The sequence below is a fragment of the Salvelinus sp. IW2-2015 genome, linkage group LG11 (genome assembly GCF_002910315.2).
Source record: "Salvelinus sp. IW2-2015 linkage group LG11, ASM291031v2, whole genome shotgun sequence".
Classification (NCBI taxonomy): domain Eukaryota; kingdom Metazoa; phylum Chordata; class Actinopteri; order Salmoniformes; family Salmonidae; genus Salvelinus; species Salvelinus sp. IW2-2015.
The window spans coordinates 29,733,497-29,877,675 of NC_036851.1; the positions used below are offsets into that span (position 1 = coordinate 29,733,497).

At 42.2% G+C, this 144,179-nt stretch overlaps 4 protein-coding genes and 1 pseudogene across 13 annotated transcripts in view; 3 read left to right on the plus strand and 2 right to left on the minus strand.

Moving 5' to 3' along the window:
• Nucleotides 1-17,661: 17,661 nt before the first annotated feature.
• Nucleotides 17,662-32,437, minus strand: LOC111970137 (exportin-2). Its single transcript, XM_023996662.2, has 25 exons — nt 32,322-32,437; nt 31,103-31,193; nt 30,817-30,959; nt 30,599-30,700; nt 30,250-30,395; nt 30,064-30,154; nt 29,793-29,900; nt 29,569-29,661; nt 29,316-29,483; nt 29,094-29,223; nt 28,897-28,962; nt 28,593-28,795; nt 28,411-28,495; nt 28,240-28,301; nt 27,972-28,108; nt 27,798-27,901; nt 27,461-27,558; nt 27,203-27,353; nt 20,391-20,599; nt 20,155-20,252; nt 19,964-20,049; nt 19,690-19,771; nt 19,282-19,428; nt 18,969-19,200; nt 17,662-18,165 (listed from the first exon to the last, which is right to left on the minus strand). The coding sequence occupies exons 2-25, from the start codon at nt 31,185-31,187 to the stop codon at nt 18,076-18,078; spliced, it is 2,916 nt and encodes a 971-aa protein (XP_023852430.1). The 5' UTR covers nt 31,188-31,193; nt 32,322-32,437; the 3' UTR covers nt 17,662-18,075.
• Nucleotides 32,438-33,012: 575 nt separating this feature from the next.
• On the minus strand, nt 33,013-44,488 carry LOC111970139 (protein polybromo-1-like; annotated as a pseudogene).
• A 296-nt stretch (nt 44,489-44,784) lies between these two features.
• On the plus strand, nt 44,785-79,044 carry LOC111970138 (la-related protein 4). Of its 5 annotated transcripts, none has more exons than XM_023996663.2 (17): nt 44,786-45,314; nt 58,411-58,552; nt 58,941-59,099; nt 61,582-61,657; nt 64,903-65,039; nt 66,787-66,890; nt 67,199-67,309; nt 68,499-68,552; nt 70,412-70,624; nt 71,296-71,402; nt 71,869-71,910; nt 72,553-72,792; nt 73,184-73,235; nt 73,341-73,505; nt 73,711-73,838; nt 73,959-74,154; nt 74,343-79,044. In XM_023996663.2, the coding sequence occupies exons 1-17, from the start codon at nt 45,198-45,200 to the stop codon at nt 74,724-74,726; spliced, it is 2,427 nt and encodes an 808-aa protein (XP_023852431.1). In that variant the 5' UTR covers nt 44,786-45,197; the 3' UTR covers nt 74,727-79,044. The 5 variants fall into 5 exon arrangements, with proteins under 5 accessions (XP_023852435.1, XP_023852431.1, XP_023852432.1 ...); XM_023996666.2 differs by lacking the exon at nt 44,786-45,314 and adding an exon at nt 56,990-57,166; XM_023996665.2 differs by lacking the exon at nt 44,786-45,314 and adding an exon at nt 57,175-57,335.
• A 3,153-nt stretch (nt 79,045-82,197) lies between these two features.
• On the plus strand, nt 82,198-90,623 carry LOC111970141 (cyclic AMP-dependent transcription factor ATF-7). Of its 6 annotated transcripts, none has more exons than XM_023996668.2 (13): nt 82,198-82,255; nt 83,162-83,223; nt 83,359-83,455; nt 83,896-84,029; nt 84,129-84,287; nt 84,735-84,895; nt 84,978-85,071; nt 85,228-85,347; nt 85,598-85,768; nt 86,403-86,462; nt 86,641-86,829; nt 87,076-87,181; nt 87,412-90,623. In XM_023996668.2, exons 2-13 carry the CDS (start codon nt 83,176-83,178, stop codon nt 87,642-87,644), a joined length of 1,572 nt encoding a protein of 523 aa, XP_023852436.1. In that variant the 5' UTR covers nt 82,198-82,255; nt 83,162-83,175; the 3' UTR covers nt 87,645-90,623. The 6 variants fall into 6 exon arrangements, with proteins under 6 accessions (XP_023852436.1, XP_023852439.1, XP_023852438.1 ...); XM_023996671.2 differs by having other exon boundaries at nt 84,129-84,275; XM_023996670.2 differs by having other exon boundaries at nt 83,896-84,023.
• A 1,344-nt stretch (nt 90,624-91,967) lies between these two features.
• Nucleotides 91,968-144,179, plus strand: part of LOC111970142 (disco-interacting protein 2 homolog B-A) — a 78,793-nt gene continuing 26,581 nt past the window's right edge. The window contains 16 exon segments of the mRNA XM_070445630.1: nt 91,968-92,193; nt 127,519-127,590; nt 132,291-132,470; nt 136,204-136,329; nt 136,488-136,663; nt 136,666-136,852; nt 136,960-137,051; nt 137,053-137,110; nt 137,968-138,087; nt 138,300-138,497; nt 139,698-139,789; nt 140,274-140,384; nt 142,097-142,220; nt 143,661-143,770; nt 143,846-143,948; nt 144,084-144,148. Of these exon segments, the coding sequence (XP_070301731.1) occupies nt 92,109-92,193; nt 127,519-127,590; nt 132,291-132,470; nt 136,204-136,329; nt 136,488-136,663; nt 136,666-136,852; nt 136,960-137,051; nt 137,053-137,110; nt 137,968-138,087; nt 138,300-138,497; nt 139,698-139,789; nt 140,274-140,384; nt 142,097-142,220; nt 143,661-143,770; nt 143,846-143,948; nt 144,084-144,148 (1,899 nt within the window). The 5' untranslated portion in view covers nt 91,968-92,108.

Sequence of the window (144,179 nt, forward strand, 5' to 3'; positions counted from 1 at the left end):
ATTACGTCAACAGTTGTTTTTTAATCATATCTATGTCTCCCTTAATTTTGTTTTCGTACAGATGTTCACAGTCAGACTCTTGAAAAATGTCAGACATTTCAGTTGCCCAGGCTCCCCCTATGGAAAGATCCCATTGAACAACTTTACTAGCTATTCTGGCAGTTGGCATATCCAACAGTCTATTCTATAGTCTCACCATACATGCCTTCCATCTCACCTCACAGGGTTCCCAGCCCATATCCCCAGTTATTGCAAGTATAGGTGCAAACTGGTGGACACCTAAAAAGTAACGTGCTGCTCTGTTATGAACATGTTCATTTTTAAAATACCTCTTAGCACCCCACACAAAGAGACTGGATTGTGTGATCAAATTTCCCATCAACCCCTGTCTTTAACCAAATATAGGCTAAAAGATCCCTATTTACAAAATCAAAAGCTTTCTGGAAATCAATGAAATATGCAAAAGTAGGTTTCTCTTCGTGTGATCTATTTCTGATTATTGTACAGACCGAGAAGATATGATCTATACAGGCTCTGGATTTACGAAAAACATTTTGTTCTTCCACCAGAATGTTTTGATCCTCCAACAATCGAATTAGCCTATTGTTGAGGATGGATGAATATAATGTATAAACCGTACTTTATAAACTTATGCCTCTTGTGGCACTCTTGTGTAATTTTTCGAAGATTTGGGAATGGGATTCACTATAGACCTGTACCAAGTGGATGTCAGTATACTGTACTCAAAACAAATTCGGAGCAAATCATATAGGACATTAATTAATTTAGGGGATTTTAAAACCTCATTAGGCAGTTCATCAATGTCAAACGCTTTCCCATTTTTTGCAGCGTCAATCACCTTCTTAACTTCTGCCACAGACAGCTCATCATTTAAAAACGAGGGTTCTAACATTGTATTTTCCATTTTAGTTTTCAGGGAACATGTCTTTATAAAATTCTTCCTCAAAATATGCCACATCTTCGTTACCTGAGAACAAGCTAGCAAACCCCTTCTCCCACTCCTTAGGTACCTGTGTAATATCAGAGTTCAGCCCTCCCTGCTCTTCCCTGACTTCCATTGGAATTTTCTTATATCGTTTTGGTCACAACATATCACAACATATCACAACATTTTTCATACCACACATCTAAATCAAATATGGACTACTCAGGTGGCAAATAGCATGAAAACACAACAAAACAATCATCTGACTCCCTATGTTCAAAGCACAAACCAATAATTCCTTCTATGGCTTTATCGATAATTTCAATTTTATATGCTTTCATCATATCAGACTTTACACATATTCCCACTTCCCCAGAACCCCTGGGGGCTTTCACATTGGTTTTCTGTTGGGTCCACACCATACATACCCTTCAATATCAATAATTTATTGCAGACGCAAATGCCTTTCATTTATTGAGATAATGTCTGAGTTTAAAAAATGTTGTATTGTTATTCGTAATTTATTGTTCAAGGTAGTCCATCCGTTAACATTCCAATGCGCTATTGAAATTGAATCTTGTAGGGGATGGGAAGCCCCTCAGTATGTAGTAGGTCTGTCCACCCCATGTCCTTGTCCGCATTGTCCTTCTGGTTGATCTCGTTTCATGACCTGTGCGCTTCCCGTGACGAAATAGTCCTTTCCTGCTGGTATTTGCCTCAGCAGCATCTTGAAGTTCAGTTCTATAAGATGAGCGGTGTGGGACTTGGCTGATCGAAAGGAAGACTTTGTTATAATCAGGATGGCCTCGCAGCTTGTGTTTTTTCCATAACAGAGCCACTTTCTCCTCCACAGACCGACACTCCACCTTCACAACCCCGGGACCGCTACTTCTCTCCCTCATCCTCTCAACTGCAATCACCTCTGTTTCGCAGCCTAGGCCTACCGATATCAACTGGTTCACTTTGGAGATTAGGTTAATACATTTCCCCTCCCCCAACTACATGGCAGAAAGGTAGGCCTCACTTGAAGCCTGACCTAGAGTTAATGTGCTTGTGAGTGACATCGGCAGAAGGGTTGAGCCAAGATGTAGAGATGAAGGGAGGGTTAAGGTTAGGGTCAGGGTTAGAGTTAGCTCGGCACTGTAGCTGCACTGTTGGTAAATTTCTTCAACAAATGATCAGGTCTATATAATTATCAAACATACATTAGTAATGGAAAGGAAACACAGACTATTTGTTTAAGTATTAAAATACTCCTTTTAGTAATACAATTGTAGGCAGAAGTTGATACAGAGTACAGTATAACAGTATATGATAGTTCACCCCAAGTTCTGCAAAATGTCTAAGACATCCTGTAACTTATATAGCCCCTCCAATCCCCCTTACGTAACTTTCCCTGGCAACAACATTTTAATAAATCTAACCTCCCTCAGACAGCAGTAACCATCTTATCAGCAAGTAAAAACTCAGTGGGTTTGACCGAAACTTGACCTTTCATCACAAGCATGACAAGGTGAACGAGTGTAAGCATCTTCTGACAGGTGGCTGGTTTCATCAGGTCTGTGGCAGCCTTGTGTTCTCAGAAAACCAGATAACCACGGTGGGATCCAGACAGGAAGAGTCTGAATGTAGACGCCTTCTGATAGTGTCTGAAGGTCAACACTCAAAACAGGTTTTAACACACAGAGAGGTCTCCTGAAGAGGAGACCTTACAGTTTATTATAACATAATGTATTAACCCTTTAAGGGCTTGTAAGTAAGCATTTCACTGTAAGGTCTACACCTGTTGTATTTGGCACATGTGACAAATAACATTTGATTTGATTTGAGCCTGCAGCACTTGAACTTAGGTCTAGAACTGCAGGTCTACAGTGTAGGGAATGATTTGTACCAAATACAATGCTCTTAGTTTTAGAGATGTTCAGGGCCATTTTATTACTGGCCACCCATTCCAAAACTGACTGCAACTCTTTGTTAACGGTTTCAGTGACTTCATTAGCTGTGGTTGCTGATGCGGATATGGTTGAATCATCAGCATACATGGACACACATGCCTTCTTTAATGCCAGTGGCAGGTCATTGGTAAAAATTGAAAAGAGTAGAGGGCCTAGAGAACTGCCCTACGGTACACCACACTTTACATGTTTGACATAAGAGAAGCTTCAATTAAATAAAACCCTCTGAGTTCTTTCGATAGATTGCTCTGAATCCACAATATTGCAGAGGTTGAAAAGCCAACAGGTTATGGTCAATAATATCAAAGGCTGCTCTGAAATCTAACAATAAAACTCCCACAATCTTCTTTTATCAATTTCTTTCAACCAATCATCAGTGTCAGTGCAGTACATGTTGAGTGCCCTTCTCTATAAGCATAATGAAAGTCTGTTGTTATTTTGTTTGCAGAGAAATAGCATTTTATTTGGTCAAACACCATTTTTTCCAACAGTTTGCTAAGAGCTGACAGCAAGCTAATAGGTCCTCTTTACCTCTCTTGAGTAGCGGAATGTATTTGGGTTCCTTCCAGGCATGAGGACAAACACTTTCTTCTAGGCTCAGATTAAAGATATGACAGATAGGAGTGGCCATAGTCAGCTACCATCCTCGGTAGCTTTTCATCTAAGTTGTTAATGACAGGAGGTTTGTCATTTTTGAGCAATAACAATAATTTGTCCACCTCTCCCATACTAACTTAACAAAATTCGAACTTACAATGCATTTATTTTCTGCCCATAATATAATTCAAAGTACTCCAATGTTTTTTTCCATCATTATTTATATAATTGATCATGGCATCATAATACAGTTTCTTCTTATTTTTGTTGAGTTTAGTCACATCATTTCTCAGTTTGCAGTAAGTCAGCCAGTCATATGTGAAGCCAGACTTATTAGCCACTCCTTTTGCTCCATCTTTTTCAACTATACAGGTTTTCAATTCCTTGTCAATACATGGAGCTGTCAGTTTCTTAACAGGTGCATGTTTATCAATAATTGGAAGAAGCAATTTCATAAATTCATCAAGTACAGTGTCTGGATGCCACTTATTAATCACATTAGACCAATAAATATTTTGAACATCATCATCAAGAGTCACAGCTAAATTTGAGGGAGGGGGAGAGAGAGAGGGAGAAGGTGAAAGAGGAAGGGAGGAGGGAGAGGAGAAGGGGAGAAAGAGAGGGGGAGAGAGAGTCAACAGACAGAGGTGGGAGAGAGAAGAGAGAGAGAATGGAGAGGGGAGGAGGGAGGCGAGACGAGAGAAGTGGGAGTGTGAGGGTAGGAGGAGGGCGGAGAGGGGGAAGAAGGACAGGGAGAGAGAGGAAGGAGAGGGAGAGAGAAATGAGAGGAGGTGGAGGGAGGGAAAGGCAGGAGAGAGATAGAGGGGGAGGAGGGAGAGAGAGAGAGGGAGAGTTGTAGGCAAGAAAGCGGAGAGAGGGGAGATGGTGGAGGGGGTGAAAGAAGGGGGAGGGAGAGAGAACAGAATGGGGGGATAAAGAGGAGGTAGAAAGTGAGAGACAGACATGAGATTAACAAGAAAAATGTTAGCCCTGTGACACTCATCTTTTTCCATTGACTGCAATGTGTTGTAAAAAACTTAAACCCTGTGACACTCATCTTATCCCATTGACTACAATGTATTGACAAAAACGTCAACAATCGTTTTAATTGACTACAATCTAGCTACTATGACATTGTACCTTTTCGCAAAAAATGTGCCAGGATGACATTTTCCCGTGATATGCTGTTGGCAGCATCCATTTTGATTTTCCATTTTTAAATTCTGCATTTTTTATGATGGTGAATAATGCAAGAGCATAGAATTCAAGTAGAACATTAAAAAAGAACAGTTATTGTACAAGGTAAATGAAAATGAATATGTACATTTATATTTTTAAGATATTTTCTAAATAATGGAATATTAGAAAAATGAATTATGCTATTCTCATAGTTTTGCATTTCTATGCATAGTTTGATTTTAGAGGGGTTGTCTTTACCAGAGAATATTGCAAGATAATTAATTTAGGTTGTTGCTACTGTCTCCAAGTTGTTGTAAATGTTTGTCCTTTAAACCTTTGTACAGGAGACAAAGAGTTTTTCTTTCTGATGGCAGGAGAAAGGGAGACTGAGCTATAAACAGACCACTAATATGTAATGCCCTGTTAAAGCCAGGGCATCATTAATCATATAATGGACCCAGACAATGTTATGAATTAATTTAAACAACAATGGTTTAAAAACAACAGCATGTCAGAGATTTTTCAGCCAGGACAAACTCCAACACAGCAGATGTGAAGGGAGGAGTTGAATGCTGAAGGGGGGAAAACAGTGAGATAGCACACAAGAAGAAAGGACATGGAGAAGGAAGAGGGAAGTTTTATTTTACAGATGAATAACAATTTCAATGAATGAATCATGATCTCATTGGATGACTTCACAACAAGCATCATTTGGCTACATTTGTATTTATTTAACCCTTATTTTACCAGGTAAGTTGACTGAGAACACATTCTCATTTACAGCAACGACCTGGGGAATAGTTACAGGGGAGAGAAGATGAATGAGAAAATTGTAAACTGGGGATGATTAGGTGACCGTGATGATATGAGGGCCAGATTGGGAATTTAGCCAGGACACCGGGGTTAACACCCCTATGGTAAGTGCCATGGGATCTTTATTGACCACAGAGAGACAGGACACCCGTTTAACATCCCATCCGAAAGACGGCACCCTACACAGGCCAATGTCCCTTGGGGCATTGGGATATATATATATTTATTATTTTAGACCAGAGGAAAGGGATGCAACCTACTGGACCTCCAACACCACTTCCAGCAGCATCTGGTCTCCCATCCAGGGACCTACCAGGATCAACCCTGCTTAGCTTCAGAAGCAAGCCAGCAGTACACAGACAGGACAAACACTGAGCCACTCACATGCTCATACCCATGCAATCCACACCACATACTCATAGGCACATGTACCATGTGTTATGTGGGTTCAACCTAAACTTAATCTATCCCAGTACATCCCAGAGGTAGCATCTGATACAGACAACATGTCAAATCAAAATCAAATCAAACTTTATTTGCCACATGCGCAGAATACAACAAGTGTAGACTTCATCGTGAAATGCTTACTTACAAGCCCTTGACCAACAGTGCAGTTCAAGAAGAAGAAAATATTCACCAAGTAGGCTAAAATAAAAGGTAATAATAAAAAGTAACAATAAGAATCCAGCTTGCCATTCTACATGAAAAGATAGGACTATGTATTTCTGTGCTTTAGCTGGTAGCTAAGAAACTTGTTTCCCTCCCCATATCCACTCTGGAAAGCCTGTCACTGTAGCCTCAGTTTAATAGAGCTCACTTGACAATTTAATAAAGTGGACAGCAAATAAACACATAGAACTGGGTCGCGCACACATGCGTACTCCAACTCACAGCAATCGCAACACAGTTTCCATGGTGATAACCAGTCCAGTACAAAATGGCTTACACGGACATGGCAAACGGCCCTATATGAGTGGAGAGGAATCTTAAATACTAAAAGTGTCACATAAAGGCATGTAGGCCAACGAATCGCCAACAAACACTCACAGCTAGTCAGGCTCAACTAAACACACAGACAGCCGTAGTATGTAGACCCAGTAACTAAAATACAAACACACTACTGCTTTTGAATAACCAGAGCCAAACACGATCACACATGAGAGCATAGTCTGCAAAAGAAATACACTGTAAAATTAACTCTGTATGGCACAGTAAGGAATGCCATGCATGGGCGTGACACCCCATACTAAAGTGATGTTGCAGTGTGTATTGTCACCTTGGCTGGGTTAGTGGGGTGGATCTGTGGTGTCAATGGAATAGAAATGAGTAGTAGGCTATCCCTGTGGACCTGAGGCCATAGTCCAGCCACTCTATATCCATGACCAGTCTACTATCACAATCACCTTTATTCGCCATGTACATTTACACATACCCAGAACTTGTCTCAGATGATTTGATCCCTAACAATGGAACATTGGGCCATTTTGTCTGTAGGTGAACTAATTGAATAAGCAGTACAGAGCACTGTAGGACACCTGACTCCTGAACCCACACCTGGTAGAGAGACCATTACCCCCTGCCTCTCCGGAGCAGCATTACTTCCATAAGGACTTATATTAAATATAGTTTATCAACTATGATGCTCATTCTTTACTTATCAAGGAAATATGATGCCTATTTAGTTAATAGGATTACTGTGCTGAGTCAGGGGCTAATGCCTGTCTGGGATATTTTGAGTGTGTTCCTTTCTTCTGTTCTACAATAAACACAACAGTGTTTGTGTATACCTTTTAAGTATTTCTACTGAAAGGGTTGACCTCTTTAGCTTTTCTGTGTAGAATGACAACGTGCAAATGATGGTTGGTTTGAGGAGGGTTTTTGGATGTGTCCATTTCTCTGGTTCTTATGAACACCATTATGGGCAGGGCAGAGGAAAGATCAGGCCACCAATAGCGAGGCTCAGTTACACCTGTGGTTTGGCAGCTTGAGACATAGAGTTTTTTTAAACTAAACTTTTTAAAGATTAATGTGTCAAGGAAAGGTAGGGAAGGAATTGGCATTAACAAGAAAACAACAGGCCAGGTTTAGGTATAAGAGGGTTCCATTGTAGGAAACGCACCTCCGTGGGACAGTAGCATTTTAGAGGTAGGGGAAAGAGGGTAGGCCTACATTTTTCTCTTATCGCATTTTTGTCATTATATCTTGTCCATTGAACATTGCAAACTTCGTAATTTCATTAACCTTATTCTTCAAACATCTATGAGGATGAATTATTCATTTTTCCTGTCTCAGTAGTCTTCTAAGTCTAGGATATGGATATTGATGTATAACAATGCATAAACACGTTGTAACAAAGTTGGAGATGGGAAAATGGGAGAATATCCAGTGCATTCGGAAAGTATTCAGACCCCTTGACTTTTTCCACATTTTGTTACGTTACAGCCTTATTCCAAAATTGATTAAAAATTTAAAAGAAATCCTCATCAATCTACACACAATAACCCATAATGACAAAGCGAAATCAGGACAACAAGCCTAAGCACACAGCCAAGACAATGCAGGAGTGGCTTTGGAACAAGCCTCTGAATGTCCTTGAAATTAAGGATTTCCATATACAATACTACAGCAGAGCTCATTCACACGTGATAAAGTCAAATTGAACACAGATTCCAAACCACACATAACAGTGATCATGATTCCTGGGTCTCTTTCACTTAAGTGGCTCTTATAATAAGTGGCTCTTATTTGTTTTTGTTTCCAAGCTTATTTTTTCTTACCATGCCTTCAGAAAGTATTCACACCCCTTGACTTTTTCCACATTTTGTTGTGTTACAGCCTAAATTTAAAATTATTTAAATTGGGATGTTTTTGTTACTGGCCTACACACAATACCCCATAATTTCAAAGTAGAATTATGTTGTTCAATTATCTTTTCAACAAATCAATTAAAAAAATATATATTAAAAGTTGAAATGTCTTGAGTCAATAAGTATTCAACCCCTTTGTTATGACAAGCCTAAATAAGTTCAGGATTAAACATGTGCTTAATAAGTCACATAAGTTGCATGGACTCACTCTGTTTGCAATAATTAATGTTTAACATAATTTTTGATTGACTACCTCATCTCTGTAACCCACACATACAATTATCAGACATTTAATATCCCTTTGAGGATGGTGATGTTATTAATAACACTTTGGATGGTGTATCAATACACCAAGTCACTACAAAGATACAGGTGTCCTTCCTAACTCAGTTGCCAGATAGGAAGGAAACCGCTCAGGGATTTCACCATGAGGCCAATGGTAACTAAAACATTTACTGAGTTTAATGGCTGTGATAGGAGAAAACATTGTGGATGGATCAAAAACATTGTAGTTACCCTACAATACTAACCTAAATGACAGAGTGAAAAGAAGGAAACCTGTACATATTAAAATTGTTCAAGAAAACATGCATCCTGTTTGCAACAAGGCACTAAAGTAATACTGCAATTAACTTTTTGTCCTGAGTACAAAGTGTTATGTTTGGGGAAAATCCAATACAACACATTACTGAGTACCACTCTTCATATTTTCAAGCATAGCGGTGGCTGCATCATGTCATGGGTATACTTGTAATTGTTAAGGACTGGGGAGTTTATAACGATAAAAAATCAACAGAATAGAGCTAAGCATAGAAAAAGTCCTTGAGGAAAACCTGGTTCAGTCTGCTTTTCACAAGACACTGGGAGATTAATTCACATTTCAGCAGGACAATAACCTAAAACACAAGGCCAAATCTACACTGGAGTTGCTTACCAAGAAGACAGTGAATGTTTCTGAGTTGCTGACGGGTTACACTTGTTTTCACTTAAATCTCCTTGAAGATCTATGGCACGACCTGAAAATTGTTGTTTAGTAATGATCAACAACCAATTTGACAGAGCTTGAAGAATTTAAAAAAAGAATAATAGGCAAATGTTGCACAAGCCAGGTGTGGAAAGCTCTTAGAGACTTACCCAGAAAGACTCAGAGCTGTAATCAATTCCAAAGGTGGCTCTACAAAGTATTGACTCAGGGGTGTGCATACTTATGTATATGAGATATTTCTGTATTTCATTTTCAATACATTTGCAAACATTTCTGAAAACATGTTTTTACTTTGTCGTTATGAGGTATTGTGTGTAGATGGATGAAAACAAATATTTTTTATCAATTTTGAATTCAGGCTGTAACACAACAAAAAGTAGATTAAGTCAAGGGGTGTGACAACTTTCTGAAGGCACTCTATAAATGCACTATATTGTACTATGAGACATATCTATTTGAAATGAGGCCTCTTCTATGAGGCCAAAGCAAAACACACTGTCTCCAGACAGACTCTTTAATTACATTTTTACTCATGGTTGCAAATATGTAACAGCACAATTTAACATTCATTATTGTCTTTTATCATAAACTGCCATACAAACAGATGCAGCCAACTGCTAATGTTCCACAAGCTCAACAGAATTATTCCCCCTTTTCAGGGAATTCATCCTCACCTCCACTCTCTCACAGCCCTCGATGCTGTCCTTCGTCTCTGGGGTTGTTTGTTTTGTAAAGTTTCATACTTTGTTTGTACCAGTAGACTTTCTCAGCTCTTGTCTCTGTGGTGTTCTGTTCATTGGTGCATCTAGCACTACCAAGCTGTGACACACAGAACCTGTACATTTCTTTGTTCTTTCTGAAGCAATGTTCTCCCTTTAGTGACTGAAAACTAAATAAAATACAATAATTAAATAGCAGCCTCTGTCTGTTCTTGTGTGTGCATAAATCTATCAAAGCATTTCAAACTGTGCCAAGTTATACTACAAATGTGAGGAACATCTAAAAGCTGAAGGAAGTTTGCATTAGATAGCAAATCTCTCTCTCATAAAATTCTTTGTGATCTGATAGGGGTGTTAGTTGGCTGACTGTGTTTGAGCAGCAGAGTTTAGCCACTTTGTGTTTGGGAAAGTTTATTTTCTTGAATGTATTTGCCATTTCAGTCAATGAGGAGCACAATCTCTGCAGATTTTGGTTTGTTAAAAGTTTTTTCTTGATAGTCCTTGGTAGTAATAATCCATTCAGGTAATTTTGTACAAAATCAAGGTTTTAGGAATGGAATTTAGATTTGCATTGAAGGTTTTGATGTAGAGGGTAGTATCCGCTATACGTCCTTACAAAAAAATCCATGTTTATCTATATTTTGACACACAGAACCTGTACATTTTGTGTAAATAGCAAATGTTCTGAAGCAACGTTCTACCTTTAGTGACTGAAAACTAAATAAAATACAATAATTAAATAGCAGCATCTGTCTGTTCTTGTGTGTGCATAAATCTATCAAAGCATTTCAAACAGTGCCCAGTTATGCTACAAATGTGAGGAACATCTAAAAGCTGAAGGATGTTTGCATTAGATTGCAAATCTCTCGCTCATAAAACAATGAGGGAGTTCTACAGACTTCACTCTTTTTTTCATAATTTTATGAAGCAAAACCCCTGTCCTGGGAATATCTTAGTTTCAGTCATGCCTGTGAATCGAGTATTCTAACCTAACTATTCATACGTATTACTACTCTAAACATATTCACAGATGTTCTCTAGTGAACTGAATGACATGACAATGACAGAAAATGTACCTCCTTATCTCAACACAGTTTTGCCAATGGAGTTGGACATGGCTCAGGTCATTAGCTAATTGACATGAATGAACAAATAGCTTTTTCTAACAACACAACTCCTGGGACTGGGAGTGAAAAAAACAACGTATTAACTATTTGTTAACAGGATATTAACATGTTACCGGCCAGCTTGTTGGCAGAATGCATCAGAGCTCTAGGACCCTTCTTGCTCATGTTTTGTAAACACAACACTTACTTTTTCCACATTTTGTTGCGTTACCGCCTGCATTAAACATTTGTGTCACTGATCTACACACAATACCCCATAATGACAATGAAAATGTTTGTTTGCAGAATTTTTTACATTTTTATAAAAAAATGTTGAGCTAAAATGTCTTGAGTGAATAAGTATTCAACCCCTTTGTTACGGCAAGCCTAAGTAGGTTCAGTAGCAAAAATGTGCTTAACAAATCACATAAAAAGTTGCATGAACTCATTCCGTGTTCAATAATGGTGGTTAATATGATTTTGGAATGACTACTGCATCTCTGTACCCCACACATACACTTACTTATCTGTAAGGTCCCTCAATCGGGTAGGGCATTTCATGCACAGATTCAACCACACAGACCAGGGAGGTTTAACAATGCCTCACAAAGGGCACTGATTGCTACATTTTATTTAACCTTTATTTTGATGTGTAAAAATGTATTAAAAAACAGGTGCTGAATATCCCTTTGAACATGGTGAAGTTATTAATTAGGTTTAAAATGGTGTATGAATAAACCCAGTCACTACAAAGATACAGGCGTCCTTCCTAACTCAGTGGTGGCTGCATCATGTTATCGGTATGCTTGTCATCAGAGGGGATTAAGTAGTGTCTTAGGATAAAAAGAAACACAATACAGCTATAAGCACAGGCAAAATCCTAGAGGAAAACCTGGTTCAGTCTGCTTGCCAACAGACACTAGGAGACAAATTCACCATTCCTCTCCGGCAACTGAGTTAGGAAGGACGCCTGTATCTTTGTAGTGAGTGGGTGTATTGATACACCATCCAAGTGTAAAGGGAAAGGGATATTCAATCTCTCTGCTACCGATCTACCAATAGGTGCCAAGAATATATAACCTAATAAGCAACTAATTCTAAAACACTGAGAAATATAATCGATTAAAAATTACATGACCATCCCCTAGATTAGATTAGATTTTTAGTCATTTAAATGGCACACGCGGGGAGCCCAGCCAACAGCGAGCTGCAGTAATCCAGACAGGAGAGGATCTATCTGATGGTCTGCCAGGTAGGCGGAGATTGTCTTTTCAGACAACACTCTGCCTCCCCGGGGTGCGGGGCTTCTGAATCAAGTGCACCAACCTGGAACAGCACAACACAAATAACAAAGAAAAGTAGCGCAGGCCTGTTTGGTGATCAACTAGGAATGCCTTGATGATCGACCAGTCAATCACAATCATCCGGTTAGTGATCACTGCCCTATGGTGTGGAGCAGCCGAGGGAGTTTCTTTCTTCAAAAACATAGACTACATGACAAATTGTATGATCATTGGGGCAGGGGGGGACAATGCAAATAGTCTGGGTAGTCATTTGATTAGCTGTTCAAGTCTTATTGCTTGGGGGTAGAAGCTGTTAAGAAGCCTTTTGGACCTAGATTTGGTGCTCCGGGTACCGCTTGCCATGCGGTAACAGAGAGAACAGTCTATGACTAGGGTGACTGGAGTCTTTGAAAATTTTTAGGGCCTTCCTCTGACAAGGCCTGGTATAATAGAGGTCCTGGATGGCAGGAAGTTTGGCCCCAGTGATGTACTGGGCCGTACACACTACCCTCTGTAGTGCCTTGCGGTTGGAGGCTGAGCAGTTGCCATATCAGGCAGGGATGCAAACAGTCAGGATGCTCGATGGTGCAGCTGTAGAACTTTTTGAGGATCTGAGAATCCATGCCAAATCTTTTCAGTCTCCTGAGAGGGAATAGGCTTTGTCGTGCCCTCTTCACGACTGTCTTGGTGTGTTTGGACCATGATCATTTGTTGCTGATGTGGACACCAAGGAACTTGAAGCTCTCAACCAGCTCCGTCGATAAGAATGGGGTGTGCTCGGTCCTCCTTTTCCTGTAGTTCACAATCATCTCCTTTTTCTTGATCACACTGAGGGAGAGGTTGTTATCCTTGCACCACATGGTCAGGTCTCTGACCTCCTCCCTATAGGCTGACTCGTCATTGTCGGTGGTCAGGCCTACCACTGTTGTGTCATCAGCAAATTTAATGACAGTGTTGGAGTTGTGCAGTAATGAGTGAACAGGGAGTACAGGAGGGGACTGAGCACGCACCCCTGAGGGGCCCCCGTGTTGAGGATCAGAGTGGCGGATGTGTCATTACCTACCCTTACAACCTGGGGGGCAAAGTACTGACATGTTTTTTTGAATTGAGAGACAAGCTTAAAGTTTTCTTTACTGACCATCATTTTCACTTGTCTGGCCGCTTGCATGATGATGAGTTTCTCACATGACTGGCCTATCTGGGTGATATTTTTTCTGTCCTGAATGACCTGAATCTAGGATTACAGGGACACTCCTCAAATAGTCCCTGTAAATCCTGGATTCAGATCAGAAAAATATCCTCTCCTGTTGTCCTGGTTTCCAATGGTTTGCAGAAGAGGATGTCTTCCTTAATTGACCACCCATAAATGTAACGGACATATACCAAGAGCTGTGCCAGGCCCTGCCATGTCACTTATGCGTCGTGAAACAGTGTTGTTTAATGAAGGCACTGTCTGTCTAGTTTTTTTGGCCTTTCCCCCCCCAGTATTGTCCCAGCCATATCCGCAGCAGCAGGAAGAATTAAGTCCTCTACAATAATATGGAGCTTGCCTGTCCTAGCCATTCAGTAGCTCACCATATAAGACGCTTTTAGCCCCTTCTTATTAATGGTATCTGTTGCTTTTATACATGTCTTAATACTCGAAAGTAGTCTTAATTCCGTGGCTTATTTTTTTTAATTGGCATGTTTCGTTTCTAAATGTTTGCCCTTGAGTGAAGGTTTCCAGCGAGAGAGTAACTGTTAATGTGATTGGATGTTAATTGTTTGACTAGGCTACCTGTATTTGACATTGTGTTATTTTGCCTAACACTAGATGGTTTAATTTGATTTTTGGCAGTGAAACAAGGCTACTCAGGCAAGAAAAAAACATCACCCAAATGTATAGCCCTGCTAGAAAATCTAAATGACTGTTTGAAAATGTGAATCACATTTTTATTTGGCATACCTCAGTTTGGGAATAGCTGTATTAGTGGATGGCAGTGGATCAGCAGGCTCTGTTACCTCATCATTCACTCCTAATAACTGACAGTGAGGACATGGAGATCTCCCATCTCATTTCCTGTTTACATAAGACAGACACCAGAGACGCATTCAACCCTGCGATTCTTTCACCACTGCCCTGCATGTCCACCTTACAAACACACACAGACATACAATGATTCAGTCCACACGGGAATACCTCCCACATCACTGCTCTGGCATCTGCCTGGCTACCAGACACACACGAGTCACCATCCTCTGGGACCCTGCTGACATTACACACTTCCTCCTCCAGGAAACTCACGTTTCTGCCGCACTGCCTGCCTCAGTCAGTCAAAAGTTTTAGAACTACACATTCAAGGGTTTTTCTTTATGTTTACTATGTTCTACATTGTAGAACAATAGTGAAGACATCAAAATTATGAAATAATGTAGTATGCAAAAAAAACAAAAAAAAGTGTTACACAATTCAAAACATATTTTATATTTGTGATTCTTCAATGTAGCCACCCTTTACCTTGATGACAGCTTTGCACACTTGGCATTCTCTCAACCAGCTTCATGAGGTAGTCATCTGGAATGCATTTCAATTAACAGGTGTGCCTTGTTAAAAGTTAATTTGTGGAATTTCTTTCCTTAATGAGTTTGAGCCAAGCAGTTGTGTTGTAACAAGGTAGTGGTGGTATATAGAAGATAGCCCTATTTGGAAAAATAACGTCCATATTATGGCAGGAACAGCTCAAATAAGCAAAAAGAAACGACAGTCCGTCATTACTTCAAGACATGTTCAGTCAATCAGAAAAATGTCAAGAACTTTGAACGTTTCAAGTGCAGTTGCAAAAATCATCAAGCGCTATGATGAAACTGGCTCTCATGAGGACCTCCACTGGAAAGGAAGACACAGAGTTACCTCTGCTGCAGAGTATAAGTTCATTAGTTACCAGCCTCAGAAAGTGCAGCCCAAAAAAATGCTTCTCAGAGTTCAAGTAACAGACATCTCAAAAGCAACTGTTCAGAGGAGACTGCATGAATCAGGCCTTCATGGTTGAATTGCTGCAAAGAAACCACTACAAAAGGACACCAATAAGAAGAGACTTGCTTGGGCCAAGAAACATGAGCAATGGACATTAGACCAGCGGAAATCTGTCCTTTGGTCTGATGATTCCAAATTGGTTCCAACCACCATGTCTTTGTGAGACAATAGGTGAACAGATCCACATGTGTGGTTCCCACCCTGAAGCATGGAGGTGATGGTGTTATGGTGCTTTGCTGGTGATACTGTCAGTGACTTATTTAGAATTCAAAGCAGACTTAACCAGCATGGTTACCACAGCATTCTGCAGCGATACGCCATCCCATCTGATTTGCACTTACTGGGACTATTTGTTTTTCAACAGGACAATGACCCAAAACACACCACCAGTCCGTAAGGGCTATTTGACCAAGGAGCATCAGATGACCTGGCCCCCACAATCACCCGACTGCAACCCAATTGAGATGGTTTGGGATGAGTTGGTCAACAGAGTGAAGGAAAAGCAGCCAACAATTGCTTAGCATATGTGGGAACTACTTCAAGACTTTTGGAAAAGCATTCCAGGTGAAGCTGGTCGAGAGTATACAAAGCTGTCAAGGCAAATGGTGGTTACTTAAATCAATATATTTTAGATTCTAACACTTTTTTGGTTACTACACGATTCCATGTGTAATTTCATATTTGTCTTCACTATTATAATATAATGTAGAAAATTGTAAAAATAAATTAAAAACCCTTGCATGAGCAGGTGTCCAAACTTTTGACTGGTACTGTAATTCAATGCGTCAGGAGATGCTAGAGAGTGCATGAAGGACATCTGGAAGCTGAGAAACAGAAGGGCCAGAGAGTCCCTTCATTGGCCTAATATAAATTCTGGCATTGAGCAAATGGTGGGAAATTGTGACACATCTCAAATTTAATTATAGACAATCTAAGGAGCCCATGCCTATGAGAGTGGTACCCACCACAGCCTGATAAAAAGGTTGGAGGCGACTTGTTTCAATGCAATGGTAAGGACTATTTGTTGACTTGACTACTTGTCAAATTACCCTGAAATTGCACTCTTGTCCAGCACTACCGCAAAGACCCATTTTGCATTAGATTTTTCCCCCCTCGTTCAGACAACTTCTAGTCTGCTATATCCTAAAAGTAACAAAGGCTTAAAAAATGTGTGCAAATCGTGAAGACTTAATTGTAAAAAAAAAAAAGAAAAGTAGCAGTGGGACTGATCCATACCCAGGCTTTGTCTTACAGAGCAGCGCTCTTGGAATGTGGACGGTCACCTGCAGAAATCCTAATGGGATGCAAGTTGCGTTCCAGGTTGCCTATTCTCTTCCTGAATGACTGCCCATTAGCTGTGCAGGATAGGGCCCTGCGATTAAAGGCAAGACAAAAACTCTATGACAAAACTGCTAGTGTGTTGTCACCATTGGCAACTCAGGATGTGGTTTGAATTCGGGGTCCGGATTCATGGGATAGAAAGGCTACTGTATTGGAGGTGGTTGCGCCTCAGTCATATACAGTCAGGACAGAAGATTGGGCTGTGTATTGGCGCAATAGACAAAGCCTTTTGAGGACGCTCAGGACAGGCATACTGCTACTAGACACAGGAAAAAATAAAGGAGAACAAGTGGGGATGTTTCTGTGACACAAGGTACTGGGAGTATGACAGAGTCGGACAGTGCCTCAGAACCAGCGCAGGTCTAGTAGGTGAGCAGCCTCTAGTAAAGATGAAGTTAAGCATATTGCTTACTTAAATCATTAAACCGGTTCAACTGGGAATCATTCAGGCTTTTCAGTCATCCCTCTAAATCAGACAGTTCATAACTCAGTTTTGACTTAGTCACATCGACAGGAGTTGTCACTGAAAGTGCTAAACACCACCGGTTTTATACAAGTGCCTCTTTATTCACATCAAAAAAGACAATGCTATGACTAGCTACATGCAGAAAAATATTAAAGGGATACCTCAGGATTTTGTAAATGAGGCCCTTGCTCTACTTCCCCAGAGTAAGTCTACAGGTATCTAAGGTTAGTTAGCATTGGTTCGCAAAACTACCTCTGAATTCCTTCATACCGACCAAAGACCTAAAAATGGTATCCACTAGTTAAATCAAACTCCGGGGAAATAGAGCAAATCATTGCCAAATCTAAGTATCCCTTGAAGCATAATGTTTTGGGGCCAATACTTGTTCTAGAATACTGTCAATTCACAATGACCGGTCGTTGTTATAAATGACAAATAAGCAGAAAGTCATATCAAAGCATTATATTCACAAAGCTGAGCGTTGGTGACGCCAGCCTTGCTCAACTTGAAGCCAATTAGGGACTGAGCCCCCCAAAAATATTCTGGTGCGCTCTTTAAAGGTAACATATTAAATGTATTTTCTTTTAACACTTAAAAAAAACATAAAAATCCCAATTCATAGATGAAAATGTTGACCCATTGTCCAAGTATCCACCATGAGTAAAGTCGATCAGTCAGTCTTCTGTCCACTCAGTCCTGGCGAGTCTGTCGCAGTCCTGGTGTTGCCCATGGCCGACAGACAGTGCCCAGTCATTGTGCAGTGTCATGGTCTCCATTACGCGTCAGAGTGGAAGCTGTAGGGTCTTCACACCAGCTGTACAGATGCAGCCTGGAGATAACCCTGCAGGTACTGGAGGGCCTCAGCATTCAGGCTGGTGCTCAACATAGAGAGGACCTGCCATTGGGGAGAACAGGAGAGATTTACTCAATCGGCAATGACTAAAATGTAAGCATCTATATACACACTACACAAAATAAACAACTATTTGCAGTCTAAGCATGTACAATGTACCGCTGACAGCATGTGTTCGAATCCGACCCACTGCTCTTTCAGCACTCTCGTGTCTACCTTTCACCTCTAAACATACTAAATAGTTACAAAAATAGAACATTCAGTCATTGGCAATCTAGGAGCCAAAATGTTGTACACTCACTGCTTTTCCTGGGGCCGCACACCGTCTATGCTGCACTAGAGCACCTTAGGCACTCCACTGAGTGGCTGGCTCAGTCGGCTGGGGCTTTACTTTTATAAGTAAGCATTGTCCGAGACAAAGGACCATAGGACAGGAGCCCATCTCCTGTATCTATAGCGTGAGGCAGCTTGTTGTATAAGCACACACCTTTGACAGAACACTAATGTGTCGCAGGGTATCACCCCCAAAACATATCCTTCATTTTTTGTAGTATTTGGTATGACTTGACTGGGTATCGAACCCCACACCTTCCAATCCCAGAGCAGACACTAACCACAAGGCCACGGAGCTGGTGTTTAACTTATACCATTTTGTTTTGAACTCTGCTTAAAACTGAACGACTGACTCATATGAAGCGAGTAGAAGATTAGAACGCAAGGTGGATGTGCCATCTCTTGTAGCCTTGCTGTATAGATGTTCCTGCTATAAGGAGTGATTTAGCCAAGAGCCCCAATGCCTCTAAACATAGCCTAGTATTCATCTATTTTAATATATAAAAACTTACCCGTCCAGGACAGGCAGTGGAGAGCTTGTGGAGGGACTGAGCTAGCAGAATCTTGGGGTTGCTGACAGCGTCGCCGATGGGGTCGTGCTCCTTCTTCCCAGCAAAGGCCAGCTGGGAGAAAGCCGTCTGGTAACCGGCCGTGTCCTCAATGTCAATGAAGTGCTCATCGTCAGGGATGCTGTCATCCTCTGGCAGCTCAAACAGACCAATCAGGGCCTGGAGCAGGGGGGTCCTAAAGAGTAAACAATTTAGCAGACCATTAATTTACTAGAAACACTGAAAAGTGTGATAATACTTCAGGACCGTTTCGCACCAGAGTTTGGTGTACTCGGTGTCCATCATTGCCGGGCACTCAGTGAGGATCTTGGTGATGCCCACGGCACAGATCTTCTTCTCCACTGGTCCAGACACCTTCTGCACCTCTGGAATGACTATCTTCTCCAGCACCATGCCAAACATCCTACAAGAGAGAAGACCAAGCACTGAGAATACCTTTGCGCATGCCTATCAGAATAATTACGGACTATGATTAAACTTCCAGGCTTATCCTTTCACATATATGACATGGTTGGCCTTTAAAACCAAAAGGGACAACTGACTGGCTTGTGTTAGCGAGGAGATCATCTGCACACTCAGCTTTAAGGCTATACTAATGAACATATCAATGATGGAAAACACATCAAACATGTCAGTCTCATTTCATCTGACAAGAGACACTTACTTTGGCTGTATGCTGTCAAAAATCTCCTGCAGAGCAATGGCTCCATACTTGACACCATACAAATTGATAAAAACCATGAAACCTATGGAAAAGAGGACCTTTGAAAATGTGCAGCATTGAGAGATCAGAGCAACACTAAGTACATTTTAAAACTAGGCTAATACAATCAGACACTGTTGTTATGCCAGCATGACAAAGACCAAGAGGATGTGTGTGCAGTTTCAATTGTACTTCAAAATAAACAACGTCAACATTATTTTTAAGCTGTACTCACTCTTGATGAACTTGGTCGTTTTGGAGCTCTGCAGTCTCTGGAAGAGTAGAATGAAGATCTGTTTCCTGTACTGAACAATGGACTCCCTGAGAGAGAGCGAGCAAGACAACTCATAATACACCCGCCATGTCAATTACATACAAGGTCCTTAATTTAGTTATCAGATAGACAAGTGGAGGTGGTCGACTCACGTGGGCATGTGCTCTATGATGCTGTTCATCAGGTAGAAACCTTGGTGGTCATTGGCCTTGGAGGCTATGAGCTTCTGGAAGACTCCTAGCAGACCAGGCTGTACAGGGAGAGCAGTTTAACGGCAGATTATCACAACTAACCAATTGCACACCTCAGTTAAATTAAAACTGGTAGGTTACAGAATATTATGTACAGTAAGAGTCCTTTTACCAACATGCCCCCAGATGTTACTCACTATTTTGTCAGCAGCAGAGCTGGCTATGGTGGCAGCCCCCTTCTCCAGGTAGGCCTGAAGCAGGCGCACCAGAGGGGGGATGTTGCCAGTGCGTTCCCAAAGCACGGGCTGCAGCAGGTGGGGGAACAGGGCCATGTAGGAGTTGGGGATGGAGCTGGTGTGGATCTCCAGAAGCAGAGACATCACCTGGAACACGTAGGGCACAAACTCTGCAACAACAGAAGGGGGGAAGGTTGATGTAAGAAGGGCAATGTGTAGTTTGTCAAGCTTGCATACATGCAGTTCAGAGGATGGCTCCACAACCCCTTCAGAAGGGGTGATGTCAATGCTCGTTTTAACCTGGAAGCACCCCACTTCCTGTTGAACGAGGGAGAGCTTGGTTTGTTGTTTTGGAAAGTCCATTGAAAAAGTTGTTACTAGCTAGCTACCTTTTTAGTTTGGATCCCGCAAAACAGTTGGCATCAGTAGCTGGGACCACTATGTGTCCAGTGATCCTGCCGACCAAGGACAGGTCTGAGGAGCGGTTTGGTGTAGCAGCTAGCCTAGCTGCCTATCAAGCTAGAAGTTTTTTTTTGAGGGCTTGAACGCGGCCCACGACGTGGTAAGCCAGTGGCTGGGACCGCGAACTGTCCCGGAATGGTTGTTTGTTGCTGTTTTCAAGCTTCCCTGCGACCTGCCCTGCCTGGAACTGTGAGGAGTAACAGCATAACCTACATTGCTACCATGACAAAGACCAAAGCCGGTGGGACTATTGTTGGACAGTGGTGTCTATCACAGATAAAATCTCTTAAAACAAACAAAAATAATTCTACAAGTTACTACAACAAGAAAATAGCTTCAAGTGTTTTGTCCAAATACTGGTGGAGTCAACTAATAACAGAACGGTTAACCTGACCAGAGAGGTCCATGTACTGAAGAACAGTTAGCAGTTCGATGAATTTAAACAGGAGAACGGCAAAATAACAGCAAACAGTAACATATTGAAAGAGGACATTGGTTTTGTATGTGAACCCATGATAACAGAGAAATCAGATTCTCTCGAGGGACAATCAAGGCAGAACATGGCGGTGGAAGGAATTACAGAATTTCCACTAGACCTAAACGGAGTGTAATGAAAAAGTGAGGGAAATGATCTGAGAAACTGAAGCTGGACCACAGGAAGATTGAAGTGTAGCGTGCCCACAGTACTGGAAAACCCACCACCGGCACAGGTGACATGCCCGATACTGGTCAAGTTCCTGAGGTTCAAGGACAAGGTACCTGTTCTGGAAAGAGCCAAGAAATTTAAAAAGAACGTACAGTATAATCTTCCCCAACAAGGACTATCCTGAAACTGTGCCAGAAAAGGAAAAAAACTTATCCCAGCCATGAAAGCTGCCAGAAAATGTGGGGACATTGCATACATCGGCTAGGACAGGGTTATTGTCCACCCGCACTCCCAAAGGCCGAGAAGGGATGAGAGCACCAAGCCTATGGTTTCGTAGCTTCACCATAGCAACTGACTTATGGACTGCTGAATGTATATTTTCTATTGCACACCTACTCGTTTCAATTGCACACCTACTCATTCCAGGGTTCTATATTTGTTACAATTTTCCACATTGTAGAATAGTGAATAACTATAAACACATGTAAATCATGTAACAAAAAAAGAAGTGTTAAACTAATCAAAATATATTTTAGATTCTTCAAAAAGTAACCACCCTTTGCCTTGAGAGCTTTGCACTCTCTCAACCAGCATCACCTGGAATGCTTTTCCAGTCTTGAGAAGTTTCCACATATGCTGAGCACTTGTTGTCTGCTTTTCCTTCACTCTGCAGTCCAACTCATCCCAAACCATCTCAATTGGGTTGAGGTCAGGTGATTGTGGAGGCTAAGTCATCTGATGCACCACTCCATCACTCTCCTTCTTGGTCAAATAGCCCTAACACAGCCTGGAGGTCTGTTGGGTCATTGTTCTGTTGGAAAACAAATGTTAGTTCCACTAAGCACAAACCACATGGGATGGCATATCGCTGCAGAATGCTGTGGTAGCCATGCTGGTTAAGTGTGCTTTGAATTCTAAATAAGTCAGTTTTACCAGCAAAGCACCCCCACACCACCTCCTCGCTTCACGGTGGGAACCACACATGTGGAGATCCGTTCACCTACTCTGCTTCTCACAAAGACACATCTCAAATTTGGATGCCTGTGTTTCTTAGCCCAAGCAAGTCTCTTCTTATTGGTGTCCTTTAGTAGTGGTTTCTTTGCAGCAATTCGAACATGAAGGCCCGATTCACACAGTCTTCTCTGAACAGTTGATGTTGAGATGAGTCTGTTACTTGAACTCTGTGAAACATTTATTTGGGCTGCAATTTCTGAGGCTGGTAACGATTGAACTCATCCTCTGCAGCAGTGGTCCTCATGAGAAACAGTTTCATCATTGCTCTTGGTTTTTGCAACTGCACTTGAAACATTCAAAGTTCTTGACATTTATGGATTGACTGACCTTCATGTCTTAAAGTAATGATGGACTGTCGTTTCTCTTTGCTCATTTGAGCTGTTCTTGCCATAATATGGACTTGGTTTTATACCAAATAGGGCTATCTTGTCACAACACAACTGACTGGCTCAAACGCATTAAGGAAAGAAATTCCACAAATTAACTTTGAACAAGGCAAAGCTGTTAATTGAAATGCATTCCAGGTGACAACCTCATGAAGCTGGTTGAGAGAATCCCATGAGTGTGCAAAGCTGTCATCAAGGCAAAGGGTGGCTACTTTGAAGAATCTCAAATAAATTGATTTGTTTAACACTTCTGGTTACTACATGATTCCATGCGTGTTATTTCCTTGTTTTGATGTCTTCACTATTATACTACAATGTAGAAAATAATAAAAATAAAAACCCTGGAATGAGTAGGTGTGTGTCTAAACTTTTGACTGGTACTGTATGTAAAACAAGTAATTATGTTTTTCATTTTATAACCCGTTTTCGCTTTGTCATTATGGGGTAGGGCTCCCGAGTGGCGCAAGAGGTGTCACAAGTCTCTGGTTCGATTTCAGAATGTATCACATCCGGCCGTGATTGGGAGTCCCATAGGGCGGCGCACAGTTGGCCCAGCGTCATCCGGGTTTGGCTGGGGTAGGCCATTACGGTAAATAAGAATTTGTTCTTTATCCACTTACATTTAAAAATGTAGTGTGTAGATTGATTAAATACATTTCCCCCCCTAAATTTTAGATAAACTTTTTATGGCTGCAGGGGCAGTATTGAGTAGCTTGGATGAAAGGTGCCCATTTCAAACAGCCTGCTCCTCAGTCATAGTTCCTAATATTTGCATATTATTAGTATTGGATAGAAAAAACTCCAAAGTTTCTAAAACTGTTTGAATTATGTCTGTGAGATTAACAGAACTCATATTGGCAGGCAAAATCCTGAGTTGAAATCAAAACAGGAAATCAGAAATCTGAGCTTGTCTGTATTCACCAGAGTCCTTTAAGAAATCCAATTGAGTTATGACTGATGTTGCACTGCCTAGGGGTTCCACTAGATGTCAGCAATCAATAGAAATTCCAATGAGACTTCTATGATGTTGTAGGAGAGAGCAGAATCAGTCAGGTGTCCATCAAGCAGCCATGCGCTGCTCATGCCTTTTCCTCATGCAAGGCACTGACGTTCCATTGGTTCCATTGCTCACGCAGACAAGGAATACTCCGGTTGGAACTTTATTGAAGCTATATGTTAAAAACATCCTAATGATTGATTCAGTACTTAGTTTGAAATGTTTCTTTGACTGGTAATATCACATTTTGAAGTTTTGTCCAATATAACGCTGACCAGAATTAGCGTTTGGATATGTAAACCAGACACGCTAACAAAAGAAGGTATTTGGACATAAATAACAGATTTTTTCGAACAAAACAAACATTTATTGTGGACCTGTGATTCCTGGTGTGCTTTCTGATCCTAATCAACAAAGGTAATGGAATATTTATCATGTATTGTATTGTTTATAGTGACGCTATCTTTGCAGCTGTGGTATGCTACTTTGAGCGCCGTCTCAGATTATAGCGTGCAATTATTTTGGGGTAAAGTCTTTTTGAAATCTGACATAGCGGTTGCATTAAGGAGAGGTATATCTATAATTCAATGTGTATAACTTGTATTATCATCTATATTTATGATGAGTATTCATGTTGAAACGATGGGCTATGCAAAGTCACTTGTAGCCTCTTGTAGCCTCAATGTAAACTCAGATTTTTTGATATAAATATGAATTKAATCAAACAAAACATGCATGTATTGTGTAACATGAAGTCCTATGAGTGTCATCTGATGAAAATAATCGAAGGTTAGTGATTCATTTTATCTCTATTCTGGTTTTTGTGAAGCTATATTTAGCTGGGAAAAATGGCTGTGATTATTTTTGGTTTTGTGGTGACCTAACATAATCGTTTGTAGTGCTTTCGCTGAAAAGCCTATTTGAAATCGGACACTTTGCTGGGATTAACAAGATTACCTTTAAAATGATATAAGACACATGTATGTTTGAGGAATTTTAATTATGAGATTTCTGGTTTTTGAATTTGGCGCCCTGCACTTGGACTGGCTGTTGTCATATTGGTCCCGATATCGGGACTGCAGCCATAAGAGGTTTTAAGGCTGCAACGTAACAAAATGTGGGAAATGGGAAGGGGTCTAAATACTTTCCAATGCATTGTATATGCATGTACACACATACACTCAGAGCCATATCCCTGTAACGCTTAGAGAATATCTTATGTCAAGTGTTATTGCAGTGTTGTGGTTGCAGGTTCCCCTGGCACATCTAAAGTATTTTCCTTTTGTGGTGTTGCAATAGGCCACCAAGTGAAATGCTTGATAGCGTATGTGATGTAAACAGAGGTCCATTTCTTGGGGACCTGAATATTTAATCAAGCTGTCCACTCAAGAGGAAGCTTCTCACTAACCAGTGCCAGTAATCTGGTTCATGTTATTAAATTAATAAGGATTATCCGGACACTGCACTTGATGAATTTATGAAATTGCTTCTTCCAATTATTGATAAAGATGCACCTGTTCAGAAACTGACTGCTCCATGGATTGATGAGGAATTGAACAACTATGGTTGAAAGAGATATGGCAAAAGTGGCTAATAATTCTGGCTACACATCTGACTGCAAATTTAGAAATTATGTGACTAAAATCAACAAAAATAAAACTTTATTATAGCCAAGATCAATGACAAAGAATGAAAAAAATAAAATAAAATAACTTTAAATTATGGGCAGAAAGACAAATTCAACTCCATCTTTCATCGAATCAGATGGCTTATTCATCAAAACCTTTTGATGTTGCCAATTATTGAATTGTCAAAGTAGACAAATTTAGGCAGGAAATGCCAACAATGGAACAGTGAGCCATCATACTCACGCACAAAAAAATTGAATTAAAGAAAAGCATTGTAAGTTTGAATTTTGTCAATGTAGTGTGGGAGAGGTGGTACCGAGGACAGTAGTTGACTATAGCCACTCCTATCTGTCATATTTTTAATCTGAGCCTAGAGGAAAGTGTTCGTCCTCAGGCCTGATTTTTTGCTACCCAAGAGCGGCAAAGCGGCCTTACCTGGTTCTAACAGCAGACCTGCCAGCTCTTAGCAAACTGTAGGGGAAAAATATAGTTTGACCAAATACAATGCTATTTCTCTGCAAACAAAATAACAACCGACTTTGAGCATGCTTATAGAGAAAGGCACTCAACATGTACTGCACTGACACAAGTGACTGATAATTGGTTGGAAGAAATTGATAGCTGTACTGTTAGATTTCAGAGCAGCCTTTGATATTATTGACCATAACCGGTAGAGAAAAAGTATGCGTTATGGCTTTTCAACCTCTGCTCTGAATCCACAATATGGCAATCTATCGAAAGAACTGAGGGTTTTATTTAATTGAAGCTTCTCTTATGTCAAACATGTAAAGTGTGGTGTACAGTAGGGCAGTTCTCTAGGCCCTCTACTCTTTTCCATTTTTACCAATGACCTGCCACTGGCATTAAAGAAGGCATGTGTGTCCATGTATTCTGATGAGTCAACCACAGCTAATGAAGTCACTGAAACCCTTAAAGAGTTGCAGTGTGTTTTCGAATGGGTGGCCAGTAATAAACTGGTCCTGAACATCTAAAACTAAGAGTATTGTATTTGGTACAAATCATTCCTTAAGTTCTAGACCTCAGCTGAATCTGGTAATGCATGGTGTGGCTGTTGAACAAGTTGAGGAGACTAAATGACTTGGTGTTATCTTAGATTGTAAATGGTCATGGTCAAAACATTTAGATTCAATGGTTGTAAAGATGGGGAGATGGTCTGTCTGTAATAAAGAGACGCTCTGCTTTTTTGACACAACACTCCACAAAGCAAGTCTTGCAGGCTCTAGTTTTATCTTATCTTGATTATTGTCCAGTCATATGGTCAAGTGCTGCAAAGAAAGACTTAATTACCAAACATGGATTGAAAAAACAAATAAAGCAACACCTCAAGGCACAACGCCTCTCCCAAATGTGACCTACTTGTGTGTATGTACTGAGATGTGTAACTGATCGATGCACACACGTTAATGTTTTTAAATGTACATTTTTAAAAGTATTTTTTCGTTATGTGTCGAACCCCAATAAGACTAGCTATCGCCATTGTCGTCGGCTAATGGGGATCCCAATAAATAAAAATCATTCACCTTCCACTCACTTTCCTAGGCCTGTCCTACTAAGATAAGCAATCTTATGCTTAACATGGACTGCTGTAACCTGCTTCTTTCTAGGGTAAAGCCACATACCTTGTACGTCATTCTGTAGGATCTCAGTAAAGACTGGGAAGAGGGCCTCCTCAAAGCTGCCCACCGTGGTAGGGTTGGCCTTGCAGGTGATCCGGATAGACAGGCACAGGGATTCAAACAGGTAGTGGTTAAAGTGAGGCTTGCTGGGGTTCTGAAAGAAACACATGATACCGGTATATACAGCTGCCACTTGGACACAATGTAAGTCAGCTCATGTGTGTATGTATCTACCGCAGCACAGACAAGGGTGTGACCTACCTTGCTAACGAGGAGGAGCTTGTGAGTGAGCTGGCCAATCAGTGTAGGGATGTAAGGAACAATGGTCTCCTGCAGGAGGGAAAAGCTGCGCATGATGGCTGGAAAAGAATGAAGGAGATGTCAGTGTAGAAAACAAGGATTGTATACTCTGAAAAAACAAAAAAAGCATTGCCCACAAAAGCTTAAGTAACATGAGGTTGTCCGCAAACTCATGTCACCACAAAAGGATAGTTATCCTAGGATAGATAATAATTACCCTAGCCGCAAAAGGATAGTTAGACATATCACTAAAGCTATTTAAGTTATTAGCAGAGCAGTTAACCCTCAAACTCCATACCTTTCATGATATATTCGTTCTCTGATGAGCCAGGCAGAGCCAGGGCTTTGAACAGGTTGTTGAGCAGCTGTTCCGTGAAGGGGGCCATCTCTGTAGGAGTGATACTGAAACACATTGTGTAATGTTGGATAAGATAATCAACTATAGACTTAATGTAGCTGAGTAACTACTCACAGTGTGGAGTTGTTGGGGCCCCTCATGGTAAAGAGTCTCTCCAGGGCGTGGGCAGCGTAGGTGTGTTCCACTGTGCTCTCCGCCTGCAGGTGGGCCACAAGCAGAGGGACAGCCTGCAGCAGCTGCTCTTTGGGCAACTGGAAGACAAGAGGGGACAAAGGAGGACTGGATATTCACATGGCCCTCAAAGTGTTGATTTCAACCTTTAAGTAGGCTGAACTCATGACAGTGAATTTTCAGAGGAAAAAAAACATAAACAAAATCAAACCTGACTCCTGAAGATCATGACGTATTTGATGGCATCAGCCTTCAACACTGGAAACTCATTGACTAGAATAGAACAGAGTAAGCATGTTTGATAAAAGTGCAGATAAAGCAATCCACAGCTGTGATAATGAATTCATTAATCATTTGTTTATCCGTTCAACTTTATATGTACCGTTTTGGGAATTGAGGTCTGTGAGAATGTGGTTCACAAAGAATTCTGTGAGGTTCACCAACTCGTTAGCCTGCGTGATACCATGCTTAAAAAGATACACATTTTACATTACTCAATGTCTACTGCCATCATGTTTATAACCCAGCAATGCTACACAAACACAAAAATAATTATAACCATACTTTCGCTGTCTGGGCTTTAGAGGCCAGAGATGTGACCAGGTAGATGGCAGCGTCTTTGTGCTTCCAGTTCACCACTGGGTTCTTGGCATACTCCCCCAGCATGGAGTTCACATAGCCAGAGAAGATGGCTGTAACCGGGCCCTCAAAGAACTTACACAGGCCTCTCACTAAGTCACAAGCAGCCCTGCGCCGAGTGTCTATGTCTGCAGGGAGGAGACAGAACAGAGGGGTCAACAACCATATGCTTAAACAATACTCCAGCTCAATTTGTCTCATTGATGAGTTTACATTTTTGGGTTATTACCTGATCCTTCAAGATCTCTTCGGATGTATTCTTCAGAGTTATCCTCAAAAGCCTCCTCATCAGCACCTGGAACCAAAGAAATCTATGCATCAGTACCAGAGCCCATTATGCAGATATCTGCCATTAAAGTACAATGACATGTATTAAATACCCATGTATCCATTCATGCCCAAGACACTATTTCAGTCTCAACTCACTTCTGAACTCCATGTTAGGCACAATGACCTTCTCACAGATGCTGGTGAGTGTGTTCTGGTCCTCAAAAAGATGCTTGTAGTGGGGCCTTTCACACACAGATGCCAGGAACTGAATAGCATTGCTCACAAGCTATATCACAAAACAAAAAGGAGCAAATGTATTAGCAGGCGGTCCACATTATCTATTGATAAGGTACATGAATGTATCATCAGCAGCCTCACCAGATCATACTTGACCTCCTGGCCAGCGGAGACCAGCAGGTTCCAGATAGCAGTGACAAAGCGAGGCAGGTAAGGCTGGAACTCTTCATCGTACTTCTGGGCGTAAAGAGCAGTGTTGTCACAGATCTGAGATTTGAGCAGCTCCAGAAGACCTGCCTCCTCTTCATCCTGTTGGGTGAAAAAGACAAGGTTATCAAAGGTTGAATCAACTGATGCAGTAACTTGAACATTTTACAAGTGAAAGTCCACTCACATCTGTTTGTAGTAGCTTGTTATCCAAGGTCAACAAGTTATGGAAATTAGACATCCAGGTCTCCATGTTGTCCTCAAAAAACTCAGGAAGGTCCTGTGAAGGCAGTGAAAGTTGAAAAAATGAGATTAATTTCACTCCAGTGAAAAGAAGCACATGAAAATTCAGCAACATGCAGCAATGTCCTTGTGGTCATAAAGCAGATAAGATGCAGGTGGGGGACGCACCTGGAAGTTGAGACTGTAGAAGAGCTTTGAAATCAGAGTAAGGGACGAGAAGAGGATCTTCAAAGCGTTGATGTCCGTCGCATGGGTCTGACACAGCTCAATGGTGGCCTGAGAAACAATATACATGAATAGCAGACAATGACTTCCCATGTTTGAATAATTTAGGTCCTACAAACTAAAAGCAAGCGATGGGCAGTACCAATTTCAAGAACTTGTTTTTACTTGAAAAATATTTCAATTGTTAGGGTTGATTAACTCTGTAAACAATAACCTTGAAGAGTTCAGTCAGTGGACTCGCAAACGTGTCTAACACCAGTTTAATCTCCAGCCACAGCTCATTCGACTTAAACTCGTGTCGATACCTGGGAAAACAGAAGATCAGTGTTAACATCTTTAAAAACTAACCACAAAGACACCTATCATTAGAGGACCACATGTCATGCCCATGGTGATTAACCTCTTGAAAAGTGAGTGTGCGGTCCGGAGCACTCCGTTAATGATGTGGAAGTCTCCGCTCTGGAAGCGGGTCACCATCTCTGTCAAGAGGTCCGGCCACTTCATAGGGAAGTCCTCTCTGCCGATGATGCTGATGGCATCACTCAACTGTGGAAGAACAGTAAACACTAGAGTAAAACTAATACATCTATGGAAATGGCCCTTATTATTGTGTAAAAGGATTATCCTAAAGTATCGTGAACTCATGTAGATGGATTCCGAGAAAACCCGATTAAAGTAATTCAAACCAGCACACTGACTATGTACAATAGATAGGCAGGTAACAGGTCTTGCCTCTTGTGCAGACATACCTGTTTCTGAATCTGTTCAGGGCTGCTCAACATCAAATGTACAATGTTGGCCTTGATAGTGGTTCGGTCGGGATCTGAGATTTTGTTTGGTTCATCTTCAATCTGAAAGCGATATTAGGATACAAAGTAAGACTTGTCATGCCAACGTTGGGCTAACAATATTTGCACAACTCATAACACTTCGATTTGTTCAAATATTCAGGCAACCACTAACTTACTATGCGCCAGTTTCTCTTGATGTAGTTTTTGAAGGTGACAGCTGCACACACCCGGATCACGTTGTCTTGAGATTTCTCCAATAATGTAAGCAGCAATATCGGGTAGTTCTGGTTCCCTTCAACTGACTCAAGAAACTTTTCAGCTGGAAGAAATTAGGGAAATAAGAACATTCCAGTCAAGCAATGGGAAAATGAAAATAATGCCCAAAGTATGCATGTTCATAACATGACTGATCAGTGCATGGGTGTTTTAAATGAACATGCATTCTCCTCTGAGCTCCCATACCTGGACGTCTGACGGATGGATCCGGGTCCAGAGTTTTGCGCATAAATTCTGTGAGTGTCTGAAGGTTTCCATCATTCAGCTCCATGGTGCCCTAGAAAGAAAGTCAATCATTACATTAGACATAATAGTGATGGTCTCAACTAGCTGACTATTAGCTGATTAGATACAACTTTTTATTTAGTCACATTCACAGGTTCGCAGATGTAGTTGCAGTGTACAGGGAAATACTTAACTGCCGAGCTCCAACAGTGCAGGTGTGAATGATTGTCTTAACTACAAGTTGATGAGGAAAGGTTCAATTTTTAAAACGATAGAGGTACTTATTGTCATTCAGTGGCGTCTCCAGCTACCCACTTTCTAATCATGCGCAGTAACTTCACAACGACCCACTAATATTTCACCGCATGACGACGACACTTGAAGGCATAGATATTGATTGGCTGAATATAACTTTGACTAAGTTAAGCGGGCTGGCCTTGCATCATCTTTGTGATCCAATGGAATTCGTTATTTTCCAGAGGTCAGAAAATGTATCCAATCACAGTAAATTTGGGGCGGGACTTGGAGGCTGCAGTTAGTCACTAGCTAGCAATGTTAGCACTGTACTCTGGCATGGTGCTCATTCAAAATACCCACGTTTCACTAGTTTAGAAATGTAGGATAAAAAATATCCAACACTAGTTTCGAGGATATAAACGTAGCTACTGAATCACTGAGCATGTTAGTTAGTTTGGTAGCTAGCTAAGTTACTTAGTTAACTATAAGCATGCTAAACTAGCCATGGCTGTCTGGTAGGCCAGCAGTACTAGCAAAAATAGCCTGAATGACAGCCATGCCATGGCTAACTTAGAACGTCTTATTGCGCGTTAGTATCTGGTGTGCGTGTTACATTTGGGCGAATTAGTTAACGTTAGTTAGTTCTGAAATAATTTCCTGTAAAAAAACTAAGCCTATTCTGTAGTGTCCTCGCAACGCAGTGGCACTAACCCCTAATGCATGGTATAATACTATCTGTGAATGAATATTCTGCAAGTAACTAGCTAGCCATTTACCTAGCTTGCTAATGCTAATTACTTAACTTCTTACCTAGCTAAATTATCCACGATGGGGCAAATTAGAAATGGCTACGGCAGTTTTATATATCTCTACAAACTAGCCAACAATGTACATTCATATGTATCATTTGATAGAGCGACAAGATTACAAAGAGCTCTCATACCTTCTCTTGCTTTTTGTTGTCTCAGCCGGCGTCTGTGCTGTTATTCGCTGCTGCCGGACGAAATGGCTTTCAAAATTCTCAAGCCACTGGGTGGTCTGTGCACTGGGCGTGCGCAAACAAGTTTGGAAAACCACGCTGGAAAGAAGGGAATGGCATGGGCGAGTGTTCGGACGAGATTGTATATAAAATATTGACTAATGAATTGATCACAATTATTGATTGATCAAGTATGTTCACCTAGTCATTGGGATTGTTTGATCGTGCCTACTGCCTGATCTACAAATCACTTTCCATCATAAATAACTAGCCTACTCATCATTTGTAGATCAGTGATAATTTACCCAAGGTACATTACGGTTTTGATCCTCATAGTCAGGTCATGGAAGACCAAGGCTGCATTTAGACAGGCAGATGAATTCGGATCTTCTCTCACTAATTGGTATTTTGGCCAGTCACATCAGATCTTTTCCGCGTTGATCTGATTGGTTCAAAGACCAATTAGAGAAAAAATATCAGAATTGGTTAAACCAGCCTAATAGAACAACTTAAAGAAAAAACAATGTATGTTGGTTCCCCTTCTCTTGTCTGGTGCCGAGTCGCCAGACTCAGTGGGTTCCCACTGCCCACTCGAATGTTCCATATTGCAGCACACAGATACTAAATTAGCATTCAAGAACAAGTCCCTTCTCTGTATTTTTTATGAAAACGTTTATCCATCACAGAGAAACATTAATACAATAATGCACTTGTTAGAACAATTAAAATGCAAACACAAAACAGCTTGAACAGAGTAAGCAAGCTAATTGAACCATTCTACAAACGAATGCCTACATTAACATAACATTTATACATTTTCTAATGAGCCTAAAACCCCTTTCCTGTCTGACAGTGTAGGGAGCAGTGGCTCAGATATCCTACAGGTTGTACGTCTGGCGGATGTTCAGTGTGTCAAGCAGCATCAGGTCTTGCAGACGGCACAGTGCGTCTGCCAATGGGACGGCAGCCGGCTCTCCTGCTCCTTGGTCAGTCGCACATCTTTCTTTCGAGCTGCTGAAACATGCCCACATACACAGTACATACACAAGGTTATTAGGAAATAGTACATTTATTTAACTAGGCAAGTCAGTTAAGAACAAATACTTATTTACAATGACGGCCTACCAAAAAGGCAAAAGGCCTCCAGCGGGGACGGGGGCCTGGGATTTAAAAAATAAATACAATATAGGACAAAACACAAATCACAACAAGAGAGACACCACTACATAAAGAGAGACCTATGACAACAACATAAGGCAGCATCACATGACAACACAGCATGGTAGCAACACAACATGACAACATGGTAGAAACATTATTGGGCAAAGTCAACACCACAAAGGTCAAGAAGGTACAGACAACAATACATCATACAAAGCAGCCACAACTGTCGGTAAGAGTGTCCATGATTCAGTTTGAGTGTTCGTTGCAGCTCGTTCCAGTCGCTAGATGCAGCGAACTGAAAAGAGGAGCGACCCAGGGATGTGTGCACTTTGGGGACCTTTAACAGAATGTGACTGGCACAATGGGTGTTGTATGTGGAAAATGAGGGCTGCAGTAGATATCTCAGAGAGGGGGGAGTGAGGCCTAAGAGGGTTTTTATAAATAAGCATCAACCAGTGGGCCTTGCGACGGGTATACAGAGATGACCAGTTTACAGAGGAGTATAGAGTGCAGTGATGTGTCCTATAAGGAGCATTGGTGGAAAATCTGATTGCCGAATGGTAAAGAACATATAGCCGCTCGAGAGCACCCTTACTTGACGAGCTATAAATTACGTCTCCATAATCTAGCATGGGTAGGAGTATGTGCTTTCTCTACCCTTAACCTTGTTCTGAACACCTCCAAAACAAAGGTCATGTTGTTAGGTAAGAAGAATGCCCCTCCTCCCACAGGTTACTACCTCTGAGTGTTTAGAGCTTGAGGTAGTCACCGCATATAAGTACTTGGGAGTATGGCTAGACGGTGCACTGTCCTTTTCTCAGCACATATCAAAGCTGCAGACTAAAGTTAAATCTAGACTTGGTTTCCTCTATCGTAATCGCTCCTTTTTCACCCCAGCTGCCAAACTAACACTGATTCAGATGACCATGGTCCCACTTGCTGATGGTGGAGGACTCTGCATTAAAGTCCCTCAATGTACTTCAGGTATGCCTCTGAGTGGAGCAGGCGCCTAGGCTTGGGTGGAGGGTCTACAAATAAGGGTGTTGAGGGCTGCTGGAAGGCAGGCTGGCCCTGTCTTGGGTAGGGTGGTGGGGCCTGCTGTCCGGGATCAATCATTTAAAAAAAAAACGTCAAGGGCCTCTTTACTCATTCTCAAATACAGATGTGAGTAATCGAATAACAAGCATTTACAGTCTGTGCTTTTCTAATATAAAATTGTATAGAAGTGTAGATTACCTGGATTCCATAGGCTCCAGGAGCACCTGTGTTGACACCTGCAGTGAAGGTATTAACATAAACAGTCAGAGTGCACCAGGACACAGCTGTCCAATAGGGTCTGGCTGCAACAGAAACCTTAAGCCACAGACGCTGTGAGACATACGAGCTAAGACAGGATGTTGAATGGGGCCAGAGAGGATTGTGGGTAACCGCAACCAACAGCATAGATACTAGTTAGCTAGTGTGTACTACCTAGCTATCCTAGCTAGTGTGTACTAGCTAGCTGCAAAAGCAAGTGGTTAACATAACACTGTGGATCAGAGCTAGTGCGCCGAATGGTACACTACATGACCATAAGTAATTGGACACCTCATTCCAAAATCATGGGCATTAATATGGAGTTGGTTTCCCCTTTGCTGCTATAACAGCCCCCACTCTTCTGGGAAGGCTATCCACTAAATGTTGGAACATTGCTGCGGGGACTTGCTTCCATTCAGCCACAAGAGCATTAGTGAGGTTGGGCACTGATGTTGGACGATTAGGTCTGGCTCGCAGTCGGCGTTCCAAGTCATCCCAAAGGTGTTGAATGGGGTTGAGGTCAGGGCTCTGTGCAGGCCAGTCAAGTTCTTCCACACAGATCTCGACAAACCATTTCTGTATGGACCTCACTTTGTACACGATGGCACAGTCATGCTGATACAGGAAAAAGCCTTCCCCAAACTGTTCCCATAAAGTTGGAAACACAGAATCGTCTAGAATGTCATTGTATGCTGTCGTGTTAAGATTTCCCTTCCCTGCAACTAAGGGGCCTAGCCAGAACCATGAAAAAACATTATTCCTCCTCCTCCAAACATTACAGTTGACACAATGCATTCAGGCAGTGAGCATTCTCCTGGCATCCATCTGCCAGATGGTGAGGCGTGATTCATCTTCCAGAGAATGCGTTTCCACTGCTCCAGAGTCCAATGGCGGCGAGTTTTACACCAGTCCTGCCAACGCTTGGCATTGCGCATGGTGATCTTAGGCTGCAGTCCCGTTCTGTGAGCTTGTGTGGCCTACCACTTCGGGGCTGAGCAGTTGTTGCTCCTAGACGTTTCCACTTCACAATAACAGCACTTACAGTTGCCGGGGCAGCTTTAGCAGGGCAGAAATTTGACGAACTGACTTGTTGGAATGGTGGCATCCTATGATGGTGCAACGTTGAAAGTTACTGAGCTCTTCAGTAAGGCCATTCTACTGACAATGTTTTTCTATGGAGATAGCATGGCTGTGTGCTCAATTTTATACACCTGTCAGCAACTGGTGTGGCTGAAATAGCCGAATCCACTAATTTGAAGGGGTGTCCACATACTTTTGCATATATAGTGTAATTGCTGCACTACATTCTGCTGACATTATGGAAATGTAGTGTCTATCTTATAAATCATGATTAAAAGACATTAGTACATTGCTGCTAAATTACTGCCAAATAGTCTAGTATGCACGCTTCACACTGCCCTGAGTCTCATTTCTGATTGGCCCATCACCTGTGAGCCCTCCTCGTTGTAGTGGCGTGCATTGCGGAACATGAGCTTCATGTCTTCCAACAGAGCGCCCTCCGTCATGTACTTCTCAGAGCGGATGTTGTGATCGATGGTCTTCAGGTCCATGGGCTCTAGGATGATCTTGTAGTAGTCCGGGTAGTCCTTCTATGGAAAGCTTGACCATGAAGAGCTCACAGAGCTTCCGGCCAGTGCTCATCTCCCGGGCCTCTGTCACTGTGGCGTACAGGGCCTTCATCTGGTTCTTCTTTGTGTTCTTCTTATGGCTAGAGGTCACAGGGGTGTGGGTTAGTTAAAAGAAGGAAACATTATCTTCAAGGATCAATAAAAAACAATGCCATAATATGTTGGCCATTCATAATTTCATCATGCACAAAACAAGCAACTTATAAACCAAAAGTACAGGAACATTTTTGCAGAAGTATCCTGGTGATTGTGTGGATTGTGTGCCGGCTGATTCTGTAGTGTGCGGAGTAGGTGAAATGAGAATTGCATACCTCTTTCTCTTAGTGCTGCCAATGTCAGCCATTGTAGAAGAGAGCATGCTGTCCCCGTCCATGCTGTCGTTCACCCTCCTCAATAGCTCCTTTCTCTTCAGCTAGGAAAAGACACATACACATCAATATCAACTAGCTTCTCTTCCTCCCACACGTTCATGAATACAAACTGGCACCTCTTACTCTCCCCATCTCATTATCTCTCTCTTCAACATTTCTCCACTTGCACAAAAGTAGTGCCCTCCCAAACCTACAAGCCATCATGGTTCGGCAGCTCCAATATTTCATCTTCAGTCTATTTATAAGTAGAACACACAACTATCCACAAAACAATTGATTGCAACTGAGTACAGAACATAGTGAAGACTGCCCAAGACACTACTGGTACAGAGGACAGTGAGGCAGACCTAATCAACGTTTAACATCACAGAGACCAGATTACTTAAGCAGCAGTATCATCTCATTGTAAATTAAATACTTCAGTAATGTTACACACAATAATTAGCATAGGATACTTTAGTCATACAGATATGGATAGACAACTACAGCAGAGCTTGGGTTTGAACTTGAGTTTCAGCATTGGCAGCTCATGCACCCACTGACCTGCTGAATGTGGTTTAGTTTCAGCATGCGCTTATAGATGGAGGAGTGAGGCACATTGTAGCGCTTGGCATTCTCAAACATCAGAGTGATGTCTGCGTCTAGCTGCTCAACACTCTCATACTCGTTGTTCTTCATTTTGTTCCTGTGTGTGGGAAATTAAGGGTTCTCGTATTTGGGAAGGGATGGGATAGAAATACACTGTACAGCTCACGCCATGTTACACCACAACAAAACATACAGCAGCTGATTTAGGAAAATGATTAATAAAACTTGACATAGACTATTAAATGGACCATCTTGGAGCCCAGATGACATAAATCACACTTGCATGAATTTGTTTCAAATAACCCTTTTTTGTGGAACAACTTTTCAAATCTGCCATTTATTGAGCAGAGATACTGTCCTTCCACTGTTTGGCCTACCTAATCTGCCTGCAACAGTGGAAGCTACTACCAGCTGATCTGCTGGTAGTAGTCTGGGTAGTCCTTCCTGGAGGGCAGCTGGAGGAAAGGCTCGGAGATAAGCTGTCCCTGGCTGTTCCTTCCGCCCCACATAGCCTCGTACAGCTGGAAGATGGGGGTACTCATGTCCATGCTGTGGTGGATGCTCTCTGCCTCCGACTCCCCCTCGTCATAGTGGACAGACCCTGGGCAATGAGAGACAATCGAATCAGACAGATGAAGTCTGAAGTCTTCTGACAAACCCTCATATATTAGTATACTTAGCACTGCAATGTCCCTTCTGTTCTTATATGTTCCTTATTTTTTACCAGGTTGATAATGCAGAGCCAAAACAGCTAACAGACCAATGAGACGTACCAGCCAGAATGCCATCGTCCTCAATCCCATACTGAAGAGCCATGGTAATAGCTGAGAGCTGGTCTCCCTGGGTTGACCTTCTGTTCCTGACACACACACACGTTTAATTCATGGAAAATCCTTGTAAATATTGCATGTTGTTTGCTCATAAATTCTACTTTCTGTTCTATGGTATTGCTTACTTGATGTGAATGCTGGATTTGATGGGCTCAGCATGCTCAATTTCTGTCTTTCTCTGTGAAAAAATATTTCTGATGGTGTTGGCATCCTTAAATAAATAAGAAAGAAAGTGAAGAAACAAACAAAACTGACATCAGAATTCTGACATAATTCTGAGTTGTAGTACAGCATACCTTAAAAACCTGTGACCCAGGCTCATTGTATGTTTTGGCATTCTTGGCCAGGAGATCTATGTCTTTTGCCATGGCGCTGACACTTCTGTAGAGGCTCATCTAAGAAAAAAATGGACCAGTGATTTATTGTATGCACACCACTTACAGTACACTCAGTCAGATGGTTGGGTAGCATACCTGTATCTTCTGGGCAATGATTTTCAGATCTATTGGGTCCTTTACTATGGCATAATAGTCTGGGTATTGCTGAGGGGGAAAACATWAAAAAAAAAATAATAAACAATCAAAACTGTTTCCACACATAATTTCTATTTGGCACAATATCGAAAAACAATGTAACTGGGAATCAAAATGGCATGCCCATACTCTAATATTTCATAATAATGCCTTGTGATCTTGAGGGCAGACTTTTGAATCCCCTCCCCCCCAAATGGTCCAAATGTGGAATTCGTATCCTTACCGATATCACGGACAGTAATGGTTCGAGAACATTCCAAGATTTGAAAGATACATACACGTTACCAGACAACTCCTTTTTTCTATATTTACAACATGGAGTCTCTTGGGAAACCCAACTACCGAGCCATCCAATGATGGGATTTATAAATAAATTATCTGGGCTCCAAAAAGGACTGATCGCTATAATATATAAACAACTTTTGTAAAGCTTGTATTCTGAGCTAGCCATTAAAAAAGTATGGTCCACAGATCTAATTGAATCTGAACAACCGTTTAACTGGAACAGAATATGGTGTCTCTGGTTGTTGTGGGGGAGGGCGAGGGGGATGTGGGATGGGGACTGAAAAGCAAACTCTGTTGCTGGGTGGGATGGGAAGGGGTGGGAGGATGTGGGCAGGTGGATGGGGAATGGGTTTGGGTTATTTTTGTATGGATTTCTTTGTTTTTTTAACTGTAACCCTCCTCTGAAAGAAAAGAGAAAACTAAATCAAAAGTTGGTCACCAAAAAAAATCCGCTATATTATTAAAACAAGAAACTGTTTTAAGTGAGAAGTAGGCATTGGTCTGAAGCTGAAAAATTAAGTAAATTCACATGAGCTCCGTAATGCCTACTCCACCCATGCTCAACCAAGGTTTTCCAACACATAGCTTTGACCTACTACAGTAGCTTGCTGGTCTATTGTAGTGTTATACGGTATACCGGTACCACGGTGATATCGCAGTACCAAAACGTCATGTTACCCAAATTTGAGAATACTGTAGTACCATTTCATATGCTACTACCAAATGTTTTGGCCCACCTGATATCCAAGAACTAGCTGGCGCCTCTTATGAAAATGTTTATGAAGTCAGTAAAAAAATGTAAGCAACAGCAACTAATCTCTTGTAGGTGCTGGTCCAATAATGTCCACTTCACTTTCATGCACACATCACGGGTGGCAGCTGTAATCCGCCAATCCCATCCCCTTCCAGCCATCACTCACCTGCTTCTCTCCTTCCTCATCTATTCCTCCATAAGGGATGAGCAGGGATGCCGAACCTGAGCAGTCTTCGGTTACATTTTGTACATTTGATACATTGGAGCAGAGCAAAGTTGATACATTGTTTGATTTCCTCCTTGGTATAAGAGCACAGAGCAGTCTGAGTAGGCTTTGCAAGTTCGCTGTCACGCATCAATGCCAGAGAGGAGAAACAGCTTCGCAACAGGTATGCTTGCAGCTTTACAGCAAAGAAAACCTCTTGTCTCTAGCTCAACGGTTAAACAAATAGGACTTATATCAGCAAAGCTGCCTTTTTTTCTTCCTGCGCGATTTCACACACATTTGACATAATTTCACAAACCATGTTGAGGGCCGTTTTAAACTAATTTGATAACAAACAACGTCGTTCAGTCACGTTACCTAACTTGCCAACAACCTGGTAACTTGACAGTAGGTATTGGCTAATTTGATTGGCACAGGAAGAAAGGAAAAGGGTCTGCTACTCATGAGATGTGCTTTAAAAGGTTGGATTCATATAGGCCTAATGTAAGCCTAAACTATTAAAAATCAATCTCTTTCTGGTGCTCCTTACATTCCATTTGGTGCCTAACATTTTAAAAGTTTGGAGCAGTGTGTAACAGTATAGCTTCCGTCCCGCTCCTCGCCCCTACCTGGGCTCGAACCAGGGACCCTCTGCACACATCAACAACTGACACCCACGAAGCATCGTTACCCATCACGCCACAAAAGCCACGGCCCTTGCAGAGCAAGGGGAACAACTACTTCAAGGTCTCAGAGCGAGTGACGCCACCGATTGAAACGCTATTAGCGCGTACCACCGCTAACCATTTCACATCGGTTACATGTGTTTATGAGACAAAGGGAGACCGAGAGCGTGTGTGAGGGAAGAAGGGAGGCGGAGTGTGTGTCTGTGTGTTAACTGAAGAGTAAAGAATGTTTCACGCAGTTTCCCCCTGACTGCCACAATGACATGCAGATCATTATGCATGTATATTCCTTCCCCCCATTGCTCCAGCCAAATCACAGGTAGGCCTTTGCAAATATGAGCAAAGTAGACAATCTATTCAGTATTCTATTATACAGTGAACGGTGTGAAGTTAAATTGAATGTGTTTTATAGAGTAGAAGTATGAATATCAGTGACAGGTTTTTTGTGAAGTACATGAGCATAACATTTAGAAAGCGGGAACAAGCGTCGGTGGGACGGGGCGAACAGGATGCTAGGCCACTGAATTTTTCTACATTTTCTCTCGCAATGCTACTCAGTATTGTGATACTTGGCCTGGTATCGTATCGTTAGTAAAATGTTGGTATCGTGACTAGTCTATTATACTTCAAACAATGTGTATGCAGGTTGCTTAGGATTCAAATCTTCTCAAACAGCCCAATTCAGAGGAATAATAGATATTGGCTTAGATAGGATGGTAGGGAGATTTAACATTGTGCTTCAACCAATGCCATACCATAGGGTTGGAGAGAATGGTTCTCTTACCACTTTAGATGGTAGTTTCTGGAACAGATCACTGACTAAATGCCCTGAGGGCTCTGAGAATTTCACCACCGCATCCAACAGCTGCTCAAGGACCTCCTTCAGGCAACTGGGTGCATTCTGTCATTCAAAGACAAACACAGTACAATTCAACAGTGAACAGATACCTTCCATTTATTAGCCATGTTGTGCTATGTTTTGAGGCGGTTTACATGTAATGCATGTGTGACAGGGCAGTCAACATGTAATAAATACTTTTTATGCTACATCGGAAGTGCTGGTGTTACCTCATCGGACGCTCCAGGATTATCATGTGCATCGTCCCCGTCCTCATCATCATAATCCCCCCGCTGGACAAACTCATTCTCGGTGCGCAGGTAGAGGTCCCACAGCTTATAGGCTGCTCTGCACTCTGGAGTCTGGCTACAGACATTCAACACACTCCCTTTAATTTGGTTAATTCCAGGTTTTAAGCCTTAGACAGGGCCTTTATTAGGAAAACTCCTTCATACAAAACATTGCCTTGTAAACATTACTTCTCTCCCCTAAAGAGTCCAGTAAGTGAATGTGTTTGTTATTACAGGCAGGGATATATTACCTTGTAGTATGCCTTTGCATTGTTGAATAAGAGCTGAAAGTCGGACGTTATCTGGTCCACATCATCGTACTCCTCCATCTTCAGCTTCTGCTGGATCTTCATCATGTCAATGGGATGTGTCACAATGTGGCAGTAATCCGGTTGATTCCTTCAAGGAAAACACAATAGATAAGTGAATTTAATGAGGCTTATGTTCTTAGTAATGGATGTTAACCATCCTCTGTACCGTCCTCTGTACTATGTTAACCATCCTCTGTACCGTCTCTTGGGTGCTCTCATGAACAGCTCACACAACATCCTTCGCTGGTCATCGTTATAATCTCTGATAGTGTTGTACAGTTCATGGCATAGTGCAATCTGGAGGCAAAACATAGTAGATGAACACAAAACAATACAGGCAACAACAATGTTTATGAACACTTATTCAAAAACTACACATCGATTTGACTTGTGCCTGCGGATTTAGAGTCAAAATTCAATAATTCAATTTGGGTGAAGACATTATCCAAAGGCATTACCACAAAAGTTGAGTACTATATTTGTATTGGAAAGCAATGTTTTCTACACAAAAAAGGCTTTTAACTGAATTTACTGGATCAACAGTGTGAATGTTAGAGGTTCTTCTCCTTTTCCAACCTACTGAAGATGCTGAGGATGACGGCTGTCCATCCTCAAAGTCCCTCCCACTGACACTACTAGAGGGGGACGTAGCCCTTCTCCTTTTTGAGCCCATGATGAGTCCAATACCTGGAAAGAAGAAAAAGGAAAAAATAACAACAGCATATTAAGTCAATTTAGGTACAATGTTACAAATATTGTGAGATATTGTATTAACATTCTCATCAAAAGGGCTCTAATCATGCTTCGATGCCATTACCTAAATAGCATGAAGGCCCTGTTCAGTGATCAATTGTAATTACTCCTCACTGTCTGAGATGAGGAGTGCAGTTGGGTGCTGATTTGACAGCTGTCTGGGATAGAGCCGCTGTAGCCTAATTTGGGCATTTTATTCAAAATTGCCTGTGTCCCCATTAACACTACTGGCAGATGATAACATTCTTGTTTCTCTTTTGTTGCGAGATGACAGAGACGTTGTTGAAGCAGTTTCTTTACAGACAACAATGGTACGTACATCTTGCTGGTTGAATATTAGCTACCTGGCTAACCTCAGCATCATTTACGGCAAGCTAACGTTAGCTAGCTAACGCTACCCATCATCTCCCTGACACACAAAGAGAAAGATGTAAATAAGTACTAAATATTTAACCACACGGTTGGGTGAATACTCATCGTTTAAACCTGCAAGATCTTACCTTGAGTCTCTTACTAATTATACTCTGTAGAAGAGAATGCAAACCATTCGAGAAAGCTGATCATTTAGAAAAATAAAATGTGTGTGAACGTAGCACCAGTAAGGACGCATTCGATCACTTCCGTTATAAACTTAAAAATAAAATATTAGATTGATTCAAATGTGATTTATTCGAATTCTTTTAGACCACAATCTAAAAGCTTTTATTTTGACTATTTTAATTATTTTAGACCACAATGATTAAAATGACATGGACAGGGGAACCTGATACTAGATCAGCACTCCTACTCAGAGACGCACATCCCCTGGGCTCAAGACATGGACAGAGAAACTCAAGAGAGGGGTTTGTTCTTTAATTTTGACAGTGTATCCCCAAAAGTAACGTTCTAATTATTGCTAACTGTTGCCAGTTGTGTATACAACATCCATAATTGCATAAATTACTATTTTTCTTTAAAGAAAATAAAATGTTGTCTATCATCAGTGTAGGCTAATGGCAATGGAAACTAGAAAGCGAAAGCATACTTTTTTTTCTTTCTTGCATGGTCTAAAATGTATTGATCACTTGCTGGAAAATGCATGAGAGAAAACTAAGTTGGCACCAAACTTTCAATAAATGAATGAGCAAAACATTCCATTCTGCTATAGGTTATGCTCTGCTTCTATATATGCTCTGCTTTTTGTATATAGATGATTCCCAACACCTTTGTATCCTACCTCTGGTCTTCAGGTGTCTGACGAACATCACAGAGAATATGATACCTGTTCAACATCTAGACATCAGCGTAGTATTGTTGTGATAAAACCATATGCACACCACAGATTGATTTTGTTTATGTCCCTCATGCTGTTTGGACCTGAGGTTTGTACCAAGCCTTTGCCTAGCCTCGATAGACCGCTAACGGGCGCTGTTCTTCCTGACGTTGTTGTTCCTAAAAATCGTCCCTGTTTAATATATGAATCATTCTTTCCCAATGATGTGTATAATTATATATGTGTTTGTATACAAAATTGTTATTTCCCTTCCTTAAAGAAATCACCGAAAGCAGTGTTTCCACTTGTCACTGTCACTTATGCCAGATCAGTGATTATTTCAAGGAAAATACTAAATTAAATATTGTAGAACACAGCCACATATGATAATTTAAGTTTGTAAACAGACTATCTGGAAGAATTTTATTGTTTTTTCCCTAGCCAAATTGACTGCTGTTTTGAAACATCCATATATTTAAAAAAAAAACATTCCATACATTTGTTTTTCTGCTCGCGCTGTCGCTATGCGGAAAGAGTGCCGCTCTCGTTGCTATGCGGCGCCGGGACTGTAGCACTGTTACCAGGGAGGGAGGCAGTAACAGGGGTGTATTCATTCGTCCGATTTCGTTGAAAAACGATTGGTTCCTCAAGTAAACGGTAACAAACCTAAAGGAAGCAAGCGGAACTTAACGTGGTGGGACCTACCTGGAATTGTTGAAATAGAAACTCTTGTTTTCGATGCAAAACATTTTGTAACATAATCCGACTAATGAATACACTCCTGGTCGCGTTGTATGACGGGAGTGTGGCGCCTAGCATAAGCTTCGTCGTGCGGCTATGTCAACGATTTGGTTTGTAATCGAAAATTAAGATACTACACGATTGGCTATTCTATTTCCTTTTTATTGTGACAATTGCTCCATTGATTGCACTTAGTTATACATCAAACCAAGTTAAATAGCGTGAGCTTGGTTTTACGTGGTAAGGTTTAGTCGGAGTGGGGGACGGGGGAGAGTGGCTAGTCGGGGGCGGCCGATGAGTTCGGAGCATTGCCCGTCGTCGCCGCAGCAGAAGGAGAGGGTCAAGACAGCATTGGACAAACGTGAACAAGGGGAGATAACATCGAAAACCGACAAGGATCAAGGCGGCATGGTGAGTTTGGGCCCTGGGCTAAATTAGCACTCCCTCCTCCTCGAATCTCCCAAGGGCAGGCCCCCATGAAACTAATGTAATCGTAATGTTGCAACCTAGTTAGCTAAAGTTACTGCAATCCACCCGTTGACTATATAGACTGGTTCTTCCGCGTGCTACTTCGGTGTTAGTCTGGCCTGTAAGTACGCATTAAGACTAAGTTAACGAACATCTGTCGACAAACTAACGTTAGCAAGCCAGGTCGACTAATAGTTAACCAACGTAAAATAGCTAGCTAACGATGTTAGTTCGCGTACGTTAGCCAACTAAGTTAACGTTAGCTATATAGTTTTGTAACGAGTATCTGTATGAATTAATTCTTCATGTGATTTTCCGGCAGACTAGACGCTTTTTGGCGTATTGCTGCCTTTCTCAGTTCGGAATGTGCATGCCACATTGTGACAAACACAAAAATAAAGGGGAAACTTAAATTGCACCATCTTGCCCTGCGCCTATACATTATCCCATTCCAATACTTGGCCCTAAAGGATCCTACACCAGTCCCACTAAACGCTCACACTCATATTTCTCTGCTGCTGCAACTAACACATATTCTGTGATTTTCGATCCGTCCGTGCAGTGCATCACCATGGCTGTAAACGCAAGAAATACAATAGGGATGCACAAAATATCGGTAAGAATGTCGGAATCTGCCGATAGTAGGTAAAAATATCGGCATCGGCCCAATGTCTAGTTTAACGCCGATGTGCAAAACCAATGTTAAAGCTTACGTGCATACCTTTAAATGTAGATAGATTACGTAATGACGCCACAAAAAATACAGCGCTACACGTGCAACACCACATTCTTAACCTATCCCACAATGTCTGCTGTGTGGATCTATTTTGAAGTTTCAAAGGAAGATAACAAAAAGACCATATGCAACGTTTGTGCTGCTATTATTTCCCGAGGAGGGAAATAATGGCCCCATGACTTAAATGTAAATGTGAGAAAGTGAAATCTTTAAATACCACAAACCTGATTACTCATTTATAAGTGCATCACCCCCAGAAGTTCATTTACATTTTAAGTCAGGTTCAGCGACTACTTAGAACAAAAGCAGAAAAAAACTAAGCGCATACTTCCAACAACTAAAGAAGTTCAAGTCGAACAGTCAATTGAACGAGTAAAAAAATTATCTGCGATTCAACTCCAAGCCGAAATCTATTAACGCCAAGATAATGGAATTCATTGCCCTTGCCAATCAAACGTTCTCTGTCGTGGAGGATGTTGGCTTACGCTGACTGGTTGAGCATCTCGAGCCCCGGTACACACTTCCAAGTAGGTGCTATTTTTCAGATGTTGCCCTACCGGAATTACAGTATTGTTGAAACGCACATCCATGAGCTACTTGCTATGGGCTTCACGACTGACATTTGGACCAGTGATGTCAGCCCCATGAGCATGCAGAGTATGACAGCACAGTGGGTCTAAGCAGATTTTGTACTGAGGAAAGCTCTATTGCATGCTCCAGAATGTGCTGGTTCTCATACCGCTGCTGCCATTTCAATGGCATTTGAGAAAATGTTTGAAACATGAACACAATCCTAGCTCCGTTCAAACAACTGACTCGAGAAATAAGCTCATCAACTGGGTCTGCAGCAGACGCGATACCCTTTGTCATGGCATTGAAAATCCTGCTCAACAAAACTGCAGACACAGACCGTGGGATTAATACTTGCAAAAGTACCCTACTAGAGGCTGTGAACAAGCGATTCGGAGGCATTCTCTCAGAGCCTCTTTACTGTGTCGCCACCATGCTCGATGCTAGGTACAAGGGCCGCTACTTCGATGCAGACAAGAAATAGGGTTTACGTGAAATGTTAGACACAGCTGGACAAGATGGAAACGGTCACAGTGACAGTGCGCATCGAGGAAGAGGACCCACGTCAGAAGAGGCCACAGACAGCTGAAACTTCACTGCTTGACATCTATGATGGAATCCTGGTTGAGAATGAAACGACTGAACAACAGCACAGCAAGTAAGTGAAAGAAATAGGTTTTGATTATGTTTTACTGGTAATGGGGACATACGTAAATGCCAACAAAATAACTTTTTGGTCAGTGTGTGTGTTTCAACTATTTAACTGTACTAGAATGCTTAAAAGGCTGCTAAAATTTTAAATATCTGTTGTCTGTATCAGTTTTTTTGGCAAGGAAAATATGGGATATCGGTATCGGCCCAAAATTTCCTGTCGGTGCATCACTAAAATCCAATCTTACTACACGGAACAAAAATATATAAAAGCAACATGTAAAGTGTTGGTTTCATGAGCTGAAATAAAATATCCCAGAAATGTTCCATATGCACTAAAAGCGTATTCATCTAAAATGTTGTGCACAATTTTACTTACATGCCAAGATCAACCATCCACCTGACAGGTATGGCATATCAAGAAGCTGATTAAACAGCATGATCGTTACACAGGTGCACATTGTGCTGGGGACAATAAAAGGCCACTCTTAAAATGTGCAGTTTTGTCACACAACACAATGCCATAGATGTTTTGAGGAAGTGTGCAATTGGCATGCTGACTTCAGGAGTGGCCACCAGAGCTGTTGCCAGATAATTGAATGTTAATTTCTTTACCGCCTCCAATGTTGTTTTAGAGAATTTTGCATTACGTCCAAACAGCCTCACATTCGCAGACCATGTGAAACAACAACAGCCCAGGACCTCCACGATCAGCCTCTTTACCTGCGGGATCGTCTGAGACAAGCCACCCAGACAGCTGATGAAAATGTGGTTAATCACAACTGTAGAATTTCTGCACAAACTGTCAGAAACCGTCTCAGGAAGCTCATCTCAGCTCGTTGTCCTCACCAGGGACTTGACCTGACTGCATTTCGGCGCTGTAACCGACTTCAGTCGACAAATGCTCACCTTCGATGGCCACTGGCATGCTGGAGAAGTGTTGTCTGCACAGATGAATCCCGGTTTCAACTGTACTGGGCAGTATGGCGTTGTGTGGGCGAGTGATTTGCTGATGTCAACATTGTGAACAGACAACCCCACCATGGGGCAATGGCATGGGCAGGCAGAAGCTATGGACAACAAACACAATTGAATTTTATCGATGGCAATTTCAATGCACAGAGATACTGTGACGAGATCCTGAAGCCTATTGTCGTGCCATTAATCCGTTGCCATCACCTCATGTTTTAGCACGCTAATGTCGCAAGGATCTGTACACAATTCCTGGAAGCTGAAAATATTCCAGTTCTTCCATGGCCTGCATACTCAACAGACATCTCACCCATTGAGCATGTTTGGGATGCTCTGGATCGACGTGTACAGCAGTGTGTTCCAGTTCCTGCCAATATCCAACAACTTTGCACAGCCATTGAAGAGTGGAACAACACTCCACAACCAATAGCCTGATCAACTCTATGCGAAGGAGATGTTGCACTGCATGAGGCAAATGGTGGTCACACCAGACACTAGGCTTATCACGATACCAACATTTTACAAATTATACGATACCAGGCCAAGTATCACAATACCGATTAGTATTGCAATACCATGGTGAAAAATTGTGGCCTATCATCCTGTTTGCCCCGTCAGCCTGGATGCTTGTTCGCGTTTTGTAAACATTCTCCAAAAACCTGTCACTGAAATTCAGACTTTTACTCAATACAACACATTAACTCTCCACTGTTCCGCGTATAATAGAATACTGCATAGAATGACTGACTGCTTTTCTCCTATTTGCCAAGGCCTAGCCTACCTGTTATTTGGCTGGAGGAATGGAAGTAATGTACATCAGTAGAGGCTCATAATAATCAAACTAGGGATGTTAACGGTTAACCGTTAATCTGTTAGCCACCGAAAATACATTTGACCGGTCATGCTTATTTGTCCAAAGGTTAATTTGCATAATTTTGTGGAATGAAAATGGCGCGTGTCTGTTTTTATTTAGTTGTCATGCATTTTATTTATCAAACGCACACAGCATACAGAGCCAAGTTTGAGGTGCGGAGTAGTCTACCACCTGTCAGACAGAGCAAGAGTAGCTCCTCAAAAAGCCTGTAGGCTACTGGAGTGAAACCTGCTTTTGTAAACCCAGTCATTGCGCAAAAAATAATTCTAAATGCAATCTCATGTTAACTTTGGTGGCCAGAATTAATAAGGAGCTATTTTTATTTTTCATAGTACACTAGTAAAGCGTGGCTCTCATTTGCCCCTCTCTAAGTTTTGAACAGTGTTACATGGAACTGCTCGCATTAGGTGCTCAGTTTAGAACAGTTTTTTTTTGCAAATTGCATTTGGGCAAATGTTTGAAAATCACATTTAATTAGCTGCTTCATTACACGAGTTACATGTTCAATTATAGCCTTTTGAGAGGAAGAGGCGAAGCGAGAGGTTTGTCTCTCGCCAAAATCTGTCCAAAATAAGTCCAATGCGTTTCTATGGGCTTATCTTTGTCCAAAGCATCTTGTCATTATATACAGATCTCTGAACGTATTTTCTGTTGGTCACGTCATTTTACTGTTAGTATTATAATTCTTTTGACGTTTTGTTGATGAGCGTCAGTTAGTCGGCAGTAAAACTGACTAACAATTTGCCTCCCTACATCAAACACATAACTGTTGGATAACGTTCCACATATTCCGCTCCAGCCATTACCACGAGCCCGTCCTCCCCAATTAAGGTGCCACCAACCTCCTGTGATATACATGAATGTTGATTTGCATGCCATTGTGTCAGTAACACGGAACTCAAACCGGCTGCGCGCATGCGCCATCGTGCATAAATTAATTTTGTCCCCCTACACCAAACGCGATCACGACACGCAGGTTAAAATATCAAAACAAACTCTGAACCAATGACATTAATTTGGGGACAGGTTGAAAAGCATTAAACATGTATGGCAATTTAGCTAGTTAGCTTGCACTTGCTAGCTAATTTGTCCTATTTAGCTAGCTTGCTGTTGCTAGCTAATTTGTCCTGGGATATAAACATTGAGTTGTTATTTTACCTGATATGCACAAGGTCTTCTACTCCGACAATTATCCACACATAAAACGGTCAACCGAATCGTTTCTAGTCATCTCTCCTCCTTCCAGGCTTTTTCATCTTTGAACTTATATGGTGATTGGCATCTACACTTTCATAGTGTTACCACGACAACCGGCAAAACAGTTAGTCTTTTGCAATGCTCGCGCACACGACCTGTCCGGTCTGGTCTTCATGTAAGGGGTAAATGCTGCATGAAACCGTTACACACACACACTGCTCCTAACTTTTTAAAAGGTTAAGCACCCAAAAATTATGAAGAGATTTTTTATATAGTTTAGGCTTACATTAGGCCTAAATGAATCTTCCCTTTTTGAATCTCATGAGTAGCAGACACTTTCCTGTGCCAATCAAATTTGCCTAAACCTACTGTCAAAATAACCAGGTTGTTAGCTAGAACCCCAGGATGAATTTAAAACGGCCTGCAACATGGTTTGTGAAATTATATAAAATTAGTGCGAATCTCGATAGAAAGGCATCTCTTGTAATATAGGATAAACAAAAAACGTTTAGGCTAGAAACAATGTTATCTTTGCTGTAAAGCTGCAAGCATGCCTGTCGCGAAGCGGTGCTCCATTTTCCCTCTGACACTAAGGCTGCATGACAGTGAACTTGCAAAGGGTACTCAGATTGGTCTGTGCTATTGGTTTCAGGGGATGAAATGATACAATGTATCAACATTGCTCGCTTTGTGCGCTGCTCCAATGTAACAAATGTACAAATCTAGCAGAAGACTCATCAAGGTATATATATTAGAGGTCGACCGATTAATCGGAATGGCCGATTCATTAGGGCCGATTTCAAGTTTTCATAACAATCGGAAATCAATAATTGGACGACGATTTTGCCGAATTATTATTATTATTATTATTATTATTATTATTATTATTCTTTAAAAAAATGTACACCTTTATTTAACTAGGCAAGTCAGTTAAGAACACATTCTTATTTTCAATGACGGCTTAGGAATGATGGGTTAACTGCCTTGTTCAGGGGCAGAACGACAGATTTTTACCTTGTCAGCTCAGGCATTCAATCTTGCAACCTTACGGTTAACTAGTCCAACGCTCTAACCACCTGCCTCACGAGGAGCCCGCCTGTTACGCGAATGCAGTAAGAAGCCAAGGTAAGTTGCTAGCTAGCATGAAACTTATCTTATAAAAAACAAACAATCAATCATAATCACTAGTTATAACTACACATGGTTGATGATATTACTAGTTTATCTAGCGTGTCCTGCGTTGTATATAATTGATGCAGTGCGCATTCGCAAAAAGGACTGTCGTTGCTCCAACGTGTACCTAACCATAAACATCAATGCATTTCTTAAAATCAATACACAGAAGTATATATATTTTTTCTAAAATAAATCCAGGTTAGCAGGCAATATTAACCAGGTGAAATTGTGTCACTTCTCTTGCGTTCATTGCACGCAGTGTCAGGGTATATGCAACAGTTTGGGCCGCCTAATTTGCCAGAATTTTACGTAATTATGACATAACATTGAAGGTTGTGCAATGTAACAGGAATATTTAGACTTATGGATGCCACCCGTTAGATAAAATACGTAACGTTTCCGTATTTCACTGAAAGAATAAACATCTTGTTTTCAAGATGATAGTTTCCGGATTCGACCATATTAATGACCTAAGGCTCGTATTTCTGTGTGTTATTATGTTATAACTAAGTCTATGATTTGATAGAGCAGTCTGACTGAGCGGTGGTAGGCAGCAGCAGGCTCGTAAGCATTCATTCAAACAGCACTTTCCTGCGTTTTGCCAGCAGCTCTGCTGTTTATGAATTCAAGCCTATCAACTTCCAAGATTAGGCTAGTGTAACCGATGTGAAATGGTTAGCGGGGTGCGCGCTAATAGCGTTTCAAACGTCACTCGCTCTGAGACTTGGAGTAGTTGTTCCCCTTGCTCTGCATTGGTAACGCTGCTTCGAGGGTGGCTGTTGTCGTTGTGTTCCTGGTTCGAGCCCAGGTAGGAGCGAGGAGAGGGACGGAAGCTATACTGTTACACTGGCAATACTAAAGTGCCTATAAGAACATCCAATAGTCAAAGGTATATGAAGTACAAAACGTATAGAGTGAAATAGTCCTATAATTCCTATAATAACTACAACCTAAAACTTCTTACCTGGGATTATTGAAGACTCATGTTAAAAGGAACCACCAGCTTTCATATGTTCTCATGTTCTGAGCAAGGAACTTAAACGTTAGCTTTCTTACATGGCACATATTGCACTTTTACTTTCTTCTCCAACACTTTGTTATTGCATTATTTAAACCAAATTGAACATGTTTCATTATTTGAGGCTAAATTGATTTTATTGATGTATTATATTAAGTTAAAATAAGTGTTCATTCAGTATTGTTGTAATTGTCATTATTACAAATAAATAAATAAAAATCGGCCGATTTAATCTGTATCGGCTTTTTTTTGGTCCTCCAATCGGCATCGGCGTTGAAAAATCATAATCGGTTGACCTCTAGTCGAGACCCAGGCTCTTGAGCTTAATTACGAGTTTGAAGGGTACTATGTTGTTAAATGCTGAGCTGTAGTCAATTACCAGCATTCTTACATAGGTATTCCTCTTGTCCAGATGGGTTGGATTGCGATTGCGTCGTCTGTGGACCTATTGGGGCGGTAAGCAAATTGGTGTGGGTCTAGGGTATCAGGTAGGGTGGAGGTGATATGGTCCTTGACTAGTCTCTCAAAGCACTTCATGATGACAGAAGTGAGTGCTACAGGGCGGTAGTCGTTTAGCGCCGTTACTTTAGTTCTTGGGAACAAGAACAATGGTGGCCCTCTTGAAGCATGTGTGCACAGCAGACTGGGATAGGGATTGATTGAATATGTCCGTAAACACCAGCCAGCCAGCTGGTCTGCACATGCTCTGAGGACGTGGCTAGGGATGCCCCCTGGGCCGGCAGCCTTGTGAGGTTTAACACATTTAAATGTTTTACTCACGTTGGCCACAGTGAAGGAGAGCCCACAGGTTTTGGTTGCGGGCCGTATCAGTGGCACTGTATTGTCCTCAAAGCGAGCAAAGAAGCTGTTTAATTTGTCTGAGCAAGATCTCGGTGTCTGCGACGGGGCTGGTTTTCTTTTTGTCGTCTGATTTCCTGTAGACCCTGCCACATACGTCTTGTTTGAGCCGTTGAATTGCGACTCTACTTTATCTCTATACTGATGCTTAGCTTGTTTGATTGCCTTGCGGAGGGAATAGCTACACTGTTTGTATTCGGTCATGTTTCCGGTCGCCTTGCCATGATTAAAAGCAATGGTTCGCGCTTTCAGTTTTATCCCGAATGCTGCCATCAATCCACGGTTTCTGGTTGGGAAGGTTTTAATACTTGCTAATAAACTCGCTCACCGAGTCAGCGTATACATGAATGTTGTTGTTCAACGCTATCCGGAACATCCCAGTCCACGTGATCGAAGCAATCTTGAAGCGTGGATTCCGATTGGTCGGACCAGCGTTGAACAGACCTGAGCACGGGCGTTTCCTGTTTTAGTTTCTGTCTATAGGCTGGGAGCAACAAAATAGAGTAGTGGTTATATTTTCCCGAAAGGAGGGCGAGGGAGGGCTTTGTATGCGTCGCGGAAGTTAGAGTAACAATGATCCAGAATGCTGACAGCTTGAGTCACGCATTTGATATGCTGATAAAATTTAGGGAGCCTTGTTTTCAGATTTAGCTTTGTTAAAATCCCCAGCTACAATAAATGCAGTCTCAGGATATGTGGTTTCCAGTTTACATAGAGTCCAGTGAAGTTCCTTGAGGGCCGTCAAGGTATCTGCATGGGGGGGATATACACGGCTGTGACTATAATTGAAGAGGATTCTCTTGGGAGATAATTTGGTCGGCATTTGATTGTAAGGACTTCTAGGTCAGGTGAACAAAAGGACTTGAGTTCCTGTATGTTATCATTACACCACAGATCGTTAATCATAAAGCATACACCCACGCCCTTCTTCTTACCAGAGAGATGTTTGTTTCTGTTGGCGCGATGCGTGTAGGAACCGGGTGGCTCTTCCGACTCTAACGTATCCCGAGTGAGCCATGTTTACGTGAAACAGAGAATGTTACAATCTCTAATGTCTCTCTGGAAGGCAACCCTTGCTCGAATTTCGTCTACCTTGCTGTCAAAAGACTGGACATTGGCGAAAAGTATACTCGTGAGCGATGTGCACGTCTACGGAGCCTGACCAGGCGGCCACTCCGTCTGCCCCTTCTGCGGCACCGTTGTTTTGGGTCAGCTACTAGGATCCGATCCATTGTCCTGGGTGGTAGGCCAAACAGAGGATCCTCTTCGGGAAAGTTGTATTCCTGGTCGTAATGTTGGTAAGTTGATGTTGCTCATAATAGTTCTTCCCTGCTGTATGTAATAAGACTTAAGATTTCCTGGGGTAACAATGTAAGAAATAATACATAAAAAAATTAAATACTGCATAGTTTCCTAAGAATGCGAAGCGACCATCTGTTGGCGCCACCCAAACTGTCCCCACAGAGTTTCAGACCGGACTGTTGCTGTCCTCTGTCACTGTCTAGCTTTATCCGCTATTAAGACTCTCAACAATCAAAATCCCTCCTAGCAAATACTTGACCTGGCTGATATTATTTATCAGCCATAGTCATTCCATGTACCTAGCTACATTTCATCCAATAAAATGCTGGTGTAACCAAAGCAAAGGTCTTTGGTTAAAACCAAGAAGCTAATTTAATTAGATTCTTGCTAAAATGGCTAGCAAACATTAGTATCTCAAACTGATGCTGCGTTTCGTAACTAAGTGGGAATTTACCACATACTACTGGGGAAAATTGACTTGAACGTCCCTCCAATTGGGGTGTATTCATTCTGCCAGATTCTGTTGCAAAACGTTTCTTAAAAGGAACGAAAACTAAGGAGCCTGGCTCGGAAGAAAACGGTCCTGATCCAGGGATGTGTGTTCTACAAATTGTCCCATTATCCCAACTGTTGCACCGACATTATTTAACGACTGCTAGTTAAGTGACCAGCTGTTTTCCTCCTCATTCTAGCCAGCAGTAGCTACAGCAGCCATTATGGGATTTAACGCATCGTCTCGACACTTACATCACAAGAAAGGGAAAATAACTTTATTTTGTTGGGTGTTAATTTTTTTGTAATTGGAAAAAAAGTTATTTAATACAGTTGAAATGCTTACACATTAGATGTGTTGAAACGAAGCAACTTCTGAAAATTTACACCCAGATATTATGTCTGACCTCACAAATAATATAGAGATGGGTGTAATCTATTTAATCCGAGTGTATCCTGCTATTGACACAGTTGTTGAATTATGCAACAGACCGTGATAACAGTAAAATGAGGCAGTCTAGACAGAGCAGGTGAGTGCAGCTAGGTGAGCACATTTTTGGTGGTTGTAGCCCTGTCCCACCCCTTTATGTAAATGTTATCATGTATGCAAATGAATCAATTGTATTTAGACACATTTTATTTTAACACATTAAATAACATGATACCATTAGAAAATGTATATATGAGTGGATTTTAAGAAAAATTAAGTTCAATCGGATGTTGGAATAACTGAATTCCTACCCAAATCCCTGAACTAGTAAAATAATTCAGTCAATATCTGATGGATTTTAAGTTTGCAGTATCTTCATCCATTTCCCAACTGTTGCATTTATTACAATTGTTTTCAAACCGGAACAATTTTGATGACTATTGCATGTGTGTAATGGAGGTGATTCGGTGAACTGCACTCATGTGATGAGTAACCTTGCCTGTGATCTAAAGACTTGTTTTGTCTCCCTGAGCTAATAATCCTGCAGGAGATCCAGGTTCAAAAACCCAGTTGGTCACAGTGGTACAGTGACTGCAAAGATATCAAATGGGGGTGTAGTGTGACAGGTGGTTCAGTGAACCACATTCCTGTGATGAGTAACCTTGCCTGAGACCTTCAGACTTGTTGGCTCTCCGAGCTAATGCTTAGGCTTCAGTTCAGCGGGCTAAGAACTGTGGCTCGCAGATGGTGGTCCCCACTCAGATCAGGGGTGTGTACATTAGTCAGATACGGCAACAAAAACTCGTACAATTGTTATTGGACAAATTCAGTTAGGTCCCCCGTTTGGTTCCTGGAGTAAACTGTTTCCATTGCAAAACGTTTTGCAACAGAATCCGACTAATAAATACACCCCAGATTCCGTTCAACCCTTCCCCTTGTGTTTTGATAACCAATACTATTTATGTCCGAGGTAAAGCTGTCAAATAGGTTCTGATGTTATTTCCGCATGATCTGCAATGATTTCTATTTTATGTTCTTCGGTTTACAAGTGTGCAGCGTATGCATGATGCTGGAGCGGCCTGTATGCCTGTCGCCATGTGCTCTCTTTTGTCGTACTATCCGCAGAGGGAAGGCTTTTCGTACCGGAAGAGTTGAACGAGGGTTTTGATTGACGCGACGCTTCGACCAATTGCGAGAATGTCTTTGACGTAGTGTCGGTGGGGGAAAATGTGTGAATGAGAGGCGATGCACAGAAGTGTGTCTGAACATGTGACGACGTGGGAGAGGCGGAGACTAATGGAGTACGATAACCAATGAGCAATCGGTTGAGGCCTCAGAGCTCCTTCCCTGTAGCATGCTGTCCTCTTGTGAATTGTACGGTGTTATCGAGTTCCATCCATTTTACATTTCTCTTCTTAAAAGTGACCAAAATCGTGAATTAGCTGGCTACATCCATTGAATCGGGTAGCTAGCGAGTCAGTACAACATTGGGAGGAAGACAATGTTGTTATTTGTTGAGGTATGCTTGGTCTGTACTATTAGCTATACATTTTAGTCTAAAGTTCGGTTTATGGACAACATTTTATGGCGCTTTAGGAAGCCACCGGGACTGTTGCATGCGTGTCAATAGCGCTGTAATAATGACGTTAATCAATAGTTGCAATCGGGGAATATGCTTTCGTTCATTGGTGAGCATGCAAAGCAAAAACCTTTTTTTTTTTTTTTTAATTAATTGAGCTGTAGTTGGCTACATGTCCTGTTTTTACAATCTAGAGCTAAAGGGCAAGAACGTGTGTGTAGTTCTGGCTGGTGGGACATGTGATATAACGCCTCCTTAAATTCACATATCAGTCACCGATATGTTAATGAATTACAATGTTTATTTCTTAGCCTAGTTACAACACGTGTGTACCATGTAAATGAACAAACATAGTTGTCAGTTTAACTTTTCCTATTGTATCTAACTAGGTGTGGAGTTTAGCCAGACATGTTTAGATGCCCAGGTCTCCAGTCAGTGTAGTGACCACTGAGTAGTTGATGCTACCTAATCTGATTAGTCGTTAGAAAGGCTTGACTATTTTAAACATCAAGTAGTTGCATATGGCGGGTTGAAGCTACAGTATGTACAATTTATCACAGTGTACTCCCGCAAGTCCATTCATCAGCTGGAAAACAAATGCATCCCAGCCATTTAACTCCACAAAAACTATGTATCGTGGTAATGTAATATTTAGCCTGTTATGTTTTAAACAAATGTGTATAATTGCCACATCTTTGCCACGCACTATATTTTATTACACAATGGCGGCATTTCAATTAGAGGTGAATGTTGTAACGTGCAAATATTTGATATGGGCTTTCTTGTGCTTTGCATTGGTGTCTGTGACTTTCGATTCAAGGTGAAAGGTGTAATTTGAATCTCAGCAAATATGCACTGGTCTAGAATTAAATTTCAGCATGCCTCCTCGCATTCATGGCTGATTCATTGAGGTGTTTCCATTTCAAACATGGCTGTTAATGATAATGAAAATCTGATGGAGGGCATTGAACATTAGCCTGTTAAGCAGCATTCATAACATATCGCTCTCCAAATAGACTTGTTCAGTCTAGAGTTGATTGATGTTAATGGTATATGATAATGTATTTGACAGCATTGGATGTTTGAAAATGCAGCAACATTGGAATCTGAATCCATGATCTCTAAATAAGCATTTGACAGAAACCTACAGTAGCCTAAAGGTGTTTCTGTATTTTGTCACACAGGTCACCACAAAGGGAGCAGGGCTAAACCCCAACGCCAAAGTCTGGCAGGAGATCCCTGTGCCCCAGAGCCAAGTCCCAGAGGACGGCACGGAGGGCACCCACTGGCTAGAGACTACCCCCACTTCTGCTGATGTCTCTGAGGGTAAATGCCAATCCCAATGCACCGCTGGAGTTTTTATATCCCTACATGCGCACACAGGCCTAACTAGATCTTCATCACAGACCTAGATAAGATCTTCGCTTTGTGTTTTAAATGGCATTGATGCACATTTTCTTAGAAATTCTACATGTGTTAAGCATGTGGTTTTAGGGCACTTGATTAGCTGAGTTGAGTGCACAGTGGACCTTTTTAGGAGGACTGTTATTCCAGGCCTGAGATCATCCTAACCCTGATCTGTGGAGGGACCGAAAATAAATAAATCACTGTTATTAGTCTGTGGACTACATAGCCTCCCTGGTTCAACCTTGACAGTGTCTCTTTTCCCTGTCAGACTCTTATCTACCACATGATTCTACCATCTTCCTCCCAGGTTATTCAGAGGCTCCCCCTACTGAGGATAAGGGGTACGGCACGGAGTACTCAGACCCCTCGGACAGTAGTGCCAGTTTACCCACAGAGGGTGTACTGAACGGCATGGATCCCCCTGAGCTGGGGTACCCCCTCTATGACTCTGTGACTGAGTCAGCAGGTCAGTAGCAGTCCTCAGGTCAGCTCTCTCTGGGTCAGAAGCTTTTGACATGGCATGCTCTGATCTGCTGTTGAAGGGAATTGGCTACATGTAATGTTTTTAATTTTGGGGGGATCAAACTGGGGCTTAGGTGGTGGGCGTGGCCTTCCTGTTGGCCGCAGTGGCACATTTTTGCGGTTTTAAAGCTAATTTCCTGCAATTCTACACATTTTGCCATGGTTTATGTTATCTGAGTGACTCAAACATAATAACAGAATCAATGGGTGCCCCATGCCATGACAAAAATACTCCTGAATACATAATTTCTTAAATGTTAGATTCCCCCTGACTTCCTCCCTGACAACCTCACCGAACACTTTTGGGACGAATTGGAATGCCGACTGCGAGCCAGTCCTAATCGTCCAACATCATTGCCCGACTTCACTAATGCTCTTGTGGCAGAATGGAAGTCAGTCCCCGCAGAAATGTTCCAACATCTAGTGGATAAGCTTCCCAGAAGAGTGGAGGCTGTTATAGCATCAAAGGGGGGGACCAACTCCGTATTAATGCCCATGATTTTGAAATGAGATGTTCGACGAGCAGGTGTCCACATACTGTTGGTCATGTAGTGTGTGGGAGTGAGATTTTATTTTGTATGTAGGCGGTCTGAAAAAACACTTAGACTTTTAGACCACCCAAGACTTTTCTATGCAGAAAAAACTCAATGGATATTGTACCATTTATTACCGTACACACACACACTACCGTTCAAATGTTTGGGGTCACTTAGAAATTTCCTTGTTTTAGAAAGAGAAGCAATTATTTATTTTTTTGTCCATTACAATAACATAGTGTAGACATTGTTAATGTTGTAAATGACTATTGTAGCTTGATAACGGCAGATTTTTTTTATGGTTTATTTACATAGTCGTACAGAGGCCCATTATCAGCAACCATCACTCCTGTTCCAATGGCAGGTTGTGTTAGCTCATCCAAGTGTATCATTTTAAAAGGCTAATTGATCATTAGAAAATAATTTTGCAGTTATGTTAGCACATCTGAAAACTTGTGCTGATTTTAAAGAAACAATAAAACTGGCCTTCTTTAGACTAGTTGAGTGTCTGGAGCATCAGCATTTGTGAGTTCAATTACAGGCTCAGAATGGCCAGAAACAAATAACTTTCTTCTGAAACTCGTCAGTCTATTCTTGTTCTGAGAAATGAAGGCTATTCCATGCGAGCAATTGCCAGGAAACTGAAGATCTCATACAACGTTGTGTACTACTCCCTTCACAGAACAGCGCAAACTGGCTCTAACCAGAATAGAAAGAGGAGTGGGAGGCCCCGGTGCACAACTGAGCAAGAGGACAAGTACATTAGAATGTCTAGTTTAAGAAACAGACTCCTCACAAGTCCTCAACTGGCAGCTTCATTAAATAGTACCCGCAAAACACCAGTCTCAACGTCAACAGTGAAGAGGTGACTCCGGGATGCTGGCCTTCTAGGCAGAGTTCTTCTGTCCTGTGTCTGTGTTCTTTTGCCCATCTTAATATTTAATATTTATTGGCCAGTCTGCGATATGTCTTTTTCTTTGCAACTCTGCCGAGAAGGCCAGTTTTAATTGCTTCTTTAATCAGAACAACAGTTTTCAGCTGTGCTAACATAATTGCAAAAGGGTTTTCTAATGATCAATTAGCCTTTTGCAATGATGAACTTGGATTCGCAAACACAATGTGCCATTGGAACAGGAGTGATGGTTGCTGATAATGGGCCTATGTAGATATTGGATTAAAAATTTGCCGTTTTCAGCTACTATAGTCATTTACAACAATAACAATGTCTACACTGTATTTCTGAGTAATTTGCTGTTATTTTAATGGACCAAAAAATTGCTTTTCTTTCAAAAACAAGGACATTTTTAAGTGACCCCAAACCTTTGAATGTGTGTATGTGTGTCCTGCTACCAGTCACTTTTCAGCACTGTTTACATGTAAATTTGCTTTCACACCTACGCTGACATTCTTGCACCGAAACTCACACCACTTAGCTGCTGCCAAACTGTTTACCTTTATTATTATTTATCCTGCTACCAGTCACTTTTTCTTAATTCCTGCCTACATGTACATATCTACTTCAAATACTCCAGTATCCCTGCACATTGTGAATTTTCTACTGGCAATGACCCTGTATCTAGCTTCCTCTCTTTAATTGTATTATTAGTTATATTATTTTAATGTTGAATAGTGCAGTGTTGGTAAGTGAAGCATTTCACTGTACCTGTGCATGTGACAAATAAAACTAAGTTAAACTACATTTTCTCAGTTTTGCCTTTCATGAAGTATCGTCATTTAGTGTTCCCTGAATTCATTTAATAATGATTACCAATGGTAACGATCAGAGATGCATGGCTTTGGTAACAGTTGTTATGCACAAGGAATAAAACTTGTAGCTTTGCGGCCTATAGCCAAACATTAATTTTGATATGAAATTGTGTGTTTGTGCAGTGGAGGAACAGCAGCCCCTCTCTGAAGAGAGCCTGAGAGAGTCTCTGAAGAAACAGCTGGAGTTCTGCTTCTCAAGGTAAGTAGTGAACTGCTATTGAAGAGCCTGTTTTTAGATGGTTGTTATAACTTCATGTTTTATTTATAAAAAAAACATTTTTAACAAATTCTTATTTACAATGACTGCCTACGAACAGTGGGTTAACTGCCTTTGTTCAGGGGCAGAATGACAGAATTTTACATTGTCAGCTCGGGGATTCGATCTAGCCACCTTTCGGTTACTGGCCCAATGTTCGAACCACTAGGCTACCTGCAGTCGGAATTGCAATGTCTCTCACTGACCTAAGTAATTCTACATGTTGTGTGATAGTTTATGTAATGAATCAAGCAGACCTTAGATTTGAACAAAAGCTGTACTCCCAGGGATGATCAGTATCGCGCTTGGAAGGAACCAGGAGCACTGTGACTGGAGGATTCTCCTCTTCATCTCTCTATAAATCGCTTCACCCTTTAACTTTCCTACTCCCTCTACACCGCTTCCAACTCTCCTTCTTTCCTCTCCATCAGTACAGTGTGACTGACCTAATGATTGAGATCTGAGGAGAACAAGGAAAAGAAACATGGGAACATGAATGTATACCACCCTTTTGGTCTCATGTTCCCAAATTGTAAATTATATTTTTTAACATTGGATAAAAGTAGAATCGGACCTTAAAAATTGTATGTCAAAAACTATAGTTGGAGAAGACAACATGGGTAAGTAATTCTGCTTAAGAAGTTGCTAAATGTATAATCTCATTTAGGAGAAAAGGGCTTTTTGCTTTGTTATTATGGGGTATTGTGTGTAGATTGAGGGTGGGGGAAATAATTTAATTTTAAAATAAGGCTGTAACTTAACAAAGTGGAAAAAGTTAAGGGGTCTGAATACTTTCCCGAATGCACTGTATGACGAAGATTAGCATCATGCATGGCTTAGCACATCAGCAATCAACATTAACAGCAGAAATCAACTGGCCAAGCTCAGCTAGCAAGCTGGCTGTAATGTTACCTGTATGCAACTGGGAGGCTAGCTAGCTAACAATAGCTTGCAATGAATACAACCTTTTGATACAGTTGAGCCAATATCGTATGCACATGTAGCTAGCTTGACATTTTAACTGTAGATACTTGTGTATGGATTATGATGATTAACAGCAGACTAAAATATTTTCAAAATAATCCTTCCCACTCTACTTCAACCAGACTGCTTTTGCCACAGAAGACAGCACTGTGTCGATACCAGCAGTTGTATTCAGGACAACACTGTTATTGAAAGCTGTAGCTACACTTTGCATGTTGTCCATGATGTTAATATAGGTAAATCTAATGATCTATGGCTCGTTCAAATATCAGTGGTAGCAGGGCCTGCCATTTGACAGAAGCCTTGAGTGACAGAACAGACTCATGAATGTCCCAGTCCCCTCATTATCTCAACCAATCATGGCTATGCAAGATTCTGGATTTTCTCCATGACTAAACAGCTTTCTGATTCACGTTTTTATATTCACAATTTACGAGGGGTTTTAATTAGAGGCCGATTAATCGGGGCCCGATTTCAAGTTTTCATAACTATCGGAAATCGGTATTTTTGGGCGCCGATTTGCCTATTATTTTATTCTTTATTTTTTTTACACCTTTATTTCATCTTTATTTAACTAGGCAAGTCAGTTAAGAACACATTCTTATTTTCAATGACGGCCTAGGAACGTTCTGCCTCGACAGATTTTTAACCTTGCCAGCTCGGGGGATCCAATCTTGCAACCTTACAGTTAACTAGTCCAATGCTCTAACACCTGATTACATTGCACTCCACGAGGAGCCTGCCTGTTAGCGAATGCAGTAAGCTAAGGTAAGTTGCTAGCTAGCATTAAACTTATCTTATAAAAAACAAACAATCAATGACTGTCATTGCTCCAATGTGTACTTAACCATAAACATCAATGCCTTTCTTAAAATCAATACACAAGTATATATTTTTAAACCTGCATATTTAGCTAAAATAAATCCAGGTTACAGGCAATATTAACCAGGTGAAATTGTGTCATTTCTCTTGCGTTCATTGCACGCAGAGTCAGGGTATATGCAACAGTTTGGGCCGCCTGGCTCTTTGCGAACTAATTTGCCAGAATTTTACGTAATTATGACAACATTGAAGGTTGTGCAATGTAACAAGAATATTTAGACTCATGGATGCCACCCGTTAGATAAAATACGGAACGGAATAAACGTTTTGTTTTCGAGGTGATCGTTTCCGGATTAGTCAAAGGTATATGGTTTAGAGAGAAATAGGTCACGCGTTATAATTCCTGTAATAACTTGAAAGGGGTTCCTTCGTTATTTTACCGTTCATGTCTTCCATAGAGAATGTCTTGATCTACTTCAAATAAGGTCTGTGTTTCGTGCAGGCTTAAACCGCCTCGACGTTTTGATACCCGTGTAAATCTCACTAGGATAAGGTAACGTTTGTCAACATATTTTCATAAATCCACTCTACAAAAAAGTTTCTTCGCTTATATTTAGCCAATATTGAGCAGAGTTACCTTGTCCTATGGATATCTACACAGTTATAAAATTGGCACGGTGATGTAAGCCTACACGAAACACAGACCTTATTTTAAGTGAATCTAAAAATATCCTATGGAATAAATGAAGGAACCACTTTTCAGATTTTGCTAGAAGGTGTCATGGGAATTATGACTCGCACTTTGGTTGTCAATTCTTACCATGCCCATTATTAAAATAGGATTTTCTGCATATAGAAATTAAAGTTTTTGTTTTCAACATTCATCACAGGTAACTTAAACTCTATTTTTATTCAAACAGTTGAGAGTATTTGTCTCCTAAGCAGACTCTTCAGTATCATTGTCACTTCAGAGCTGTGTGTGTGTATTTATGTATTATATTAAGTTAAAATAAAAGTGTTCATTGTTCATTCAGTATTGTTGCAATTGTCATTATTACAAAAATGTGTGTGTATGATATATATATATATATATATATATATTTATTTATTTATAAATCGGCCGATTTAATTGGTATTGGCGTTGAAAAATCATAATCGGTCGACCTCTAGTTTTTATTCAGGCACATGAAAGTTCACATGTTCAAAAAATATATGCATTTAGATGGGGATAAAAGGTTTCACTTTCAAATGCCTCTCCTGTGGAGTAGTAAAATGTGTCTTACGCCCAGCTTCAAGAATCGGGGCACAAATGTATCTTAGCTCCCCATAGCATGTAACAAACTTGGCTTGTTGGTTTCTCATGCCCTGTTCTCTGTCTTCAGAGAGAATCTGTCCAAGGATCTGTACCTGATGTCCCAGATGGATAGTGATCACTTTGTCCCCATCTGGACCATCGCCAGCATGGAGGGCATCAAGGTCCTCACTACCGACATGGACCTCATCCTGGAGGTACTACGAGGTATGAACAAAAACCCACCTCACCTTTGACACTGTAGGAGTGGGGAGAACTGTGGAAATAGCCTCCCTGGACAGGCTTGTACTGTAGCCTGCTACATGACTGGTCAGAAACAAGCTCAGGTTGCAGGATTTCTACCCAAGCTAAAATCGCTTAGCACAAGTTGTAGCCTCATACCAGATGTTGTGTTGACACATGGCTTGGAACGAGATTAGTGGTGGCTAGAACTGCGTCGTAAGATTAATTAGTAATAGTATCGAGAAGGATTGTGGTAGTTAAACTTAAAACAATATACTTATTAGTCCCTTCAAAATGACAAAGGACTTATTCCACATTTTTGTTACAGCCTGAATTCCAAATGGATTAAATAGATTTCTCACCCATCTACCCAATACCCTATAATGACATTTTTTCCCCACATCTATTAAAAATGAAATGTGTAATTTACATAGGTATTCACACCCCTCAGTCAACACATGTTAGAATCACCTTTTGGCAGTGATTACAGCTGTGAGTCTTTCTGTGTAAGTCTCTAAGAGCTTTGCACAACTGGATTGTACAATATTTGCACATTCTTCGAAAAATTCTTTGAGCTCTGTCAAGTTGGTTGTCGATCATTGCTAGACAGCCATTTTCAAATCTTCCCATAGATTTAAGTCAAAACTAACTAGGCCACAGGAACATTCATTGTTGTCTTGGTAAGCAACTACAGTGTATATTTGGCCTTATGTTTTAGGTTATTGGCCTGCTGAAAGGTGTATTTGTTTCCCAGTGTCTGTTAGAAAGCAGACTTAACCAGGTTTTTCGCTAGGATATTACCTGTGCCTAGCTCTATTCTGTTTTTGTCCCCCCCCCCCCCCCCAAAAAACAACTCCCTAGTCCTTGCCGGTAAAAAGCATACCCATGACACGGTAACGCCACCAACATGCTTGAAAATATGGTACTCAGTGACGTGTTGGGTTTACCCCAAACATAACGCTTTGTATTCAGGACAAAGTTCATTTCTATGGATTTTTTTTTGCACCTTTACTTTAGTTCCTTGTTGCAAATAGGATACATGTTTTGTAATATTTCTATTCTGTACAGGCTTCCTCCTCTTCACTGTCATTTAGGTTAGTATTGTGGAGTAACTAGAATGTTGTTGATCCATCCTATTCATCATTGCCTTCTTGGTGAAATCCTTGAACGGTTTCCCTCCTCTCCGGTAACTGGGTTAGGAAGGACGCCTGTATCTTTAGTGGCTGGGTGTATTGATACGCCATCCAAAGCATAATTTATAACTTCACCATGCTCAAAGGGATATTCAATGTCTGCTTTTTTCTTCCCCCCCCCATCAATGGGTGCCCTTTTGTGAGGCATTTAAAAACCTCCCTGGTCTTTTGGTTGAATTTGTGCTTGAAATTCACTACTCGACTGAGGGATCTTGCAGATCATTGTATGTGGGGTACAGAGGTGTGTGTGTGTGTAGGCCAGTGACACAATCTAAATTTCATCAATTTTAAATTCAGGCTGTAACACAACAAAACGTGGGAAAAGTCGAGGGGTGTGGATACTTTCTGAATGCACTGTAGTAATGGGAGCAGCATTAAGTAGGTGAGAGAAACATGATCCATGTTAAAGTTGAGTGAGGTTTTTCAAGCACTTTGGGGTAGGTATGCCATGAACCTGGCTTTGGGAGCAAACTCACTCAAATGAGAGCAAATAATAAATTTCATGTAATGTTGATATCTTTTTGTGTGTGTGGTTTCAGCCTCGCCCGTGGTGCAAGTTGACGAGATGGGGGAAAAGGTTCGGCCCAATCACAAGCGCTGCATCATCATTCTGAGGGAGGTGCCAGAGACCACACCTGTAGAGGTAACAACATTTAGAATGAGCTTTTTTGTGTTTGAACGGTTTTTCCGGTTTACCTTCTATGTAGCCCACTGCCCTAGCACTACACAGCTGATTCAAATAACCAAGTAATCATCAAGCTTTGATTATTTGAATAATCTGTGTAGTACTTGGGCAAAAAACTAAAAATGCACCCCTTGGGGTCACTAGGACCGAGTTTGGGAAATGTTGGTGTAGCCATTTGCTCATTACATGTGAAGAATATGATTTATTTTGTTGTAGAACCTTTCTTATAGAGTTCTAACACCCTCATCTTCTCTCTCTTTCCTCAGGAAGTGGAGGCCCTCTTTAAGAATGAAAACTGTCCCAAGGTGATGAGTGTTGAATTTGCGGCCAACAACAACTGGTACATCACATTCAAGTCGGACACCGATGCACAGCAGGTAGCGTTGCACATTCCACACTCTGTAGTCAGTCAGTGAAAATGTCCTTATTCAAAGTTCACTGCGCATGTTTTTTGCTATTTGTGTCTTCTGATATTGTATAAATGTAATTTCCTATTTGTTAGGCCAATCAAACCAACACAGTTCTGTTGATTGATCTATACTGAACAAAAATATAAATGCTACGTGTAAAGTGTTGGTCTCAGACATTTTCCTTACGCACTTAAAGCTTATTCGTCTCAAATTTGTTTACATCCCTGTTAGTATGCATTTCTCCTTTGCCAAGATAATCTATCCACCTGACGGGTGTGGCTCATCAAGAAACTGATTAAACAGCATGGTCATTACACAGGTGTACCTTGTGCTGGGGACAGTAAAAGGCCACTCTAAAATGTGCAGTTTTGGCACCCAACACAATGCCACATGTCTCATGTTTTGAGGGAGTGTGGAATTGACATGCTGGCTGCAGGAATGTCCCCTAGTGCTCTTGCCAGAGAATTGAATGTTCATTTCTCTACCATAAGCTGCCTCCTACGTCGTTTTAGAGAATTTGCCAGTACGTCCAACTGGCCTTGTAACTGCAGACCACGTGTAGCCACACCAGCCCAGGACTTCCACATCCGGTTTCTTCACCTGTAGAATCATCTGAAACAGGTCACCCGGACAGCTGATGAAACTAATATTTCTGTCTGTAATAAAACTGATTTTGATTGGCTGGGCCTGGCTCCCCAGTGGGTGAGTTCCACGCATGGCTGCGCCCCTGCCCAGTCATGGGAAATCTGTAGTTTAGGGCCTAATGAATTTATTTCAATTGACTGATTTTCCTTATGAACTGTAACTCAGTAAAATCTTTGAAATTGTTCCATGTTTATTTTCGTTCAGTATAGTTTACCAGCATAGTCAAAAGCTGCGTTTACACAGGTAGCCCATTCTGATATTTTTTCACCAACTAGATCAGCTCTGGAAAAAGATCTGATTTGATTGGTTCAAAGACAAATGAACTGGCAGGCTCCTGGTTCGTTGTTACTTGGAGGCTCAGTTCTGTTTGTGGGGTTGATGCTGCTGCTGCTATGTCTGCAAGTTGTATATAAAATAAAAGCTATTTAGACATGTAATCATATCTCCTACTACATGTGAAAGGGGATTGTCCAGCTCTCTCACAGTACTTTGTTTTTTCTCTCTTCCTCAGGCCCACAGATATCTAAGGGAAGAAGTGAAAACGTTTCAGGGAAAACCCATCATGGTGAGTACATGTACTGTTCCTTTCTCATGTGAGACATGCTGCTTTTCTATTAAGTGATTTCAGTGCCAACAGAAAATGTATTTGAATTCAATATTTCTGAAGTTGTTGAATATTTTTGCATTTGTAATGCACAAATTGAGTTCATAAGTTTAACTTGTATTTCGTGATTTGAAACTGAATTTAATGAATATTGCATTCAGTTTTAAAATTCAATGTAAATGTCATTGAATATTTTTAATTCAATATTTATATATTTCGTTTCAATATGGTTAATATTGCATTCATTGTCTGTGTATAAAGTTTACAAACTATAATTTCAAGTTGACCAAAGTTTCATATTCAGTTTTGCTATTTGGCGTGAATCATAATTTTCTTCCAATGAATTTATTCTAGCGTTTGGGTTATATGCCATTATGACCCCATTCCTGACAGCTACGACTCTCTGGAACATGGTCGCTCTGTTCCCCTCTATGGACACATTAGAAGGGAGTGTGACAAAAACAGCAATTTGGCCCCCATTACAATTTAGTTGAGTAGCCCTGTCATAGACCTTAAGGATAGCGTTTCCACTCCCTAATAAATCTTGCTCTTGTGACTGACTGGGTGTGAACCAGGTCTCCTGCACAGTACAAGACTCTGTTAGCCAACTTAACTAAAGCCCATAGGGATGAGTACAGGAAGCTAACAAGTCTCCAGCAAGGTTACTCATCAAAAGAGAGAGGACATTGGTTACATTTCACCCACCTTTGACCTCATACTCAGACATCACGGCACCAATATAGCTGACGGGGTTCACTCTATTCAGTTTCAAATCATGAAATAAAAGTTCTGTTTATGAATTCTATGATTCAATGTGTGCATTACAAATAAAATAAAAAATAATTCTGTTGAGACTGAAATTGCTCCATACGTTTAGATTTCGTTTGGTCAAGGGGGAGGCAATGCTTAACATTAGTCAACTGTATAACTCTGAGATCAGATGATAGGAGTGGGGGGGAAGCAGCGCTGTGTGGACTACCTCAGTCAGACTGTTTTGGAGTCAGCTGTTATGCGGTCAGGTCAGTGACTTGTAAAGGGGGTGGCTGTCTTGTTGGGAGCACGTGGCTGAGCTGTGGCTGCACTACAGCAAGGTCACCTTGCGTTTGTGCCTACATAAGCGTCTGATAAGGAAAGAGTAAGTCCAGCCAGCAGTCTCTCTGTCTCGTTCTGTTCTAAACTGGTCTGAACTCAATCGCCAGTCATCTCCCCCATTCAAGATGTTATGACATTGTCCACATTTCATTCAACCACTCTTCTTTAGCAGTAGTTGATGATTGCCAGTATTGTCGTTAAATGTATCTGGCATAACGCATTCAGGCTCAATTTCAAATGGTTATCATTAAGATTGCTAACAATGTGAATTTGATTGGTGTGCTAAATCGAGTAGCTTAATGCCTCAAACTCCAGAACTATGATTTGACTTGCATGATGTTTAAGGCTGGAAAAAGCGGTACCCCCGGTGATGATCAGTATCGCGCTTGGAAGGACCCAGGAGCACTGTGGCTGTGGAGGGCTCTCTTCATCTCTAAATCGCTACCCTCTCCTCCTCTAACTTTCCCTCGCTTTTTCATCCTCCCTCTTCATCGTCCTCTCCCTCCGTCAGCACAGTGTGACTGACCTAATGACCGTGAGATTATGAGATCTGAGGGGAACAAGGAGCATGGCCTCTTCTCTCTGTGAATGGCAGTGTGGGGAGACGATGTGTAGGCTATGTAATATCAATTTGTTTATTCTACTGTGCATTGTGTTAACATGTCGCGTTCATAATCTCCATTTCCAGTCCTTTACACATCTTCCTGTCGCTCTCTTGCTCTGTCCAGGCTCGTATCAAGGCCATCAACACATTCTTTGCGAAGAATGGCTACCGTAGTGTACCGAACTCCAGTGTCTACAGCCAGCAGGGCCAGTCCCAGTACAACTCAACACACCTCTACATGCAGCAGGTGTTCAGCCCCCAGCAGCAGTACCCTCTCTACCCCCTGGTGCCCCCCACCTGGAACCCATCGCCTGCCCCTTACTTCCAGACCCCGCTGGTGAGGCCCGCATGATTGTTTCCTGTTGTAACTCGTATTGAATTAGATTTGGTTAGAAGTACTGTTGTTCATTCCTAGGAGGACCAACCCCATTCCAGAGTGTGTGTTGGTTGTCATGGGTACAGAAGTGTTGGGTGTACCTGTAGGTACTCAAGTTTCAGATGTAATTGTATGACCATTCTAAACAAAACATTTTTGGACATGATTCAAATTATTTTTTCTGCAAATTGCTCCTATAAATACAAACCTCTGAACCTAATGATGACATAACCATGCACATAGAGGGGGTTCAGGCTGGGAGACAAACCACTCTGGGTTCATATATGCCCTCAAATCCTCCTTTCGCTCTCCTTCCCCTTATTTTACCCTTCTCCCCAATGTGTTATATTTCCACAGTCGACACCAGTGAGCGATAAGATTATGAGATCTGATGATCTGGGTAGGTGATTTAGGAATGGTGGACGTCATCCTCAACATGTCCTGTTCAGACCCATATGAATTTACCTTGCGTCAGCTGTAACACACATCCTTCACATTGCGCTCTGGGGTCAGAGGGGGCATGACATTTAGTAATGTATCACTGTCAGGATCAGCTAATCTTGTAAGAGCTGTGTCATAGAAAACTGAGGTGATTTGACTGGCGGCCATTTTGTTTTCTGCTTTTCCTCCAGGCCCCGTTCCCCAACAGTGGCTTTGTGAACGGCTTCAGCACCCCTGGGAACTACAAGACTGGCACCAGTCCCTTGGGCCTCGGACGACCGCCCTTCAACAGAAACCGGTACGTGTTTTCTCTCAGGGCAAGAACCACCATCCGGCTCCATCAGAAGGCTTTATTAGATGGCTTTGACCCAATGATGACATATTGATGCGCATAGAGGTGCTTCAAGCTAAGTGATGAAGACTTTGGGGTTTTCCTTTCTTTCTCCTCTATTTCTATCTATCCCCCCCAAAGTCACTAGTCTCTACACTTGACCCGATGAGCGTTAAGATTATGAGATCTGAGGGTTCAAATGTCTTATTTGGCCGTCCAAAGTGGTCCAGTGAATTCATCCACAGCCTTGCAACATTAGATTCTGTTTAAAAAAGCCAGTTTGACTAGCACCAGGATGGTTGTTGTAATTGGTCACACTGTAATTTAGTGCACATATGGTATTTATGTTCATCAACAAAGCAAGACCATTTTTTGTTTTTTTGGGCTATGATGTAAATAACTGGTTGTCTCTTACTCCCCCTCTGTCCCACAGTGTCCCCCTCTATTCTAGAAAGAATGTAATCAATGCCTTCAGGTATAAATGATCAGATATCAATCATGTCATCAATTAATGCTACCTTCATTTCATCCAGTCTCATTCTAAAACATACACGTTAGCAAGCTACGACGTTAATGCCGATTTTTAAACCATCTATGTAATGCTACAGTGGGGTGTCCTTGGGAACTGTGGTGAATGGCAACCCTCAACTGATATTTTAGATGGCTAGCGTAACTGACAAATGACGCTATGATCAAATCAAATTTTATTGGTCACATGCAGATGAAATTGCTGGTGTAGTGAAATGGTTGTGTTCCTAGCTCCAACAGTGTAGTAGTATCTAACAATACACTAAAAGTCAAATAATAAAAAAAGATATATTCAATTTACATTTGTTGTTTGAATATGGGATCCAGCAAGTTCATTACCATCAGCTTGTGCTGAGCAAACCAAAACCATTCCCTTAGTATTCTATACAGGAGTATATTTACAATCCCCTCCATTTACCATCTTAATGTTTAATGTCCTGTCCTCCTCATCCTCTGCATGAATCATACTGGAACCCCTCCTAGTTGTTTTGTGATCATATCTTTAGACTGAACGATAGATGGCATTTATGCTTGAGCGATTGAGTTCGTTAAGTTGATATGACTGACTGACTGATCTTCCTTTCCTCAGGAACCACGCGAAGAGCCAGCCCCGGCCATGTGACGAGACCCCTTCTCCCTCTGTTACCCCCGTATCCCCCCTGGTGGATGGCCTGTCGGGCCCCTCCGGCGCTGTTCCTCCCCGGACGGCAGGGGCTCCCCTGGGCAGTACCCCCGAGCATGGCCCTGTGCCCCCCACCCTCAGGGACACCCTGCCACTGGCTGCGGAGGGGATGCCCAATGGAGACCTGGGCATTGCTGGCAGGGGCAGGTCAGTCTGCACAGAGCCCCTTCATACATCCACACACCCCACAACCTGCTCATACATGAAATGTGATCATGTCCCTGTTGGGCTTTATCAAATGGCTTTGACCCAGTGATGACAAATCAATGCGCATAGAGGTGCTTCAAGCTAAGTGATAAAGACTTTTGGGTTTTCCTTTCTTTCACTCCGCTCTCTCTCGCTCTCTCTCTCCCTCCATCTACCCCCCCCCCCCCCCAACCTCACTAGTCTCTACACTTGACCCGATGAGCGGTAAGATTATGAGATCTGAGGGTTTAAACTGGTCTGTCTTGGCCATCCAAAGCCTTCCCAACAGAAACAATTACATGTTTGCTTATGATCATCTCTATGCTGTGTGTAACATGTTTATCTGTTGTAGGAGAGGCAGCTACAGAGGGATGCGGAGGAAGAGAGAGGACGAGAGGATCACGGTCAGTTTTCTGCCATTGTAATTTCCTCTCCCATGTTTAGTGTGGTTTATACCCCCTATCTCACCCACATGGTCAAATGTGTGTCTTCTGTGTTTTGGTGTTCAGAGGCCCATCCCTCTGAGCGAGATAAAGGTTCCACAGCCCAAGTTTGACCTAGCGACCTCCAACTTCCCTCCATTGCCGGGGTGTGTGGTCAGCACGCAGGGAGAGCCCGTGCTAGAGACTCGCATGTCTGATGTGGTTCGAGGCCTCAAGATGACCAGCGACAAGGTGAGGAAAAACCCCATTAGTAGTTTCCCTCCTGACCACTTGATGTGACAGGAAGAAGTGGTCTATAATAACTAGGTCTTGTTTTGTCTGATCCGTCACTTAATCCCAACTCTTACATTCCTCTTACACTGTAGTTAGTCTCTCAGCCAAATGTCATGTCTTTCACCCCTCTTAAGTCAACTATGTCCAGTTCTCTTATTTTCAGCCTGATGTGAATAAGGAGTCTGTGGCCCCTCCTGCTAGTGCCCAAAAAGAGACTGTGAGTGCGCCCAGTCAGCTCGTGCCGGCCCACAAACCCCCCACCCCTCTTGTCGTGGAGCCCCCTGTTCCAAGGTATGGTTTACCTCTGGCTTACGGCTGCAAAGAGGTGCTGTAGGGATTTTGATGATCCAACATGATTTCACTGTTGGAAATGAACCTTATTGGTAACCTTTTCCTCTCCTGTCTGTGCAGTGCTGCTCATCCGGTGAAGAAAGTGGAGAAGCCTGAGCCTCATGTCCAAAAGGAGATGGCTCCACCCCCCACACCACCCTCTTCTCTGCCAACCCCCTCACAGCCCGCCGCTGCTACCAAACCCACCCCTACGCCCACCCACAGTCAGTCTATCTCCACGGCAACACCAGTCCCCGCCACTACCACACCTGCACCGGTAAGACTTCACTCACTACCTGGTGGATTTCACTGGATACATAATGCATTGGATAGAATGTTGTCAGTTAACATATCTGGTTAAAAAGAGATCAATGAAGAGATGTCAGGCCCTAGTCATCCTATGTCTATTTTCTCTCCTCCCCTATTCTCTTTTTTGTCTATCCATCTATTCATCCATCCAACCAGGAGTCAAGGAAACTGAGCTATGCTGAGATGTGCAAGCGGCCAGCCACCCAGCCCCCAGCGCCAAGCACCTCCCCAAACCCTCCCACCTCCTCGGCCAGCCAACCTCTGCGGGAACTGCGGGTCAACAAGGCCGACGAGCCTGCCGCCTCCTCCAGCAGCGATGGGGATAGGCCTGAGAAACCCGAGCGGCCTGGAGAAGGCCAGCCCCACCTTGATCCCCTTGGCTCATACTGTGGGGTCATTGGCCCTGCCCGATCCGGAGGGATGGGCCCAAAGTACCGGGATCAGCAGAGAGGTGCATCCATGAGCCGCCGCATCTCCCCCCAGGGCTGGGCCAGACGGAGCGGGAAGGAACAGAACATTCCCCCCCGGTCACCAAAGTAGTTTAAACAACAACCAACAGACTAACAGGAAAACAAACACAAATCTATATACGTGTGTATATATGTAAAGAGATAAATATATATATATATATATATTATTGGATGAAAGAACACAGTCGCGTTCTTAATCTTAAAGACCCCCCTGAAGCTCGGTCAGACATCCGCTGACCTTTGTTTGGGAAAGACTGCAAGCGGTAATCGTTTTAAGAGGGGGCCGACACGAGTGTTACAAATCACAAACTGAAGGACTTGTCTGAAAGAATAGCGAGAGATGCTTACATGCTGCCTCACCTTGGTTAGCTTGAAGGCTGGGCCCTCCACTGCTAAATCTATGTTAATTTGATTTCTGTGTCAAAGTGGGGGACGGGGGACAAATGTACAGTAATGCCTTGTATCACCAGAATACTGGTAGTTGCAAAGGAAAAAAGGAAAAGAAAAGAGCTGTTAGCAAATCTAGTTAATATGCGACACAGCAAAAGATGTGGACATCCACCAATATGACATCGTTATGAGTTGATACATATGATGCATTTTGTTGTTGAAGGGGTTGGCAAGTGATTCTTTTGGCGAAGGGCTAAGGATAGTTCATAAAATGTGTTTTTATGAAGGTTGGAAGCGAGAGGGCCACATGGTTTTAGAGAAGTGCCTGTTTTGAACTGTTCTGAGAGATGGAGGGAGTTGGGAAGCCTGTCAAGCTGCACTTTCTTTTAGGTGAAGAAACAGTCTTGGATGCCTGTCAGCTATGAGTCAGGAAATATTTTGTGTTCAGAATCAATGGGGAAATATAAATTTATTAGAATCAATGAATTTATTTTCACGGTTGATGGAAACTTTTGGTATACCCTTGCTTGAGTAGGACATTAAAACCTTACAATAATGGTGCTTGGATACCGTGCAAATGTGGGGAAAAGTTTGGATAGTCGGGCTGTCGGTCACTGAATTGTTATATTTTCCACTCCATTTCCTATTACTTTGAAACATACGGTTAAATGTTTGAATGAGTGTTGATCCCAACTGTTTGCCAATCCTGTTTAGTTAAAATATGCTTTGGTTGGTGATTGCGCCAACCATTAGTGCATAATCTCTCCATCCAGGGTCAAGTTCAGTAGGTGCAAAACTGAGTGACACGGCAAGGTACTCTCAGAAGTTTTCCTATAAGAACTGCTTGCTTTTGTTTTTCATTGCAAAATGTTTTTTTTTAATGGTTTGCTACAGTGTTATGAACATGACCCACCAATCCATTGTTTAGGGGTTGGGATTTGAGTGGATCAGGAAGTGTTGTCATGGGTAACAGCTCATGAGAAAGGGTGGAGTCTTCCCTTGGTGAAGGTGTTTGGTAGTTGAGGCAGTCAGCACTCGCATCGTAGACACCTGACACGTACACCGTTACCATGAATTTGACCATTTTATACGTAGCCTTTTTAAAGGGGCAATTCATTATTGCTACATTCATTATTGGACCTATTATTAATTTATGTACGAATTGATTCTTCAAGTATCAAAGCTTTGTTCCACTGTCATACTCCATCAGAACCCAAAATATATAAGCCTGTTTTACTCCAATGTTTGTGAACAACGTAAATGCAAACTAAGTCTATATAGCCTCAAAACATGGTTATAACTGTAATTTTTATGCTAGATGGTTAGTCCTTGCATCCATAGCTCAGTCTATGAATTTGAGCTGTTACATTTCTCCATCCCCATCCCTCAGCTTTTTACTGTAACAGGGTAGGGCGAACGCTTTGTTTCAACTGCTGATTGACATTTTAAGAAGAGCAGTTTTAATTATTTGTGTCTTGCATAAAAGTTTAACCTGTTGTATTAATATGTACAATTAATTGTACCTATGTGGTCAAATGCAGGATACCGGCGTTAACATATACCTTCCTATTTATGTCTTGATGGAACAGGTAGTCTTTATCATCAAATAGAAACCCTTCCACCCCAGCTATCTGGTATTTCAACATGCCATCATATCTGTGCAACATGTTCCAGAGTAGTCTGCCATGCATTTTGGTAGCTCTTGTATCATGTAGAATATGGTATTTTATAGAGTAGTAATGGGATCCCAAGCATGAAACTAGCCTCTGGTACTATGTATTCGAGCTTGCTCATTTTAAAATGGCATGAATTCTGAAGGCAAGTAAACGTTCTCATTCTCTTATTTGTTGGCATCAGGAATTAATCTATAAAGGAGCTTACTGGTTTTGGGCAGCGATCACTGGAATTTTACGTTTTTAATGCAAATCAAAAAAGATATATATATTTGTCGGTAAAGTTCTTCCCCAGCAAGAGTCCGGTTAGTGTTCTGACTTCTCAATTTGAGTTGATAACATGCGGAGTACCGAACCTGTCCCAGTATGAGATTAGGGGTGGCCAGTGGAGACTTCCAGGTGTGGTGTTGGTTGGTGTTTTAGTGCTTATCGTGTACAGAGAGAGGGCTGTTTTCTTGTCAGTGATATGCTGTCGAAGTCTGATCATGTCCGTTTTGGGGTTATCCTTTTTCAATGTTGCCGTTGATTCATTGAGCAGAGATTCTGAAGGGTGATAATGATGAGTCATGTTATTTTGGGATGGGATTGAGGGCAGAGCAACTGTCGGATATTAGGGTTTTGGTGTCAGGCTAAATCATAAGATTTTGATTTAGGCACTTTTTTTTCTTGTACATTTCACTTTTGGATTTTCTTTTTACTGTCTTAGATTTTTTTTGATTGAAGATTTTAATGCATATCTCACGATTTGTTTTAAATTCCGTACATGTCCATTGTTTGCAAAATGGAAGTTTGCGTAATGTTAGGAGAGTTGACTTGACATGGGGAGCATCAACCTTCATATCTGTTCCTTTTATATGCGCTTACAAACTCATAATTCAGCCTTTGTGTATTAATGGATTGAACACTATCCAGACCATAAATGTATAGAGATCATTATGTGGAAATAACTGTTTTTTGCATGGACATTGCCATTTTAAAGTAGTCAACTGGGTGGGGATTCCTATGGATTGGGAGCAGCCAATGATCAGAGCATTGACCGCCAACTAGTGGCCACAATAAATTAATTACTCAAGATTTGTTTCTAGACTTCAACACTGTAGCTGGTAAGTTGCCAATTTTAGCTTTACACTTTTTTCCTTTATCAGAAGAAGAAAATTGACTACTTTAAATGGAGATGGCCTCATTGGCACAGATACAACATTGATCGATCTCTATGATCCAGACCAAAGTCAAGCAGGCAAAAAGACAACCTTGGGAACTTGCGCCAACACAACTGTTTCTGGGTGGGATGTGGAGAACTCGTAACCCTCCTACTGTTGGATGGAAAAGCTGTCAGTTAATTGATCATGTTCCCTGTCTCTCTTGATTGGCCAGTTATGCTTTATTAATGTAGTCCTATTTGAGGGAAGGCCACTTGTGTAGGTGGTCTGAATGTTCTTGTACAGATTTTGCGCCTAGAAGGCTAATCTTTAGTCGGGTTTTTCTTTTTTTTCTCTCTATTAGTAAGCATATTTAGATTTGAGTAAATGTTTTGAAAGAGTTCTGCAGTTTGACTTTAGTTTTTTTATGTACTCTGATGTACCTTTTTCTTTCAGTGCATTTAGTGTTTTTTTGTGTGTTTTTTTCTCACAAAATGTGTGTGTGTGTATTTCCAAAACTATCTGATTTGTGACTTGGTTGAAGTGAGAATTCAGTGCACTGCCTGGGTGCTAGCAGTGCAGTAACATGTTATCTATCTAACCACTGGGCCTATGTTCTTATTTTATATTTTTACATCCATTAATGGCTAAGCTAAGAGCAGCTAGTGGTGTTGTGGAATGAAATGCACTAACTTTTGTTTGAAAATAATCTCTTAATCCTGTAAGGTGTAAAATCATTTTTAGATGTCTACGTTGAAGAAAAGGTGTTTAGCAGGTTTGCTGAAATTATTACAGGAATAGGGTTTTATTTTTCTTTAACTGTTTTGATTAGTTTTTGTAGCACTTCCCTGCTGGGACAAAGGCGTTGGAGGGAGTGCAGCTGGGACATGGTAACGTACGAGTGGGGGGGGGGTGAGACACTGAATTACTGATTTAATAGATGTCTGAACAAAAACTTAAAAGAATAATAAAGTACAAATATTTCTTGTTTTTGCCTTAGATGCTGATTCTGGGTCCTGTGCTTGCAATGATTTTGCCGTCTGTATTTCTAAATGTTTTGTGTGCGGTGCTCTGTGGTCTTGTCCCGGACATCTGTGTTAAAAGTGTGTGTGTGTCCACCAGTTATACTTTGACAGTCTCCTTTCTTCATGTCCAAATAAACGTTTCAGGCCAAACCAAAATTCTAGTGCCTTCTCAGTGTTGAGTTTTTCCTTCTCTGCAAAGTAAAAGTAACATAAATTCACTTTAATTTTGAGCAGGGCAGGTTTAGTGGGAAGGTAAAATGCGTGGCGCTCGTAATCCCATTGAACTTGTTCACGTGAAATACAGAATTATGGGCCGTGGTGGTGTTTTGTGTGTTGTATCAGTCATGATTTTCCAAAAGCTTAAAACAACCAGAAAGCATACAAGGTCCTCTAACCTCTAAGAAATAAGTATTCTTTGGTCTGTCATATGGAGGCTGTTCGTAGACCTTGTGTGTACACATGTTTTGAGTCTCACATGACAATGCTGATAATTGAATACGCTGCTCCAATAACATGACAGCTCCTATAGAAAGGTGAGAAGCAAGCCCAAGGGTGGTGGAAGCAGGACCATATACACACTTGTTTGGTGAATGTTGTATCATTTCAAACGTGAATATGTATGCGAATAAACACTGCATTGTATTTATTGAATCAAACTATGTAGTGGGGCAATATAATTGTTTTGTCATTGCATGAGTGCAGTCCATAAATATCCATCTTGATTGATATGCGTCCCAAATTTCCAACTACACTGTGCCATCATGTTAACCTCTCAAAATCAAGTATCGCTAACAGTTTTGTACTGGCATCAGCGTGGCTTTCAAAATATTACATTGTGAGTTATGTTTATCTTCTATATACCATGTATAGTATTTGTATCTTGTACATCGCTGGGGCCGAGCTTCCTGCCATCCAGGACCCCTATACCAGGCGGTGTCAGAGGAAGGCCCTAAAAATGTTAAATGACTCCAGCTACCCAAGTCATACTGTTCTCTCAGCTACCACACCGCAAGTGGCACTTATGCACCAAGCCTTGAACCAACAGGACCCTGAACAGCTTCTACCCCCAAGCCATAAGACTGCTCAATAGTTAACTGATAGCTATCTGGACTATTTATCTGCATTGCCCTTTTTGCACTAACTCTTTTACATTTACATTTACATTTAAGTCATTTAGCAGACGCTCTTATCCAGAGCGACTTACAAATTGGTGCATTCACCTTATGACATCCAGTGGAACAACCACTTTACAATAGTGAAAGACTCACATATGACTCACTTTTGACTCACATATGCCTCTGCTACTGTTTATCCTGTTGCCTAGTCACTTTAAACCTACCTATATGTACATATCTACCTCAGTTACCTAGTACCCCTGCACATTGACTCAGTACTGGTACCCCGTGTACAGTCGTGGCCAAAAGTTTTGAGAATGACACAAATATTCATTTTCACAGTCTGCTGCCTCAGTTTGTACGATGGCAATTTGCATATACTCCAGAATGTTATGAAGAGTGATCAGATTAATTGCAAAGTCCCTCTTTGCCATGCAAATGAACTGAATCCCAAAAAACATTTCCACTGCATTTCAGCACTGCCACAAAAGGACCAGCTGACATGTCATTGATTCTCTCGTTAACACAGGTGTGAGTGTTGACGAGGACAAGGCTGGAGATCACTGTCATGCTGATTGAGTTCGAATAACAAACTGGAAGCTTCAAAAGGAGGGTGGTGCTTGGAATCATTGTTCTTACTCTGTCAACCATGGTTTCCTGCAAGGAAACACGTGCCATCATCATTGCTTTGCACAAAAAGGTCTTCACAGGCAAGGATATTGCTGCCAGTAAGATTGCACCTGAATCAACCATTTATCGGATCATCAAGAACTTCAAGGAGAGCGGTTCAAATGTTGTGAAGAAGGCTTCAGGGTGCCCAAGAAAGTCCAGCAAGCGCCAGGACCGTCTCCTGAAGTTGATTCAGCTGCAGGATCGGGGCACCACCAGTACAGAGCTTGCTCAGGAATGGCAGTAGGCAGGTGTGAGTGCATCTGCACGCACAGTGAGGCGAAGACTTTTGGAGGATGGCCTGGTGTCAGGAAGGGCAGCAAAGAAGCCACTTCTCTCCAGGAAAAACATCAGGGACAGACTGATATTCTGCAAAAGGTACAGGGATTGGACTACTGAGGACTGGGGTAAAGTCATTTTCTCTGAATCCCCTTTCCAATTGTTTGGGACATCCAGGAAAAAAAGCTTGTCCGGAGAAGACAAGGTGAGCGCTACCATCAGTCCTGTGTCATGCCAACAGTAAAGCATCTTGAGACCATTCATGTGTGGGGTTGCTTCTCAGCCAAGGGAGTGGGCTCACTCACAATTTTGCCTAAGAACACAGCCATGAATAAAGAATGGTACCAACACATTCTCCGAGAGCAACTTCTCCCAACCATCCAGGAACAGTTTGGTGACGAACAATGCCTTTTCCAGCTGATGGAGCACCTTGCCATAAGGCAAAAGTGATAACTTAGAGGCTCGGGGAACAAAACATCGATATTTGGGTCCATGGCCAGGAAACTCCCCAGACCTTAATCCCATTGAGAACTTGTGGTCAATCCCAAGAGGCAAGACAAACAAAAACCCACAAATTCTGACAAACTCCAAGCATTGATTATGCAAGAATGGGCTGCCATCAGTCAGAATGTGGCCCAGAAGTTAATTGACAGCATGCCAGGGTGGATTGCAGAGGTCTTGAAAAACAAGGGTCAACACTGCAAATATTGACTCTTTGCATCAACTTCATGTAATTGTCAATAAAAGCCTTTGACACATATGAAATGCTTGTAATTATACTTCAGTATTCCGTAGTAAGATCTGACAAAAATATATGACACTGAAGCAGCAAACTTTGTTGAAAATAATGTGTCATTCTCAACTTTTGGCCATGACTGTATATGGCCATGTTATTGTTACCCATTGTGTATTTATTCCTTGTTATTTTTCTATTTGTCTTTTTCTCTGAATCTTTGGGAAAGGCTCGTAAGTAAGCATTTTACTGTTGGTCTGCACCCATTGTTTACGAAGCATGTGACATTTGATTTATCTGAAAATATTCTGGCATCATATATACCATGATGTGTACCTTACACTTACATCAAACATACAATATGTTATATTTAGATGAAAGTGTCATGAAAAAAACAATTGCAGGTCTCTCAGTTTTTTTTAGGGGGGGATTAGAGGACACATTCAAGCCTCATGTTTGTAATATTAGATTTTTTCAGCCATCCTGTTACGTAAGAAATAGAATATTTTCACTTCTCGCGCTATTTCACCGCAGCGGATATCCAGCAGCGGAGCGGTAGCTAGCCAGGGACGTTGGGTGAGTTTGTAAACATTAGACTTGCTCGTGTTCAGATATCAAGATGTTACCGAAAATACTTTGTCGTGGAACAATTGACCGTCTGTCACATTTACCTTCCCCATTCTGAAATACTTATTTGACGCGCCTCAAATTGTGTCAGTGCCCTAGCCAGCTAGCTAGCCTGGGTGTTGTGTACAGTAAGTAACGTTATTCTCTATGGCAAGGCGTTAGCAAGTTAGCTGAAAAAAATCAAATAACTAGCTTAGCAATAACAGCGACCGCAAGAAGCCCTTTAAATTAGCTCGGCCGTGAATGGCAATGGTGGCTGATGGTCTGCTGTACCAAACCATCTGGTGATAATGCTAATGGCCTGTCAGATATTGAATAGCGAGGTCCGTTCTTCATCCTGTCTGACATCATCTTGCTAACTAGCTAGCTAACGTTAACTTAAAGTGATGTTGTAATCATTGGCCCATGGCTAGTTAGCTAACAAGGAAGGGGCAAGATGGCTAGCTAGCGAGTTCGTTACCTTACTAGCAGCTTCTGTTACCTAGTTTCTGTGCTGAGACTGCGCTGTTGACAGTTAGCCGAAAGGAGGCAATTTACCTAGGACAGCTAACCAGTAGGCGTATTTTACTATTAGATAGGTAGTTAACGTTATGTATTTAACTTTTTGCTCCAAGAAGATTAACGTGTCACCATTATTAGCTACCTTTGTTTGATACTAGAACAATAAATGGCTTTGTGTTATGTAATGTAAACAAAGTACTTTAATTGGAAGTAATGAACATTATTTATGTGAATATATCTGTTAACCCTAATTTATTGTCCAATACAGACCGTTTTTTTCATTACCTAGGTGTAAGAAGCAGACAGAGTAACACATTTCCCATTCTCTTCCTTTCCCATACCTCTTTATTGCAGGCTCTTTGTGTGAGATGGGGGACGATCGACCTTTTGTGTGCACCGCCCCAGGCTGTGGCCAGGTAAGGTCTCTTTCCCTCGTTTTCTCTTCATCCCTCATTCTCTTTTCCCCCCACTCTTTCACCTCTTTACATATCTTGGATTTCAGGAGCCATCTGATGTCTATCACCTGTGTCTTGTGTTATCTTTGTACACAGAGATTTACTAATGAAGACCATCTATCAGTCCACAAACACAAGCATGAGATGACCCTGAAATTTGGTCCTGCCAGAACTGACTCCGTCATCATTGCAGGTGCTTGCCTTTAGCATTCCCAGCATTTCTCAAGTATACTGTATAAAGCAATTATATGATAGAACATATTTTTGACTAGCTATTAAACAAACACCACCCTGTGTGGACTAGCACCAAGACCCCTAGAGGGCGTAGTTCTTCCTGATGTCGTACTACATCTTGGTGTCGACGCAGTCAGCCCAGCCGGCTATACACTCGTGTCCCCCATATAACATCCTCCATTCAGGCTGCAAAGGCATCGGTTTCCTCTGTAACTCGCTTTAATGGTTCTACTACCATGCTAGACTGGCTAATGCTACTTCCTGATGTTGCAGACAGGAGTAAACAAGACTGCTGCCACCTGATTGGCTGAACGCGGTGTGCAACATCAGTAAGTTGCCAATTTCTACCCTCTCTCTCTCTCTCTCTCTCTCTCTCTCTCTCTCTCTCTCTCTCACCAGACCAGACCCCCACACCCACCCGCTTCCTGAAGAACTGTGAGGAGGTGGGTCTGTTCAACGAGCTGGCCAGCTCCTTCGAGCAGGAGTTCCGGAAGGCCCATGAGGATGACCAAAGGAACAAAAACCCGGTGAGGGTGAGGATTGTGGAGGGGCTATGATGGGTTCGGTTTTTAAACACTGGTAGTTTGACCGACTGATAAATGTTGTGTGTCTGGTTGTTGGTCCCCACACAGCTCACGGCCTCCCAGCTTCCAGCCCCACCCCTACAGACCCCCTCTGGGGTGAAAGAGGAGGATGAGGGGCCTCTGGAGGTTGACTCCTCCCCCCCAGGCAGTCCTGACTCCACCTCCAGCATGTCGGACAGCAGCAAAGAGCCAATGGTGAGAGGAAAGGTACAACCTGGGGGCCAGGTGAACGGGGTGTATGGTTGAACAGATTAATCGTTGTATGTGCTTTCCTCTTGTCAAATTTGCATGGTAATTTGGGTGAGAGAGCGAAGGGAACAGTGGTGGCCAAAGAGAGCCTGCAAATTAATCACTTAGCTGTGAGGCAAGTAAAGATGTCAGCAAAAAGTTGAAACTTAGTGGGCCTCTTAGTGGGTTCACCTCAGCGGCCTATAGTGTCCAACTCCCACCTGAGTTTCTCTCAGGCTGTGTTAACAATTCTGATCTTTTTTTCCACTAAGTGGTCTTTTGACCAATCAGTTCAGCTCTGAAAAAGATCTGATTTGAAAGATCTGATGTGATTGGTCAAAAGACCAATTAGTGGAAGAAAGATCAGAATTGGGCTGTCTGTGCAAACGCAGCTTCTGTCTGACTGGATGTGATTTGTGTTGACAGGAGACTCCTCCTCCACGGCCGGTGGTGAGCGCTGCCCCCACGCCAACTATCGTACGCCCAGGGTCCCTTCCCATTCACCTTGTTTACGACCCCCTGCACCCGACTCTGCCCTCGCCAACCTCTGTCATCACACAAACCCCGCCCTCCAACAGACAACTGGGGTGAGTCTAATCTGCCAAGATCTCTCTTTGTTTGTGTTCGCTCTGTCTATTTAATTTATACTAATCTATCTCCCGTTCTCAGCTCCCCGACAGGTTCCTTCCCGCTGGTAATGCATCTCCCCAACGGACAGACGGTCCCTCTCCTCCCCAGCCCAAATATGACCTCAGTCATATCTGTGAGTGAATCACATTTATTTATAATGCCCTTTTTACATCAGCATCGTGAGTGAAAGTAGTAATGTCTAATGAACATGAACATCTTGATAATGCCAGGTCATTGGTAGGTGTTATTTTGTCTTCTCTTATTTTGTCCCTTCCTGTGTAATTTGTAGCTGGCGAGGCCATTTAATATGGTGCCCAACATCCCTGGGATTCCAGGCCCTCCGATTGGTGGGACCAGCAGTGGCTCCTCCTCCCCATCTGGGTATAGTCTACACTCAGAGGCCAAGATGGTGAGAGACGCATGCAACGGCAGGGACACACACACACACACACACACACAGTTAAGAAACAAATATCAGTGGGCCTACCCATACCCGTGGAAGTTAAAGGGAGGCAATGTTAACGGTAACTGTTTATTACCAAAGTTACTGGAACTTGTGGTCATTTTGGTAAATTACCAGTAGATTTACAACCCTAGGAAGGCAGGTTGTTGATGTCTGTATGACATTTGTTTGTCCCCATCCCTCCCACTCTCTGTAGAGGCTGAAGGCAGCGCTGACCCAACAACAGCAGCAGCATGGCCCGGGGGCTCAAAACGGGGCTGGAGAGGGTCCAGGGGGGGCAGGTTCCAGCCCCACTGTCCCCCAGAGACATGAGCAGAGCCAGCAGCCCTCGCAGCACTCTGACACCCCCTCTCCCGCACAGCCACAGGTAACACACACAATAACTAAGGGTAAGGTGGAATCTGCTAAATGCTTCTGTTCTCCCTGGTTGTTACACTCTGTTAGGGCTGCAGCCCAGTCACTAGAGGGGAGTTTATACTAGAACTGATGTGAGGAGTCACCTCTGAAAAGCCTAAAGTGGGCTAGTGGCAATGACAGACTGAACCCCCAGAAATGATCAAAATACTAGAAAGGACACTGAACAAACCAAAAGCTGTTACAAAACATGTTTTGTAGATTAAATATGCTGGCAACTAAAGATATTGATAAGAGATATGGACAACAATAAAGGTTCCAAAAACACCCAAATACTTCCTTTTTAGAACTGCAATGCTCTCAGTATAGTGATGCAGGTCTTTAGATGTTGTACCCTTGAAATTGTCATTCCAAACTTTATCCGTAACGTTATATTCCATTTGTTTGGGCTCAAGCGATACTTCTGTGTAGCCCACACATGGAAAGGTATCACTCGAGTCCAACAAAATGGAATATAAAATTGCGGATCTAGTTCTTAGATCTCATGTCGCTTGCATGTAATTTGCCAAACTTTTGTGCACAAACATTAAGTTAAAATATGCACAGGCACACTCTCATGCCTATATGATTTACATATACTCACACAGCAAACCAGCAGTGGCTCCTCCTCTCCATTTGGGTATAGTCTACATTCAGAGGACATGATGGTGAGAGGCGTATACATGGAAACACTTTAAAATACACATGCAAATGCACTTTTACACACACACACACACACACACACACACACACACACTCTTGTGCACTCTGGCATTCTTTCTCATTCTCTCATACATACACACCCAGTCCAGAGTGTATAACACCTTCCCCTCCCGTCTTCCCCAGGTGTCCCCAGCCCAGCCCACGGGTGGTAGGAGGCGGCGGGGTGCAGAGGTTGACCCAGACGAGAGGAGGCAGCGCTTCCTGGAGAGGAACAGGGCGGCGGCTTCTCGCTGCCGACAGAAACGCAAGGTGTGGGTCGGCTCTCTGGAGAGGAAGGCAGAGGACCTGGCTACCATGAATGTTTCTTTGACCGTGAGTCTATCGCCCTACAACCGTAACTGGACCTAGACTGTCTATTACAGTCAGTTACAATAGACCGTAACTGGGCTATTACAACAGCAGAGAAAGGCAAACTTAAAACAATGAACCCGTCTGGGATTGTATTATACTGGTAGGATCCCTAATATCATTCTCCTGCCCATGTGGTTTTATTGTATGCTTGTCAGTGGTTGAGAACAACTTTGTGTGTACATTGTCTTTGTGTTCTGTTTCTATCAGAATGAAGTGGGTCTGCTGAGGAACGAGGTGACCCAACTGAAACAGCTGCTGCTGGCCCACAAAGACTGCCCTGTCACTGCCATGCAGAAGAAGTCTGCCTACATAGGTAATAAAGACAAACCATGCATGAATCAACTATCAATCACACAAGTCTTTCATTCACTCCATCTGGTTGATTGTTAATTTAGGCTCTCATATCTGTCCCCTTTCCATCAACCTGTACATCTATCTACCTACTGATCCATCAATCCAGGATCAACCTCCAACTCATCCATCTAATCTATTGCTTGCCTCTCACCTCTCTTTAAGGGTGAATGTTTCTCTCTCTGTCTGTAGCTGCAGGAGTAGAGGAGAACTCCAGGGACCCCCCCTCTGAGCCTATGGGCTCCCCAGCCCCGGTTATCCAGCATGGGCCTTCGCCCCTTGCCCCCAGCCCTGGGGCCAACACCGTCAACGGGCTGAGCGTCCGCGCGGCTGAGGCAGTAGCCATGTCGGTCCTGGCCGGCATGGGGGCGGCCCAGCAGGGAGGGGTCCTCATGGCCACACAGCCGCAGCCCGCCCCCAGATGATGAGCAGGCGCAGGGAGCCAGTAAGAACTCTACATTGGGCTTTACGAGGCTGGACTGGCACAATGATGTGTGCAAGAGATTGAAAGAGAGAAAGGGACCTGATTTGAAATTTGAAATTCCACCTGTTGATAGTACTTCTCACTCCCCTCCCCATCTATCTCCATCCTATGCTCTATGACCTTGGACACACTGATAGCCTCACAGCCAATGATAATCACTGAACAGTAGTCCTGCCTCTTGGGCCCATTTTCTGATTGATCCTAGCTTGGATGCACTGTCACTGTACAGTTGAAGTCGGAAGTTTACATACACTTAGGTAGGAGTCATTAACTTGTTTCTCAACCACTCCCAAAATGTCTTGTTAACAAACTATAGTTTTGGGAAGTCAGTTAGGACATCTACTTTGTGCATGACCCAAGTAATTTCCCCCCCCAAAATTTACAGACAGATTATTTCACTTATAATTCACTGTATCACATTTCCAGTGGGTCAGAAGTTCACATACACTAAGTTGACTGTGCCTTTAAACAGCTTGGAACATTTCAGAAAATTATGTCATGGCTTTAGAAGCTTCTGACAGGCTAATTGACATAATTTGAGTCAATTGGAGGTGTACCCGTGGATGTATTTCAAGGCCTACCTTCAAACTCAGTGCCTCTTTGCTTGACATCTTGGGAAAATCAAAAGAAATTAGCCAAGACCTCAGAAAATAATTTGTGGACCTCCACAAGTCTGGTTCATCCTTTGGAGTAATTTCCAAACGGCTGAAGGTACCACGTTCATCTGTACAAACAATAGTATGCAAGTATAAACACCATGGGACCACCTTAGCCGTCATACCGCTCAGGAAGGAGACGCGTTCTGTCTCCTAGAAATTAACGTACTTTGGTGTGAAAAGGGCAAATCAATCTCAGAACCACAGCAAAGGACCTCGTGAAGATGCTGGAGGAAACCGGTACAAAAGTATCTATATCCACAGTAAAACGACATAACCTGAAAGGCCGCTCAGCAAGTAAGAGGCCACTGCTCCAAAACCACCATAAAAAAGCCAGACTACGGTTTGCAACTGGACATGGGGACAAAGATCGTACTTTTTGGAGAAATGTCCTCTGGTCTGATGAAACAAAAATAGAACTGTTTGGCCATAATGACCATCGTTATGTTTGGAGGTGGAGGTGCAAGCTGAAGAACACCATCCCAACTGTGAAGCATGGGGGTGGCAGCATCATGTTTTGGGGGTGTTTTGCTGCAGGAGGGACTGGTGCACTTCACAAAATAGAAGTTGTAGCAAAATGGCTTAAGGACAACAGTCAAGGTATTGGAGTGGCCATCACAAAGCCCTGACCTCAAATCCTATAGAAAATTTGTGGGCAGAACTGAGAAAGTGTATGCGAGCAAGGAGGCCTACAAACCTGACTCAGTTACACCAGATCTGTCAGGAGGAATGGGCCAAAATTCACCCAACTTACTGTGGGAAGCTTGTGGAAGGCTACCCAAAACATTTGACCCAAGTTAAACAATTTAAAGGCAATGCTACCAAATACTAATTGAGTGTATGTAAACTTCTGACCCACTGGGAACGTGATGAAAGAAATAAAAGCTGAAGGAAATAATTATCTCTGCTATTATTCTGACATTTCACATTCTTAAAATAAAGTGGGGATCTTAACTGACCTAAAACAGGGAATTTTTGCTAGAATTAAATGTCAGGAATTGTGAAAAACTGAGTTTAAATGTATTTGGCTAAGGTGTATGTAAACTTCCGACTTCAACTGTATATAGAAGTGTATGTACTCACACACCTGTGACATACACACACTCGATCAAAGAATGTAGTTTTTGTTGTCTATTTCCAATTCTTCTTTCCCCTGTCTACAGTGTAAATCGTTCCTTACATATGTATCTTCTTTATGCAGCTGTTAATCCTTGGGAATTTTTTTTTTTTTTTTTTTGAATACGCGTGAAATATTGTGTGCATATTTTTTTCCTCTTGTCATGGAGTGAGCCAAAGTAAGGATACAGTCGGTGTCTGGCCTTTTTTTTTTGACCTCGTAGGAATTCTGCTTTCTGGCAATGTGTATGAAACCCCTTATTGACTGCATGGATATTAGAGGACACTGATGAAGACCACTGTCTGTGTGCTGGTGTCTGTTAATATTATCGCTGGTTTTAACATACTGCTTTTCAAATGACTGATGCAAACAATGATAATGTCCTAATGTAACACTTGAAATGGTTAGGTTTTAGATTATACTTTATGTAATAATCAGCAAACTCTTCATTAGATAAATAATTTACCCAGGCTAAAGTTAGTTGAAGGAAAAAGTAGTACAATATATTTTTATATTCAATATTAATGTTCCTGCGTTTACCCGAAGCGTGTTTAGTGAAGTCAGTGGTAGAATGGGTTGTTCTAATTCAATGAAAATGGTTGAAATTCTAGGTGATCAAAGGAAATATAAATCTACAACGTTCTTGAATGCAAATCTGGATTAGGGAACATCTATATTGAGTTAAAGATCATCTCTAAGGCTTGGATGCTTTACCCCATTTGAAAAACTGTCTATTGGAATATCACTTTTCTAAGACTCTTAATTTGAATATGGCATGAAATGTCAGTGAGGAATGTCCTTTTATGTATTTACCACTGTCATTTAGCTTTGAGGAATGCCATATTGTTTATTTCCTCATCTTTTTGTAATTTTTTTTTTTTTACATATCAATATTTTAAATGTTCTATTAAAGTCATTTTATTGCTGTAGCTTCTCCACCCTGTCATGTTACCAGTCCCCTCATGTTCTGTCAAGAGGAGGGAAATGTCTGTCTTCAACAGTGTAACCTCTACAAACTATTGTGGAAATTGATTGTCTCTAAGAATGTGTCGAGGGAGTTTTCCCCAAAAATTATTCCACCTTAAGGCGGGTGAAATGAACTTGTGTATAGTCTCAACTAATAAACTATCTCCAGCAAAATAAATAATGTAATGGTTTCAGGTTAATAATATTCATGCTGAGTATCTGTCTGCGTGCCTATCCCCTTGGTGCATAGCTCCATGACAGAGTAGGAGCAGAAGGTGTCTCTGATGCGGTACTGGCTCAGGGTGCTCAGCCACAGGTGCCAAAAACTGGTTGCCTGAGTACTTAAGTACTCACACGGAAAACGAAGTGTGTGTGTACCAGTGGAGGCTGCCGAGGGGAGAACGACTCATAATTTCTGGAACAGAGTGAATGGAATGGCATCAAACACATGGAAATCATGTGATTGTTGATACCTTTCCATTTATACCGCTCTAGCCATTACCACGTGCCCGTCCTGGCACTTACTACCATACCCTGTTCAAAGGCACTTAAACCTTTTGTCTTGCCCATTCACCCTCAATGGCACACATTGTCTTAAGGCTTAAAAATCCTTATTTAGCCTGACTCCTCTTCATCTACACTGATTGAAGTGGATTTAACAAGTGACATAAATAAGGGATCATAGCTTTCTACTGGTTAGTCTATGTCATGGAAAGAGCAGGTGTTCTTAATGTTTTGTATATGTTTGAAAATCAGAGAAAGAGACCCTGTGTGTGACTGTAAAGACATTGAGGGGTGAATCCTAACTTCCACTAAGTATATTTTTCACTGAGTCTCATTGACATTGATGAATGACTAACTGAAAATTCTATTTCTGTGGAAGTTAGGATTAGCTGCTAAAATGGTGTACTTCACCATGATTTGTGTGAGCTTGGGATGTTCATCTTGTCATGAAATTGAAATAGCTGACTGACGGATATCATGGACCATAGCCATATCTAAAGGTAACTGCCAAAATAAAGGAATCACCAACATAAATTGTCTTAATAGGGCACTGGCCCACCACGAGCCAGAACGGCTATGTAAACCATGACATGGCTATCTCAGTCACCAGATTTCAACCCAATTGAACACTTCCCTCACCATCAACAAAACATAAAATTACGTAATTTCTTATGGAGGTGGCATCATCATCCTTGGTAGCCAAAATCATGACCTACCTAGCATTTTTATACAGGACTCTACGCATAATGGTATGTTAATTATTAATTAGCGGAGGAACCATACCTGTGTGGAAGCACCTGCTTTCAAAATATGTTGTATCCCCCATTTCCCCCATCCCCAACTGTTTCCATTATTTTGGCAGTTACCTGTGTTCAGTCAGTGGTGTACAAAATGCTCTTCTACATTCAGTTGCCACACAGTAACGCCAGGGGGAGCAGACCGTCTACTGATCTCATGCTCCAGTCACAACAATTAACATCATACATGGTCATGTGACAGATTCCTTTGGCGAGTTGTTCATCGCTCACAGTTATGGCGGTGTCAGGGAGTCGCAAGGATGGAGTACAATCCACATCTTGATATCTGCTTTTCTCGTTGACTCAGGAACGTGTTACCACTTTTCCTTGATTGTTACATACTACTCCGTATTATTCGTGCAACGATGGCGGGCCGAGGCGTGGATATGTCAGCACTACCAAAAGAGGTCAGGGACCAATTGGCGGAGTTGGATTTGGAGCTGTCTGAAGGTAAGGGCTTGGGACAGGGAAAAGAGAACGAGTTGAAGAGTTGTTGTGCCTGGTAAATGCTCCTATGAGTGTGTCCCAGATAAACATCAACAAACACCCGTCCGGTGTCAGTGGCGAGAACTGCAGGCACGACTCGCTCGCGCTGCTCTGTTGTCCGGGAGGATGAAAACACTGACTTCCTTTTTTAGAATTTTCATTTAATTAGCTGGTTAGTGCCCTAAAAAAAAATAAGTGTTGGTCTTTATTATTTTCGCCTGCAATGTCAGTGTTGTTGAGTAATGACAATATATAGAGATATTACTTATTGGATGAGGCTTTTGATATGGCTACAGTATTAATTGTATGCTAGTATATCCCGTGACTGGATGTATTACTTACCACCAGAAGTATACCTCTCAACGTTAAAACAATCTTCCAATTTGCTTTGCAGTCAGTGCATTTTTCTCTAGTCGCTAGGCTATAAACTGCCTTCATGTTAATTGCAATATCAAGGAGACCATACAGGTTTTCTTCCTGTCATAGAAATTAGGTCAAAGCTCTCTCCCTCTTCACATGTTTGTTTCTGAAATCATAGTGGTGCTGCAGTGATGCTACACGTTCCATAGAACTACAACAAGGTAGACTGCTAAACTCTCTTGTTTATGTGGGAATGCAGCTTTCACCTTGTTTTGACAAATGGCAATGCTGAAAAGGAAATAATATGGTATTATGCAAGTCTCCTACTTAGTTGGTGAATCACAGTATTGCTGGTTCTGTGCGGTGCGGTTCCAACGTGCCCGGGGTTAGATTAGTAATGTTATTTTCGGCTTTGGAGGGGATGTAGAGTACCAGTCAAAAGTTTGGACACTACTAATTCCAGGGTTTTTCTTTATGTGTACTATTTTCTATATTGTAGAATAATAGTGAATACATCAAAACTATGAAATAACACACATGGAATCATGTAGTAACCAAAAAAGTGTTAAACAAAAAAATAAATATTAAATGTTTGAGATTCTTCAAAAGTAGCCACCCTTTGCCTTGATGATAGCTTTGCACACTCTTGGCGTTCTCTCAACCAGCTTCATGAGGTAGTCATCTGGAATGCATTTCAATTAACAGTGTGCCTTGTTAAAAATTAATTTCTGGAATTTCTTTCCTTAATGCGTTTGAGCCAATCAGTTGTGCTGTGACAAGGTAGGGGTGGTATACAGAAGATAGCCCTTTTTGGTAAAATACTAAGTCAATGTTATGGCAAGAACAGCTCAAATAAGCAAAGAGAAACGACAGTCCATTATTACTTTAAGACGTGAAGGTCAGTCATCCCTGAAAAGTGCAGTCACAAAAGCCATCAGGTGCTATGATGAAACTGGCTCTCATGAGGACCGCCAAAGGAAGACCCAGAGTTACCAGCCTCAGAATTTGCAGCCCGAATACAGTTGAAGTCGGAAGTTTACATACACCTTAGCCAAATATATTTAAACTCAGTTTTTCACTATTCCTGACATTTAAACCTAGTAAAAATTCACTGTCTTAGGTCAGGTAGGATCACCACTTTATTTTAAGAATGTGAAATGTCAGAATAATAGTAGAGAGAATGATTTATTTCAGCTTTTATTTCTTTCATCACATTCCCAGTGGGTCAGAAGTTTACATACACTCAATTAGTATTTGGTAGTATTGCCTTTTAAATTGTTTAACTTCGGTCAAACGTTTTGGGTAACCTTCCATAAGCTTCCCACAATAAGTTGGGTGAATTTTGGCCCATTCCTCCTGACAGAGCTGGTGTAACTGAGTCAGGTTTGTAGGCCTCCTTGCTCGCACACACTTTTTCAGTTCTGCCCACACATTTGTTATAGAATTGAGGTCAGGGCTTTGTGATGGCCACTCCAATACCTTGACTCTAACTTCCTGACTGATGTCTTGAGATGTTGCTTCAATATATCCACATGATTTTCTTTCCTCATGATGCCATCTATTTTGTGAAGTGCACCAGTCCCTCCTGCATCAAAGCACCCCACAACATGATGCTGCCACCCCCGTGCTTCACGGTTGGGATGGTGTTCTTCGGCTTGCAAGCCTCCCCCTTTTTCCTCCAAACATAACGATGGTCATTATGGCCAAACAGTTCTATTTTTGTTTCATCAGACCAGAGGACATTTCTCCAAAAACTACGATCTTTGTCCCCATGTGCAGTTGCAAACCGTAGTCTGGCTTTTTTATGTCGGTTTTGGAGCAGTAACCTGAATGGCTGCTTCCTTGCTGAGCAGCCATTCAGGTTATGTCGATATAGGACTCGTTTTACTGTGGATATAGATACTTTTGTAACTGTTTCCTCCAGCATCTTCACAAGGTTCTTTGCTGTTGTTCTGGGATTGATTTGCCCTTTTCACACCGAAGTACGTTCATCTCTAGGAGACAGAACACGTCTCCTTCCTGAGCGGTATGACGGCTGCGTGGTCCCATGATGTTTATACTTGCATACTATTGTTTGTACAGATGAACGTGGTACCTTCAGGCGTTTGGAAATTGCTCCCAAGGATGAACCAGACTTGTGGAGGTCTACAATGTTTTTTTCTGAGGTCTTGGCTGATTTCTTTTGATTTTCCCAAGATGTCAAGCAAAGAGGCACTGAGTTTGAAGGTAGGCCTTGAAATACATCCACAGGTACACCTCCAATTGACTCAAATTATGTCAATTAGCCTATCAGAAGCTTCTAAAGCCATGACATCATTTTATGGAATTTTCCAAGTTGTTTAAAGGCACAGTCAACTTAGTGTATGTGTACTTCTGACCCACTGGAAATGTGATACAGTGAATTATAAGTGAAATAATCTGTCTGTAAACAATTGTTGGAAAAATTACTTGTGTCATGCACAAATGAGATGTTCTAACCGACTTGCCAAAATTATAGTTTAACAAGAAATATGTGGAGTGGTTGAAAAACGAGTTTTAATGACTCCAACCTAAGTGTATGTAAACTTCCGACTTCAACTGTAAATGCTTCACAAAGTTCAAGTAACAGACACATCTCAACATCAACTGTTCAGAGGAGACTGCTTGAATCAGGTTTTCATGGTTGAATTGCTGCAAAGAAACCACTTCTAAAGGACACCAATAAGAAGAAGAGACTTGCTTGGGCCAAGAAACACAAGCAATGGACATTAGACTGGTGGAAATCTGTCTTTTGGTCAGATGAATCCAAATTTAAGATTTTTGGTTCCAACCGCCGTATCTTTGTGAGACGCAGAGTAGGTGAACGGATGATTGCCGCATGTTTAGTTCCCACCATGAAGCATGGAAGAGGAGGTGTGGGAGTGCTTTACTGGTGACACTGTGATTTAACCAGCATGGCTACCACAGCATTTTGCAGCGATACGCCATCCCATCTGATTTGCGCTTAGTGGGACTATCATTTGTTTTTCAACAGGGCAATGACCCAACACATCTCCAGGCTGTGTACGGGCTATTTGACCAAATGAGGAGAGTGATGGAGTGCTGCATCAGATGACCTGGCCTCCACAATCACCCGACCTCAACTCAATTGAGATGGTTTGGGATGAGTTGGACCGCAGAATGAAGGAAGCAGCCAACAATTACTCAGCATATGTGGGAACTCCTTCAAGACTGTTGGAAAAGCATTCTGGGTGAAACTGGTTGAGAGAATGCCAAGAGTGTGCAAAGCTCTCATCAAATCAAAGGGTGGCTACTTAGAAGAATCTCATATAAAATATTTTTTGATTTCTTTAACACTTTTTTGGTTACTACATGATTCCATATGTGTTATTTCATAGTTTTGATGTCTTCACTATTATTATACAATGTAGAAAATAGTAAAAAAAAAAAAAATAAGAAAAACTCTTGAATGAGTAGGTGTGTCCAAACTTTTGACTGGTACTGTATGTATGGGAAGAATAGACACCATTGGTGAATGACTGACTGAAGTCAGTTAGTTCTCTCCCTGACTCCCCTCTCTCCCACTGTGTGAACAGGGTAAATCCATTTGAATTCAATCACTTTTTGACATCACCCCTTTTGATTTGAACTCAACTTTTCATACATATTTGCCTATTGCAGGGGTGCAACTTTGGTTTTAGAAGTGGGGGTGACATCTTAAGCTCATTTTCTGCAATTCTACTAGGGCTGTCACTGACAAAAAATACTCTTGGTCAACCAAGAGTAGTCTTTTCTTTAGACCAACTGATTGGTTGAAATTTTTAAATGTGTATTTTTCAATATATAAACACCCTATGTGTTTTAATAAAATCAACTATATGTGCTGAACTTGTCTGATGCTTTAAGCAGGCTGTTTGATTAAATAATTAAGACATGCAAATTACTCGAGGGAGCCAGAGATCAAGATAGCCTAACCAAAAGAGAAAAAAACTATTCCCAACCCTCTTTTTCCCGCTGCTTGCCTTAGCAGATTCTGTGTTACGCTACTGAAGTTGCCGGTAATAGGCTACACCAGTGGTCGGCAATCTTTTCTATTTGGACTGTCAATTCATCTTACCATATCTACTAATCTGCGTGCCAGTTATGATTTTCATATGCACATTTTTGTGGAACCGTTTTTAAAAATGTATAATAGTCTTTATCTCAAAATCATAGAATGTAGATTAACCACAGACAATCTAAATTAAAATTATACAAATCTTAAAGTAAAAAACAGATAAAAACATTGCAGCCTGCAGGTAGAAAATATCCTGATTTAAAAATAAATATCCTATGAATCACATTGTCTATGCATGGCCTGTTTGCAATGAACTTGAATCATTGTATCAATTATCAACTGGTTCGCCCAGAAACTCATGCTGGCAAACTTGAAACATTGTATAAAATATTCTTGTCCCTCAGAGTTTCCTGTGCTCCGGGACGGACACAGTTGTAGGCTATTTGTGCAAGGGATAAGAAGTGATTAGGTATTTGTATGACATTTCCACTGGATCTGAGCATTACATTTTTCCCTTTAATGCAAAGTGGTTATCGAAAGGAAGAACTATTGTCTGTCAATTGATTCTGAAAACAAACTTTGTTTACTTGCTGTTTGAGGTAAAGAACAATTACTTTTAGAAGCTCCACAGCTCATTAGTGGTGGTGAGTTAAGACAATCAGAAATACTATCAGACATCCCCAAATGGGCACATTTATAGGCCTACATATCACTAGTCTACTAGCCAGGTAGACTAGTGATATGAGAATAAAGATACTTCTCCTGTATATCTAGATGCGTAATCAGGTGCGCGTCCTTACTCAACATTGACAGGAGCGTTTCAATCCAAAGACGATTAATAAATTGACAAAATTTGTAAATGGAATGAAATTAACAAAAATGTCTTTCTCACAAGTGTAACATATGTTGTGAGTTCTGCAAAACACATGTCCACTCCGACATTGAGAATGGTAAATGACTGTAATAATTATATATTGAATGCATTAATATAAATAACGGTAACCAAACAAAAATTGCAGATTAGAAATTATGGGAATTAATGCTAAATGTAGGCTACTAGTGGTGATATATGTAATCGGAATTTGATAGACACAGCAAACAATGCACACAATGAACAATGAATACCTACAAAATGGCGAAAGAGAGCACATTCTGGAGAGAGACCTGCCTTGTGCATCTGAGCCACAATCCCCCTATTCTTCCATCTGTTCCACAATCCCCCTATTCTTCCATCTGTTCCACAATCCCCCTATTCTTGGACCGTGGCATCCCCACTGCCTCCTCAATGGATTAGTCCACTGAGACAGGCACAAATCAGAAAGGTGTCTTGTGTGCCATTAAAAAAATTATCTGTTTGCGACTTCTCCACTAAATAAATCTCATGTTTTCATTACAGACCCCTTTTGTCATACAGTATTCCATATAAGGCATCCAGACCTTATGAAAGTTTTAAAGTATAACCTTAATCTTGAAATGAATCAAATCTAGTGATGCATAACTTGACATTTCTGACATCCATTGTGACATTGTGGGAGGATAACCAACCTTCCAATGAATGGCAATGCATTTCTTAAACGCTATAAATGCTAGGTTACACAGTTTCTTCTGATAAGCCTCCAGTATCAACATTTCCAAGCAAACAAAAACATGGAGAAGGGAGAATCTGTAGACATGCTGAGATAAAATAAAATACTCTTTGCCAGAATTCAGCCAGCCTTCACAGGATCATAACATATGCAAATATGTCCCCTTCTGTGTTTAACACCTCCAGCAGAGGGATACATTTCTGAGTGCATCATATTAAATGTCACTGTTCTATTTTCTATGGATGGTCTTAAACTGCAGTAATTTATGTCTGAGATTATATGAACATGACTGGGCATTCAGACATATCTGTATCCATTCATCATCATCAATAGTTTCTGTCATCAGGAAAATCCTCTATCAACCCTTGATACAGTTTGGAAATCAACTTTACAGGTTTGTCAGACTGCTTTAAAATAGTTTAAATCTTTTAAGCTTCTGGCTTGTCCAGTGTTTGCTGCACAGAGAGAATAAAGTGTTGTGTATGAAAAAGTTCACCTCAGCATCATCACAGGCTGGTCTTCACTGGTTACATGACTGTGCTGAGGCCCCTGTCACCATCTAATCCTGCTCAGGTGAGGCATGACAAAGAATTACCTTGGTGTACATTTACACATTATATTATCCAAGAATAGAATTAATGGTTCAATAATTGAAATGAGCATTATTCTCAGATCCCAGACTGTAGACTACCCATCAACTCAAGATGGAACTTTGTATCCATTCACTGATTGTTATCATATACTGCTAAATTCACCTGAGCTCCGTAGACTGGTCTTCCCTGGCTGTCTGACCCTGCTGGGATACCTGTCACCATTTGATCCTGCTTAGACATGATGACCATTGTGTTGTGTACTGACCGCACCATGACAGTGTAGACTGTAGAGCTATTTATACCGTGTCAGTGTGAAAAGTAGGGAATTAGCTAGGGAAACTGACAGATCAATATCTTCACATCGCTATACTGACTCGAATAAAAACTCACATTGTGCTGTCAAAAAACGTCAGAAAATCGGTCTTCAATAGTTTGGCCACTGGTTCCATCATTTGATTTAGGTCTAGTGTGAATGAGGCAAAAATAATGGCTAAAGTTAGTGAGCTAGCTAGCTAACGTTAGCCAACTTTTGGCTAGCTCTAATGGTACATCAACTGGTGAAAACTAGCCAAGTTAATTTACCTCTGTTGATACGTGGCAAAAAGGCTACAAAACATTTCCATACACACAACAGTTGTTCGATGCTGCTACCTGACAGATAGCTAGAGGCTAGTGCTGAACTGGCTGTGGTAGCTACTAGCTAGCTAGCTTCATTCTCTTCAGACAGAACTTAAGTCAAGAGGGGCTGAAACATTAGCTAACTTTACATGTCATTTACACTACTAGCTCAGCAATGGGGATAAATACTTTTTTTCTGTTAAGTCAAACAGCTGTTACCTTGCCAACTACATCAGTCAAATAGTAACCAGTTTCTGCTCTGCTTGATATTACAACCCAGAGAAAAAGCGCAACACACAGAGACAGCAGCACCGTGCTGGTCTAGAATAATAGCTTTCCCTTCACACAGCATGTCCAACACGCTGTGGTGTCCATCCGGTCCTAAAACAGCCTACCCGACCGCTCTGGGGTGTCAGCATGCTCCTAAAGCACATCGATGCCGCTGTTTGTATCACAGTGCAATGATAAAACTGAGGGAGACAAAAATGCATTTTCAGAATGTGGGGAGGTCATGTCTCCAGTGAAAATCGCGCCCCTGGCCCATTGTAGAAGTGCTCACAAAGTGACTTTTTGGACCTGAATGCAAACACATTCAAGAGATATAGGTGCTCAAAATGTACCTATTTTGCATACCCCACCATACCATGAGACATCCACGTCTTCATCACTGGAAAATTGATTAAATTATTTTTTCCTGCAGATCTACACAACCTACTCCACATTTTCAAAGTGAAAATAAAAAAATACTAAAACTGAAATATCAGAATTGGATAAGTCTCCACCCCCTGAGTTCATACTTGGAGGAATCACCTTTGTCTAAAGGTACACAGTTGTGAATCATTTTCAGCTGAGAATATTTTAAATTGAGATTCTACCAACTTTGCACAACTCTTAGGGCAACATACAGTGCATTTGGAAAGTATTCAGACCCCTTGACTTTTTCCACATTTGGTTACGTTACATCTTTTTCTCAAATGCATTAAATATTTTTCTCCCTCATCAATATACACACAATACCCCATAATGACAACGCGAAAACAGGTTTTTAGGAATTTTAGCAAATATATTTAAAAAACAAGAAGCGAAATACCTTATTTACATAAGTATTCAGAACATTTGCTATGAGACTCAATTGTTCTCAGGTGCATCCTGTTTCCATTGTACATCCTTCAAATGGTTCTACAACTTGATTGGATTCCACTTGTGGTCAAATCAATTGATTGGACATGATTTGGAAAGGCACACAGCTGTCTATATAAGGTCCCACAGTTGACAGTGCATGTCAGAGCAAAAACCAAGCCACGAGGTCAAAGGAATTGTCCAAAGAGCTTCGAGACACTATTGTGTCGCAGCACAGATCTGAAGAAGGGTACCAAACAATTTCTGCATTTCTGAAGAAGTTTGGAACCACCAAGACTTCCTAGAGCTGGCCGCCCGGCTAAACTGAGCAATCGGTGGAGAAGGGTCTTGGTCAGGGAGATGACCAAGAACTCCCATCCATGGAGATGGGAGAACCTTCCAGATGGAAGCGGGCACAATGACAGCCAGCTTGAAGTTTGACAAAAGGCACCTAAAGGACTCTCAGACCATGAGAAACAACATTCTCTGGTCTGATGAAACCAAGATTGAACTCTTTGGCCTGAATGCTAAGGGACCCGTCTGGAGAAACCTGGCACCGTCCCTACGGTGAAACATGGTGGTGGCAGCATCATGGTGTGGTGATGTTTTTCAGCGGAATGACTGGGAGACTAGTCAGGATCGAGAGAAAGATGAACGGAGAAAAGTATAGAGAGATCCTTGATGAAAACCTGCCCCAGAGCGCTCAGGCTGGGGCGAAGGTTCACCTTCCAACAGGACAATGACCCTAAACACACACTCCCTCTTCAACACGATCGAACACCTGAAAATAGCTGTGTAGCGACGCTCTTCATCCAACCTGACAGAGCTTGAGAGAGATCTGCAGAGAAGAATGGTAGAAACACTCCAAATACAGGTGTGCCAAGCTTGTAGCGTCATACCCAAGAAGACTTGAGGCTGTAATCGCAGCCAAAGGTGCTTCAACGAAGTACTGAGTAAAGGGTCTGAATACTTATGGAAATGAGATTTTCCAGTTTTTTATTTTTAATACATTTGCAAAAATGTCTAAAAACCTATTTTTGCAATGCCATTATGGGGTATTGTGTGTAGATAGATTGTATGTAGATAGAGTTCAGTGTGTCAAATCGGAGGGCCTGTTGTCCAGGCCTCTGGCAGTCTCTATGGGGGTGCCACAGGGTTCAATTCTTGGACCGACTCTCTTCTCTGTATACATCAATGATGTCGCTCTTGCTGCTGGTGAGTCTCTGATCCACCTCTACGCAGACGACACCATTCTGTATACTTCTGTCCCTTCTTTGAACACTGTGTTAACAACCCTCCAGACGAGCTTCAATGCCATACAACTCTCCTTCCGTGGCCTCCAATTGCTCTTAAATACAAGTAAAACTAAATGCATGCTCTTCAACCGATCGCTGCCTGCACCTGCCCGCCCATCCAACATCACTACTCTGGACGGTTCTGACTTAGAATATGTGGACAACTACAAATACCTAGGTGTCTGGTTAGACTGTAAACTCTCCTTCCAGACTCACATCAAACATCTCCAATCCAAAGTTAAATCTAGAATTGGCTTCCTATTTCGCAACAAAGCATCCTTCACTCATGCTGCCAAACATACCTTTGTAAAACTGACCATCCTACCGATCCTCGACTTCGGCGATGGCATTTACAAAATAGCCTCCAACACCCTACTCAATAAATTGGATGCAGTCTATCACAGTGCCATTCGTTTTGTCACCAAAGCCCCATATACTACCCACCACTGCGACCTGTATGATCTCGTTGGCTGGCCCTCGCTTCATACTCGTCGCCAAACCCACTGGCTCCAGGTCATCTACAAGACCATGCTAGGTAAAGTCCCCCCTTATCTCAGCTCGCTGGTCACCATAGCAGCACCCACCTGTAGCACGCGCTCCAGCAGGTATATCTCTCTGGTCACCCCCAAAACCAATTCTTCCTTTGGCTGCCTCTCCTTCCAGTTCTCTGCTGCCAATGACTGGAACGAACTACAAAAATCTCTGAAACTGGAAACACTCATCTCCCTCACTAGCTTTAAGCACCAGCTGTCAGAGCAGCTCACATATTACTGCACCTGTACATAGCCCATCTATAATTTAGCCCATACAACTACCTCTCCCCCTACTGTATTTATTTATTTATTTATTTTGCTCCTTTGCACCCCATTATTTCTATCTCTACTTTGCACATTCTTCCACTGCAAATCTACCATTCCAGTGTTTTACTTGCTATATTGTATTTACTTCGCCACCATGGCCTTTTTTTGCCTTTACCTCCCTTATCTCATCTTTCTACTGTATGTTTGTTTTACTCCATGTGTAACTCTGTGTTGTTGCATGTGTCGAACTGCTTTGCTTTATCTTGGCCAGGTCGCAATTGTAAATGAGAACTTGTTCTCAACTTGCTTACCTGGTTAAATAAAGGTGAAATAAAATAAATAAAATAAAGATTGATGAGGAAAAAAACGATTTAATCAATTTTAGAATAAGGCTGTAACGTAACAAAATGTGGCAAAGACTAGGGGTCTGAATACTTTCCAAATGCACTGTATACTGTAGCCATCGTTTTTTGTCCAATTTGCTAAGGCTCATGTCACGCCCTGGACATAGAGAGGTTTTTATTCTCTATTTTGGTTAGGCCAGGGTTTGACTAGGGTGAGCCTTCTAGTTTCTTTATTTCTATGTTTTCTATTTTTTTGTTTTTGGACGAGTGTGGTTCCCAATCAGAGGCAGCTGTCTATCATTGTCTCTGATTGGGAATCATACTTAGGCAGTCCTTTTTCCCTCTTTCATTTGTGGGTTCTTATTTTTGCATTGGTTGTTATTTTGCCCTGCAGAATGTCACGTTCGTATTTTATTTTGTTGTTGTCGGTGTTCATTAAATAAATAAATAGAATGAACACGTACCACGCTGCGCTTTGGTCCACTTCTTCCCATGACGATCGTGACAGCTCAGTACATTTTTGTTTGGGAATCATTGTTTGGGGACCCTGAAGAAGGCACAGTGATGCCGAAACGTTGGTGTTTTTTTACCCAATAAATTACTGGGAGGTTATATACACTTCCGTTCAAAAGTTTGGGGTCACTTAGCAATGTCCTTGTTTTTTTTTAAGAAAAGCTAATTTTTTATCCATTAAAACAACATCAAATTGATCAGAAATACAGTGTAGACATTGTTAATGTTGTAAATTGTAGCTGGAAATGGCTGATTTTGAATGGAATATCTACATAGGAGTACAGAGGCCCATTATCAGCAGCCATCACTCCTGGGTTCCAATGGCACGTTGTGTTAGCTAATCCAAGTTGATCATTTTAAAAGGCTAATTGATCATTAGAAAACCCTTTTGTAATTATGTTAGCACAGCTGAAAACTGTTGTTCTGATTAAAGAAGCAATAAAACTGACCTTTAGACTAGTTGAGTATCTGGAGCATCAGCATTTGTGAGTTTGATTACAGGCTCAAAATGGCCAGAAACAAACACCTTTTTTCTGAAACTTGTCAGTCTATTCTTGTTATGAGAAATGAAGGCTATTCCATGTGAAAAATTGCCAAGAAATGTAAGATCTTGTACAATGCTGTGTACTACTCCCTTCACAGAACAGCGGAAACTGGCTCTAACCAGAATATAAAGAGAAGTGGGAGGCCCAGGTGCACAACTGAGCAAGAGGACAAGTACATTAGAGTGTCTAGTTTGAGAAACAGACGCCTCACAAGTCCTCAACTGGCAGCTTCATTAAATAGTACCCGCAAAACACCAGTCTCAACGTCAACAGTGAAGAGGTGACTCCAGGATACTCTCCGGGGTAACCACAAGCAAATAAAAATAACTCCCTCAATAAGATGTGTGAAATCTGTTTAATCTCGATCAAATCAATTAGATTGTATTGTTTGAATGTCACAGGGCACTTCTGAAAAGGCCTGAGCGATGGAGGAGCCCTAGTTCACTGTAACATACGGTGGGTGACCTCACTTTTACATGACAGTGTGGCCTTGTTAATAATAGACATCAATTAACAGTTTGGTTAATGAGGTTAAGGAAGGGTGATACTCTGTTTAGGAGAGAGAGTAGCTATCTATTAATAATAGCATGGCACATTTTATGATGTACTGCATACACAGACTGTCACTATTTTTCTGCTGTGTGTGCAAATCAATTGGAAATGTTTGAGAGTGTGTCGTTGTGTGGCATACACTGGTTGATTGAGTGAGCCACACAATATGGGATTTTTGTTTACAGGTTTTTACCTTATTAAAATGTATCCTAGATACATGTTTATTAGCATATGTAGTACTTTGAATGATGAGTGTTGAAATAACCTGGAACTGTTGTGTTCTGCCTCCAGTATGAGGTGTTTACTCCTTCCCTTCAGCCTTGTAGTCCTCAGCTAGTCCACTGACACTTGCACAGGCTCCATTTTGAGCTCCAGCAGCACAACATCCATTGATTGATTCACCACAGAGAGAATGCTGTCTCATTACTCCGACCACACTGAGCCATGATCAGATGGCCGGACCAGAGTGGCCATGTTTGTAGTTCCATCAGGCTGCTGGTGGTTGTAGTATAACTGTAGCTTTAGTGGTTAACTAGAGTCAGTTAAGACTTCAGCAGCACAGTGACTCAATAGAAACTCGACACCCCCAGTGTGGCCATCACTCATCTCTGTCACAGCAGTGAAGGGAGGACGACACTCTACTGAACATCCAACAGTCTGCCCCTCTCATGTCAAAGCTGGTACTGTAAGCACATAGCCTATTCTCTATTATCTATGTTTTGGGGAGTACTTTATCAGTATTATGCACCAAAACACATCATAATCAATTTCATTGGATTGTCAGTAATACTACATTGTATGGAGTAGTAGCAGTCTTCTTAATGTTTCTCATGCATATCCTTTACATTTCTAATAATCAGCCCATTGTTGTCACTCTGTGCCAAAGACAGGACTGCCATGGCAACAAATACAGGAAATATGCACCATCAGCATATTTTAGCATCAGTAGGTGTGGTGCATTGTGTGTGTCTGTAGTGGTGGTGCATTGTGTGTGTGTGTGTTAAGTTCTCCTCCACCTAGCTCTAACCCCGGTGACTGTGGACACAATGGGAGCCATTGAGAGGATCAAAGCCATGGTAGCTGGGAGCTCGGCTGGAATTTAGAACACTCAACCACAATCCTTTGTGTGTTTCTAAGCTTCTCAAATTAACTGTGTGTGTGCGTGCGCACACACACACAGACAATGTGTGCCCCTTTGCCTGGTTTTGGTGTCCCCTTGCCTGGTCTCCAAGGCCTGTGTGTATACTCGTATTATAGTATGGTGTAAGTGGTATAATGCTCTGAAAAGAGCTGAGTGGATATGACTCCCCTTTGGCTTTGCTCTGGGCCCTGTCTCTGTCCCAGTGTGGACTCTAGTGTCTAGTGTGTGTTTGTCCAGTCATCTGTATATGTGTTTGTATGTGTTCTGTCTGTGTTGCTGTGGGAGGAGAGGCAGGTTTTTCAGCACAGCAGCCTGTTCCATGCTGAGTGGAGAGCGGGAGAGAGAGGGAAAGACCCAAACTTAAGGAAATCTATGACTATGTACAAACTCAGTGAGCATAGCCTTGCTATTAAGAAAGGTTGACGTAGGCAGACCTGGCTATCAAGAGAAGACAGGCTATGTGCACACTGCCCTCAAAATGAGGTGGAAACTGAGCTGCACTTCCTAACCTCCTGCCCAATGTATGACCATATTAGAGACACATATTTCCCTCAGATTACACAGATCCACAAAGAATTCGAAAACAAATCCGATTTTGATAATCTCTCATATCTACTGGGTGAAATCCCACAGTGTGCCATCACTGCAGCAAGATTTGTGACCTGTTGCCATAAGAAAAGGTCAACCAGTGAAGTACAAACACCATTGTAAATACAACCCCAAAAAATGCTTATTTATTTTCCCTTTTGTACTTCAACCATTTGTACATTGTTACAACACTGTATATAAACATAATATGACATTTGTAATGTCTTTATTCTTTTGAAACCTCTGTGAGTGTAATGTTTACTGTTAAAATGTATTGTTTATTTCACTTTTGTATATATCTACCTCACTTGCTTTGGCAATGTTAACATATGTTTCCCATGCAATAAAGCCCATTGAATGGAGAGGAGAGGAGAGGAGAGGAGAGGAGAGAGGGGAGAGGAGAGCAGAGGAGAGGAGAGAGGAGAGGAAGGAGGAGAGGAGAGGAGAGGAGAGGAGAGAGAGGAGAGGAGAGGAGAGGAGAGGAAGAGAGAGGAGAGGAGAGGAGAGGAGAGGAGAGGAGAGGAGAGGAGAGGAAGAAGGAGAGGAGAGAGAGGAAGGAGAGGAGAGGAGAGGAGAGGGAGAGGAGAGGAGAGGGATTACTCACTCTGTGCCTGAGTCTCCCAATCTAGGTCACAGAGCATCAAGAGGCAACACGCCTGGCTCATTTAGCCCTCTGAATCACAGTGAGACAGCACTGCAGCTGGGATCTCTCTCTTTTTCTCTCTCCCTTTTCTCTCTCTCTTTTTTTCTCTCTTCTTTTTCTCTTTCTTTTTCTCTCCATCTACCTCTCTATTTTATCTATCTACCTCTCTTTATTTTATCTATCTATCTATCTATCTATCTCTCCTTCACTATCCATCTCTCTTCTCCTTCACTATCCATCTCTCTCCTTCACTATCCATCTCTCTCTTTCTCTCTCTCCTTCACTATCCATCTCTCTCTCCTTCACTATCCATCTCTCTCTCTCTCTCTCTCTCTCTCTCGTCGGTGGAATGTAATGTAATGTAAATGTAGCTTCCGCGTCAATGCCCTCACAGTGTGTTGGCAACAGACACACACTGCAGGAAGCTGCTTTAGCCTATCCATTGAAACGCTCATTAACTGTGACAGGAGCTGTGGACTGATCTCCAGCCATATATAAAGGCCAAAAAACACCAAATGGAGAAGGAAGGACAGCTCTACACTCAGTGTGTGGTACCTATTGTGGAAAAACTGTTTGAAATGTCCAGAGGAGTTCTCTGTTTTGGAAATTAAGCATTTCTGTTACTTAATAGCATGCATCTCACGCTCCCAGAAACACTATAAAACACACACACACACACACTATTTATCTCTTTGTTCTGGTGTGTGAATACAGTAGGCCACAAATGATGTGTGTGTGCCTGCACACACAAAAATACACACACACACACACTCTTAGTGGGGTGTCTGAGTAGTTTCCTATGGTTCCCAGGCCTCACCGGGGTGCTAGGCTTTTGCTCTGTGGCTTTAAGGAGAGTGAATAATTCAGATGTGTCTATGGAAGCCCACAGGGGTGAGGCAGGCTCTCTAGTTGAATTGCATACACACGCTCGCATGCACACACATGCACATGGGCGCCTGACTTTGTCTGAAAGTGGGGTGCAAACAAATTTAAATAAACATTTTTAAAACCATTTCCTGCAATTCTACACTTTCTTTACAGGGGGAATACATATCAACAAAACACCCAAAAAAATTCGTAGGTTTACATTGAACTCGAGTATTCGGATGAAAACAAACATCTATTTTCAGGACGCATGTCCAGAAAAAAATATGTTTGCATTTATCTATATGCTAATAGAGCGTAACAATGCCTAATTTATCATAACCATTACAGAGAACAAATCCTAACTCCCCATATACACTGAGTATACCAAACATTAGGAGCACCTTCCTAATATTGAGTTGCACCCCCTTTCTTTTGCCTTCAGAACAGCCTCAATTTGTCAGGGCATGGACTCTACAAGGTGTCAAAAGCGTTTCACAGGGATGCTGGTCTATGTTGAATCCAACGCTTCCCACAGTTGTGTTAAGTTGGCTGGATATCCTTTGGGTGGTGACCATTCTTGATACACACAGGAAACCGGTGAGTGTGAAACCCAGCAGCGTTTTAGTTCTTGACACAAACCGGCGCGCCTGGCACCTACTACCACACCCTGTTCAAAGGCACTTACATTTTTTGTCTTGCCCGTTCACCCTCAGAATGGCACACATACACAATCCATGTCTCAAGGTTTAAAAATCCTTCATTTATTTGTCTTCTCCCCTTCGTCTACACTGATTGAGGTGGATTTAACAATTAGCAGCAGTAATGGATCACAGTTTCCCATGGATTCACATGGTCAGTCTATGTCATGGAAAGCGGTGTTCTTAATGTCTTGTATACTCAATGTATATCCAGTCAATAAAAAAACAAGTGCCATTTAAGATAGATTTATTGAAACCGTAATATGAACTGGTTATATTATATCGGTAAACACAATCTTTAGAAAAGCAGTAACCTCAGCAGTGGCGCATGCTTGTAGAAGCCTATGGCTGTGCAGTGGCACAGCCTTGTTTTGTTCATTTAGCAGAGAAGTCCCTCTTATTTCCCGAGCCCTTATTACAGTCAATACGCACCTACAGTGCCTTCAGAAAGTATTTACACCCCTTGACTTTTTCCAAATTGTGTTGTGTTACAGCCTGAATTTAAAATGGATTAAATTGAGACACACAATACCCCATAATGTCAAAGAGGAAACACGTTTTTAGAAATGTTTTCCAATTTGATTAAAAATGAAAAGCTGAGAGAAAAGAAGAAACCCACACACTGCTCTTGATAGTATCACTGCTCTTTAATAAGCTTTAGGTATCGGCCTCACGGCCTTTGTCAGAGCTTTTTTTTTAAATGAAAAGCTGAAATGTCTTGATTCAATAAGTATTCAATCCCTTTGTTAATGCAAGCCTAAATAAGTTCAGGAGTAAAAATTTGCTTAACAATTCACTACCTCATCTCTGTACCCCACACATACAATTATCTGGAAGGTCAGTCAAGCAGTGAATTTCCAACACAGATTCAGCCCATAAAGACCACTGATGTTTTCCAATACCTCACAAAGAAGGGCACCTATTGGTAGATGGGTATAAATAAATAAAGAACAGACATTGAATATGCCTTTGAGCATGGTGAAGTTATTAATTACACCTTGAATGGTGTATCAATACACTCAGTCACTACAAAGATACAGGCGTCCTTCCTAACTCAGTTGCCGGAGAGGAAGGAAACCGCTCAGGGATTTCGCCATGAGGTCAATGGTGACTTTAAAAAAGTTACAGAGTTTAATGGTTGTGAAAGGAAAAAACTGAGGATGGATCATCAACATTGTAGTTACGACACAATACTAACGTAATTGACAGAGTGAAAAGAAGGAAGACTGTACAAAATAAAAATATTTCAAAACTTGCATCCTATTTGCAACAAGGCAAAGCAATTAACTTTTTGTCCTGAATACAAAGTGTTATCTTTGGGGCAAATCCAATACAACACATTACTGTTTACCTCTCTCCATATTTTCAAGCATAGTGGTGGCTGCATCATGTTATGGGTAAGCTTGTAATAGTTAAGGACTGGGGAGTTTTTCAGGATAAAAAAGAAACGGTAAGCATAGGCAAAATCCAAGAGGAAAACCTAGTTCAATCTGCTTTCCACCAGACACTGGGAGATTAATTCACCTTTCAGCAGGACAATAATTTAAAACACAAGGCCAAATCTACAGTGGTTGCTTACCAAGACGACACTGAATGTTCCTGAGTGTTCAAGTTACAGTTTTGACTTAAATCTACTTGAAAATCTATGGCAAGATTTGAAAAGATTTGTCTAGCAATAATCAACAACCAACTTGACAGAGCTTGAACAATTTTGAGAATAATAATGGTCAAATGTTACACAATCCAGGTGTGGAAAGCTTTTAGAGACTTACCCAGAAAGATTCACACCTGTAATAGCTGCCAAATGTGTTTCTACAAAGTATTGACTCTGGGATTTGAATACTTATGTTAATGAGATATTTATTTATTTAATTTTCAATAAATTAGCAAACATTTCTAAAAAAATGTTTTCACTTTGTCATTATGGAGTTTATTCTGCCTGTTCTTTGGAATTTTCTATATGGATAAACAATTCCACATTGAACACTGCATGGGGATGAATTACGGCCACACCATCTGTTTGGTGAGTAGGCCTATGCTTAATGATTCTAATGAAAATATGCTTTTTTTCTTTATCAAACTAATGCTGATGCATATTTTCAGTGTGTGGAACCTGTCTATGTTTAGGGGGTAATAGACTAGCTCTAGGCTAACCAATTCTAAATGGCACTAGCGGTTCGCAAAGTAAAACAAGTGGTAAATATACTGGATGCAATTATTCCAAAAACTGCAGCTCGGCCTCCCGAGTGGCGCAGWGGTCTAAGGCACTGCATCGCAGTACTTGAGGCGTCACTACAGACCCGGGTTCGATCCCAGGCTGTGTCACAGCCGGCAATGACCAGGAGACCCATGAGGCTGCGCACAATTGGTCCAGTATCGTCCGGGTTAGGGGAGTGTTTTGCCGGCCCGGATTTCCTTGTCCCATCGTGCTCTAGCAACTCCTTGTGGCGGGCCAGGCTCCTGCAAGCTGACTTCAGTCGGCAGAAGAACTGCATGGCTTGGTTTGGGAAGCAAAACTTTCCAGTGGGAAAAAACATTCATCTTGAGGGGATGGGGTGCACAATGCAATCTGTTAATTATTATATATTATATAAAATTAACATATCTATTTTAATACAGACTACTTCAAAACATTACTAACCCTTGAAAATGACTATATACCTAATGGATGATGATACTTTTCTTGTAAAAAAGTGGGAGTGCAAAAACATACGTTTGCACCCCTATTTCGAAAGTGGGGATGCAGCTGCTTCGTTTTCTCCATTGCTATGCATGCACACACACACACACACACACACACACACACACACACACACACACACCCTCAACGTCAGCAAGACAAAAGAGCTGACTACAGGAAACAGAGGGCCGATCACGCCCCCATTCACATCGACAGGGCTGTAGTGGAGCGGGTTGAGAGCTTCAAGTTCCTCGGTGTCCACGTCACTTAGGACCTATCATGGTCCAAATACAACAACACAGTTGTAGGAGGGCACAACAATGCCTCTTCCCCCACAGGAGGCTGAAAATATTCTAAAGTTCTACAACTGCACCATTGAGAGCATCTTGACTGGTTGCATCACCGCTTGACCCTCTTTTTTTTGCAGTGACTCTCTTACACTGGCTGTATGCACACTCACTGGACACATTCACACACTGCATACACTCACACACACAAAACACACACACGTGGATATTGACGACACTCACACATAGACACACTTCCACACTCTTTCACACTCTTCACATACGCTGCTGCTACTCTGTTTATTATCTATCCTGATTGCCTAGTCACTTTTACCCCTTCCTACATATTACCTCAACTACCTTGTACCCCTGCACATTGACTCGGTACTTGTACTCTTTGTATATCGCCTTGTTATTGTTATTTTATTGTGTTACTATTTCCTTTTTTTATTTTACTTTTTAACTCTGCATTGATGGGAAAGGGCTCGTAAATAAGCATTTCACTGTAAAGTCTAAACCTGTTGTATTCGGTGCATGTGACAAATACAATTTGATTTGACACAGACTGGCTCCTCCACTCCAGTCTCCATTTTCACACTAGACTCAAACCTACAATCCACTGTCAAGACAAGAGGGAGGTATACTGTCAAGTTCAGAGTCCTGATCCTAATCTAGGCCTACATTCAAGTTTAGGGTCAACCTCAACCATTGTTTGCCCCACAGACAGACCCTTCCCATGCTACTAGCTATACTTCATGTGGTAGATGTTATGTTGTGAATACGTTATTACGAATTTACTAACTAGCCCTACTACTAACTTATTACTACAGTATTACAATGTATTATCTTTTGTATTCCTCCTGTGGCTGTCTGATATATTTCCATTAAAGAGAGAGATAAGAGAGTAGTGTTAGTGTTAGCGTTAGCCATGGGCCCGGGTCACTGTGGTGCACTCTGAATTATTGAACAGAGCTGAGTGGATTCTGCCGCAGTACACTGAGTGAGTCTGCAGATCCATTAGACTCACATATCAATAAGCCTACTGTGCCTGTTAGCATTAGCTAATGTTTGTATCGCACCATTAGTCTTTACAGTATACAGTCTTTTCAGTACTTGACAGTGTGAATTGTAGGCCTACATGGCATTAGTTTAGTGTTGTAGGCCTATAGCATGACTTAGCATTAGCAGTCTCATACAGTGCATGGCATGAAGAATGCTGCATGTATGGCCCATATAATAAAAAATAGATACATATTTGGATGAAGAGACCTGTCTCCCCCTCCTCCCCAGACAGACACACAGATCAACCACTGGCTTGGCCCATTGGCGATGATAGTCAGACAGTCTTGCCTGAGGTGTGGACACTGATGATCACCCCATACCACACACACACTAACACTCGGGGGTGAAAAAGGGTTGGTGGGAGGCTTGGACACCACGGTTGCAGTGTTGCCATGGACACGGTGGACCCCCCCCCCCCCTATCTTGGATGTGTATGTTTTTATTGGAAAGCTTAAACACTCAGAAGATTACAACGCCCATGTGCCCCATTATCAGCCAAAACCACAGTAACACAATCCAATGGGCTGCTAAGCTTTTACATCTATTATTATAGAAGAAGCATATGATGATCACAGCAGGGAGAGAAAGGGTTCTCGTAAGAGCTCTTCTCACCCTCAAACTCAACCTGAACTGTTATGAAATACAGAGCTAAAACGGCATCTGGATCAGGAAAGGCCTGAAGTAAGGAGACTCTCTATCTACTCCACACACCCATTGCTATGCATTTGAGCCATGTAGGCAAGGGAGGGAAGGAGGGGGGGAGGAGGAAAAAGACACTCCCAGGTTCCCTAAGGATGTAACAGGGTAGTTATTTTGGACATCCTGTCCAAAACCAGTCATTAGTGGGTTGTGTTTTAAAAGCATGAGTAATAACAGTATGTAGTGTGTGTGTGTCTGTGTCTGTGTATATGTGTGTGTGCGTGCATGTGCGTGTGTGTAATATCGTCTGTGAAGGATGTTCGTTGGGCTTGGAGTGTGTGTGTGAGTGTGTTTGTGATGACAGAGCAGAGCACCGGGGTGGGTGTAGTGTAGTGTGTCAGCCTGTCATTGTGATAAGGTATTGAAGTAAGAGGAGCAGGACAGGAGCCTCTGTAACACAGGTGCTATGAGTCAGTTGGGCCTCGCCTACCACTGTTGTCTTCCACTGACTGAGGGAGAGAGGGAGGGAGGGAGAGAGGAGGAGGAGTGGAGGGGGAGGAAGGAGGGGGAGAGGGGGTAATTCACCTTTTTTACTGCAGTGTCAGTCTGCTCCCGCTTCCCTGTATACACTGTCTTGCTGTTAGGTCAATGGCAGCATGAAACCATTTCTTTGTTCATGAACTCCCGACAGTGTGTGTGCGTGTGTGAATGTTTTTTCCCCACCCAGGAGCAGTGTGTCATTAGTGTGTAACATGAGTCACCTGTCTTTACCTGTGTGGACACACCCTGCTGCTGTTACTGAGGGCAGCACTTCCTCTAGAGACAGAAACCCAATGGAAAAAGGAGTGGTGAATCAAAACAGAGAGTCAAGCATTGCTGTTTGTGTGTCTTTGTGTGTTTGCTCAGGATTCTTTGTTGCTGAGGGTAGTGTTTTGTCAATGAGTACTTTGCTTCTGAGGTTGTGTTTGTGTGTGTGTGTGTGTGTGTGTGTGTGTGTGTGTGTGTGTGTGTGTGTGTGTGCTTGTGTTAGGGCTGCTCTCACAGCTCTACAGGAAACGATGTCAAAGGACAGAAGATTGAGCACTGGAGAACATGACATCATCCTCAGAGACAGGAAACCAGTGTGTGTAAGGGGAGAGAGAGGAAAATAAATCTTTAAAACACAGTTGAGAGTGAGTCATAGCAGGCTAGGGGTCAGGACAGACAGACAGACAGGCCTGTTGGGAGAGAGGGTTGAGGAGCAGGAGGTCAGACAGAGGTGTGGTTGGCTCAGTGGAGGGTGATGTGTGTGGGGTATCTTTTGGCAGAGTAGAGGTGAATAGAACAGGGTAGGAAGGATCAGTAGGGTTGTGGTTGGTTGGTTCTGTACGAATATTTCGAAGATAAATACACAACGCAGAGGACTAAAGGTCAAGAGTGAATTAACAATCAATGGAAATAATGTTTTTCTGTAATAGGGAATTAATGATCAATGGAGATAATGTTTTTTCTGTAATAGGGAATTAATGATCAATGGGTCAGAGACATGGGAGGAATTTGTCTATACATTGAGCCTGAAACAGGATACTTGTTATTTGGCCATTGGCCCAGTTTTATTGCAAGGTATTCTAATTGGTCAACCATAGGCTATGGTTGGGTTATAAATTACATCCTGTCACTTTGTTCTGGGGAGAGAATCACTGAGAACAGGGGAGAATGAATCTACCTCTCAACATAACATCTATGATTTGTCCTCTTTGAATAAACCTATTTTTCTCCCCCTGATTTGCTTTGGGGTCTGTGTTATTGAAGAGTAACTTCAACTGCTAACAGTTCCTTGAAAACAGGGTTTTGTTTGAGTTAGAAAAGTGGAGTAAGTTCTTGCTAAACAGGCTAGCCTAACTACACGCTGTCACTGGGAAGCTGTAAGTTAGTGAGACAGATGGGTGGCGATACTGTGTGTGTGCGTGTGTGTTGAGGGGGGGGATCTTTTGGCAGGAGTGGGCTGGTTGGCTGCTGGTAGGGGAAACCCTAGGGGAGGTTTTACTAGGATGTTTGTTACACAGATAGAAACATGCTGGCTCCTTGGGAAGGGCTGTTTGGCTGTGATCTACACATGTTCCCTTAGCTCTCCCAGACCCACCACCAGATGTTGTGCAACATACCAAACAGTTAGCCCACCAACTATAGCCTAATCCAGGTGAAAGATACCCTAAAAGTTATTACGTCTTGGAACTATATGAAACATCGTAATCTTGAACATGCTCTCTTTAATCACCTTATGGAGTGTGTCCATCAGCCTTAGATAGCGTGGTGGAACACATACACACACAAAACAAGGGCTGGGAATTGCAAGAGACCTCACAATACAATATTTTCACGATACTTAGGTGCCGATACGATATCTATTACCATTCTATATTGCGATTCAATACTGTGATTTTATTGCGATTCGATGTTCCAAACATATTGCTCACCATATGTCTGCTGCAGAAGGACAAGAGAGAGACATCAGAAAACTAGTTTTGATCAGTCATGAAAATAATGTGCTGAAAAAAAAATTGGCTCCCTATTTAAAAAGAAGATGTAGTACAAGCTGTGAAGGACAAATACTGGATGCAGGTTTTGATGCAGGTTCAGCCAACTAGCGCAAAAATTATATTCCGATATTGACAAAACGATACGATATATCGTCAAAAATAATATGTAACTGTATAGATTTTTTTCTTCCCATCACTACACAGATCACACGTCAGTGCATGTAGGGTGCTGTGGAGGGGGAGTGGGAGGACCATACAGTGGCTTCGAAAAGTATTCAGACCCTTTGGCTTTTTCCACATTTTGTTACGTTACAGCCTTATTCTAAAATAGATATACATTTTTTTATCCACAGCAATCTACACACAATACCCCATAATGATGAAGCGAAAACAGGTTTTTATACTTTTTTGCAAATATATTAAAAATAAAAAACAGTTACAGTTGAAGTCGGAAGTTTTACATACAGTTAGGTTGGAGTCATTAAAACTTGTTTTTCAACCACTCCACAAATTTCTTGTTAACAAACTATAGTTTTGGCAAGTCAGTTAGGACATCTACTTTGTGCATGACACAAGTAATTTTTCCAACAATTGTTTACAGACAGATTATTTCACTTACAATTCACTGTATCACAATCCCAGTGGGTCAGAAGTTTACATACACTAAGTTGACAATTGGAGATGTACCTGTGGATGTATTTCAAGGCCTACCTTCAAACTCTGTGCCTCTTTGCTTGACATCATGGGAAAATCAAAAGAAATCAGCCAAGACCTCAGAAAAAARATTGTACACCTCCACAAGTCTGCTTCATCTTTGGGAGCAATTTCCAAATGCCTGAAGGTACCACGTTCATCTGTACAAACAATAGTACGGAAGTATAAACACCATGGGACCACGTAGCCGTCATACCGCTCAGGAAGGAGACGCGTTCTGTCTTCTAAAGATGAACATACTTTGGTGCGAAAAGTGCAAATCAATCCCAGAACAACAGCAAAGGAGCTTGTGAAGATGCTGGAGGAAACAGGTAAAAAAGTATCTATATCCACAGTAAACAGAGTCCTATATCGACATTACCTGAATGGCCGCTCAGCAAGGAAGAAGCCACTGCCCCAAAATCGACATAAAAAAGCCAGACTAAGGTTTGCCATTGCACGTGGGGACAAGATCTTACTTTTTGCAGAAAAGTCCTCTGGTCTGATGAAACAAAAATAGAACTGTTTGGCAATAATGACCATCATTATGTCTGGAGGAAAAATGGGGACGCTTGCAAGCCGAAGAACACCATCCCAACCGTGAAGCACGGGGGTGACAGTATCATGTTGTGGGGGTGCTTTGCTGCAGGAGGGACTGGTGCACTTCACAAAATAGATGGCATCATGAGGTAAGAAAATCATGTGGATATATTGAAGCAACATCTCAAGACATCAGTCAGAAAGTTAAAGCATACTTCCAAAGTTGTGGCAAAATGGCCTAAGGACAACAAAGTCAAGGTATTGGAGTGGTCAAGGTATTGGAGTGGCCATCACAAAGCCCTCACCTCACCTTTTTCAGTTCTGTGGGCAGAACTGAAAAAAACGTGTGCGAGCAAGGATGTCTACAAACCTGACTCAGTTACACCAGCTCTGTCAGGAGGAATGGGCCAAAATTCACCCAACTTACTGTGGGAAGTTTGTGGAAGGCTACCCGAAACGTTTGACCCAAGTTAAACAATTTAAAGCAATGCTACCAAATACTAATTGAGTGTATGTAAACTTCTGACCCACTGGGAATGTGATGAAAGAAATTAAAGCTGAAATAAATCATTCTCTCTAATATTATTCTGACATTTCACATTCTTAAAATAAAGTGGTGATCCTAACTGACCTAAGACAGGGAATTTTTACTACGATTAAATGTCAGGAATTGTGAAACACTGCGTTTAAATGTATTTGGCTAAGGTGTATGTAAACTTCCGACTTCAACTGTACCTTATTTACATACAGTACCAGTCAAAAGTTTGGACATACCTACTCATTCAAGGGTTTTTCTTTATGTTTTACTATTTTCTACACTGTATAATAATAGTGAAGACATCAAAGCTATGACATAACGCATATGGAATCATGTAGTAACCAAAAAAGTGTTAAACATATCAAGATATATTTTATATTTGAGATTCTTCAAAGTAGCCACCCTATGCCTTGATGACAGCTTTGCACACTCTTGGCATTCTCTCAACCAGCTTCACCTGGAATGCTTTTCCAAGTTCCCACATATGCTAAGCACTTGTTGGCTGTTTTTCCTTCACTCTGCGGTCCAACTCATCCCAAACCATCTCAATTGAGTTGAGGTCGGGTGATTGTGGAGGTCAGGTCATATGATGCAGCACTCCATCACTCTCCTTCTTGGTCAAATAGCCCTTACACAGCCTGGAGGTGTGTGTTGGGTCATTTTCTTGTTGAAAAACAAATGATAGTCCCACTAAGCACGAGATGGGATGGCATATCGCTGCAGAATGCTGTGGTAGCCATGCTGGTTAAGTGTGCCTTGAATTCTAAATAAATCACAGACAGTGTCACCAGCAAAGCACCCCCACACCATCACACCACCTCCTCCATTCTTCACGGTGGGAACCACACATGCGGAGATCATCCGTTCACCTACAAAGACCGTCCATATGAGGTCGAAGGAATTGTTCGTGGAGTTCCGAGACAGGATTTGGTCAAGGCACAGATCTGGGGAAGGGTAGCAATAAGTGTCTACTGTATTGAAGGTCCCCAAGAACACAGTTTCCTCCATCATTCTTAAGCAGAAGAAGTTTGGAACCACCAAGACTCTTCCTAGAGCTGGCCGCCCGGCCAAACTGAGCAATCGAGGGAGAAGGACCTTGGTCAGGGAGGTGACCAAGAACCCGGTGGCCGCTCCAGGGTTCCTCTGTGGAGATGGAAGAACCTTCCAGAAGGACAACCATCTCTGCAGCACTCCACCAATTTATGGTAGAGTGGCCAGACGGAAGCCACTCCTCAGTAAAGCCACTCCTGGGCACATGACAGCCCATGACAGCCCGCTTGGAGTTTGCCAAAAGGCCCCTAAAGACTCTCAGACCATGAAAACAAGAATCTGTGCTCTGATGAATCCAAGATTGGCCTGAAAACCAAGCGTTACATCTCGAGGAAACCTGGCACCATCGGTACGGTGAAGCATGGTGGTAGTAGCATCATGCCGTGGGGATGTTTTTCAGCGGCAGGGACTGGGAGACTAGTCAGGATTGATGCAAAAGATGAATGGAGCAAAGTACAGAGAGATCCTTGATGAAAACCTGCTCCAGAGCTCTCCGGACCTCAAACTGGGACGAAGGTTTACCTTCCAACAGGGCAACGACCCTAAGCACACAGCCAAGACAACGCAGGAGTGGCTTCGTGACAAGTCTCTGAATGTCCTTAAGTGGCCCAGCCAGAGCCCGGACATGAACCCGATCGAACAGATCTGGAGAGACCTGAAAATAGCTGTGCAGCAACACTCCCCATCCAACCTGACAGAGCTTGAGAGGATCTGCAGAGAAGAATGGCAGAAACTCCCCAAATACAGGTGTGCCAATCTTATAGCAGAACACCCAAGAAGACTCGGCTGCAATCTCTTCCAAAGGTGCTTATACAAAGTACTGAGTAAAGGGTCTGAATACTTATGTAAATGTGATATTAGCTTTTTTAAATTTTATTATAAATTTGCTAAAATTTCTAATAACCTGTTTTTTTGCTTTGTCATTATGGGGTATTTTGTGTAGGTTGAAGAGGGGGGGGGGAAACAATTTAATATATGTTAGTATGAGGCTGTCACGTAACAAAATGTGGAAAAAGTCAAGGGGTCCGAATACTTTCCAAAGGCACTGTATGTCATCTTGTGTCCAGGTTCCTACTCATCATTACTTGTCTGCGGTCATATCAGTGAGATCAAGCCTCTGTCTGTTGTGACATGATTTCCGGTATACTTGCTTTTGTATCGCACATTCTTCCTCTCTCTTTATAGTACATTGATGTTATTAGATCTAGTTAAGTTGTAAAGGAAATTGTATGGAAGTTCTGTATATGTGGGTGTGTTGTCAATATACAGTGAGTGTTGTCTAGTGTCTACATGGGTATGCTATTTATAATTAAATGTTTACAAGACCTCAATCCTTCTCTTCCAACAAAACTCAAAACAAATGGATGTAGTTTACTGAACAAAAATATATATTCAACATGCAATAATTTAAAAGATTTTACTGTGTTACAGTTCATGGAAGGAAATGTCAATTTAAATAAATTCATTAGGCCCTAATCTATGGATTTCACATCGCCGGGCAGGGGCGCAGGCCCAGCCAATCAGAATGAGTTTTTCCCCACAAAAGGGCTTTACTACAGACAGAAATCCCTCAAAACTTGAGCCATCTGTGGCATTGTGTTGGGTGACAAACTGCACATTTTAGAGTGGCCTTTTATTGTCCCCAGCACAGCTCCTTGATATGCCACACCTGTCAATTGGATGGATTATTTTGGCAAAGGAGAAATGCTCACCAACCAGGGATGTAAACATATTTGAGAGAGATATGCTTTTTTGTGTGCATGGAACATTTCTGGGATCTTTTATTTCAGCTCATGAAACATGGGACCGACACTTTACATGTTGCCTTTATATTTTTGTTCAGTATATTATGGTGAGTGATATAGATTGGGAATCCCCGTCCTCATCCTCTCTCCCTGTTTTTTCCATGTGTGTGTATGTTTCTGTGTCATAAGTGTCATAAGTATGAGTATATTAGTATATAAGTATATTATCAACCAGCATATGTTTAGATATGTCTCAGTGTTGCCGTGAAACAGTGAGATACAGTACAATGGGAAAAGGAAGAGACAGAGAGACAGAGGAGGGAGCTAGCTAATTGCTATGCAGACAGAGTGAACAGTCTCAATGCAATTCAAGTGTGTGTGTCGTGTGTGGAAGGGGGGAGTGAAGAGGGGGCGTATGGGTGAGGATGGGGAGATGCTTTGATCTCTCCCCCCTAGAATAAAACATCTAATCCCCCCCCCTCCAGGCAGAAGAAGCATAAGTCTTCATCAACACCCGTGTTGTCTATAGAGAGAGACCAGAATGGTACCAGCAGCTGTTGGGATATCATACACCAGGCAAACCAACAGACCTGGGCTGGAATTCAATCGTTGCAGATAATGTTTTATCTTACTGCGCTGTCTAAGGTGTGTTTGAAAAGCACAGTAGCATGTCCTGGATGGATATCTGTACCGATTCAATCCAAGCTTTAGACGTCAATCAAACCTGCATTGCTGTATTTATATAGAAGCTGTTTTCTTTATGGTCAAATAAAATCACAGAATGGTTTTGGCCACTGTAAAACCTACTACCAGGTAGATGCTTCCAGAATAAGAAGTGTGTGTTCACAGAAGTAGTTTAGATTTAAAGACACTGCGTCAATATTGATTTAGAAGTTCTGGTTGAATTCCAGCTTAAATCTTCAACAGTCGTGTTGTCTGGACTCGAGACTCGAGACCAACGTGGCTTTAGCTGCTGGGGAAACAATGAAACCGTGACGCTGGCTCTTCTTTAGGAACTGGCTGTGTGATCAAGTAGAAACATGTTACCATGTACCACTGTCTGTCCCAGAATGTCCATGTTGATGCATCCCTATGTAACAGTATAGCTTCCTTCCCTCTCCTCGCCCCTACCTGGGCTCGAACCAGGGACCCTCTGCACACATCGACAACAGCCACCCTTGAAGCATCGTTACCCATTGCTCCACAAAAGCCACGGCCCTTGCAGAGCAAGGGGAACAACTACTTCAAGGTCTCAGAGCGAGTGACGTCACCGATTGAAATGCTATTAGCGCGCACCCCGCAAACTAGCTAGCCATTTCACATCAGTTACACCTACATTTGGGTAATTTACTCTGTTTCAATGTGCATCTAAATAAAATAGACCTATTGAACTGTGTCTCTGTGTAGGCTACAGTACGTATTTGTATACTGAATCCCTATGTGTATATTATGGACTGTGTCTGTTCAGGGAGAAGCCCTGTAATCCCTTTAGAGTCCCTATAGAAGGAGACCACTGGAACATCTAAAACTCACCTTGGCATTTCCTGCCTTTTCCTCAGCCAGGCTTCTAATCTGTAATCTGGGTTTAGGTCCACTGCCCGCTGAGAGCTCTTCGAGATGATACTACCCAGAAGGAATCTCATTTCTGGCCTCAGATAAAGAGATCACCCGTTCAGATTACGTGAACCGTCAGACACTCTAAACCCTCAGCCCTTATCGAAGTGTTATTGAATTGTAATCTCAACTAACCGTAAAACAACGGAAACCCTCAGCCTTTATCGAAACATTATTGAAATGTTATCTCAGACTCTGCAGGGTGGTCAGGGGTTCGTTCAACAGCTGTTCACAGGGGGAGAGAGGGAGGTGGGGGAGGAGGTAGAACAGAGGGCTTGAGGGAGGGCATATTTATCAGCTGTGTTCAACAGGGGGGATAACGAGGTGAATGCACTCCAGATGGATTGTGTATGCGTGGGAGAGTGTGTGTGTGTGTGGCAGCAGTGCCTACGGAGGCAGTTGGCAGAGAGTCTGCTCTGCTTCAAGGCCAGATTCTCAGGCAGAGAACTCAGTCAGGCAAGAGGGAAGAGAGAGAGAGAGAGAGTGAGAAAAAGAGAGAACGAGAAAGTAGAGCGCTTACTGAGACACAATAGACATGTTCACTATAACCTGCCATCACCCCACCTCTACATTCATCCACCTCTGTGTACCCATCCTTTCCTCCCCTAAATCCCCTTCAATCTTTCTCCTTCTCCATTTTCTTCCTCTCCCTTATCTCTCCTCTCTTCTCCTCTTCTGTCCTCCCCCTCACTCTCTGTGTATATCTCTGATTCATACCATCCTACATTGGCATCCATGTGTCTCCATATTTAGTCCTCTCTCTCCCTCCACTTCCTCCTCTCATCCTGTCACTGGAGTGACACCAACACTCATCATCCAGCTCATGTCTTTCCATCCGTCCTTCTCTCCGTCAGACCACTGCCGCTAATCACTAGCAGCTAGCTACTTTAATCTATCACTGTTTTCTGGTCATCTCTGTTGTTCTTCCCTTTCCCCCTTTTCATTCCTCCTTTCATTTGCTTAATCTCTGTCCCCCCTCTCTCTCAAATGGAAGTGATTTATAAAAGGCCTGTGTTTGAACAGATGGGTAATACACCACCTTGTTGAGCATAGAGGGTCATTACCAGGGTTGCTAAAGTCTGATGTGGGAATTGGGAATCCAACTACAGGCAGTTCAATTATGTTTCTTACCCCGTTTGCCTTCACCATTCCAGGGTTTATGGGTTTGCCTGATTTGTAAGGTGCTATTTGAAAATACGGTGAACAAATGTTCTTACATAATAAAATCTGAATTGGAATTATTTTTATGGAATCGACAGAGAATAAGAGTCGGGGTAAAAAAAAGTGGGAAAAGAACTGCCATCAAAGTGCCTTAAAGTATAAATATTGTATATATTTTTCCCAAACAGATTTTGAGATGTGAAGAATTCAGACAGGAAAAGACAACCACTAAGCGCGTGTGTGTGTGTGTGTGTGTGTGTGTGTGTGTGTGTGTGTGTTGTGGTGTGTGTGTGTGTGTGTGTGTTGTGTGTGTGGTGTGTGTGTGTGTGTGTGTGTGTTGTGTGTGTTGTGTGTGTGGTGTGTGTGTGTGTGTGTGTGTGTGTGTGTGTGTGTGTGTGTGTGTGTGTGTGTGTGTGTGTGTGCGCTACAGTATGAACAAAATGATCACATAGCCGACACACAGTTTCTCCAGTGTAGCAATTGCATTTTAAATAAAGAACACACTGTTGTTTGGAAAGAAGTGGTTACAATTGTGTCATGAAACGATCATTTTTGTTCAAATGAGTCTGTTTGTCCACTGTAGGTTTGGTGCACATAGTAACCTACAGTGCCTTCAGAAAGTATTCACACCCCTTGAATTTTTCCACCTTTTCTTGTGTTACAGCCAGAATTTAAAATTGATAAAATGTAAAAAACACACAATACCCCATAATGTCAAAGTGGAATTATGTTTTGAAAATTAATCAAAAATGAATATCTGAAATGTCTTTAACCCCTTGTCATGGCAAGCCTAAATATGTTCAGGAGTAAAAATGTGCTTAACAAGTCAGAAATACGTTGTATGGACTCACTGTGTGCAATAATCTGGACCCTACAAATCTGCCGGGCTAAACAATCTGGACCCTCTCTTTCTAAAATTATCTGCTGAAATTATTGCAACCCCTATTACTAGCCTGTTCAACCTTCTCTTCGTGTCGTCTGAGATTCCCAAAGATGGAAAGCAGCTGCGGTCATCCCCCTCTTCAAAGGGGGTACACTCTTGACCCAAACTGCTACAGACCTATATCTATTCTACCCTGCCTTTCTAAGGTCTTTGAAAGCCAAGTTAACAAACAGATTACCGACCATATTGAATCTCACCGTACTTTCTCCGCTGTGCCAATTGGTTCAGAGGCTGGTCATGGGTGCACCTCAGCCACGCTCAAGGTCCTAAACAACATCATAACCGCCATCGATAAGAGACATTACTGTGCAGCCGTATTCATCGACCTGGCTAAGGCTTTCGACTCTGTCAATCACAACATTCTTATTGGCAGACTCAACATCCTTGGTTTCTCAAATGATTGCCTCGCTTGGTTCACCAACTACTTCTCTGATAGAGTTCAGTATGTAAAATCGGAGGGCCTGTTGTCCGGACCTCTGGCAGTCTCTATGGGGGTGCCACAGGGTTCAATTCTCAGGCCGACTCTCTTCTCTGTATACATCAATGATGTCGCTCTCGCTGCTAATGATTCTTTGATCCACCTCTACGCAAACGACACCATTCTGTATACCTCTGGCCCTTCTTTGAACACTGTGTTAACTAACCTCCAGATGAGCTTCAATGCCATACAACTCTCCTTCTGTGGCCTCCAACTGCTCTTAAATGCAAGTAAAACTAAATGCATGCTCTTCAACCGATTGCTGCCCGCACCTGCCCGCCCGTCCAGCATCACTACTCTGGACGGTTCTGACTTAGAATATGTGGAAAACTACAAATACCTAGGTGTCTGGTTAGACTGTAAACTCTCCTTCCAGACTCACATTAACCTGTCTAGGACTGGGGAACCCCTCGCCAACAGCCAATGAAATTGCAGAGCGCCAAATTCAATCAACAGAAATCTCATAATTCAACTTTCTCACACATACAAGTATTAGATACCATTTTAAAGATACAATTCTCGTTAATCCAACCACAGTGTCCGATTTCAAAAAAGCTTTTCGGCGAAAGCAGAACATATCATTATGTTAGGTCAGCAACTAGTCACAGAAAGCATACAGCGATTTTCCAACCAAAGAGAGTAGTCACAAAAAGCAGAAATATTGATAAAATTAATCACTAACCTTTGATATTCTTCATCAGATAACACTCACGGGACAACATGTTACACAATACATGTATGTTTTGTTCGATCAAGTTCATATTTATGTCCCAAAACCTCAGTTTACATTTGGCTTTGCCTCCAAAACATCCCGTGAATTTGCACAGAGCCACGTCAAATCACAGAAATACTCATAATAAACATTAATAAAAGATACAAGTGTTATTCACAGATTTAAAGTTATACTTCTCCTTAATGCAACCGCTGTGTCAGATTTCAAAAAAACTTTATGGAAAAAACAAACCATGCAATAATCTGAGTACGGCGCTCAGAGACCAACACAACCCAGGAAGATATCCGCCATGTTGGAGTCAACATAAGTCAGAAATAGCATTATAAATATTCACTTACCTTTGATGATCTTCGTCAGAATGCACTCCCAGGAATCCCAGTTCCACAATAAATGTTTGATTTGTTCCATAAAGTCCATCATTTATGTCCAAATTCCTCCTTGTTGTTCGCGCGTTCAGTACACAATCTAAACTCACGACGCGCGGGCAGGTCCAGACAAAAGTTCAGTCGAAAAGCCATATTACAGTCCGTAGAAACATGTCAAACGAAGTATAGAATCAATCTTTAGGATGTTTTTAACATAATTCTTCAATAATGTTCCAACCGGAGAATTCCTTTGTCTGTAGAAAAGCTATGGAACAGAGCTCGCTCTCACGTGAACGAGTGTCACGAGCTCAAAGCATTCTGACAGACCTCTGACTCATTCCCCTCTCATTCGGCCCCACTTCACAGTAGAAGCATCAGACAAGGTTCTAAAGACTGTTGACATCTAGTGGAAGCGTTAGGAAGTGTAACATGACCCATATCCCACTGTATCCTCAATAGGGAATGAGTTGAAAAACGATCAACCTCAGATTTCCCACTTCCTGGTTGGATTTTTTCTCAGGTTTTTGCCTGCCATATGAGTTCTGTTATACTCACAGACATCATTCAAACAGTTTTCAGAGTGTTTTCTATCCACATATACTAATGATATGCATATATTAGCAACTGGGACTAAGTAGCAGGCAGTTTACTCTGGGCACGCTTTTCATCCAAACGTGAAAATGCTGCCCCATAACAAGTTAAACATCTCCAATCCAAAATTACATCTAGAATCGGCTTCCTATTTCGCAACAAAGCATCCTTCACTCATGCTGCCAAACATACCCTCGTAAAACTGACCATCCTACCGATCCTCGACTTCGGCGATGTCATTTACAAAATAGCATCCAACACTCTACTCAACAAATTGGATGCAGTGCCATCTGTTTTGTCACCAAAGCCCCATATACTACCCACCACTGTGACCTGTATGATCTCGTTGGCTGGCCCTCGCTTCATACTCGTCGCCAAACCCACTGGCTCCAGGTCATCTACAAGTCTCTGCTAGGTAAAGCCCCGCCTTATCTCAGCTCAATGGTCACCATAGCAGCACCCACCCGTAGCACGCGCTCCAGCAGGTATATCTCACTGGTCACCCCCAAAGCCAATTCTTCCAGTTCTCTGCTGCCAATGACTGGAACGAACTGCAAAAATCTCTGAAGCTGGAGACTCTCCCCTCCCTCACTAGCTTTAAGCACCAGCTGTCAGAGCAGCTCACAGATCACTGCACCTGTACATAGCCCATTTGTAAATAGCACATCCAATCTACCGCATCCCCATACTTTATTTATTTATTTATGTATCTAGCTTCTTTGCACCCCAGTATCTCAACTTGCACATTCATCTTCTTCACATCCTACCATTCCAGTGTTTAATTGCTATATTGTAATTACTTTGCCACCATGGCCTATTTATTGCCTTACCTCTCTTATCCTACCTCATTTGCACATGCTGTATATAGATTTTTCTACTGTATTATTGATGGATGTTTGTTTATTCCATTTATAACTCTGTGTTGTTGTATGTGTCGAACTGCTTTGTTTTATCTTGTCCAGGTCGCAGTTGCAAATGAGAACTTGTTCTCAACTAGCCTACCTGGTTAAATAAAGGTGAAATATAATTTAAAAAATGGTGTTTAACATTATTTGTTAATGACTACCTCATCTCTGTACCCCACACATACAATTATCTGTAAGGTCCCTCAGTCGAGTAGTGAATTTCAAGCACAAATTCAACGACAAATACCAGGGAGGTTTTCCAATGCCATTCATTTTAATTACACTATGTAACACCACAAAATGTGGAATAAGTCAAGGGCTGTGAATTCTTTCTGAAGGAACTGTATGTATGTGTACTGTCTGTGGAACTAGTATTGTGTGTGTGTGTGTGTGTTGCATGTTGTGATTGTTTGAACACAATAGTAAACATCACTCTCTTCTTTCTCAGGTGATATCACTCAGAAGGGATATGAGAAGAAAAAGACTAAACTTCTGCTTCCCTTCTTCATGCAAACACCAGGTAAGAAACATTAAGAAACTCTTATCCTGGATACAACATCTCCCCTCTTTTCCCTTTTCCTACTTATAGAATTTGATCCGTGACACTTAGGCCTATGAGAACATACCTTCCATATCCAACTACTCTTTTTGTTTGGTTTTAGTTTATTTACAAAAATCATCATGATGTTCATAATCATAGCTGTTTGGTGATCACTGCTCCCTCTTAGTGGTACCCCCAGTCTTTCCAGACTTTCCTCCAGTCCAGTTCAGAGAAAGACCATTATCCTCTCCTGACAGCCAGACACCACTTCCCTCTTTAGCCCACTAATGATTGTATGCAAATATCAGTTATTCTCGGAAATGACTAAAGCTGCTCCCTTGTTTACAATGTCTTGATGACATAGGGCTCCTGAGTGGCTCAGCGGTCTAAGGCACTGCATCTCAGTGAAAGAGGTGTCACTACAGTCCCTGGTTTGAATCCAGGCTGTATCACACCCGGCTGTGATTGGGAGACCCATAGGGCGGCGCACAATTGGCCAAGCTTCGTCCGGGTTTGGCCGGGGTAGGCCGTCATTGTAAATAAGAATTTGTTCATAACTGACTCATCTAGTTAAATAAAGGAAAATAATATTCTGTTATGGTTAGATGGAACCCTTTTGTAAAGATCTTTATACATTTTATGAAAATATTGTATGTTGTAAAAGCACATGTAGAACCTAATGACATTTTGTAAGATTGTATCAGGTTATAGGATTATTTATTTTTGAGAGTGTGCAATACTCTTTTTATCTTGTGATGTAACATAGCATCACTAACTGACTTCGTCACATAACATCTGACCCGCAATAGCATCTGCTACCCGCAATAGCATCTGCTAAATATGTGTATGTGACCAATAACATTTGATTTGATTTGAAGTTCCCGTTCAAACTGTGAATGAGAGACTGATGAAGTGTGTACAGCCTGTGCAAAAAAACAAAGCAGAGCTCATGCCTTTCATGCCACCTTTTTCAAATCATCATTAGAGTCGCATCATGCAGACTTAGAATGTATTCAAAATCAAAACATATAGCCCAACATTTGTATCACAACAGGGTTGCACATTTTTTAGGGTTGCACATTTTGGGGATAATTAAGAGGTGGAAACTTTCCGTGGGAATTAACTGGAATATATGGGAATTAACGGGAATATATGGGAATTAATATTAATACCATTTAAATGTAGATGTTTTTTTGCATTGGATATATTTACCATGTCATATGGAGACAGAAACATAAACCTTTTACCTTATCATAAGTAGACATAATTGCAAATGATTAAATCCTTACAATAGAAATGTAGAAAACAATTTAGTTACGAATTGAACTTTAATTAAATAAGTTGACTCTTCACATGGGAGGATTTCACTGAACAACAAAAGAAAGGGAATATTGAATGATCCCCAATGATCCATCACATCTCCCAAAAACGTAAAATCTGTAAAATGATAGTCTAGAAACTAAACCTTTGGTGGTCTTCCTCTCAGGCTTCCAAGTCTTCTCCCTGGACCTCCTCAATGTCCACCTCTTGAACATCAGACTCTGAGGCCTCATCTTCACTGTCACTTTCCAACCTTGTTGAGGTTGGCTCGTTGTTAGGCTCAAAAAGCCTCAAATTAGCACGAATGTCCACCAATTTTTCAACCCTTGTATTGGTCAGCCTGTTGCGTGCTTTGGTGTGTATGTTCCCAAACAAGGACCAGTTGCGCTCTGAGGCGGCTGATGTTGTTGGGATTTGGAGGATGATGGAGGCAACAGGGGAAAGTGCCTCAGATCCACAAAGTCCCTTCCACCAGGTGGCTGATGAGATATGTTGGCACGACTGCCATATTGCATCTCCATCCCAAAGCCCTTGCTTGGAAGTATACTTCGCCAGACTGCCAAGAACCTTTCCCTCATCCAGGCCAAAGTGGCGAGACACGGTAGTGATGAGACCACAGGCGTTGTTCATCTCTGCCCTAGACAGGATGCTCTTGCCAGCATACTTGGTGTCCAACATGTACGCTGCGGCTTTTATGGGCTTCAGGCAGACTTCTTCACACTTATTAATGTTTTTTTTATTTTTTTATCAACAGTGAAGTGGGCAGGGCAGTACGGATTTCTTCTCTTACATCTGCAAGCAGAGTCTGAACATCAGACAGGATGGCATTGTCTCCCTCAATCCGTGCAATGGCTACTGCTATAGGTTTCAGGAGTTTCAGGCTGCTTACCACTCTCTCCCAAAATACATCATCCAGGAGGATCCTCTTGATGGGGCTGTCCATATCGGCAGACTGTGATATGGCCATTTCTTGGAGAGACTCCTTCTCCTCCAGGAGACTGTCAAACATGATGACAACACAACCCCATCGGGTGTTACTGGGCAGCTTCAATGTGGTGCCCTTACTCTTCTCACTTTGCTTTGTGAGGTAGATTGCTGCTATAACTTGATGACCCTTCATATACCTAACCATTTCCTTGGCTCTCTTGTATAGTGTATCCATTGTTTTCAGTGCCATGATTCAATGCATGAGCAGCACAGCCAATGGGTGTGATGTGAGGGTAGGACTCCTCCACTTTAGACCAAGCAGCCTTCCTGTTCGCAGCATTGTCTGTCACCAGTGCAAATATCTTCTGTGGTCCAAGGTCGTTGATGACTGCCTTCAGCTCATCTGCAATGTAGAGACTGGTATGTCTGTTGTCCCTTGTGTCTGGGCTCTTGTAGAATACTGGTTGAGGGGTGGAGATGATGTTGTTAATTATTCCTTGCCCACGAACATTCAACCACCCACCACCCATCATAGATGATTGCAATACAGTCTGCTTTCTCTATGATTTGCTTGACTTTCACTTGAACTCTTGTTGAACTCTGCATCCAGCAAATTAGTAGATAAAGCATGTCTGGTTGGAGGGGTGTATGCTGGGCGAAGAACATTCAGAAATCTCTTTCAATACACATTGCCTGTGAGCATCAGAGGTGGTTGTTGCATACACAGCTCGAGCAAGACATTCATCAGCATTTCTCTGACTACTTTCCTCCATTGAGTCAAAAAAACTTTCATAAGGACCATGAGCTGTTGCTATCGATAAGGTGTCTGATTCATCATTTTCACCTCGAATAGAAGTAGAGGGACTTTTCTCAGAGGTTGTGAGTGCTGAGGGAACTTTATGCACTTGGCCAGATATTTCTGCATCTTTGTTGCATTCTTCACATATGATTTGGCACAGTATTTGCAAATATACACAGCTTTTCCTTCTACATTAGCTGCAGTGAAATGTCTCCACACATCAGATAGTGCCCGTGGCATTTTCCTGTAAAGATTAGGAAAAGAATGAGTAAAAAAACAACAAATATAATTCCATGTACAGATAAAGACTTAAGCAGTTTGATTAAACAACTCCTTTGTAAGATAAATGTTTTAAAATTAGATATATATGGACACAGGTGAATAAACACTCCTCAGTTAGCAGGCTCAAGCAAGCGAAAACCCACATGGTATCTAACTAGCAGAAATTGTTAAGTTAGAAAGGATTTAAACATACTTTGCTGTAGGCTACTATTTACAAGTTAACAAAAAATCATCTATGTCATATAAAATATATTCACCCCACCCAGTATTGTAATCAAAACTTACCAGAAAGCATGTAGTCCTTGGCTCAGACAGTGTAGTAGTGTGGGCTCAATAGCATCTCATTAGTGTGCAAGATCTTGAGAATCAGCTGAACATGTGATGGAAGAATGCACTGTGCATGCATTGAATTGGGGATAGATTAACCAAAATATGCCACAAGACCTAGAATTGCCTTATGTGTATCCCACAAAAAAGTTTCACTGTCATAAGCTAACTTTTTTTTATGAATTTAAGCAAAATTCCCCAAATTCCCGGGCTTAACTTCCCATGGAAAATTTCTGTGAAAATCCCTGAAATTTACCGGAACGTTTCCGACCCTTTGCAGCCCTAATCACAACTACAGTTGCATAAATAACTCTAACTTAAACACATAGGAGGACCTTCTTTGTTAACCGCTCAACACAGAATAACTGCATGTACGCACTCCCTCAAATAGTTTTGGAGAAAATATCCTTTCTGTTTTATTCAGCTATGTTCAATCGTATTCTTCATACTATAAAATAATATAAAATAATGCCACGGAATTCTAAGCAAATCTTGTCTGCTAAATTAACTAGTGTAGCCCACAGCCATATGGCATAGCCAGATCAGGGCCTAACCTAAGTCAACTCAGAGTATGCTATTCTGTTCTTCTGAAATATCATTTTTCTTTAGACCAGTCTAAAATAAATAATGGATGTATTGTGATGGTGTAGGTTATATAACATGGATTTATTAGACTTTTCAAAATGGAAATGTTTCAAAGGTCTGCATCAGTGGCTTGTAGGATGTGCGTCGAAGCCCAGAGATGCTAAATATGTTAATTAACGGTCAATTACCGTGAGACCGACAGTTATTTGCTTGACAATCACCAGCTGACAAATTTTCATGACCGCCACAGCCCTAGTCAGGTCAAGGGTCAAGGGAAGAACTGAAAGCGTGGAGAGTTCTGAGCCCTTTCTGTTAGCATCTATGGAAAGGACATCTGTATACATGTACTCTGTGATACATGACCTTCTATATACTATATACTTTGTTTACTGTCTTGTGATCTCCTAATCATCTACTTAATTTTTGTTGTGCTCCCCAGTAGAACCTCCCCCCCCTGCCTATGACCAGCATGCTCCTGGTCCTAGCAACGCCTCTGGCTCCACCCATGTCAGCGCTCACACACAGGCTCCTCCCCCCAGCTCCTCTTCTCGCTACCATGATCGGCGCTCCCGACGACCGCACCGCAGCGGAGGGACCAGGGATGACCGCTACCGATCAGGTGAGCAACAACTTCTCTCCTTACATAAGTTTACATTTTAAATAGACACTTAAAGTCACCTGAGGAAATCCAGTCATAGTCAATAATGTTGAGTTTTTCATTCATGTTAGGTTTGATCTATTCTCTCAGTATTTGATTTAATTTCGATCAATATAACCAGTAATATAGTTTTGAACCATAATTGTCTCAAATACCAATAAAAGGGCAGCACTGCTTTGCGCGTGTGTTTTGGAGTGTGAATACTGTCTGAGGTCATGTGTGTGTGTGTGTCCTGTTGGGTTGTGGAGAAAGAAAAGTAGTCCCTATACTTCTTACAGTGTTCAGCAGCCCCTTTACAGGGGAGCCCAGGAGTCCAGATCCCTCACACTGTGAGCTGGGCTGTGGAGAGAGCAGGGGGAATACTAAACAGGATAGATGAACTCAGAACCATATAATTCTATTGTAGATTCTAAAGATTGCAGGGAAGGATTGTTAGAATGGATCTTTAGATGGTTGAAAAGACACGAAATAACTGATTTCTCTCTCTCTCTCTCTCTCTCTCTCTCTCGCTCTCGCTCTCGCGCTCCTCTCTTCATCCGCTCGCTCCCTTCTTCGTCCGGTCCTTAGTCGCCGCTCATCTCTCTCTCTTCCTGGGGGTTCTAGCGTCGGGTTTCTTTGGTCTCTTTCTCTCCTCCTTAATGGTCCATGTTCTACTCCCGTTTCTCTCTCTATCTTCCTCTCTTCTTTCTCTCGCTGCTTCCTCCTTCTCCTCTCTCTCTCATTCTGTCTCTCCTGTCACTCTCGCCATCCATCCCCTCTCTCCTCTCTCATCTTCGGCTGCCTCTGTTCATCTTCTTCTGTCACTGCACATCGTCCTTCCTCTGTCTCTCCCTGTCTCTGTTCTGCCTCTACTCTGCTCCTGTCTCTCTCATCTCTCATTAATTATCTGCCTTACTCTCTCTCTTCTTCAGTGCTCAGGTTCCTCTCATTCATCTCTCGCTCTCAGTCGCTCTTTTCCTCTCTCTTCTCTCTCTTCTCTCTTGCTCTCTCCTCTCGTCGTATCTGCTGACTCCTCCAGCATCGCTTCTTCTTTCTTCCTCTCCCTTGTCTCTCTGTCTCTCTCGTCTCTCATGTTTTTTCTCTATCTGCTTACTATCGTCTCACACACGTCAAAGTGCTTCGAATATCAACATAAATCACATTAGGTTATGCCTTTAGTGCTCTATCTCCGTCGCAGTGACCGTTTTCGTTACTCTTCCTTCTCTATCCTCTCTCTCCCTTCCCGCTTGTCTGGATCGAAGTCTCTGCATTCATGACTCTTGAGTGTCACTTCTTCTGAGCTCTCTTCGCATTCCTCGTCGAAGCATCACTCTCCATTCCAATAAATCGTCATCGAATGCGTGCCAGTCTGCTGATCATTGTCGCCGGATCGGGCTGAGGACTACCTTGTTGTATAGTAGTTGGATTCCTAGTAGGATCCGTCCTAGTCTAGCCATAGATTCGGATTTTTGCGTCTGTAATCCGTCTTTTTCCTTCTCTCTTCTTCACGTTTCATTTGATCATATCTCTGACGTCACGGGATTCCTGGGGATCTCTTCTCTTCTTCGCTCGCACCACAAGCTGCCCCGCTACCTCGTGACAATTTTGAGCTTGGCAATCTAGGGCAGGAATATATAGAAGGATTGGGGATTAATTCGTTGCGGAGTCGATGTGGATTTATAGATAGTGGATACAGGATTGGAAACTTAAAAAATAGGCATTTGGCATGGAATCATATAATGGAGGCAAATGCATTACCTTATGGAAGGAAAGAGGTGTAAGGAGATGGGAAAAGGCTGATAGACTAGATTAATTACATTAAATACTACGTACTGGATACAAGAGAAATATGCACAGGAGAAGACGCGCAGCGGAGCCGGGAGATACTGCCACAGAGCAATACAAGACAAGGCACATACAGAAGCGAAGAACTAAGAGAGGGGAGGAAGGGATATAAGAAGAGATACGAGGAGGGATAGAAGAAGGAGAGCGGATAAGCAACGAGCGGAGATCACAGGAGAACGACAAACAGCTACTGAGGGTGCATTTAGTCACTACTATAACATCAAAATGACACACACCACACACGCACTCCAAGCACCACATCGAGCAGAGGCGACAGTGATGGCACAGGGGCACGAGGGCGGCGAGGGAAGCGACATCAAACGAGAGGAACAGGCGAGGGTGTGGGGCAAGAGATGTATGAATTAGCCTGTCAGCAATATTTATTGCGACTGTTTGAGATCCAGAGGGCTCTGTCTTGTGTGGCACGTCGTTATGTAGCCTATTAGACAGTTTACATAGGGTGTGTTGGAAAGGTAGCAGCCAGGTGTGTGGACTAGTTGCCTAGAGACCGAACGGACTGCATCCTGAGCCACGAGTGGTGATGTGTATTGTAGTTCGTGCTAATTGGCTTTGTTAGTTGCAACGTGTGGGGCCGGAGAGGTGGGAGAGGGACGCCTTACAATGTTAAACTTTTTTAACCACCCGGCACACTCACTAACTATATCCACGGAGACGCCTCTCGGCCGTCTAGACATATGTTGATGGTCTATCTCTTCATGTTTCTTCTGATGTGTATGGCATACAGGAAGAATGGAGAGTGAGGGACAGTAAGAACTCGAAGGGGTGCCATAGTATGATGGTCGTTTAAGGCATGACAGATATTAAGACTAGTCTTAGCATTTGATGATCTCGAAAGAATTTCAAATGTTATCCTTGTGACATGCTATTGTGGTGTTTGGTTAGTCGATTAAAAGTGTTGTTTTGATGATGGTTTAATGTAGAATCTGCTCGTGTAGCTCATGTTATTTGATTGTAACTATCCAATGAGAGCGGAAATGTATCTGAGGTACTGTAGGTTGAGCACGGTCTTGTCTTGCTAGCGAAGGGTCTCATCATCTCTACCTCTGTGTGTTGTGTGGTGTGTGTGGGTGATGTTGGTTGGGGGGGGCGAGGTCTGGGAAGGAGAGGAGTTAGGATGGCAAGGTACGGTGAATTTAGGTGGGGGTGTTTTGGGATATGGGTTCTGGAGATGTTGTTGGTACATGCACCGTGGGTGTCCTGTGTTACTGTGGTGGGTGCGTGCATGTGTGTATGTACAGTGCCTTCAGAAAGTATTCACACCCCTGACTTTTTCCACGTTTTGTTGTTACAAAGTGCAATTAAAAATGATTTTAATTGTAATTTTTTTGTCAATGATGTACACAAAATACACTGTAATGTCAAAGTGAAAGAAAAATGTGAACATTTATAAAAAATCGATGGAAAATAAAACATGAATATATCTTGATTAGATAAGTATTCCAAAACGTCAAGGGGTGTGCTGTGAATACTTTCCAAAGGTAAGGGATGGGTGAGGATGGTAATAGACCCTCTCTCCAGCACACAAACAGTGGTTTCCTGTTACAGCAGGACCTAACTGGCGTCTCTTCTCCTCTGATGGTTAAAAGTCAAACGTCACTTCAGCTTTTACTGTTTTGACAGAACACTGATTGTCTTTATGCATCAATATCTATGGAATAACGATTATTGAAAGGTCTCCGTCATTGGCAGTTTCACTTAGATTTCAGAAGAAATCTGTAAAACTCAACTTTATCTGTGGGTGTTCTCATGTTCAAGTTCTTCCTCTCCATCCCTATCTGAGCATCCAAATTCTAAAGGGTCATTTCTTCTTCTTGCCTTCTTCTCCTCTCTCTCTCTCTTGTTGCCTCAGATATCCACACAGAGACGGTGCAGGCTGCATTGGCCAAACACAAGGAGGAGAAGATGGCACTGCCCATGCCCACCAAACGCCGCTCCACCTACGTCCAGTCGCCCGTCATCAACTGTACCCCACCAGGTAGCGTAGGACTGACCCCCTCAAATCAGCCTGACTGCTTCTATTTCCTCAGGAACAGCCTACGTAAGCTTTATTGTTAGTACTGTAGAGTTTAATCCTAATGTCACACGCTCTCTTTCTAATTCTCTCCATCTCTCTTACGCTTTCTCCTATCTCAGACTCGTCGTCAGGTTCAGAGAATGAGGGTGCTCTGCTGAGGCAGTCGTCAGTGGGAGCCGATTTGGAGGCTCTGGACACTCCCTCTCTGCTGCAGCCCCCCAGTCTGCAGAGCCCTGACTCCTGGATCAACCACTCTGTCCAAAGCTCGTCCACCTCCTCCTCTGCCTCCTCCACCCTTGTCCCATGGAGAAGGGCAAGCCCCAGCCTCAACCATCCCAGCCCCAAGCCCAGCCCCAGTACAAGCCCCAGTACAAGCCCAGTACAAGCCCCAGTATCAGCCCCAATATCAGCCGCATAGCTACCAAGCCACAACTACAGCCACAGCATCCAGTCAAGCTGACATTGCTGGCTCACGCACGCATCGGTTAAGATATGTCCTCATGATCAAACAACACTAGGTAACGTCCATGACCTGTCACCCATATATTAGGTAAAACTGAAGCAGATTAAAATCACCCTCCTTCCTCCCAGGCCCTTCAGAGAACAGTGCCCCCCCAGATGTGACAACAGCGGGCCCTCCAGGCCAGAACTTCTCTCAGGTGGACCGCCCAACAACCCTATCCCGGGGTCCGGGGGATGAGCCGCGGACAGAGTCGCTCCGGCATGATGGAGACAGCCGACGGTAGGAATAGCATCTTTATTAAGGTCACTGTGTGTGTGTGTGTGTGTGTTGTGTGCTGTGTTTGTGTGTGTGTGTGTGTGTGTGTGTGTGTGTTGTGTGTGTGTGTGTGTGTGTGTGTGTGTGTGTGTGTGTGTGTGTGATGGGTCACTTAGGAGTACGGAGTGATAAAGTGTGATGTATGTTGTGAGATTGTGAGTGTGTGTCCTCGTCGATTTATACAATTTTCATTTTCCATTGGAATAACTTTTTTGAAGTAATAAGTATTTTTTCTTGAATAACATTTTGCTTTCCGACTGGCGCCATATCATTAACCAAACCATGTTGTTTTATTTTCTTCTGGCCTTTTTCCACCCTGTCGCATGTTATTTTGACTGGCAATAGGTAACAGAAGAGGTAACACATTCCCTATGAGAATATATACGTCTGTGTACTGTTTGTGCCTTTGTGACTTGTTCTTACCCTCTGTACCGTATGATTTTAGGGAGAATAGTAGATCTCTGAAACCAGAACCATCCTCTGAAACTGATGAATCCTCATGTGTTTTCCTGTTATGAATCCAATGATTCCTATTCCCTTCTACCTCACTCTGACCCTCCCAGTCCTGGTGTAGAGGGAGCCCTTTGTCTACTGGCTTTCATTCTAAAAATAATTTAAGAATTGACCACCCCCAGGGGCCAGCTTGCAGTGGGAAATTATGATGTCGATTAAAAACTAGCAGACTGAGAGTGGAGAAATGTTCTAGCGAAATCTGGCAAGCCAGAGTTGTGTGTGAAATCAAGACTTTGTGTATCGGGGCAGGGAGAGTGTGTATGTGTGTTTGACAGTGTTTGTCGGACCACCCACCCCCCACCCTCCAGGTGTCCCGGTTAACAGCAGGGTGTCCACTAAGATTCAGCAGCTGCTCAACACCTTGAAGAGGCCCAAGAGGCCCCCCCTCAGTGAGTTCTTCATGGACGACCAGGAGGAAATTGTAGAGGGTGAGTCACCATTTATTCTTCCATCAGTAGATCTCTCTTAGCTTGGTCCCAGATCTGTTAGTGCAGTCTTGCCAACTCCAGTCAGCACAAACAGATCTGGGATCAGACTATATCTCTGTCAATGTCACCTACAATATTTTCATGTCCACCCCTCTGTACCAACCTCAAAGGTGCTCTCTGGTTAATACTGCTCCCCCCGTCTCCTCCTCCAGTGCCTCAGCCGGACCCCAACACCCCGCGGCCAGAGGGACATCAGATCATCCCAGTGAAGGGGGAGCCCCTGGGGGTGGTCAGTAACTGGCCCCCTGCCCTCCAGGCTGCCCTGGTTCGCTGGGGGGCCACACAGGGCAAGAGCCCTGCCCTCACCGCCTTGGACATCACTGGCAAACCCCTGTACACACTGACATACGGTAAGAAACTTGGCCCACACACAAACCCCTGTACACACTGACATACGGTAAGAAACTTGGCCCACAGACAAACCCCTGTACACACTGACGTACGGTAAGAAACCTGTGGCCCAGCACACAAACCCCTGTACAACCACTGACATAGCCGGTAAGAAACTTGGCCCAACACACAAAACCCCTGTACACACTGACGTACGGTAAGAAAACTTGGCCCACACACAAACCCCTGTACACACTGGACAGACGGTAAGAAACTTGGCCCACACACAAACCCCTGGACACACTGACGTACGGTAAGAAAAACTTGGCCCCACACACAAAACCCTGTACACACTGACATACGGTAAGAAACTTGGCCACACACAAAACCCCTGTACAACACTGACTACGGTTAAAGAAACTTGGCCCACACACAAACCCCTGTACACACTGACATACGGTAAGAAAACTTGGCCCACACACAAACCCCTGTACACACTGACGTACGTAAGAAACTTGGCCCACACACAAAACCCTGGACACACTGACATACGGTAAGAAACTTGGCCCACACACAACGATACACCGACGTGTAAGACACTTCCACCAACCTGTCAACTGAACTACGGTAAGAAACTTGGCCCACAAACACAAACCCCTGTACCACACTGGAACGTACGGTTAAAAACTTGGCCCACACACAAACCCCGTACACCACTGAGTACGGTAAGAGAACTTGGGCCCCACACACAAAAACCCCTGTACACACTTGACATACTGTTTTTATGGTAAGAAACTTGGCCCACACACAAACCCCTGTACACACTGACGTACGGTAAGAAACTTGGCCCACACACAAACCTCTGTACACACTGACGTACGGTAAGAAACTTGGCCCACACACAAACCCCTGTACACACTGACGTACGGTACGTCACAGTCTTAACCCCCTCATGGTAATACGATTGCTTACATTTAAATAACTCTACTTACTCTATAGGGAGGTTCAAGGTCTGTCCCTGGATCATTTATTTCTTATATTATTTCAGGTTATTGTTGGTACTATACTGTAGACATGGTGTGGATAGAGTAATCAAAGTAATGGAGGGTTATGAGAGGAGGAGTATGAGATTGATTGTCAGAGTTTGCCACTGTTATTTACGATGCCCGTCCTCCCTCTTTCCTCTCTCCTCCTCCCTCCTCCCCTTCTCCCTCCATCAGGAAAGCTGTGGAGCCGCAGTGTGAAGCTGGCCTACACCCTCCTCAATAAACTGGGGACCAAGAACGAGCAGGTCCTCAAGCCTGGGGACAGGGTGAGACACACCGACTCACGCTACTTCTACTTCCCTCTGTGTCGTAATGATATAGCGTCAAAACAATCCCATAAATTAAAGCTGCAATATGTAACTTTTTGGGCAATCTGACCAAATTCACATAGACATTTTTGTTATAGATCTGTCATTCTCATTGAGCACATGTCTAAGAAGCGGTAGATATATTCTACGTGCACTATTTCTATGCTTCCCGTGCTTAAGTTTTTCATCTTTTAATTTCGGTTTTGTACACCAGCTTCAAACAGCTGAAAATACAATATTTTAGCTTATAGAAAATATATTTGATAATGGTTTAGATGGTACAATGATTCTCTACACTACAGAATACTTGCTTGTTTTTTCACATAAACTGAAATGAGGCGAACTATTTGAACTTTAGCAACCAGGAAATGGCGGAGCGATTTCTGCATAGTGGACCTTTAAGGTCCATACATCAACTTTTTATTTTTTTTTCTTCCTGTAGGTGGCTCTAGTGTACCCTAACAGTGACCCTGGGATGTTTTTGGTGGCCTTCTATGGCTGCCTGCTGGCTGAGGTCATCCCTGTCCCTATAGAGGTACCTCTGTCTCGCAAGGTAAGGGACATGCCATTGGAACTTATTCAAACTCACATTGACATGCTGTTACAGTGCCTTGCAAAAGTATTCATCCCCCTTGGCGTTTTTCCTATTTTGTTGCATTGCAACCTGTAATTTAAATAGATTTTTATTTGGATTTCATGTAATGGACATACAAAAAAAAGTCAAAATTGGTGAAGTGAAATAAAAAAAAAATTACTTGTTTCAAAAAACGGAAAAGTGGTGCGTGCATATGTATTTGCTATGAAGCCCCGAAATAAGATCTGGTGCAACCAATTACGTTCAGAAGTCACATGATTAGTTAAATAAATTCCACCTGTGTGCAATCTAAGTGTCACATGATCTGTAACATGATCTCAGTATATATACACCTGTTCTGAAAGGCCCTAGAGTCTGCAACGCCACTAAGCAAGGGGCACCATGAAGACCAAGGAGCTCTCCAAACAGGTCAGGGACAAAGTTGTGGAGAAGTACAGATCAGTGTTAGGTTATAAAAAAATATCAGAAACTTTGAACATCCACAGAGCACCATTAAATCCATTATTAAAATTAGAAAGAATATGGCACCACAACAAACCTGCAAAGAGAGGGCCGCCCACCAAAACTCACGGGCCAGGCAATGAGGGCATTAATCAGAGAGGCAACAAAAAGACCAAAGATAACCCTGAAGGAGCTGCAAAGCTCCACAGCGGAGATCGGAGTATCTGTCCATAGAACCACTTTAAGCCGTACATTCCACATAGCTGGGCTTTACGGAAGAGTGGACAGAAAAAAGCCATTGCTTAAAGAAAAAAAATAAGCAAACACGTTTGGTGTCTGCCAAAAGGCATGTGGGAGACTCCCCAAACATTTGGAAGAAGGTACTCTGGTCAGATGAGACAAAAATTGAGCTTTTTGGCCATCAAGGAAAACGCTATGTCTGGCGCAAACCCAACACCTCTCATCACCCCGAGAACAGCATCCCCACAGTGAAGCATGGTGGTGGCAGCATCATGCTTTGGGGATGTTTTTCATCGGCAGGGACTGGGAAACTGGTCAGAATTGAAAGAAGGATGGCGCTAAATACAAGGAAATTCTTGTGGGAAACCTATTTCAATCTTCCAGAGAGTTGAGACTGGGACGGAGGTTCTCCTTCCAGCAGGACACTGACCCTAAGCATACTGCTAAAGCAACACTCAAATGGTTTATTAAGGGGAAACATTTAAATGTCTTGGAACGGCCTAGTCAAAGCCCAGACCTCAATCCAATTGAGAATCTGTGGTATGACTTAAAGATTGCTGTACACCAGATGAACCCATCCAATTTGAAGGAGCTAGAGCAGTTTTGCCTTGACGAATGAGCAAAAATCCCAGTGGCTAGATGTGCCCAGCTTATAGAGACATACCCCAAGAGACTTGCAGCTGTAATTACTGCAAAAGGTGTCTCTAAAAAATATTAACTTTGGGGGGGATGAATAGTTATGCACGCTCAAGTTTTCTGTTTTTTTGTCTTATTTCTTGTTTGTTTCACAATAAAACAATATTCTGCATCTTCAAAGTGGTAGGCATGTTGTGTAAATCAAATGATACAAACCCCCCAAAAAATCTATTTTAATTCCAGGTTGTAAGGCAACAAAATAGGAAAAATGCCAGGGGGGGTGAATACTTTCGCAAGCCACTGTATATCTGCTCTGTGATTGACTCCATTTCTCATTGTTGTTCTGCCACCAGGATGCAGGCAGTAGTCAGGTGGGCTTCCTGCTGGGCAGCTGTAGTGTGAGTTTGGCCCTGACCAGTGAGATCTGTCTGAAGGGACTTCCCAAGATGCCCACCGGAGAGATTCTACAGTTTAAAGGTCAGGAGCTGCCTCTATTACTGTCCGTGTTCCAGAGCATCAATGTCAAATCAAATTTTATTGGTCACATACACATGGTTAGTAGATATTAATGTGAGTGTAGCAAAATGCTTGTGCTTCTAGTTCTGACCATGCAGTAATATCTAACAAGGCTGCATTCATTGTAGCTGGGGAGCTGGGGATTTTAACAAGGCTAATCTGAAAACAAGACTCCCTAAATTCTATCAGCATATCGATTGTGCTACCAGTGCTGGTAAAACCCTGGATCATTGTTATTCTAACTTCCGCGACGCATATAAGGCCCTCCCCCGCACTCCTTTCGGAAAAGCTCACCACGACTTCATTTTGTTGCTTCCAGCCTACAGACAGAAACTAAAACAAGAAGCTCCCGCGCTCAGGTCTGTTCAACGCTGGTCCGACCAATCTGATTCCACGCTTCAAGACTGCTTCGATCACGTGGATTGGGATATGTTCCGCATTGCGTCCAACAACAACATTGACGAATACGCTGATTCGGTGAGCGAGTTCATTAGAAAGTGCATCGGCGACGTTATACCCACAGCAACGATTAAAACATTCCCAAACCAGAAACCGTGGATTGATGGCAGCATTTGTGCGAAACTGAAAGCGCGAACATCACTGATGCACTTGCTAATTAACTTGCTCACCGAATCAGCGTATACATCAATGTTGTTGTTCGACGCTATCCGGAACATATCCCAGTCCACGTGATCGAAGCAATCTTGAAGCGTGGAATCAGATTGGTCGGACCAACGTTGAACAGACCTGAGCATAGGCGTTTCCTGTTTTAGTTTCTGTCTATAAACTGGGAGCAACAAAATGGAGTCGTGGTCAGATTTTCCGAAAGGAGGGCGAGGGAAGGCTTTGTATGCGTTGCGGAAGTTAGAGTAACAATGATTCAGAAATTTGCCAGCCCGGGTCGCGCATTCGATATGCTGATACAATTTAGGGAGCCTTGTTTTCAGATTAGCCTTGTTAAAATCCCCAACTACAATAAATGCACCCTCAAGATATGTGGTTTCCAGTTTTCATAGAGTCCAATTAAGTTCCTTGAGGGCCGTCGAGGTATCTGCTTGGGGGGGATATACACGACTGTGATTATAATCGAAGAGAATTCTCTTGGTAGATAATGCGGTTGGCAAGGAATTCTAGGTTAGGAGACCTATTATTTGTAGATCAGTCAGCTCTTGCTCCGTCACAGCTGACTGACTAAGTAAACTGACTGATCTACAAATAATAATGAGTAGTTATTTAGGAAGCCTGGTGGTTTTAGTCATCGAGTCGGCGACTGCAATCTGGTCGATCTCAAACACAACTATTGTCTCTAGAGATCCAAATGTGATACCTTTCCTCTTTCGCTACGAGTCTCTTTTTAATGAAGTTGATTGGCTGGTGTATGATATTGACTGTCTCTTATAGGCTGGCCTCGGCTAAAGTGGGTGGTGACAGATTCCAAGTACCTCACCAAACCTGGCAAGGACTGGCAGCCCCACATCCCTACAGCGAACACTGACCCTGCATACATAGAGGTGAAATGTGTGTGCACATGCATATGTGTGTACTCCTAATCTAATCCTAAATAATTGTGTTTTCTCTCCCTCTAGTACAAGGCTAGTAAGGAGGGCACAGTGATGGGTGTGGCTGTGTCTAAGGTGGCCATGTTGACCCATTGCCAAGCACTGACCCAGGCCTGCAACTACTGTGAGGGTGAGGAACTACTCTATATGAGAGAGGCATACTCTATCGTGAGAGTAAGTTTATGGCATCTTTATGAGGATGATACACAGGGAACAAGTGTTTAAAGGATGCTTCTCATAGGGACTTCTCTGTTTCTGTTCTTAGGTGAGACATTAGTGAACGTTCTGGACTTTAAAAAGGACATGGGCCTGTGGCATGGAGTTCTCACGGTGAGAGTGTGTGGGTGTTTGTCGATGGGGG

Bases quoted from the DNA above. Each gene is read 5' to 3' on its own strand.
- LOC111970138 (XM_023996663.2), top strand. From the start codon at position 45,198: ATGAGTTCGGAGCATTGCCCGTCGTCGCCGCAGCAGAAGGAGAGGGTC. The intron at 65,040-66,786 runs GTATGAACAAAA...GTGTGGTTTCAG, and splicing joins CATCCTGGAGGTACTACGAG to CCTCGCCCGTGGTGCAAGTT. The intron at 73,839-73,958 runs GTATGGTTTACC...CTGTCTGTGCAG, and splicing joins GTGGAGCCCCCTGTTCCAAG to TGCTGCTCATCCGGTGAAGA.
- LOC111970137 (XM_023996662.2), bottom strand. From the start codon at position 31,187: ATGGAGCTGAATGATGGAAACCTTCAGACACTCACAGAATTTATGCGC. The intron at 28,109-28,239 runs GTTTGATTTTGT...CTTGTCTTCCAG, and splicing joins TCATGATCTTCAGGAGTCAG to TTGCCCAAAGAGCAGCTGCT. The intron at 27,559-27,797 runs GTATGGAGTTTG...ATTCTTTTCCAG, and splicing joins GAACGAATATATCATGAAAG to CCATCATGCGCAGCTTTTCC.
- LOC111970141 (XM_023996668.2), top strand. From the start codon at position 83,176: ATGGGGGACGATCGACCTTTTGTGTGCACCGCCCCAGGCTGTGGCCAG. The intron at 84,896-84,977 runs GTGAGTCTAATC...TCCCGTTCTCAG, and splicing joins CCCTCCAACAGACAACTGGG to CTCCCCGACAGGTTCCTTCC. The intron at 87,182-87,411 runs GTAATAAAGACA...CTCTGTCTGTAG, and splicing joins GAAGAAGTCTGCCTACATAG to CTGCAGGAGTAGAGGAGAAC.